This window comes from Solanum stenotomum, chromosome 1, assembly GCF_019186545.1.
Source record: "Solanum stenotomum isolate F172 chromosome 1, ASM1918654v1, whole genome shotgun sequence".
NCBI lineage: Eukaryota > Viridiplantae > Streptophyta > Magnoliopsida > Solanales > Solanaceae > Solanum > Solanum stenotomum.
This window is the reverse complement of record NC_064282.1, coordinates 58,246,905-58,391,083: the sequence shown is the minus strand read 5'-3', so window position 1 is coordinate 58,391,083 and position 144,179 is coordinate 58,246,905. Positions and strand designations below refer to the sequence as shown.

At 35.7% G+C, this 144,179-nt stretch overlaps 1 protein-coding gene across 1 annotated transcript; it reads right to left on the bottom strand.

Moving 5' to 3' along the window:
• Positions 1-142,752: 142,752 nt before the first annotated feature.
• LOC125853837 (uncharacterized) lies at positions 142,753-143,724 on the bottom strand. The gene has a single exon (XM_049533587.1). The coding sequence runs from the start codon at positions 143,570-143,572 to the stop codon at positions 143,027-143,029; it is 546 nt and encodes a 181-aa protein (XP_049389544.1). The 5' UTR covers positions 143,573-143,724; the 3' UTR covers positions 142,753-143,026.
• Between the last annotated feature and the right edge of the window lie 455 nt (positions 143,725-144,179).

Here is a 144,179-nt window from a genome sequence, read left to right as displayed (position 1 = left end):
TTGGTACTTGACTACTCGAGTTCTACAATCTATTGATGCATAAGAGGTATGAAGCCAGTCCATACCTAGAATGACATCAAAATCTACCATATCTAACTCAACTAAGTCAGCCATGGTACTCTTGTGATTGACAAAAATTGTACAATCACGATAGACTCTATCAGCTAGAATGGACTCACCAACAGGTGTAGAAACACTAAAGGGCTCAAGAAGTTGCTTAGGAAGAACATCAAAATTCATCGCAACATAAGGAGTCACAAAAGATAAACTCGCTCATGGATCTAGCAAATCATAGACATCAAAGTTAAAGACTTGGATCATACCAATAACAACATCTGGCGAATCCTCTTGCTTTTGGAGACTAGTGATAGCATAAAGACAGTTTGATCCTCCGCTTGCCCCTGAAGTAGCTCCTCTAGGTGCAGCTCTGTCTGTTGGACAACTGAAGAAGACTGGGCTTTATTCCCCCATCACCATTACACTGCCTGTTCTTATGACATTCTCTCATAAAATGACCGTTCTGACCACACTTGAAGTAACCAATGGAGCTATTACGACACACCCCTGAGTGGTTCCTGCCACACTTAGAACATGCGTGAGTCTCTTTACCTCGTTCAACACTGCCTTGAAAATGTGTAGGTCTAGCTCTGAAATTTTAGGAATTCTGACTATTGTACTCACCTTTGTTCCCTTGTGCAGGTGCACTAGAAAATGATGGAACATGTCCCTTCTGCTTAGGTTGGAAAGAAGACTGGTTGGAAAGAAGACTAACAACTCTTTGTATTTAGAAATACAATAATAACTCTGTATGTATGCAAAGATACAAATGAACTCTGGATGAATATAAAAATACAATTAACTCAATGTATATAAGAATACAAAATACTGCTGTGGGAGTTTCTCTAATCGATAACCATCACTTAAGAGCTATTGTGATGATTTAACGTTTTTCCTCACGCTGCCAGGGCCGTCCTATACCTTGCCGAGGGTATAGAACCCGACTACTAAGTGGATCCGCGAGTCTATGCTAAAAAGCACTAACGAATCATCTAAATAGTATGGCCCTTTTTCTACCCTTGGTGGCTACATGGTTTATGGGGTTTGGGAGTTGTCTAAACTCTCCTTCATATCGGTGCTCAATTCTACTCCCAAAATATGATACTATCTCTTATGTTTAAAGACATAACTCCGTGGTTTGAGATAATTACTCAAAAATTAGCCCGAAGGCTTTCTTGGAAATCAGTGTTTCCTTTATTGCTTAATTGTGAAACTATTTACTCTTTACTAAAAACTAGCTCAAAGGATCTTTTGGAAATCTCAGTTTCCTTTCTTATTTAAATGTGAAAACATTTTACTCTTTGGAAATACATAGTCCCGATATACTCTTTTGAAGAAATGAAATTCAATCTTTACTCTTTTCTTAACTCAAAACTCACGTTTTAAAACAAAGTTAAAACATTTGTAAAAGACTTTTGGAAGACTCTATGAATTTCTCTTGACTTGGCTCTTAACTTTCCTAGAATTTGAATTTATGGATTCAAGGATTGTGATTTGTGATAGGATAAATCTCATGATGTTTAGGAATGTTTTTATATTGTTAAACATGAGAACAATCAAGAAATCACTGTCTGAAACCAAGTCCGTGACGTGGAGATGCATTTAAATATTTAGTCGCGAAAAATAAATTTTGAGGCAGAATGGTCCATGACTGCTCCGCGATGCGGAGAAAATTCTGTTAAATGGTAGGGCAAGTTCGCGACGTGGACTGGGACGCCAGATTTACCCAACTTTTTCCTTCTTCATTTTCTAACCCCAATTCGCCTAAACTCGGTTCTTTTTCTTAAATTCTCTGTAGATTCAGATACCTAGCACATGCACACAAGAATCTAACGCAAAACAAGTCTAACAATCGACCTTAAACTCTCAAGAACTCCTCTATCTCATCCCAAATTCACGACCGAAAGCAATTCAAGAATACAACTCAACAACATCAAAGTCTCAATCTTTTAGGACGAAAATCGTACTGAAATAAACATCTTTGGTGCGTGGGTGAACGAACTCAATGCTATGTCTACTCACATACCTCGTAGGATTGAATCCTTGGCGAAATCCGCAATCAATTCCTCAAGAAATCGACGAATCCTTGCTTCTTCTCTTCTTTTCTCCTCTTTTCACAAAACCCTAACTTAATTTTATGAAGAGTAAACTGAACCAATTCAGTTTAGACCCCAACTTAATTACCAAAAACGAATTTAATTGACTGGATTGTGAAAAGACCATAATACCCTTCTAAAATCCGGTTTTGACTTTCCTTATCTAGACATCCCAACTTCAAATGGGCATATCTCCCTCCTACAAACTCGAAATTGAGCAAACTTGGTGGCGTTGCAAAGATAATTCAAAGATATTTCCTACGGTATCTTGTAGCACACCTAACTCATCATGATCTAGGAGTTATGGTCGATTGAATTTGACCCAAAACTCACACTTAGCTTAACTTTGTCAAACTTTCCAAATTTGATTATTTCCCAAAAATGGTTCATTTCTAATTCTAAGTCTTTCTAGTAGCGGGGCATTCAATGCTGTAGTGATAGCTATTATTGTAGGTGAACCCACACAAAGGTAGGAATTTATCCCAATGCCCTCAAAAGTCAATTACATATGCGCTTAACATGTCTTCAAACATTTGAATTGTCCTCTGTGACTGTCTATCAGTTTGTGGATGAAAATTTATGTTGAAAATGAGTTGAGTGCCCAACTCTTCATGCAACTTCCCCAAAAAATTTGATGTAGACTGCGTACCACGGTCTGAGATGATTGAAAGGGTCACCCCGTGCAACTTTACTATCTCTTTAACAAAAATCTTTGACAACTGCTGGACATTATAGTCTACTTTGACTAGAATGAAGTGGGCTGACTTAGTCAGTCAGTCAACCACAACCCAAATGGAGTCAAACTTTCCCATTGTCTTGGAAAACCAACCATAAAGTCCATAGCTATCCATTCAGGGATGGGCATTCTTTAAAGCAAATCGACAGCCCTTTGATGCTCATACTGTACCTGCTAATACTTTTGGAACTTAGCCACAAACTCAACTATGTCTTTCTTCATGCCCAACCACTAATAAAGTCGATTCAAGTCTCGATACATCTTTTTCACACCTGGATGAATAGAGTACCGCAAACCATGAGATTCTGTCAACACCTTTTGAATCAAGTCATCCACTCGGGGAACATTAATCCTCCCTAAAACTAAGCACACCACCTGCATCAAGAGCAACATCTTGTTCCTTGTCAGATGTTATCTTCTTTTTGAGCTCATTCAAACCTGCATCCGAAAATTGCTTGGCTTTGATCTCCTTAATGAAAGTGGGTCTAACCTCAATGCTAGCTAACACCCCACCTTTCTCTGAGATGCCCATCTGCATGAACTCAAACTCCAAGGTCTGGATCTCCCTAGACAAGGTTCTCTTGGACACACCCAAGCAAGCTAGACTACCCATATTCACAGTCCTCCGCCTTAATGCGTCTGCCACCATATTATCCTTACCCAAATGGTATTGAATGGTGACACCATAATCTTTATGTAACTCCATCCATTTTCACTGCCTCAGGTTCAAGTCTTTCTGAGTGAACACATGCTCTAGACTGCGATGATTAGTGAAAACTTCACACTTGACTCCATAGAGATAATGTCGCCAAATATTGAGAGCAAACACTACTACTGCCAGCTCCAAATCATGCATCAGGTAGTTCCTCTCATTGATCTTCAACTGTCGTAAGGCATAAGCTATGACATTCTTATCCTGCATCAACACAACACCCAAGCCCGAATACGAAACATCACAATAAACAAAGAAATCCTTACCTTCCACTGGCAATGTCAGAATAGGTGTTTTCGTCAAAATAGTCTTGAGCTTTTAGAAGGTCTCTTCACAATTACTTTTATTGTGTAGCAAAAAGATTATAATAGCTATTAAATTTGAATGTAGCAGTAAAATTGTAGCTATTTTGATAATTATTGCCACGATTGTTAGCAATTATAGCAAATATAAGGATTTAGCTTTGTCAACCTAATATTTGTGGCTAAGAAATTTGATGATTTTTTTAGATAGACACGAAATATGAATTGTTATGGTTATTACTAAGTAATAGCTACGATTTTCAAATTCAAAGCTTAGATTTCATAGCAATAAGTATGTTTTCTTGTAGTGCATAATGACGGGAATAGTTCGTTACAAGTAGGTATGGAATCCTACATCTCCCAACAAAGACCCTAATGGCATTACTGTTGATCCTGGTCAATCAAATACATTCACTATAGATAATTCAGGTAATGCCCCCGAGAAGTTGTAAAGTATTCATGTGGTACACCATCCACAAGCACTCTAAAGCCTTTATTACATAAACAAATAGTACTTTATTGCCTAATTCCTCATCAGACAACAATGATAATTCTGATGGTGAACCCTTAATAAATGACAAAAAAATCCTTCCATTCCTTCTCTTCGTCACTCTGAACGTAAAATATCTGCCCCAAATTGATATGGATACTCTCCAGGTAGATACAGTTGATCTTGTTCCTTACTAGTGTTGACACCCAATTTTGACCGACTTATAATCCTTTTTGGGAATACTATCCGATTAAATACGCATTTTAAAGCATATTTCGAATTTAAAATTTTAATCGATTTCGTCTAAAAAATTATATATTTAGTATGCATGCTTTATAAAAATTATTGTAAAGACTATTAAAATATTTTAAAATTATTAGTAAAACTAAAAGTAATTATTTTATTCAAATGTTAAGTGATTTTAATTATATAAAAATATTATGATATTTGTAGTATTTTAATTGAATAGCATTTCTTAAAAATTTCCTCAAAATCATTTAACTTGTACCCTATTTTATTCTAATTCCTTTCAATTCTAGCCATTCCAATTATAGTCACCTTTCATTTCAATTCTAGCCAATTTTACTTCAATTTTGGCCATTCCAATTCAACTCTCAAGACCCTTTCCATTTTAATCTTGTCCGTCCATCTTTAAATTAAATCCTAGATCAAATCCTAGCTGTTCAACTTCAAAGATCCAACGGTCCAGATTTAATCTACCTATCCTTCCTATTTTATTTCAAAAGAAGACCCTAAACCTTAACATTCACTCATCCTCTCCCCTCCTCTCCCAAAAATTAGCTACCTCCTCCATCTCTCTGCCTCCACTTCGCCGGCTAGGATGGCCACCACATAGTCCGGTGGCAGTCTCCTCTCTCTCATCTTCCTCGTCCCCTCTCCTTTCTCTTCTCTCCTCTCTTTCCTCCCTCTCATCTCTCCTTTTTCTGGCAAAACGAGTAACGACAGCCGCTGCCCTCCTCCACCAGCAACCAGCAAGGCTGTACAGCAGCACCAGCCAGGCGAGCAACTACTCTAGCCGGCGACAACCCTAGCGCCTCCCTCCGTTCCATTCTCCGACGAGCAGAGCAGGCGAGCACCACCACCAGGCAGCGTCGCCTCTTTCTCTCTTCCGACGAGGATGAGAGAGGACGAGAGAACAGCAACGCCAACAGCCGCGAAAGCCAGTTCCGACTAGCAGTAACATCGATCTCCGGTGAAAATAAAGTTCAGACGGATCTATTCAGATCCGTCCGGGTACATTTCTTTTAAAATTATCATCTCATCTTTAAGCTATTTTGTTCTTCTTTCTTGGTTGTAGTATGATTTCATTTTCTGATGTAGAAGTATTTGTATGTATGAGTACTTTGTATGAAAATTAATAATCATTGTGAATCTTATTCTAAAATTAATATGAAAATTGTGTATTTTGCCTATGAATCTGCCTGTTATTGCTTAGTTATTTGTTAGTGTTGATATATAATTCATTGATTTTAGTTTTTTCCGCTCCCTTGATTGATTCTGCTTCTCAGTCTAATTCTAATTAGAAGCAAACCTGTTTAAATCAATTAAAGCATAATTGGATTTATTAACTGATATGCTTTGGAATCTGTATATGATTGAACAGGTAATATGGATTGATAATTGATTCCTTTATTGATGGTTCCTTGATTAATGGGAATAATGCTTATTAGTTGATTGTGTTAACTTGACCTTGCTGTAAATATTAGTCAGATTCCTGTTTTACTTTCTTTGTTTTGATAAACTGAATTTATGTTGATTGGTTTCCTTAAATGATGTCTGTTTGTTCGCTATGTTGAAATATTAACAAGGAAAGTAGTCTTTGAAACCGTATATAGTGACTTCTTGATTGATCTCTTTACCTTAATTAAAACTTGGCAGATTCTTACATACTTATTTTTGGTGATATCTTCACTCGTTTGAAAATTGACTTTTACTGATTTGGTTCTTCTTTTTCTTAAAGGAAAATGATATTTCTTGATTGATTCTTACTTGTTTATTTATCGTAATTAATATTAGGTAAATATTTGATTTAGATAATTATTTCCAACCGGTTCTTGCACTATTGAAAACTCTTAATTATTTCTTTGCCATATTTAGTTGCTCATTATTTGGTAATAATAATCTTAAAATAAATCGGATTTGGCTCCTTTAAAATAGGGAAAATAATATTAATTGACTCCTTAATTTATTTCTTTCCCTTATTCCTAACCCTTCCCTCACTATAAATAGTCCTCTTTCATTCTTTGGAAGGAGGACTCAGACATCTTGGCTCACATACTAGAATACTTTAAAAGAAAAATCATATTACTCTCTACTTGGAAGGAATTTCCGGTGAACTCTTAAGAAGTGCTTTGCTGTGTTCGGGTCGATTAGTGGAGTCAACTTGTCTTCATTGCTAACTGCTTAATCGGTTGGTGCCGTTCATACATGTATCTAAATTTTGTTTTGCATTGTTATTTAGTTACTTTTATGCATAAGTCCAAAAAATGGATATTAATAAAAGGAAGCATCGAGGTCAGTTCTCTTCTCCCTTTCTACATGTATGATTGTATTCGTGTAGTGTATTACGTGAATTAATGTGTATGTCCTGTGTTGCTTGGGTCCATTAAAATATATAATATTATGTGTCCTTTGCATTATATTTAGGTTGTATTGCTTTCTTTCGCTTAGCAGGGGTTTGAGCTTTGAATTGAAGTGTTGAAGAGTTGCCATGGGAGGGAAGTGATAAGACATGATTGATTTTGTTTAACTTATGTACTATTTAATCTCTATTATTGTTTTGTAATAGTTTGTAAACTCTAACTCTATATATATGTAATAATTTGGGGGATCGTCTAAGGGGGAGGGGAATTACGTGCTATTTGCTTAGTGATTTTGTCGTAGCCTACTTGTCTTAGGAAGCATGCCTATAGGAGCGTGATCTAATGGCTTGTTCACTCTAAATCTAAAAAATAAAATAAAAAATGATTTTATTACTTTAAAATGCAACTAAATTGTAAGTATGTGCTATGTTGGTCATCTACTCTAATTGTTAATTAATCAAGTATTAAAATAAATTACTAATTCTCTGTAATACAATTTTTAGAAATGTGAATGATTTTAAAGTGTTTGTCCTTTACGTGCTTATCTAGTGCCCTGTGTAGTAATCCATAACTCTCATATGAGTATAACGAGTGAAAAATAAATAAATTATGTACAATGATGTGTCTCATATTAGAAATAACATAGATATCATGCTCATAATAGAATCAAGGTTAATTAATTATTTTAATATTTCCAACATGTTTAAATAACTCAAGCTTGTTAATTCATTAATCAAGTCCTGATTAGCCTTAAATTGCTACTAAAATTGCAGCATGCTAATCATTTAGAAAAATCAGGCCTATAATTTTTTTGGAATAATATTATAACCTTCATCATGTCTGTACTTGGACACCATTCCTATAGATTGTAGATTCGATTTTATTTATTATAGTATCATGCCTATAGGACTCAAATAAATAAAATTGATGTTAATGAATTAGTTTAAATAATATCTACTTGCTTTAATGATGTATGCCTGCCATTAATAAATCACGTCATAATTAATTTTAGGTTGCTAACAAATTATCAACATATTAACTATTTTCTCGATTTAAATCTGAAATGTTTTAAAACAAAATTTACTCCTAATTAAAATCTGTTACTGCTTTATAATTATTATCTGCATCTACTAAACTGTTGCCACTTAAAATAAATTTCACATAATAGTCTAATCCGCTACTGCATTAATAACAATCTTTTCTGCATAAACCTGTCACTTCAGATACTTGCTGCTCCTATTAAATCTGCTCCAAATAATTAATTCCCTACGGTGTAATTAATTGTTTCGCCATTGGAAATCAGCTACTGGTTATTTTCTGCATATAATAAATTAACTGCTACTCGAAATTATTTTCTGTCATAATAATTAAAGCTGCTACCATTTTTTTTAAAATGTTTCTGCATCTGTGATCACCTTTTCGCTGTGCTTTTTTTAAAAAAAAATCAACTTAGTAAAATTACTTTCTGCACTTATATAATTTTCTGCCCCTTTGAAATTAATTTATTTTATGTACACTTATATGTTCACACACTTAGCATGCGACCTTTTCACTCTATTTGTGTTTGCCACCATGTGAATTAAAATCTAGAGGCCAATGTGAGACCTTATGTGCTAAATGATTGTCCGACTTGTTTGACTTGGTGTCCAGGTGGGCCTATTAGGAGTTTATTTTAGTATAAATCCACCCGAATAGTAGTCCAATGCCTCTTGGACCTTAAGCGGGGACGTTAGGCACCTTTTAGAGACGAAAAGCATGCGGTGGTGGGGTAGGTGTAGTCTAAGCCCTATGGAAATGATGACATCAACTCAGTTTTAATGTCAAACCTTGGTTTTGTCTGTCCTTACGAGAAGCCGACCGAAATAAAGAAAGTGGAGTGTTGATCCGTAAAGTCCTTCAGAGTCTTCCTTTCCTTTTCTCCCTTTACTTGTTTCACAATTATAATTATTTGGGGTAGTTTAATAAAAATAAAAAGTGTTTATTCTATCTAATTGTGCAAATTTCTATCCCCTCGCTCATCTCTTTATTAATTGTGTAATATTTATTTGTTATTATATTATCACTTAGTTTCGCATGCCTATCTAATTAACTAAAATAACTAAAGTGTCCTTAATTGTTTAGTATTATGTTATCACCTATTTTCATATGCTCAATTAAATAATAAGTAAAAAATTTGATCTTAATTGCTTGATTTTAGTTATCACTTAGCAAACATGTTTAAGTAATAATAAATGAAGTGACCGTAAATGCTAATTGTAACCCCCACATAAATTGCATGAGATACAGCCGAGACCCACATTTGTAGACCTTGAGGGATGCCTAACACCTTGTCCTCGAGGTAATTTGAACTTTTACCCTGATCTCTGGTTCGTAGACCTTAGTTAGAATTAGCTAGGTTAGATAGGTGCCCTAACGCGCCTTAATTCGTTAGGTGGCGACTCTTCATTTTTCCAAAGCCCAAAAGAGTTTTTAGGTCGTGCACCAAAACCCGTTTTGCGAAAAATGGGGCGCGACAACTAGCTACTTTGAATTCTATTTTTCTCCCAACTCCTTACCAACATGAATCAAGTCATGATTGCTGGAAGAAGGCAATGGAAGAGGAACTTTCAGCAAAGAAAATTATACATGGAATTTGACATCTAAACCGGCTGAAGCTTTTGTTATTGGGAGTAAATGGATTTATTTTTGTAAGATGAAGTCTAATGGAATATTGGATAGGTAAAAAGCTCAACTAGTAGCTCAAGGATATAAACAAGAATGTGAGTTAGACTATGAGAATAATTTTGCTCCTGTTGCAAATATGGCGATAATTCTGTGTTGCTCACTATTGTATCCGTTTAATGGTGGCAACTTCATCAAATGGATGTGAAAAATGAATATTGGCATGGTGAACTGCATAAGATTATATACATGAATCCTCCTCCATGATACAACCTGATATGATTTGTCGTCTTTGTAAATCTCTTTATGACCTCAAACACACACAACATGCATGGCTTGAGAAGTTTCAATCTACCAGCATAAATATTGAATTTTCTCAATTGGTTTCTGATTATTCATTATTCATTCAACACTCCAATACTGGTGCGATAATTATACTACTGTATGTTGGATGATATGATTATAACTGACCGTGATGAGAATGGAATTGAACAACCTAAGAATCTTCTTAAATCAACCTTCAAATGAAAGGCATTCGCATGTTAACATATTTTGTGGGGTTGGAGGTTGAATATTTGCAAGATGGTATCATGCTAAACCAAAGGAAGTATGCAGAAGATCTTGTCATACAAGCATGTCTAAGTGATCATAAGGTAGCACACACACCCAAGGAGACCAATGTGAAGTACAAAGATGATAATGGTGACCCTCTTGAAGAATCAACATTGTACCAAAGGGTCATTGGTTGTTTAATTTATTTGACTAACAAGACCTGACATTTCTTAGCCAGTTCAAGTCTTGAGATAAGTTGTTGCAAATCCTTGCCAACATCATTTTTTCCCTCATCGGGATCATTCACTATGTTCAGAGTACCATTAATCGAGGTATGTTCTTCCATTCAATGTCATCTCTAAATCTTGAAGGGTATGTGGATACAGATTGGGCAGGATTTCCAAACTATCAAAAGTCTACGACAAAATGGTGTATGTTAATTGGATCATCACTTCTCTCATGGAAGTGCAAGAAGCAACCAAGAATTTCAAAATCATCAATGGAGGCAGAATATAGATCAATGTCAGCTGGTTACTCTGAAATTGTGTGGATACTTCGGTTGATGGCTGAACTTCATATCTCTGTTGATGGCTCCACGACATTACATGTTGTCAGTACTACTGCAATACAAAAAGCAACAAATCCAGTCCATCATAAGAACACAAAGCACATCGAAGTGGACTGCCATTATATTGGAGAACTTTTTGTTGGTCAAGTCATCAATCTTCGACATATCATGTCTCATGATCAATTGGCAAACCTATTTACAAAAGCAATTACAAGGAACCGACACCAATTTTCATTATCCAAATTAATGCTACTTGATAAGTAGCATCAATTTGAGAGGGGATGTTGATCATGCCATGTATGATTCCAAATATCTAATATGATTCTAAAAGATCGGGGATAATATTTGATACGCTCAAATTACACCTCCCTAAAGAAGTACAAGCGATTGTTGTCAAATAAAGAACCCAACTTGTAGGTTGGGGTCGATCCCACGAGGAATATGGTTCAGACTTAAACTTAACTAACAATTATATCCATTTAGTCAAACTATTTCTGAGAAAAGTAAACACGAGGGATATTGTAAGTAAGTAATAGATTTGAATGCTTAAGTAACAAGTAAACAAGATTCAATCTTTGAGTTATCAATATGAGAAGGAAACTAGGGTATATGTGTTCCCCATAAGCTCTTAACGCTGTAATCCTAATAATAGTAATCCTTTCCTAGTGTTTGACATGCAAAGTTGGTAAGTTAGGTATCCCTAAGTGATTGGTCCTTCAAGCACAACGCAACTTGGTCCGTTTATGGGTGTATGCTTTACTAACCCTTACCTTTACCCCATATTAGTCGTCATATCAATGTAGTTTAGTTTTCACCCTCACTTCAATTGAAATCAAACTATAAGATAGCATCCACTAAATCTCTGTTGTTTAATCCCTTTCTCATTCATTATTAGGAATGAGGGGAGTTTTAACGTTTGCAACCGTTAAAAATATTTCTAAACGAAAAGATTCACAATACATGCATAAACACTATTCAAGAATTACTTAATTATTATTCATACTTTGTTAATTGCTCATTGTTCTCACAACCCTAGTTGTGGATTTAGCTACTCATGCTTGAGAGTTCACAATTCATAATTGGGTTAAAAGAATTCATGAACTTATAGTTAAAATAGATGAAACCCAAAATCTTGAATTGAATTTCAAAGTGAGAATTGTATAAAACGAATTCCAGAAATTAAATTGCTAAGAGTTTGCAAAATAGTTCCAAAAGACCAAAAACTAGAAGTATACAATAATGTCTAACTTCCAAAAACGAGAATTACAACTCTTATTTATATAAAACAAATCCCAATTTAAGTAGGAAACAAAATAAAGAAATAAACTGCTCAGATGCAGTTTCTGTTGACGCCTCGACCTACAGAGCTCGAGTCTACATACGGTCTGTAGGTCACCCTCTGTGGTTCCACACTTGCGTAATATTTCAAGGACTTAAAACGACGACTCAACCTATGGTTCGTGGATTGGACTACGGTCCATTCTGTCACTCAGTGATTTGAGTACTGGAACTCAAGTTCTTGACCAGGACCTACGACTACCCATCCACGGCCCGTCTCTGGACCTACGGTCTGTGGTTAGCTCCGTCATTGGCTACTTCTACAATTTTCAGCTCGCATATTCATCAACCGCATCCATGCCTATTTCCTGTAAGAATTACACACAAAACATTATTTCTAATAACAAACTAGCCCAAAACACACACAAACTTTAAGTGAAATGCATCAAAAATACCGTAAACTCACGGTATATCAACACCCTCAACATAAACTTGTTGTTTGTCCTCAAGCGACACACTAAAACTCTGAACGACATTTATGTTTAAGCAAACATAGAAACTCAAGCAATCATATGGCTTTCTCAATCAATTCCATCGCTTAGTGCAAATCTTTTCATCTAGACTCAACAAGCTAACTCATGCAGATCAAAACATGACATAGATCGACCAATCGACGTAACAACATCCACTTTTCACAATCACCAAGGTACCAACTCTCCAACAATGTAACTAGTGCCCTCACTTCAAAAGAATTCCTTTATCACACAATAGATATGATTTCAAGTTTAAGGATTCATTCAACACTCACACTCAGAAGTGACTTCAAGTACAGTTAGTGCACAATACCATAGGCTTGCCCTTATTTTCATTGCATAGACTCTCCAAACTAGTCACTAGGATCACTATAGGACTTTCATAGCTTGTAACGTAGGCTCGGGGTAAGTTAGGGTACATTTGGGTACTTTTTAGTGACTTTTCTGCCCTCCTTGACATTATATTGGCTTTTTACCTCTTTTCTCAACCAATTCTTGACATCTTTTATTTTCTGCTCTTTCCCTTGACTTTTTTCAACACAGATATGACTTTTGACTTTATCGCTCTTATTTTTCACTTTCTTCATTTTCTTTTACTTCATCTTTCTTTGTATCTCTCAGCACTTTTGTCATTCATCTTTTTTGTTTCTTTTGACTTCAGCCACATCTTTTTCTTTTTTTTTCTTTTCTCTTTCTTTGTTTCTACACAAACTCTTTTCATACCCTTTTTCTTTCGGTTTCCTTTTTCATAGCCACCCTAAACTTATGTATTTTGCATGAGTTGAGGTGCACAATATCCGATGTGGGACTAGGGCCAAGATTAAGGTAACTTTTTGAATTAGCCACCCTCACCTTAGGCTTTTGGCCTAAGTTAAGGTGTACATCTCCAAGGAGGGACTGAGGCCAAAACAATCTTTTTGAGAAGGTGAATTAGGTGTATTGAAAGAAGTGGTATTCATTAGGCTTAAACATTTGGATCAAAGGGAGAATTTATTTCTTTTGGTTGACTTTTAGGCTTGAATAGACTTATTTTAACAAGGGCCTATGATCATTTCTTCTAGATTGGCACATACTGCATGGACATTCAAACTTTTCTCACACACACTTGGCACATTGTTTCATTATCAGATTATTGAATTACCCAGTTCAAGTTTTAGCTTAAGTCATGCTATCATACCAGTTCCTTATCATGTCATATGAAGATCCAACACATTCAACTCATTCAGCCTATAGATCTAGCACATTTCAAAAAATTTGGACAAGTATCAATTTGATGCTCTTTATGCCATCATGCTTTCATTCTGCTACTTACTTCTACACATACAATCCTAAACATGCTGGTTCAGCATAAAGGTAAGCATTCCCTTAGGGAAAAAGAACACAAGCAAGAAAACCCCAAGGGAGGGTTATGAGTTGGGTTACTCAGACTTCACCCTAGCACTCACACTCCATTTATCCCACCCCCAACAAAATAAGGTGAAATTTCCCTCAATGCACTAGGTAAAGCATAGGGTGAAGCAAACTTGTGGCGCAAATGCGTTGAAGACCCATCAAGAAGCAGGTGGGTTCGATTTCCTGGAACCCACTGGATCAATACTTGGGACGCCAACAGTAGGAACACCCTCAGTAGTGCTCTCACCAACAATAGTGCTCACCGAACCTGGACCTTGAAATCTTTGGGAGGGAAAATTGAGGTGATGAAATGTTTATTTTAAACTTTGGGATGATGGGGGAAGTGAAAATGGAAGGGGAAGATATATGGGAGTAAATGGCGGAGATTAAGGGTTGAAAATGGGGTGAATGAATGGTTTATAACGGTTGGGGGGGAAAGTATGAAAGTGGGAAATGATTTAAAAATGAAGGATTATATTAATTTGGGGTTCGGGTTGGGTCAGGCAAAAATCCTAACTTGGACCCACGAGACCCCATCGACGGTCCGTCGATCGGGTCCGTAGGTCACTTTGACACTTAGAAAAAATTTCAAAACTTACCTGGGATCTACGGATGCCATCCACGATCCGTGGATTGACCGACGGACCATCGAGATGATCCGTGGACCACTGCACAACTTAATTTCTACAAATTTTGCCTTTTTGTCCCTGCACACTTAGCAAACATTAGTCTTTTTTGTTTTACATTATCTGGACACTTTTTAGACACCGACCTTATTCTACCTATATCTAACCAACACTAAAATGAAAAATTAATAAACACCTATCTAAAAGGCTAAAATTTTAAGAAAACTCCTATATAAAAAAGAAATACCTATAGTTGGCTAGATTGTACATCTTGGGTTACCTCCCAAGCAACACTTGATTTAACGTCCCGTCACTACGCAGATACCTTGATTACTCAGACTTCATCAAGATAATAAGACTCTATCACTTCATGTACACTCTTAGATTTCCCTAAGTAGACTTTTATCCTCTGTCCATTCACCTTGAACCTCATCCCTTCACTGTTCTCGAGATCAACCGCTCCATGTAGAAATACTTGGGTTACTTTGAATGGCCCGGTATAGTTGGACTTGAGCTTGCCAGGAAACAAGCTCAACCTTGAATTAAATAAGAGCACCACATCACCGACAATGAATTTACACTTTTCGATCTTCTTATCATGGTGATTCTTCATCTTCTCTTTGTACGAGGCTGAACTCTCATATGTGTTGTGGCGAAACTCATCAAGCTCATTCATGACTTCAATATTTTCACTGGCACAATTCATCGTTACTGCTGCTAGTGCATCAAAACCTAACCTCTACTTAATAGGCACTTTAGAATCTTGCTCCACAATATGATTCACCACCGATACCTACTTAAGATCACCTTCTTGCTGCATAAAACTACAGATGTTAAACGTGACTCCTCATTATTTAGTCGAAACTTCATCTACCTCTCTCCATATCGACTAAGGCACGCCCAGTATCAAGGAATGGTATCCCTAAGATGATGGGAACCTTGAAATCAACCTCACAATCGAGTATCACAAAGTATGCCGGAAAGATGAACGACCCCATTTTCACAAGGACATCTTGGAGTACTCTAATGGGCCTCTTCACAGTTTTTTCAGCCATAAGTAGATCCATCGCAAAAGGTTTTGGATCCCCTAAACCTAATTTCTTATAGATGGACAATGGCATCACATTAATGTTGGCCCCTAAGTCACACAAAGTTTTCGCAAAGTGTGACTTCCTAATGGTACAAGGAATAGTGAAAGCTCCAGGATGTTTTCTTTTGCACAAATGACCTAGTAGCAATAACACTACAATGTTGCAGTTTCTTTTCATTCTCAACACTAACAGCCCTCTTTTTGGTTACCAAGTCTTTCATGAATTTAGCATACCCATACATTTATTCCAAATCTTCTATTAACATAATATTTATGGACAATTGCTTCAGCATAGCTATGAACCTGTGGTATTTTTCCTATTCAGTCTTTTTCACCAGTCTCTGTGGGAATGAAGGTGGAGGTCTAGGCATGGAAACGATCTTTTGGGTCACCTCGACTTCCTTTTCAACATCATTTTTTGGAACTTCAATAACCTGAATCTCATCCTTTTTCGATCACTTTTTCAACCTCAGATGGCATGGAGGGGTCAATGGTTTATTTTCCTCCGCGATTTGTGATTGCCATACAATGCGCATTATTTTTCGGATTCTGGATAGTGTTGCTAGTAAGTGTGACAGGTTGGCATTGATTCACAATAGCGTACAACTGACTAAGCTGTTGTTCAAGTTGCTTGATTGACAATGCATGGGCATCAACTTTTTGACCGATTCCAGACAAGTCATTTTGCATCTCTTTCAAATTCTCATCAGTTTCATCAAACCTCTTCATCATCTTTTGCATCATATTCTCAATGCATGACATACTATTACCACCCTCTCTATTGCCAGGAGGAACATATGGCCCAACCTTATCATTCTTGTTGGCATAATTGTTCTGGTTGTAGTTGTTGTCACAATTGTAGTTCCCATCCCCGACATAGTTACCTTCACGGTTGTAGTTACCCTCACAGTTCTAGTTTCCATAATTCTGACCTTGGCGCCAATTATCCTTGTTGGAACCTTGGGCGTTGGCTCGGAAACCCTTCGTCTGATCATTAACCAAATTCACATCCTCATCATTGTAGCATGATACGCTCAAATTATACCTCCGTAAAGAAAAATACACGATCGTTATCAAGAAAAGAACCCAACTTGTAGGTTGGGATCGATCCCACGAAGATTATAGCTTAGACTTAACTTTAACCAACGATTATATTCATTTAGTCGATGTATTTTTGAAAATAAGTAATTAAAGGGGGGGGGGGATTTGTGAAATAGATTCAAGAAATTATGTAAGTAATCAATGAGCAAGATTCAAACTTTAGTTGTTATCAAGATGAGAAAGTAACTAGGGAGTACGTCTTCTCCATAAGCTCATAACGTTGTAATCCTAGTAATAGCAATCCTTTCCTAGTGTATTATATGCAAAGTGATAAGTTAGGTATCTCTTAATCTTTGGTCCGACATCTAGAGAATTTCACCCCGCACCTTGGTCCGGCTACGTGTGTATAATTTACTAACCCTTACCTTTACCTCATGTTAGACATCACATAGATGTATGGCTTAGTTTTCACCCTCGCACCAATCGACATTAGACTATTAGATAGTAAATCTATGTTGATAATTCTTTTCTCGTTAATTACCTCCTTGGTCCGGCAAGTAGTAACGAGGCAAGTTCTAACGTTTGCCACCGTTAAAAAGATTTCTAAGCGAAAGAATTAGCAATGCATGCAATAACACTATTCAAGAATTATTTAGTTACTATTCATACGTTGTTAATCACTCATGGTTCTCACAACCCTAGTTGTGAATTTAGTTACCCATATTAGCAAGAACACAATTCATAATATTAGATGAAGAAATCATGAACTTACATAATAAGCAGAAGAAACCCAGAATCTCAACTTGAATTGCAAATTCAAAATCTTCAAAATGAACTTCGGAAATTAAGAATTGCTAAAGTTGCAAGTTAATCTCCAAAGTCAAGAACTAGAATAAAAGTAATAAAGGCTAACCCTAAAATAAGAAGAAGAAAATAACCCTAAAAAGTATCCCCTATGAATTTCTCCTCCAAAATAATTATTTCTATAGACTATTTATAGATATAGAAAATCCTAAATAAAATAACTGAATCCAAATAAAATAAGGAATCCAAAACCAAAACAAAATTGGATTCCTTTTTTTTTTCCGTCGCGTGAACTGTTCGCGTAGAACAGTACTGCCTCAAATTATTTGTTTTGGCACCGCCATGCATCAAGCGACTAGTGGCTTTAGAGATTGCCACGTGGCAATGAAATAACAACATCAATTTGGTCTCTTCACTTTACGCTGCAATTCTTATATATTGAAATATTAATATAATATTTAGTTTAATCCATGCTGTCTGTTTGATTTCCTTCTTCAAACTTTCAACTTTTATTCATTTTAGCTTTAATTTTTTTCATTTTTCCATCAATTTAATCCTATAAATAAAATACACAATTTAGCACAATTCATAAAAATTTTGCCCAAAAAAGATAAATATAAACAATAAATGTAAGGCAAATAATGATTAAAAATATGTATTTTGGCCTCACATCAATACCCCACACTTAAACTTTTGATCGTCCTCGAGCAAACATTAAAGCTCATCTCAAAAAATCAAAATATGAATGTCATCACTTTGGTTAATACAAACAATTAGGCCATATACCAATTTCAAAACATCAAGTAGACTTCTCAATCATTATGCAAGACATTTAAATAAACAACAAACCTCTAACCTCCTAACCTCAAGGAAGGACTTTGAACTCATCAAATTTAAGTTTGCTCACCTATTCTCATCAAATAAATCTAATAAAATCACCTATCTATCATGAAATAAGTGCCCTCACAAAAAGAAATAGTCCACACACTCAATTCAAAAGATTGAATATAAATTAAGGACTTCATATCAAGAACAACTCTCACACTCACAAATAAAATTCACATGTATGCACAAAGAACCATAGGCTTGCCCATTATGTACATCTCCACTAATTAAGCATGTTTGAATAGAATCAAATAGGACTTTAATGGGTTGTAATGTAGGCTAGGGGACGGGTAGAAAAACTATATAATAGTGACTTACACTTCCTTAAGAACTTTGCACTTTAAGACTTTATCACCCATTATTTTCTTCTCTTTATTTTCAGCCCTCTCTTCAATAATTAGTTCACAAGTAATTCTCATTATCTCAAGAATGATTCATTCTTTTTCTTTTTTATTTTTTATTTTTTTGCACCCCTTTTTTAAAATAAGTTTCCCTTCATAATAGCCACCCTCAACTTACGTATTTTACATGCGTTAATGTGCACGATGTCCTTGGAAGAACCATGGCCATCATCAAGGTAATTTTTTATTTTTCATGTCACATTCTTTTGTTCTTTTTTTTTTTCACATTCTTTCAAAGAGGACTTTTAAGCACTTTGTAGCTATCATTAATTACTTTTTAACTCAACCATCCCTTTTTTTCAGAATTAATAATTTGGATAAGTCTATGCTATAATGCCCAAGGAAGCAAGATGCAAAAACTAGGGATTCAACAAAATAGTCAAGGGCAAAATATGGCTACTAACAAAAGGCTCAGGCTCAAATTACACCTCCCTAAAGAAATATAAGCGATCGTTGTCAAATAAAGAACCCAACTTGTAGGTTGGGGTCGATCCCACGAGAAATATGATTCAGACTTAAATTTAACCAGCAATTATATCCATTTAGTCGAACTATTTCCGAGAAAAGTAAATAGGGGGGATTTTGTAAGTTAGTTACAGATTTGAATGCTTAAGTAACAAGTAAACAAGATTCAAACTTTGAGTTATCAATATGAGAAAGAAACTAGGGTTTATGTGTTCCCCACAAGCTCTTAACGCAATAATCCTAATAATAATAATAATCATTTCCTAGTGTTTGACATGCAAAGTTGATAAGTTAGGTATCCCAAAGTGATCAGTTCTCCAAGTAGGGAATTTCACCACACAACTTGGTTCGTTTACGAGTGAATGCTTTACTAATCCTTGACTTTACCCCAAATTAGTCGTCATATCAATGTAGTTTAGTTTTCACCCTCACTTCAATTGAAATCAGACTATTCGATAGAATCTACTAAATCTCTGTTGTTTAATCCTCTTATAATTCATTATATCCTTGGTCCGACAAGTAGGAACGAGGCGAGTTCTAACGTTTGCAACCGTTAAATAGACGTCTAAACGAAAGGATTAACAATACATGCATAAACACTATTCAAGAATTACTTAATTATTATTCATACTTTGTTAATTGCTCATGGTTCCCACAACCCTAGTTGTGGATTTAGCTACTCATGCTTGAGAGTTCACAATTCATAATTAGGTTAAAAGAATTCATGAACTTATAGTTAGAATAGATGAAACCCGAAATCTAGAATTGAATTTCAAAGTGAGAATTGTATAAAACGAATTCCAAAAATTAAAGTGCTACGAGTTTGCAAAATAATTCCAAAATACCCAAAACTAGAAGTATACAATAATGTCTAACTACCAAAAACGAGAATTACAACTCCTATTTATATAAAACAAATCACAAACTAAGTAGGAAACAAAATAAGGAAATAAACTGCTCAGACGCAGTTTCTATTGATGCCTCGAACTTTGGACCATGGGTCGACCTACGGTCCATAGGTCACCCTCCGTGGTTCCACACTTGTGTAATATTTCAAGGCCTTCAAAGGACGACTCCACCTACGGTCTGTGGATTGGATTACGGTCCGTCCTGTCACTCCGTGGTTTGAGTACTGGAACTCAACCTCCTGACCAGGACCTACGACTGCCCATCCACGGCCCATCATTGGACCTACGGTTCGTGGTTGGCTCCATGGTTGGTTACTTCTGCAATTTTCAGCTCACATCTTCATCAATCGCATCCAAGTCTATTTCTTGCAAGAATTACACACAAAATATTATTTCTAATAAATAACTAGCCCAAGACACACACAAACTTTAAGTGAAATGCATAAAAAATACCGTAAACTCATGGTATATCAATATTTGACTTTAACTATGCATAATCACACCACTAATATTATGCAAGACATGGTGTGATATTGTGCTAGAATCATGCTTGTATTTATGGATCTTTGTATATAAATGTCACTCCTCGAGCCTATGCCCTGGATGTGGCCGGCACTCGAGAACCATTTTTGATCCCTACGCAAACCCTTGGCCTGGCTGACCACTTAGCGGAAGACTCACTCAAGCAATAATAGACTTAAAACATAAATTTATCACAACATAAACTCAATTGTAATGTCTGAAAATACTTATTTGCAATAATAATAATAATTTGCAAAATTATCTTTAATACTAGGATAGATGTCGGGATAAGACCCACGACAACTCAACATTAACAAGAATATGAATGTGAAATCCTCTAGAAAGCAAGGAGGCTCATCAAAGCTATCTAAAGTGCAAAGTGATCTCAACGAAATGACTGTTGATGATCATGAACACCTATATCTACATCATAAAAAGATGCAGACGAAAGACATTAGTTCATTTGAATGTACGAGTATGTAATATGGCTGATTAAAATAATAACTGAACTGAAGGTAACTCAACTAAATCAATAAATGAATATGAAGTGAAAACCCTTTAAGCTTTACAATAAGATATGCAATAAAACATTATGAAAATAATATACTTTACTTGTGGGGATTTTCTCTAACCGACAACCATTACTATGAGCCTAGAAATGATACAATGTTTCGCCCATGTTGCAAGGGTCATCCTATACATTGTTGTGGTATAGGATGCTACTGTAACTATGGATCCATCTAATAGGCCTTCTCAGAGGCAGTGATGAGTTGCACGAAGAATCAACGCTATCCTATCCTACGCTGGCTACATAGTTTTATGGAAATTTTGAGTTATAATAGACTATTAACCAATTTGGTGCTTGATACTACATCTAAAATGATCAATATCAATTATGCTCAATTCACTCTTTACAAGGAAATGGACTATTACTTTACTTGTAACTTTTCTTTTCTAAAATATTTTTCAATACATCAGCTATTTTCTTTCTCAATCGTCAAATGGTACATATGAAAATATTTGATTCTCTTTTCAAGGATTCTGTTAAAAACTTACACTTTTAAAATGTATGCTTATGAACTTATCTTTCAAGCCCAAAATCAAAATATAAAAAACTTTCATGCAATTTCCTTTGAAAACATAACTTTACTAAATCAATAGGGTTCATGTAATACTAAGAATGAAAACATTATAAGATTCATATTCAAAAATAGGAATCAAAACCTCAATTGTTAAATAACTGAATTCAAATATCAAGAGCTATGAATAGATCTTTTGGATGTGATGATTTCTGACTGAATTAAGATGTAGAGTATGAGGAAAAACTAGTCCAAGACTATGAATAACCTTACATACATGGAAGAACGAAGTTCTTTGGAGAAATCGAAGAAACTTCAACAACGCACGAATCCCTAGCTTTGCTCCTCTTGGAACCTTGCTCTAATGGATTGAAGTGTTAATGAATGTAAAAGAACTGATTAACACTTTCTAAGCCCTTAATTAGGTGTAAAACTTCATGGTTTAGGCTTAGATTAGGGGTTAAAACTACGTAGTTGAAGTGCCAAACGCATAGGGGAAATACCAAAACGACCCCAACTTTTAAAACTGTCAATGTGCCTTAAAATGAGGTTTTACACACTGTTTAAGGCTTCATGGTCCGTGAAACACTTCATAGGATGTAAAGCCAGTCGTGAGACTTCACCTGACCGACAAAGCTTCACTAAAACATGCATAACTTTTTACTCCAAACTCAAAATGAGGAAAACTTAGTGCGTTTGACAGAGGACTCAAAGAATATAATTTGAAAGTTCATGGGCCACCTAATTCATTATTTACCGAAAGATATGATCATTTGAAGGTTACCTTAATTTTAAAACTAAAGAGGTCATCTAAATGGAGAGTTGGAGGGTCTGTACAAGGCCCCATGTGCCGTATAGAGAACTGTCCAGGAGACCTCTTTCCTGGCAGCCCTGGACGGATGGGGATCCTCCTTCCCTAAATGAACTGTGGTCCCTTTCACAAACTGTTTAGGCTTCAGTGAGAGGTCCATAGTCTGTTTTAGGACTATGGACATTCCAATTACCATTTTAACCTTTTTCAAAGTTCGAGGTATTACAATAAATAGTGGATAGTTTATCAATTTGTATGACACAAAAATACATAACAATTTCAACTCTTTTTTATTTTTGTTTTTCAATAGTTATCATCTACCACCTCAATGGCATGCTAAGGTAATAGTTCTTGAAGGAATGAATTTGAATACTCTAACATATATGATGAGGTAAGAGAAGACTTAATTGCTTTAACAAAACACATTTTAACAAAAGTTAAAAAGAGGGCAGGAAGATATCAAGAAGAAAGTAGTAGCTTTTAAGGCAATTTAAGAAGACAAAGGGGAAGAAGAAATATCAGAAGATGAAGTTTCTTTAATAACTCAGTCATTTATGAAATCATCCAAGAGATCTAGAAACAACAGAAGAGGATGAAAGTTTGTGAAAGGTAAGTACATCACTGATCAATCTAAAAAAAGATGAAAAATGCTATGAATGTAAAAAAATATGGACACATAGCTAGCGAATGTCCAGAAGCAAAGAAAAATTACTCAAGAGGAAAAGACACTAAGCAGTTGGAGTGATGAAGACATCTTAGAAAATAGAAATGAAGAAATTGGAAACATATGTTTCATGGAAATAGGAGAATTAAGCACCGAGGTATGTAATAATTATATTTAGTTCAGAAAATTGTTAGATCGTGCTATATCTGATTTAAATAGTGTATTCACTGATTTTAATCAGTCCTAAGTTCACATTCAAGCCCAAATTCTATATCCAAGTAAGTAGAATATCTACTTATCAGATAAATGAACTCTTCAATTGTGCCTCCTAACATAACATCTCCCTTTTGACAATCAATTTAACTTAAATGGTGCCTCACATTTGTCAACTCCGTGCAACTCTCGTCAATTTGATCCCTGTTATTTTTACCAGGTGCAACATATTTTGTAATTAATTAATTACTGGACAAAAAAAATTAGATGTCACAATAAGACTTCTCTATAACAGTTATCTCTACCACAATAAATAACAATAGATGATGCAATTATATAGAGATATGCCTGTGTATCTTTGCACACTAGATGAGTGAATTTTTGTAGATAATTAAGCACTAATTAAACTAACGTCGGTGAGATGATTTTCAAAATGTGATAAAATAAAATTCTAAAGCCTTCGGTATTTATAGAGGATTTGTGGTCCTAGTTACATATAAACTTTGCTATTTCATAATAAACTTGATGGTTACATGAATTTATATGAAATTGATATGAGTGCACAACTTAATTTTACCCTGTGAAGATAATAAATAATAAAATCGAACACATACTTATACTTTAACACAAACACATCATTTAGATATAGAATTTCAAATTCAAGGAGAAACAAATCTCTTTAATAATTTTTTTTTTCCAGTTTTTCTCCCAACAATCAACCATCATAACAATTCACATAATCTTCCTTCTTATATATAAAAAAGAAATGAAAAATTAGTCAATGGTATCTACGATAAAAGAAGTTATAATTAGTCCTAAGTTCACATTCAAGCTCAAATTCTATATCCAAGTAAGTAGAATATCTACTTATCAGATAAATCAACTCTTCAATTGTGCCTCCTAACATAACATCTCCCATTCGACAATCAATTTAACTTAAATGGTGCCTCACATTCGTCAACTCCGTGCAACTCTTGTGAATTTGATCCCTGTTATTTTTACGAGGTGCAACAATTTTTGTAATTAATTAATCACAGGACACAAAAAATTAGATGTCACAATAAGCCTTCTCCATAATAGTTATCTCTATGACAATAAATAACAATAGATGATCCAATTATATAGAGATATGACTGTGTATGTTTCCACACTAGATGAGTGAATTTTTGTAGATGATTAAGCACTAATTAAACTAACCTCGGTGAGATGATTTTCAAAATGTGATAAAATAAAATATTAAAGTCTTCGGTATTTATAGAGGATTTGTGGTCCTAGTTACATATAAACTTTGATATTTCATAATAAACTTGATGGTTCATAAATTTATTTGAAATTGATATGAGTGCAAAACTTAATTCTACCCAGTGATGATAATAAATAATAAAACCAAAAACATACTTATACTTTAACAAAACACATCATTTAGATATAGAATTTCAAATTCAAGGAGAAACAAATCTCTCTAATAATTTTTTTTCCAGGTTTTCTCCCGACAATCAACCATCATAACAATTCACATAATCTTCCTTCTTCTATATAAAAAAGAAACGAAAAATTAGTCAATGGTATCTACGATAAAAGAAGTTATAATCAGTCTTAAGTTCACATTCAAGCTCAAATTCTATATCCAAGTAAGAAGAATATCTACTTATTAGATAAATCAACTCTTCAATTGTGCCTCCTAACATAACATCTCCCATTTGACAATCAATTTAACTTAAATGGTGCATCACATTCGTCAACTCCATGCAACTCTCGTGAATTTGATCCCTGTTATTTTTACCAGGTGCAACAATTTTTGTAATTAATTAATTACTGGATAAAAAAAATTAGAGGTCACAATAAGACTTCTCTATAACTGTTAACTCTATGACAATAAATAACAATAGATGATGGAATTATATAGAGATATGCCTGTGTATGTTTGCACACTAGATGAGTAAATTTTTGTAGATAATTAAGCACTAATTAAAATAAACTCGGTGAGATGATTTTTAAAATGTGATATAATAAAATATTAAAGTCTTCGGTATTTATAGAGGATTTGTGGTCCTAGTTACATATAAACTTTTGATATTTCATAATAAACTTGATGGTTACATGAATTTATACGAAATTGATATGAGTGCATAACTTAATTCTACCCTGTGATGATAATAAATAATAAAATCAAAAACATACTTATACTTTAACACTGATAGATCATTTATATATAGAATTTCAAATTCAAGGAGAAACAAATCTCTCTAATAATATTTTTTTTCCAGTTTTTCTCCCAACAATCAACCATCATAACAATTCAAATAATCTTCCTTCTTATATATAGAAAAGAAATGAAAAATTAGTAGATGGTATCTACGATAAAAGAAGTTATAATCAGTCCTAAGTTCACGTTCAAGCTCAAATTCTATATCCAAGTAAGTTGAATATCTACTTATCAGATAAATCAACTCTTCAATTGTGCCTCCTAACATAACATCTCCCATTTCACAATCAATTTAACTTAAATGGTGCCTCACATTCGTCAACTCCGTGCAACTCTCGTGAATTTGATCCCTGTTATTTTTACCAGGGGCAACAATTTTTGTAATTAATTAATTACTAGACACAAAAAATTAGATATCACAATAAGACTTCTCTATAACAATTATCTCTATGACAATAAATAACAATAGATGATGCAATTATATAGAGATATGCCTATGTATGTTTGCACACTAGATGAGTGAATTTTTGTAGATAATTAAGCACTAGTTAAACTAACCTCGGTGATATGATCTTCAAAATGTGATAAAATAAAATATTAAAGCATTTGGTCTTTATAGAGTATTTGTGGTCCTAGTTACATATAAACTTTGATATTTCATAATAAACTTGATGGTTACATGAATTTATATGAAATTGATATGAGTGCACAACTTTATTCTACCCTGTGAAGATAATCAAGAATAAAACCGAAAACAAACTTATACTTTAGCACTAACAAATTATTTACATATAGAATTTCAAATTCAAGGAGAAACAAATCTCTTTGATAATTTTTTTTTTCCAGTTTTTCTCCCAACAATCAACCATCATAACAATTCACATAATCTTCCTTCTTATATATAGAAAAGAAATGAAAAATTAGTCAATGGTATCTACGATAAAAGAAGTTATAATCAGTCCTAAGTTCACATTCAAGCTCAAATTCTATATCCAAGTAAGTAGAATATCTACTTATCAGATAAATCAACTCTTCAATTGTACCTCCTAACATAACATCTCCCATTTGAAAATCAATTTAACGTAAATGGTGCCTCACATTCGTCAACTCCGTGTAACTCTCGTGAATTTGATCCCTGCTATTGTTTCCAGTTGCAACAATTTTTGTAGTTAATTAATTACTGGACAAAAAAAATTAGATGTCACAATAAGACCTCTCTATAACAGATATCTCTATGACAGTAAATAACAATAGATGATGAAATTATATAAAGATATGCCTGTGTACGTTAGCAAACTAGAAGAGTTAATTTTTGTAGATAATTAAGCACTAATCTAACTAACCTCGGTGAGATGATTTTCAAAATGTGATAAAATAAAATACTAAAGCCTTCGGTATTTATAGAGGATTTGTGGTTCTAGTTACATATAAACTTTGATATTTCATAATAAACCTGATGGTTACATGAATTTATATGAAATTGATATGAGTGCACAACTTAATTCTACCCTATGAAGATAATAAATAATAAAATCGAACACATACTTATACTTTAACACAAACACATCATTTAGATATAGAATTTCAAATTGAAGGAGAAACAAATCTCTTTAATAATTTTTTTTCTAGTTTTTCTCCCAACAATCAACCATCATAACAATTCACATAATCTTCCTTCTTATATATAGAAAAGAAATGAAAAATTAGTTAATGGTATCTATGATAAAAGAAGTTATAATCAGTCCTAAGTTCACATTCAAGCTCAAATTCTATATCCAAGTAAGTAGAATATCTACTTATCAGATAAATCAACTCTTCAATTGTGCCTCCTAACTTAACATCTCCCATTTGACAATCAATTTAACGTAAATGATGACTCACATTCGTCAACTCCGTGCAACTCCCGTGAATTTGAACCCTGTTATTTTTTCCAGGTGCAACAATTTTTGTGATTGTCACAATCAAACTTCTCTATAATAGTTATCTCTATGACAATAAATAACAATAAATTATGCAATTATATAAAGATATGCCTATGTATGTTTGCAAACTAGATGAGTTAATTTTTGTAGATAATTAAGCACTAATTAAAATAACCTCGGTGAGATGACTTTCAAAATGTGATAAAATAAAATGCTAAAGCCTTCGGTATTTATAGAGGATTTGCGGTCCTAGTTACATATAAACTTTGACATTTCATAATAAACTTGATGGTTACATGAATTTATATGAAATTGATATGAGTGCACAACTTAATTCTACCCTGTAAAGATAATAAATAATAAAACCGAACACATACTTATACTTTAACACAAACACATCATTTAGATATAGAATATCAAATTCAAGGAGAAACAAATCTCTCTAATAATTATTTTTTTCAGTTTTTCTCCCAACAATCAACCATCATAACAATTCACATAATATTCCTTCTTATATATAGAAAAGAAATGAAAAATTAGTCAATGGTATCTTCGATAAAAGAAATTATAATCAGTCCTAAGTTCACATTCAAGCTCATATTTTATATCCAAGTAAATAGAATATCTACTTATCAGATAAATCAACTCTTCAATTGTGCCTCCTAACATAACATCTCCCATTTGACAATCAATTTAACTTAAATGGTGCCTCACATTCGTCAACTCCGTGCAATTCTAGTGAATTTGATCCCTGTTATTTTTACGAGGTGCAACAATTTTTGTAATTAATTAATTACTGGACAAAAAAAATTAGATGTCACAATAAGGCTTCTATATAATAGTTAACTCTATGACAATAAATAACAATAGATGATGCAATTATATAGAGATACGCCTGTGTATGTTTGCACACTAGATGAGGGAATTTTTGTAGATAATTAAGCACTAATTAAACTAAACACGGTTAGATGATTTTCAAAATGTGGTAAAATAAAATATAAAAGCCTTCGGTATTTATAGAGGATTTGTGGTCCTAGTTACATATAAACTTTGATATTTCATAATAAACTTGATGGTTACATGAATTTATATGAAATTGATATGAGTGCACAACTTAAATCAACCCTGTGAAAATAATAAATAATAAAACCGAAAACATACTTATATTTTAACACTAACAGATCAATTACATATAGAATTTCAAATTCAAGGAGAAACAAATCTCTCTAATAATTTTTTTTTTCCAGTTTTTCTCCCAATAATCAACCATCATAACAATTCACATAATCTTCCTTCTTATATATAGAAAAGAAATGAAAAATTAGTAAATGGTATATACGATAAATAAAGTTATAAACAATCCTAAGTTCACATTCAAGCTCAAATTTTGTATCCAAGTAAGTAGAATATCTACTTATCTGATAAATCAACTCTTCAATTGTGCCTCCTAACATAACATCTCCCATTTGACAATCAATTTAACTTAAATGGTGCCTCACATTCGTCATCCCCGTGAAACTCTCGTGAATTTGATCCCTGTTATTTTTACTAGGTGCAACAATTTTTGTAATTAATTAGTTACTGGATACAAAAAATTAGATGTCACAATAAGACTTCTCTATAACAGTTATCTCTATGACAATAAATAACAATAGATGATGCAATTATATAGAGATATGCCTATGTATGTTTGCACACTAGATGAGTTAATTTTTGTAGATAATTAAGTACTAATTAAACTAACCTCGGTGATATGATTTTCAAAATGTGATAAAATAAAATATTAAAACCTTCGGTATTTATAGAGGATTTGTGGTCCTAGTTACATATAAACTTTGATATTTCATAACAAACATGATGGTTACATGAATTTATATGAAATTTATATGAGTGCACAATTTAATTCTATCCTGTGAAGATAATAAATAATAAAACCGAAAACATACTTATACTTTAACACTAACAGATCATTTACATATAGAATTTCAAATTCAAGGAGAAACAAATCTCTCTAATAATTTTTTTTTTCTAGTTTTTCTCCCAACAATCAACCATCATAACAATTAACATAATCTTCCTTCCTATATATAGAAAAGAAATGAAAAATTAGTCAATGATATCTACGATAAAAGAAGTTATAATAAGTCCTAAGTTCACATTCAAGCTCAAATTCCATATCCAAGTAAGTAGAATATCTACTTATCAGATAAATGAACTCTTCAATTGTGCCTCCTAACATAACATCTCCCATTTGACAATCAATTTAACTTAAATGGTGCCTCACATTAATCAACTCGTGAATTTGATCCCTGTTATTTTTTCCAGTTGCACCAATTTTTGTAATTAATTAATTAATGGACAAAAAAGATTAGATGTCACAATAAGATTTCTCTAAAACAGTTATCTCTATGACAATAAATAACAATAGATGATGCAATTATATAGAGATCTGCCTGTGTATGTTTGCAAACTAGATGAGTTAATTTTTGTAGATAATTAAGCACTAATTAAACTAACCTCGGTGAGATGATTTTCAAAATGTGACAAAATAAAATCATAAAGCCTTCGATATTTATAGAGGATTTGCGGTCCTAGTTACATATAAACTTTGATATTTCATAATAAACTTGATGGTTACATGAATTTATATGAAATTGATATAAGTGCACAACTTAATTCTACCCTGTGAAGATAATAAATAATAAAACCGAACACATACTTATACTTTAACACATACACATCATTTAGATATAGAATTTCAAATTCAAGGAGAAACAAATCTCTCTAATAATTTTTTTTATCCAGTTTTTTCTCCCAACAATCTACTATCATAACAATTCACATAATCTTCCTTCTTATATATAGAAAAGAAATGAAAAATTAGTCAATGGTATCTACGATAAAAGAAGTTATAATCAGTCCTAAGTTCACATTCAAGCTCAAATTCTATATCCAAGAAAATAGAATATCTACTTATCAGTTAAATCAACTCTTCAATTGTGCCTCCTAACATAACATCTCCCATTTGACAATCATTTTAACTTAAATGGTGCCTCACATTCGTCAACTCCGTGCAACTCCCGTGAATTTGATCCCTGTTATTTTTATGAGGAGCAACAATTTTTGTAATTAATTAATTACTAGACAAAAAAATTAGAAGTCACAATAAGACTTCTCTATAACAATTGTCTCTCTGACAATAAATAACAATAGATGATGCAATTATATAGAGAAATGCCTGTCTATGTTTGCATACTAGATGAGTTAATTTTTGTAGATAATTAAGCACTAATTAAACTAACCTCGGTGAGATAATTTTCAAAATGTGATAAAATAAAATCCTAAAGCCTTCGGTATTTATAGAGGATTTGCGGTCCTAGTTACACATAAACTTTGATAATTCATAATAAACTTGATGGTTACATGAATTTATATGAAATTGATATGAGTGCACAACTTAATTCTACCCTGTGAAGATAATAAATAATAAAACCGAACACATACTTTAACTTTAACAGAAACACATCATTTAGATATAGAATATCAAATTCAAGGAGAAACAAATCTCTCTAATAATTATTTTTTTCAGTTTTTCTCCCAACAATCAACCATCATAACAATTCACATAATCTTCCTTCTTATATATAGAAAAGAAATGAAAAATTAGTCAATGGTATCTACAATAAAAGAAGTTATAATCAATCCTAAGTTCACATTCAAGCTCAAAATCTATATCCAAGTAAGTAGAATATCTACTTATCAGATAAATCAACTCTTCAATTGTTCCTCCTAACATAACATCTCCATTTGTCAATCAATTTAACTTAAATGGTGCCTCACATTCGTTAACTCCGGGCAACTCTCGTGAATTTGATCCCTGTTATTTTTACCAGGTGCAACAATTTTTGTAATTAATTAACTACTGGAAAAAAAAAATTAGATGTCACAATGAAACTTCTCTATAACAGTTATCTATATGACAATAAATAACAATAGATGATGCAATTATATAGATATATACTTGTGTATGTTTGCACTCTAGATGAGTGAATTTTTGTAGATAATTAAGCACTAATTAAACTAACCTCGGTGAGATGATTTTCAAAATGTGATAAAGTAAAATATTAAAGCCTTCGGTATTTATAGAGGATTTGTGGTCCTAGTTACATATAAACTTTGATATTTCATAATAAACTTGAGGGTTACATGAATTTATATGAAATTGATATGAGTGCACAACTTAATTCTACTCTGTGAAGATAATAAATCATAAAATCGAAAATATACTTATACTTTAACATAAACACATCATTTAGATATAGAATTTTAAATTCAAGGAGAAACAAATCTCTCTAATAATTTTTTTCTCCAGTTTTTCTCCCAACAATCAAGCATCATAACAATTCACATAATCTTCCTTCTTTTATGTAGAAAAGAAATGAAAAATTAGTAGATGGTATGTACGATAAAAGAAGTTATAATCAGTCCTAAGTTCACACTCAAGCTCAAATTCTATATCCAAGTATGTAGAATATCTATTTATCAGATAAATCAACTCTTCAATTGTGCCTCCTAACATAACATCTCCCATTTTACAAACAATTTAACTTAAATGGTGCCTCACATTCGTCAACTCCATGCAATTCACTTGAATTTGATACCTGTTATTTTTACCAGGTGCAACAATTTTTGTAATTAATTAATTACTGGACAAAAAAAATTAGATGCCACAATAAGACTTCTCTATAACAGTTATATCTATGACAATAAATAACAATAGATGATGCAATTATATAGAGATACGCCTGTGTATGTTTGCACACTAGATGAGTGAATTTTTGTAGATAATTAAGCACTAATTAAACTAACCTCGGTGAGATGATTTTCAAAATGTGATAAAATAAAATATTAAATCCTCCGGTATTTATAGAGGATTTGTGGTCCTAGTTATATATAAAATTTGATATTTCATAATAAACTTGATGGTTACATGAATTTATATGAAATTGATATGAGTTCACAACTAAATTCTACCTTGTGACGATAATAAATAATAAAATCGAAAACATACTTATACTTTAACGCAAACACATCATTTAGATATAGAATTTCAAATTCAAGAAGAAACAAATCTCTCTATTAATTTTTTTTTGTAGTTTTTCTCCCAACAATCAACCATCATAACAATTCACATAATCTTCCTTCTTATATATAGAAAAGAAATGAAAAATTAGTCAATGGTATCTACGATAAAAGAAGTTATAATCAGTCCTAAGTTCACATTCAAGCTCAAATTCTATATCCGAGTAAGTAGAATATCTACTTATTAGATAAATCAACTCTTCAATTGTGCCTCCTAACATAACATCTCCCATTTGATAATCAATTTAACTTAAATGGTGCCTCATATTCGTCAACTTTGTGAAACTCTCGTGAATTTGATCCCTGTTATTTTTACCAGGTTCAACAATTTTTGTAATTAATTAATTACTGGACAGAAAAAATTAGATGTCACAATAAGACTTCTCTATAACAGTTATCTCTATGACAATAAATAACAATAGATGATGCAATTATATTGATATATGCCTGTGTATGTTTGCACAGTAGATGAGTGAATTTTTGTTGATAATTAAGCACTAATTAAACTAACCTCGGTGAGATGATTCTCAAAATTTGATAAAATAAAATATTAAAGCCTTCGGTATTTATAGAGGATTTGTGGTCCTAGTTACATATAAACTTTGATATTTTATAATAAATTTTATGGCTACATGACTGTAATGAAATTGATATGTGCGCGCACCTTACAACTACCTTGTGAAGAAAATAAATAAATAAAACTGAAAATATACATATACTTTAACACTAACACATAATTTACATATAAAATTTTAAATCCAAAGAGAATAAAATCTCTCATATACAGATTATCTTTTTTCAGTTTTTCTCCCAACAATCAACCATCATAACTATTCACACATTCTTCCTTTCTATAAATAGAAAAGAAAATAAAAAATAATCAATGGTATATATGATAAAAGAAGTTATAATCAGTCTTAAGTTCATATTCAAACTCAAATTCTCTCTCCAAGTAAGTAGAATATCTACTTCTCAGATAAAACTCTTCAATTGTGTCTCCTTACATAACATCTCACATTTGACAATCAACTTAAGTCAAATAGTGCCTCACATTCGAGAACTCTATGTAAATCTCATTGATTCGAACCCTGTTATTATTATTCGGTGCCACAATTCTTGTAATTAATTAGTCATTAGACAAAAAAATGAAAAAAAAATAGATGTCACAATAAAACTTATTCTCTATAACAGTTATATCTATGACAATAAATATGAATAGATGATGCAATTATAGAAAAATTTGACTGTGTATGTTTACACAAAAGATGAGTGAATTTTTGCAGATAATTAAGCACTAATTAAACTAACCTCGGTGAGATGATGCTAAAAATATGATCAAATAAAATGATATAGTCTTGGATATTTATTAAGGATTTTTGGTTCTAAATTCATATAAACTTTGATTTTTCATAATAAACTTGATGGTTACATGATTGTAATGAAATTCATATGTACCCACCTTACATCTACCTTGTGAAGAAAATCAATAAATAAAACAGAAAACATACATATACTTTAACATAAGCACATCATTTAGATATAGAATTTAAAATCCAAAGAGAAAAATTTCTCCTATAAAAATTATCTTTTTAAGTTTTTCTCCCGACAATTAACCATCATAGCAATTCACACTATCTTCCTTCTTATATATTGAAAAGAAAATAAAAATTAATCAATGGTATCTACAATAAAAAGAAGTTATAATCAGTCTTAAGTTCATATTCAAGCTCAAGTTTTCTATCCAAGTAAGTAGAATATCTACTTATCAGATAAAACAACTCTTCAATTGTGCATTCTAAAAAATATCTCTAATTTGACAATCAATTTCACTGAAATGGTGCCTCACATTTGTCAGTTTCGTTCAAATCTCATGGAATCAATCCCCGTAATTATTACCAGGTGCAATAATTTTTGTTGTTAATTAATCATAGAAAAAACTTAGAATAAAATTAGATGTCACAATAAGACTTTCTATAACAATTATCTCTATGTTAATAAATAATAATATATGTAATTATAGAGAGATTTGATTGTATATATATATACACAATGAATGAGTTTATTTTCACAGATAATTAAGCTATGATTAATCTAACCTCAGTGAGATGATGCTCAAAATGTGAGGAAATAAAATGTTAAAGTGTTAGGTATTAATAGAGGATTTGTGGTCCTAGTTTCATATAAATTTTGATTTTTCATAATAAATTTGATGGTTACATGACTGTATATAAAATTGATATGTGTGCAAACCTTACATCTACCTTATAAAGACAAGAAATAATGAAAACAGAAAAATATACTTATACTTTAACACAAACACATCATTTAGATATAAAATTTCAAATCAAAAGAGAATAAAACCTCTCTTATAAAAATTATCTTTTTTAGTTTTTCTCCCAACAATCAACCATCATAAAAATTCACATAATCTTTTTTCCTATATATTGAAAAGAAAATAAAAGTTAATCAATGATATCTACGATAAAAGAAGTTATAATCATTCCTAAGTTCATATTCAAGCTAAATTTCTCTATTCAAGTAAGTAGAATATCTACTTATCAGATAAAAACAACTCTTCAACTGTGCCTCCTAACAAAACATCTCGCATTTGATAATCAATGTCATTCAAATTGTGCCTCATATTCGTCAGCTCCGTGCAAATCTCGTGAATTTGATCACTGTTATTATTACCAAGTGCCACAATTTTGTAATTAATTAATCACTGGACAAAAAAATGAGAAAAAAAATATATGTCACAATAAGACTTCTCTATAACAATTATTTCTATGACAATAAATAACAATAGATGATGCAATTACAGAGAGTTTTGACTGTGTATGTTTACACAATAGATCACTGATTTTTTTTTACAGATAATTAAGCACCTATTAAATTAACCTCGGTGAGATGATGGTAAACATGTGATTAAATGAAATGTTAAAGCCTCCGGTATTTATAGAGGATTTGTGGTCCTAATTTCATATAAACTTTGATATTTCATAATAATTTGATGGTTACATGAAATTATATGAAATTGATATGAGTGCAGACCTTAGTTTTACCTTGTGAAGATAATAAAAAATAAAACAGAAACATACTTATACTTGAACACAAATACATCATTCAGATGTAGAATTTCAAATCCAAATAAAAAAGATATTTCTTATAAAAATTATGTTTTTCAGTTTTTCTCCCAACAATCAAACATTATAACAATTAACATAATCATCCTTTCTCTCTTTCTCTCTCTCTCTCTCTCTCTCTATATATATATATATATATATATATATATATATAAATTAATCAATGGTATCTACGATAAAGAAGTTATTATCAGTCCTAAGTTCATATTCAAGATTAAATTCTCTATCCAAGTAAGTAGAATACCTACTTAGCATATAAAATAACTCTTCAATTGTGCCTCCTAACATAAACACTTGAATTTGTTAATCATTTTAACTCAAATGGTGCCAAACATTCGTCAGCTCCGTGCATATCTCGTGGATTCGATTCCTGTTATTATTACCAGGTGCCACAATTTTTGTAATTAATTAATCACTAGATAAAAATAATAGAAAAAAATTATATGTCACAATAAGTCTTCGTTATAATAGTTATCTCTATAACAATAAATAACAAAAGATGATGCGATTATAGAGAGATTTGATTGTGTATGCTTACACAATAGATGACTGAATTTTTGCAGATAATTAAGCACTAATTAAACTAACCTCGGTAAGATGATGATCAAAATGTGATCAAATAAAAATTTAAAGCCGTCGGTATTTTTAGAGGAATTGTGGTCCTAGTTTTATATAAACTTTGATTTTTCATAATAAATTTGATGGTTAAATGACTGTAAAGACATTATTATGTGTGACTACCTTAAATCTACCTTGTGAAGACAATAATAAATAAATAAAAAAGAAAACATAAATATACTTTAACACAAACACATCATTTAGATATATAATTTCAAATTCGAAGAAAATAAAATCACTCGTATAAAAATTATCTTTTTCAGTTTTTCTCCCAACAATCAACCATCATAGCAATTCACGTAATCTTCCTTCCCATATACAGAAAAGAATATAAAAATTAATCAATTGTATCTACAATAAAGAAGTTATAATCAATCTTAAGTTCATATTCAAGTTCAAATACTCTATTCAAGTAAGTAGAATATAAACATCTCTTCATTTGTGTGTTCCTAACAAAATATCTCGCATTTGACAATCAATTTCTCTCAACTGGGGCCTCACCTTTGTCATTTCCGTGCAAATCTCACGGAATCTATCCCTGTTTTATTACCACAAGCCATAATTGTAGTTAATTAATCACGGGAAAATGAGAAAAAAAATTAAATGTCACAATAAGACTTCTCTATAACAGTTATCTCTATGACAATAAATAATGATAGATGATGCAATTATAAAGAGATTTGAGTGTATATATACACAACAAATCAGTGAATTTTCGCAGATGATTAAGCACTAATTAAACTAACCTCGGTGAGATGATGCTCAAAATGTGATGAAATAAAATCTTAAAGCCTTCAATATTTATAGAGGATTTGTGGTCCTAGTTTCATATTAACTTTGATTTTTCATAATAAATTTGATGATTGCATGACTGTATATGAAATTGATATGTGTGCACACCTTACATCTACCTTGTGAAGACAAGAAATAAAAAAAACAGAAAATATACATATATTTTAACACAAAAACATCATTCAGATATAGAATTTCAAATCCAAAGAGGATAAAATCTCTCTTATAAAAGTTATCCTTTTCAGTTTTCTCCCAATAATCAACCATCATAACATTTCACATAATCTTCCTTCCTATATATAAAGAAGAAAATAAAAGGTCAATGGTATCTACGATAAAAGAAGTTATTTTCAGTCTTAAGTTCTTATTCAAGCTCAAATTCTCTATTCAAGTAAGTAGAATATCTACTTATCAGAGAAAAACAACTCTTCAATTATGCCTCCTAACATAACATCTCTCATTTGATAATCAATTTCACTCAAATGGTGCCTCACATTTGGCAGCTCTGTGCAAACTTGTGGATTCGATCCTTGTTATTATTGCCAGGTTCCACAATTTTTGTAATTAATTAATCACTAGACAAAAAATGAGAAAAAAATTAGATGTCACAATAAGACTTCTCTATAACAGCTATCTCTATGGACATACGAAGGGAATCATCCTTCCTACGAACAAATAAGTCTGAAGCACCCCTTAGAAAGATACTCGGTCAGATGAAACCTTATACAACAAATCTTTCAATTGTTCTTTCAATTCCTTAAGTTATATCGGAGCTATACAGTAAGGAGGAACAAAGATATATTGCCTATCTAGGAACATGTCAATACTGAAGTATGTTTCCCTTTCAAGAGGAACACCGGGTAAATCATCAAGAAATAATTCTGAAAATTATTAATAATGGGGAACGACTCAAGAGTAGGGGTTTCAGAATCTGTATCCCTAACCCGGATAAGATGGTATATGCAACCCTTAGCAATAATCTTTATAGCTTTAAGACAAGAAACTAACTGACCCATTGGCATATAATTTCCCCCATTACACTCTAGGATGGGTTCATTTGAAAACTGAAACTTAACTACTCGGGTTCTACAATCAATAGAAGCATAACATGAATGGAGCCAATCCATACAAACAATAACATCAAAATCTAACATATCATTCTCTATAAGATCTACATGAGTAAATTTATGGAATAAGGAGACGGGACAATTTCTATAGATTATCTTAGCCACAGTAGACTTACCAATAGGATAAGAGATAGAAAAAGAATCTAAAAACACATTCGGAGAAATATCAAGCCTATTTGCCACATATGGCGTCACAAAAGACAAGGTAGCACCGGGATCAAGCAGAGCATAAACTTCAAGATGAAACACTTTCAACATACCGATAACTGATATACCGTGAGTTTACGGTATTTCTAATACATTTCACTTACAAGTTGTGTGTGTCTAGGGCCTTTTTGTATTGGTTTTTATGTGTTTTTATCATATTTTGCAGGAAAGATGTGCAGGCACGGAAGTAAAGAGACAACTGAAAGAAATGCAGAAAAGGGCATCTACGGAGGTGATCTACAGACCGTAGGTCCATTGACGCTCCGTAGATGGTGGTCGTAGATCAGCAGGCAAGGCATGGAAGGCAAATCAAGGAAATCTGACCAAGTGTGGAACCACAGTGGCCATTGACGGTCCATAGATGGATCTACAGACCGTACTGTTGATCCGTAGATTGATACTACGAGGGTTCCAGTACCTAATGTATGAAAAATTTCAATTATGGAGCTACGGAGAGGGATTGACAGACCGTAGATCGATCTACGGTCCGTACTGCAACTCCATCGTTTGCTTCAGAGAAGCTGATTTTTTAGAAGCTAAAATATTTGCTAAGTTCTGGCTGACGGAAGAGACTCACGAACCGTAGATCCATTGACGGTCCGTGAGTCTAGTCTCGTGGAATGAAGATGTGTGCCTGAACAAACTTGCCTTATTTTGTTTCCCTTTTAATTTAGGACTTGTTTTCTATAAATAGGGCATGTAAACCTCGTTTTTGGGGGTTAGACATTATTATTTTATTCTAGTTCTTGACTTGGGAGATGAACTTGCAACTTTAGCAGTTCTTAGTTTCCTAAGTTTGTTTTGAAGATTTTGGTGTTGAAATTCAAGTTGAATTTCTGGGTTTATTATTCTTCTTACGTAAGTTCATAATTTTTTCATCTAAAACAATGAATTGTGTTCATATGATTATGGGTAACTAAACTCCAAAACTAGGGTTGTGGGAACCATGAATGATTAACAAAGTATGAATAAGTAAATAAGAAATTGTTGAATAGTGTTTTTCATGCATTGATAATTCTTTCGTTTAGAACTCGCCTTGTTGCTACTTGCCGGACCAAAGAGGTAATCAACAAGATAATAATTATCAACATAGATTTAGTGTGATACTATCTAATAGGCTAGTGTCGATTGGTGGGAAGTAATAACTAAGCCAAACATCTATTATGATGTCTATTATGAGGTAAAGGTAAGGGTTAGTAAACTATACACACGTAGCCAGACCAAGGTGCGGGGTGAAATTCTCTAGATGCCGGACCAAGGATTTAGAGATACCTAACTTATCACTTTGCATGTAGTACACTAGGAAAAGATTTCTATTACTATGATTACTGCGTTATGAGCTTGTGAGGAACACGTATACCATAGTTATTTCTCTCATCTTGATAACAACCAAAACTGACTTTTGATTACTGATTATTTATTGAATTCTTACAATTTGTTTCACAAATCCCCCCCCTCCTTTTAATTACTTGTTTCTGGAAGTAATTTGACTAATTGAATATAATTATTGGTTAAAGTAAAGTCTAAAGCATTTTCCTCGTGGGATCGACCCCAACCTACAAGTTGGGTTCTTTACTTGATAACGATCGCTTATGCTTCTTTAGGGAAGTGTAATTTGAGCGTATTAGTAACTACTTCGGGAAAACCCTCTTGCTCATGACGAGTTTGAAGAGCATAAAATATGTTTTACTTCTGACTTACACTAGATCCCGTCGAAGGGTAACATTGAGCCCGTCAATGACTATCTCCTTCACTCTTAGCAAGTGAGGGTCAATCTTTTATCTTATGATCCGTCTTGCCACAAACAAAACATGCATTGGAACCGGCTAGACATATACCCTCATGCTTTCTTCCATATCTAGCACAAGTAAACAATAAAGATCCACCACAATATCCTCCTTGAGGCTTACGGTTAGACACTCTATCTTTGTTGAGTTTAGGAGCCAGAGCATTGGAGGAACTTTGACTGGAAAATCTTTGTGGGAACTTAAAATGACCATGTCCATCAAGCCTCGAATGTGAAAAGTTACCATCACCCGTCGTTGCCCTCTTTGCCTCCCTAGACCTTTCATTAAGCTTTACCTCTTCAATTTGTTGAGCATGAACCATTAGGTGAGAAATGTCCATATCATTGATGATCTTGGAGGCAAGACAATCTTTAACCACCATCTCGGACACTCCCGAAACAAACTTGCTCATCCTTGGCCTTGGATCGACAACCATAGTTGGAGCATATCTAGACAATTCCATGAACTTCAATTCATACTCCTTCACACTCATATTTCCTTGATGAAGGTTGATGAATTCTATTGCCTTTCCCACTCTCATCTCAAAGGGAAAGAACCTATCAAGGCAACCAACCTTAAACTTTTCTCAATTAAGAGGGCCCGCATCAACCGCCCCCTCTTCCTTCAATTGGTTGAACAAAACTTGAGCAATACCTGTAAATTGATAAGCGGTCGATTCCTCTTTTTCCATCGGCATCACTCCTATGATCATAAACACCTTATTCACCTCATCAATGAAATCTTGAGAATCTGCCTCAAATTTTGAACCATGAAACTCCAGAGGATTCATTCTTGTAAATTCCCTCACTCTAGTTATCTTTGTACCCATATTTGGGTTCACGAGGACCACAACCTCCCTATTGGCTTGAGTCATCATGGCTTGAGCCAACACTTGAAAAGTAGCCCTAAAATTCACATTAGTCACTTGTTTGGCCAAAGGGTCGGCCAGAACTTGAGGAGCTTTTCGTTCTACATTCTCATTCACATTCCTCTTAACGTATGCTCTTCGAGGAGCCATATCCTAAAAAACATCAGATAAGGATTAAGAGAGAGACTTACAGAATTACACTCTATCACACGACTTTAGAGGAATGAAAGAAGTAGAATTTCATAAACATCTTATAGACTCCTATTCATAAATGTGGCACGTTTCACACTTATGAACAAAACTCTACTTGATGTGGCTTGGAGACTTCTTAGGACCTTTCAAAACTTTGTGTTGAATACCAAATTTGTCATGACCCAAAGTATATCCTAGGATTAACATGGCGTATAGGACCCCAAGAGGCCCTACACAAGACACTTAGAATACATCATATAAGATAATAGAATTTCAAGAATGTAAAAGACAATCTTATATCATAAAAAGATTGACAACAGTGGAAGTCTAACATAAGTCTCAAAGCCATCTAATCTAATACATCATAAGGAAAGTGATTGAGACTTAACTCATACATCACATACAAGTCTGAAACAAAAATTACATAAAGCAATAAAAGATTCTCGATCCTCGGAACATGAGGACTCACAAATCTACAAAAGCTCTAAAGGAGCAACTAGCGACAAGTGTGCAGAATAGGAGCGTCAGACCCTACATTAGTGAAACAATGTAGGGACATGTATGCATTAGTACATGGAATGTAATCAATATGATTGCAATGCATAAGGGTTATGAAATCATGCTAAAAAGGACTTCACATGACATGCAATAACCAAGATAAATTATAAAAATAACATGTTAGAAAACATAAGCATAATCATGGTCAATGCAAGCTTATCTTTAAAACACATTTGAGATACTTTTAGAAAGTAACCTTAGTTCAGTATTGTGGGAAGTTAGCCAATAAGCGACATAGACAATGTGAGCTATAACATGAAATTTGGTGTCTATCCCACACCGAAAAGATATGTCTTTACTTTCCAAGGTAAGAACCATAAACTTGAGCTAAAGTGGATCCACTAACTAATGTTTATCTAAGACAAACCTATGGTGGCACATAATTATGGGACATGGGTAATCACCACTAGTCCTTTCAGTGCTAGCATAAATCTAACGGAATAGTCATTAATCATATTCATCTTATTAACCATGGAAAGGCACAATTAAGTAGCCAATCCAAGCTAGAGTTCATTTAGAATAGTTCCTAAATTGTGATTCAAATTTAGTTGAGAAAACCTTTCAACCTTATGAATCCTTCATGTGAGAATAACCATTCACAACAATAACATCAATATTTTATTCTCAAAGCAACCTCAAATCATTCATATCAATTCCATAAAAAAGAACATGTATATCTTCATATATTCATAATTCATAGTTCATAAACTTAATCATATGCTCATAGTCTAAAATCCATGGGCCAAGCATGGGTTCATACGGATTCAACTCCAAAGCATGTAATTTCTTCAACTCATGCATAAATATAAAGAAAACAATCAATTTGATCAAGATTGAAAAGAACCTACGAACATTGAATAAAACCCTAACTTTGTTTGGGTAATCTACCTTATAAATTGAAGAATTTAAGAACCTTATGGAGGAAAGGACTTCATAGGTGAATACTAATATACATTGATGTTAAAAGCCCAAGAAAGATGGTGAATTAAAGACTTGAAAGGAACCCTAGCTCTTCTTCTTCTTCCTTAGTCTTGAGAAAATTTGAGAGGGTGACTTTGGTGAGTTTTAGGGAATTAGGAGAATGAGTTGAATGTGTTTGATTTGGGGGTTTAAAAATTTTATATGTGGCTTAGAGTAGAAGGTAAAACGACATAATATTGAGTCAAAATAATCAGGAAAAGACCCAAAAGCTCCTTTTAAAATAATTGTCGAACCCCCATCTATGGTTCGATCTACAGTCTATAGGTCCTTCTACAGTCTATAGGTCTTTCTACGAACTGTACTGGTCGACCGTAGATGGGTTACTGGGGCTTCAAATGTTAATCAATTTTTGACCGAACCCTATGTGTGACTCGTAGGTCTTCCTACAAACCGTACATATCAACCGTAAAACCCAACTTTTACCTTCGAAATTTCACTAAGTCTGGGACTCACCTATGAGACCTATCTATGACTCGTATGAAATATGACAGATCGTCCTAGTGAACCGTAAAAAGTATACAGGGACTTGATTCAAAAATATTATTTCCCCCAGTTCCTACGGTTTCCATCTACGGCCCGTAGAATCATCTACGGTTCGTAGATGGACTCGTGAAAACAGACACCAGCCCAAAAACTATATTTTCCTTCTTTTCCAAATACGAGGTGTTACAATATCTCCCTTTTGGGAACATTCGTCCTCAAATGGAACTCAATAAATCATAAGGATAGTAGGAAGAAGATCTAACATCCCAACATGAATGCAATCACATAAATGCACATATCCAAGGAGTAAAAATTGAAAACATCATTTCGTAAGCCCTATATACAACTCATACACAAATGCACATAAACATGGAGAAATCAATCAAGGTAACTCATTTTCTCAAAAGCAAGTTTTCATGAGCATGCATACATGAGGAAACATGGGAATAACTAAGACGCATGAAATCAAAAGAGTGAACCATGAGGAACTAAATACCTCAAGCTAGAGTAGGGACGGAGGAACAAAAGATGAGGGTATCGATACATCATATCGACTTCGGCCTCCCAAGTTGCACCGTCAACTAACCGATTCCTCCAAAGAACATTCATGTAAGCAACTTTTTTGTTTCTCAACTTTCAGCCTTGTCGGTCTAAAATCTCAACCGAGACCACCTTATAAAAAAGACTCTCCTTTATACCAAGACTCTCTAATGGTACTATGGATATTCAACAAGCAAACATAGAAAAATGGATGCACCGATGCTAAGTCATTAGGAAAATCAAGTTCATAAGCAACTTTATCAATACGCCTCAAAATATGATATGGGCCCACATAATAGGGACTAAGCTTCCCTTTTGTTTTATTGAGAAAATATACTTAGACAGGTTTTAAGAGTCGCCACTTAATTTTTAAGAAAAATTAAGGAAACCATTGTTTTCAAAAGACTAAAACAGGAATCTAATGAAAACTTAAAATGGGTTCGGGTTCTTATTAGCATTTCGGGAAGGGTTTGAAAGCACCCGAAATGCCTGCTAATACGCGATTATCCGGTAATTAATTATTTGGCTAAATAATTTAACTTAAATTGCGAAATTGACTATTTTTATAATTAGAACTATTTTAAAAGGGGAAAAAAGGGGATAGGCAACACAATCAGTAACAAGCTAAATGTAAAACAGTCATGCTTGAAAACATATTAGGCATGAGAATCAAAGCAAGACAAAGTAGAACATGAAAAGTTAAGCCTTTACATAATCAAAAGTTTGATCTATGACAATGACGAAGAGAAATAAAATTACTTAAGCTTTTATGATTTTTGCAACAATTTTGAAAGGGTAAACATGTCACACAAGGAGTACAACAGTTAACACACTCAAGTAAATGTGTAAAACAACGACTTTGGCTAACCTTAGCAGATACAGTACTAAACTAATCCAAGATGTGAACCAAATGCACTATATAATCCCAGCATTCAAACCGACTTGGAACTAAAAGGACTAAAAATAACTACAAACATCGAAAAACAGAATCAACACAGAAGAAAACACAAAGATAAAACAAAATGATGCGTAGCTAATTTATGAAACATACAAGCTAACTAAGTAAATAAGTAGAGGCAAGTAAGAGAGAAGATTATCTCTTTTGGAGCAGTGATTTGAGACAAAAAAACGAGCAAGGGAAACAACGACTTCACCATCGTAATACTACTCCAAGGACCAAACCCGAAACAAGCAAGAACAAGCACTACAAAAGAATCTAGATTATGGTCTCTAACATTCAAAAATTCGTATGAAACAGATAGCTGGATATATTCAATGAGTTTTCTTCTTTTAGACTAAATCCCTCTTAAAAATTTCCCCTTTCTTGACTCTAATTTTTTTCCAATTAAAATCTTTCAAAAAACTTTCTTTTCCCCCCCCCCCCCCCCTCCACATTGAAATAGTAAAGAGTTATATAGAGAGGAGTGAAGGTTCGGATTTTTTTTGGGGGAATTCCGGTCCAATTTTTCAACAATAGAGTCTATTTTGAAATTCTAAACTCCTAATTCATTTTCACCAAATCGGCCAAACACCTTTTTTCTTACAAGTTTCGTGCCATTCCGTAAGAGGAAAGGGACAGCTGCGTGCCTGCTGTACGATTTTCTGGGCTGCTGGCTTGTTTTTGGTCATTTCCTGCGTGAAGAAGGAGGGTGAAATGTACAGGGGTCGGTTTGGGTTGAATGTTGTCGGTTGTTTTTGTACGCATGTTGCTGGAATTTTGGATTGTTGATAATGGGCTGGGTTATTGGAGAATGGGAATTGTTGAGCTGTTGATATTGCTGTAAGTATTATATGGGGTGGGTCTTTGTTGGAATGGGCTGGGAATTAATTTGTTATAAGAGTGTTGGGCAGAGGTTATTGTTGTAATAGTTAGTGGGCTGAAAGTTGGGAATGCAAGGCCCAAAATGGGTCTTACAAAGAGTGAAGACAAGGTTAGGGAAATTGGCTAAAATTGCAATTTATAGCCATTGAATTAAGGACCTAGCCAACTCGAGTTAATTAGTGAATTCGATTAAAAACTAAATAAGATGAATTATCATAAATTAATTTATTAGTTTCTTAATCTTAACGAAATAAAATAATTAACATAATTGTAAACTAATGATTCAAAATTATAACCATAATTTAAACTAAACTAATTTAATAAAATACTTACCAAAATTTTAAAAAAATTTGAGATGATTTTCGAAATGTTTATGAAATATACTAATTATATACGAAATTATATAAAACATATATATTACTTAAAAATTATAAAAACAATAAAATTAATTAAAGGTAACTTGAAAAATATTTTGAACTTAATAAAAACTAATTATTTCAAATCGTTTGGAATTTAAGAAGGTCGATGATTAATTTGTATTATGGAGGTCCAAAATTGGGTGTCAACAACTGTCTCTCGTTTGACTTGGATTGATGAAAGAAATTCGAGGCAAATGAAATTGACGAATCTAATTTTGACTGACCACATCTTCATCTTCTATGTAAAGGGATTTTGGTGCGAACTTTAGGAATTATGGCCGAACCTCGGAAGTGGGTTTCTTACATACCTTAGGCTATATGAGAATTCAGGCCACTTTTAGTTCGGTACGCTTCATTTTATTAATGATTTTGAAAGATTCAAAAGTCATCCTGATATCGAATTATGAAGGCACCAGAATGCTCGGAAATAAGATTTAAGAGCGAATGTCAGAATACAACAGAGTTTTTAACACTGATCCCGCCTACATATCTCTAAACTCAAGGAATCAGGATGCTTGTAGTTCGACTCTATCGATTGAAAAGGAAATCTATTATGCTAAGATATCCTTCAGTTCTGGGAGAGTGACGAATTAGTCGAGTATGAAAAAAAGGTTTGCAACCTCTTAGCCATGAATGTGGCATATTTCACATTCATAATTAAGAACTTACACGGACATAATTTCCAAAGCTCTTAGAGCATTGCCACTCGGATTGGAAAGATGCCTCCGGTGGAGACCGAAAATTTTCGAATGCGAAATTGAAATCAGGACACCTAAAGAAAAACCCGCATGCCTTTTGATAGGGGTCTGGTTTGATTATGGTGGAAGTCTCTCCTCTGCTCGCGTCCTAAGAGTTTAACACTCTTATTTGGACTATGTCCCATTTTGCTGCTAAGAAAAAGTTTCACATTGTGCTGCATCCCTTTTGATGTCGTCCACACCTGTGGTTTTTTTTGAGAATTCATCCTTTCGGTTGCTCTCGACAAAGACTGAGATGAAACTCATTAGCATAAAAATGCAATTCAAATGGAGAGATAGTGTCTTTTACCGTGTTGACACTTAATTGCTCTCCTTGAACATTTGACGTCAACTCTGTCGGGTTTGACGTAAAGCAAATAAAGCTTCTGTCTCATGTTTGCAATATAATCAATGTACTCTTTCTTTGATGTCGAAGTAATAAAACAGGTTGATGTAATATGTTGATAGTTCTCTTGATGTCGTTGTTGGTGGTTCTCTTGATGTTGTTTTTGCAGAGAAAAATGATGCAGTTAATGTTGATCTTCTTGTGATGGGTAAATCTTTCTCTTGCGAAGCATGACTCTTTCTCTTGTAATGCATGACCCTTCTCCCGCGATGCATGAATCTTCTCTTGTAATGCATGAATCTTTTTTCTTGCGATGCATAACCCTTTTTGTTGCAATGTATGACTCTTTTCTCGTGCAAGGCATGACTCCTTTCCCGCGATGCATGAGTCTTCTCTCGCGATGCATGAATCTTCTCTTGCAATGCATGAGTCTCTTCCCGCGATGCATGAATCCTTCTCTTGCAATGCATGAACTTTTTCTCGCGATGAATGAATCCTTCTCCCGCGATGCATGAACTATCTCTTGCAATGCATGAATCTTTTCCCGCGATGCATGAATCTTTTCCCGCAATGCATGACTTCTTTCCTGCTATGCATGGATCTTTTATTGCAATGCATGATTTTTTCTCTTGCAATGCTTGATCTTCCTTTCTGAAGATGCCATCCCTGGTACTGAACGAAGATAATGTTTCACCGGACAACATAGGTGATTTTCTGGGTATCTTCTGGGTGGCGGTATCGTCTCAATTGACAATATAATAAAAAATGACCCTTGAAGTAGTGACATCATCTCATTTGACAATACAATATAAATGACCCTTCAGTTGGGAGATATTATCATATCTGATAATATAATGAAGATAAACGTCTTCCAAATAATAATACTAATCTCTTCGCAGCTTTCGTTCGTTCCATCTCTGAAGATAGTTATACATTCATTATGGACTTCGCCTTGTTGGGAATTAAATGAAATAATGTTATTCATATTCCAAAATCTTTGATATAAGCAACATAAAATATTTCCTGCATCTACAGAAAAATTGTCAATTTTGGGGAGTTCTCGCCCTTTTGATTTCTCCATACTCATTGAATGGAAGAACACGCTGATTTTGAGGCAACCTATAGACCTGCATCCACAGAAAAATTGTTAGCTTAAAAATGAACTGATCTGTGTCGATCTTTTCGGTTGTCTACTCCTTGTCTTGCTATCTCCGGTTGATTTCTCTGATCTCCCGCTTCTTGTAGATAAGACAAAACATATTTGTGCAAAAATTATTGAAATATGAAGGAAAAGTTTTAAGAAAAATAGATTTTTGAAAAGTAGTATTTCGGAAAGGTCACTGCCGAGTGTCATGTCACGCCAAGCTTAATGAACGTCATTTGGAGTTGATGCCTTGAGGACCTTCTGATTGTTTGCTGGGAAGTATTCAAAGTTGTTCCAAATTTCCAATGAACCTTGATGAAATTTTGAGGCCATCCTCAAAATTTCTGTCCCAGTTAACTGTCTTGGCTTATCTTTGACCGTTGGTGAGAAAATCACGAAATTTTTGAGATCCTTTCAAAAATTTTGTCCTAGTTGCAAATCTCAAAGTAGCTTCGGTCTCGACTTTGTTGGAGAGATCTTCTTCTTGAGAATGTTTGAGTTCTCTCAAAAATTCTATCCCAGTTTCTATTGTAAGGAAAAAATAGAAATCTTACGGGAGATATGACCGAGCCGTTGTGGCGCCTACGTATCCCGTTGAGGCTGAAATCAGGTCAAACGTAGTTCCCCTCAGTGACTAACGAAATAAGAAGTTTACAAAGAAACTGACCGAGGTCAACATAGGCCGCCTACGTATCTCATTCTTGAGAATTCAGGTCGAACGTAGTTCAAATACAAACGGAAATATTTAAAATGGATAAAAGGGTGACCGAAGCTGACATAGGCCGCCTACGTATCTCATTCTTGAGAATTCAGGTCAGACGTAGTTCGTTACAAAAGGGATAAAATTTTAAACAAAGCGATTACAAGCAAATGGAACGATTACAAGGAAATGACAGGAATACAAACTGAAACTTCACGCATAGTATCTCTTGACAGCATCTGAGTTGATTGGTTTTGGCCATTAGGTGCCATCCATCTCCGACAAGATCAAGGCACCTCCAGATAACACTTTGCGAACCATGTAGGGCCCTTGCCAATTTGGAGCAAATTTCCCTTTGTACTCATCCTGATGAGGGAAAATGCGTTTGAGAACCAACTGACCAATCTCAAACATTTTGGCTCTTACTTTCTTGTGGAAACCACGAATCATTCTCTGTCGATACAGTTGTTCATGACAAACAACAACCATTCTTTTCTCATCAATCAGTGTTAACTGATCAATTCGCTTGCGAACCCAATCAACATCAATCAATTCAACTTCTTGGATGATTCTCAATGAAGGTATCTCAATTTCGGCAGGTATAACTACTACTGTTCCATATACTAGCAAATATGAAGTAGCTCCAACTGATATTCCGACAGTCGTTCGGTAACCCAACAAAGCATATGACAACATCTCATGCCAACCTCTGCGATTATCAATAATTTTCCTCAAAATCTTCTTTATGTTCTTGTTGGCAGCTTCTACGGCTCCATTCATTTGGGGACGACAAACGGTTGAGTTTCGATGGGTAATCTTGAATTGTTCGCATATCTCTCTCATCAAGTGACTGTTGAGATTCGCTCCATTATCAGTAATGATGGATTCTGGTACTTCAAACCTACATATCAAATTTTGTACGAACAAAATCAACTACAACCTTCTTGGTCACCGACTTATACGAAGCTGCTTCCGCCCACTTGGTGAAGTAGTCAATGGTAACCAAAATGAATATGTGTCCATTAGACGCGGCCGACTCTATTGGACCAATGGCATCCATGCCCCAATCTACGAATGGACAAGGTGAACTCATGGCATTGAGTTCGTGAGGCGGCACCCGAATCAAATCTCCATGCATTTGACATTTGTGACATTTCTGCACAAACTTGCAACAATCATGCTCCATAGTCATCCAAAAATAAATGGCTCGGAGGATCTTTCTTGCCAAAGTGAGCCGATTCATGTGAGTACCACAAACTCTGACACGTATTTGTTCCAAAAGCTTTGCAGCTTCACTAGCATCAACACATCTGAGAAGACCTAAATCTGGAGTACTCTTATAAAGGATTTCCCCACTTGCAAAGAAATTGAGGGCTATACGGCGTATCGACTTCTTCTGATTGAATGTCGCATTCTTAGGATAAATTTCGGTCTCTAAATACTTCTTGAAGTCAAAATACCAAGGTAAATCATCTGGTTCCGCTTCAATATGTGAACAATGGAAAAGTTGTTCTTTTACCTCTATTTCCTCTATATCAATATAAATTGTATCTAGATGCTTAATCATTGACGAGATGCTGGCAAGAGCATCGGCTAATTCATTTTATGTTCAAGGAGTGTGTCTGAACTCAATTTTGCGAAATCTTTTGCACAACTTCTGTATATACTGCACGTATGGTGTGATCTTTGTGTTCTTCACGGCCCATTCTCCTTGAACCTGATGAATCAACAAATCTGAATCTCTAATAACCAGAAGCTCATGAACATTCATGTCGATGACCATCTTCAAACCAAGGATACAGGCTTCGTATTCTTCCATGTTGTTCGTGCAATCAAATTGGAGTTTAGCTGCCAAATGATAGTGTTGACCGGATTCTGATACTAAGACCGCTCCGATACCTTTCCCTTGGTGATTCGCCGCTCCATCAAAGAATACTCTCCAACCAGGGTAGGCTTCAGAAATATCTTCACCCACAAATGAAACTTCCTCGTCAGGAAAATAAGTCTTGAGCGGCTCATACTCCTCATCAACTGGATTCTTTGCAAGATGATCAGCTAAGGCTTGTGCTTTTATCGCCTTTTGAGTCACATATACAATGTCAAACTCACTCAAAAACATTTTCCATTTAGCCAACTTCCCGGTCGGCATTGCTTTCTAGAAAATGTACTTCAACGGGTCCATCCTAGAAATAAGGTATGTGGTATAAGAAGACAAATAATATCTTAACTTATGAGCAATCCAAGTCAAAGCAGAACATGTCCTCTCCAACAGAGTGTAACGAGCCTCATAGGGACCAACACCGGTTGATTGGACAAATAGTTCTTGATGACATCAAAAGCAGTTTGACATTCTTCGGTCCACTTGGTCAAGGCATCTTTTTTCAATAACTTAAAGATGGGCTCACACACCACGGTGGATTGAGCTATGAACCGACTGATGTAGTTCAACCTTCCCAAAAAACTCATTATATCTTTCTTGGTCTTAGGAGGAGGTAATTCTTGGATCGCCTTGATCTTGGAAGGGTCAAGCTCAATGCCCCTGCTGCTGACTATAAATCCCAACAACTTGCCAGCTAGCACTCCAAAAGCACATTTGGCGGGATTTAACTTCGAATTGTATCGGCGTAGACGATCAAAGAATTTCGTCAAGTGTGTCAAGTGATCCAAACTCTCACGGTACTTGATTATGACATCATCTACATAAACCTCGATCTCATTGTGAATCATATCATGAAAGATGGTCGTCATGGCCCTCATGTAAGTAGCACCACCATTCTTGAGACCAAAAGGCATCACTAGATAGTGATATACACCCCAGGGCATGATGAAGGCTGTTTTTTCTGCACCTTCTTCATCCATCAGGATCTGGTGATAACCCGCATAACAATCCACAAATAACTGCATCTCATGCTTAGCACAATTATCAATGAGGATGTGAATGTTTGGCAATGGAAAATTATCTTTCGGGCACCTTTGTTGAGATCTCTAACACAAATTCTGATTTTTCCGTCTTTCTTGGCAATCGGAACAACATTAGCTAACCAAGTCGGATACTGCGTCATTTCCACTACTTGGGACTCGATCTACTTTGTAATCTCCTCTTTGATTTTTAAACTCAACTTAGGCTTGAACTTCCGAGTCTTTTATTTTACTGGACTGAAATCTCGATTGATCGGCAACTTGTGGGACACCATATTCGTACTCAACCCTGGCATATCCTTGTATGACCAAGCAAATACATCAATTTATTCTCTAAGCAAATGAACTATGTCCCTTCTTTGAGTTTCGGTCAAATGGACACTAATTCTGACTTCTCTGACACACTCCTCACCTCCGAGATTCACAATCTCGGTTTCTTCCAAATTCGGCTTGTGTTGATTCTCAAATTGCCGAAATTCTTCGGCAACATGTTCGGGTACCTCATTTTTTTCTCTGTATTCCTCGCATTCATCATCACCTACCTCATTTTGTTCACTCGGTTCATGACATGACATGACATTGGCAGGTTTAAAATTATTATTACTGAAATCATAAACAGACAAAGTTAGAAAAGAGACTTTCATTTAAATTGAAACAACAAGCACAAACTTTAGCCATGGCCGAGGGTCATTCTGCTTTTTTAAACGTCACAAGGGAATTTTAAAACCTCAAACAAATAAAACTGCATAAAGGGTGGATCTCCGGCCTCTTCCGAACTATCATCGATTTTAAAATAAACAGAGACACATGTCTTTTCTACCCAGATGAGCGGGAAATCAAAAGTGGTGTGGAGGTCCAGTTCTGCAATTGCTTCTCAGGTTCTACATCATGGATGCCTGATGTCCTAGCCTCTTTCTCGATAACCACATCAAACTCCTCAAAAAAGCCTCAGATTCCTTCCCCGAAACCACAATCGTTGACATTTTCTCGTAGCGGAAATGACTAGTACAGATAAGAAATTGGCCTGGCCAATGCTTGATCAACATTCTTGTTCTTCATCTCTGCTTCGTCACCTGTTGGGACATATCCCAAACCAAACTTTGCTCCTCTGGCGGGAATTTGAATAGGGTCGATAATTCCTTGGAAATACTTCCCCAACCCGAAACCTGGTTCAAAACCATTCTGGAGCATGACGGTAGCAATCATTTTTTACATGGCAGGCATAAGAGGTTGTTGAGCCAAGTCATCACCGGTGGCATTTACCAGCTCCACCATGTAAAAATCGCAACCTCGAGAGACATTATCAACGATCGGTGCATACCCATTGGAATGGCTCCCTTCACCATAAATGAACAATTCCTGGTCATTCCAAACAAATTTCATTAGTTGGTGAAGGGTAGACGGCACAGCACCAGCCATGTGGATAAACGGTCTTCTTAGAAGCAAATTGTAAATGGTGTTGATATCCAACACCTGGAACTCCACGTTAAATTCTGCAGGACCCACCTGAATATCCAAGTTTACCGCACCCAATGTGTCTCTTTGCACTCTATTAAAAGCCCTCACATTGACTTGGTTCTAGTGAAGCTTTCCCATGTCGAATTTCAGCTGCCTTAGAGTCGAAAGTGGGCAAATATTAAGACCGTATCCGTCATCCACCAAGACGCGATTTATTATCTTATCTCGACACATAGTGGTGACGTGCAGAGCATTGTTGTGCATCCTGCCTTCAATGGGCAGCTCATCGTCACAAGAACTAATTCGGTTTCCTCGAATGACCTGGTTTATCATGGCTGCTAGATTGTCGCTATTAGTGCCCACGGGTATGTAAGTGTCATCAAAAGCCTTCATCAGAGCCTGTCTATGCAACTGTGAACTCATCAACAAAACCCATACAAAAATCTGAGCCGGTGTTTTCTCCAAATGCTTCACAATTGAATAATCTTTCGGCTGCATTTTTCTCCAGAACTCCTCGGCCTCGGCTTCACTGATCGGCCTTTTTGTTTGGTCCTTCTTCTGCCCTCCTTGAGCTAACTCTTCCGGTGTGTAGCACCTACCAGATCTGGTCATACCCTGGGTAAAAGCCGTTTTAATCACAAATTTTGGTTAGGTAAGAGTTTCTCGTAGCACTAAGGCAACAACCTTCTCAGGTGTCAGAATCACAAACTCTTTCTTCTCTCTAATGCTTAATGAAGCTACGGCCCTTTCCAGCTCATCAGGAGCGCTCGGAACTATTGCCTTAGTTACGCACCAATCATTATTTGTCTCTATCATATTGATAGTGACGCCTCCATGATTTGGCAAAGGATTACTATTAACATTAGGCGCAACTGTCTGAAGAGAGACCACATTCTGGTCAATCAGGTTTTGGATCTTATGCTTCAGGTTGATACAGTCCTTGGTATCATGTCCAACACTGTTGGAGTGATACGCGTACCTCTGATCAGGTATGTAAAACTTTGAGCTAGTGTCAACTGACTTGGGCCCCACTGGATGAATATATCCTGCCGCAGTTAATCGCTCGAACAAATTTGTTGGGCTTTCAATAAGCGGAGTGAAAATTCTAGCAGGCTTCTTCTCAAATCTAGGACGGGAGGGTTCGTAATTTCCTTGTTGAGAGGGAGGCATTTTACGATAATTTGGAGCATTCGAACGGGGGGCTTGATATCTGGGATATGAGTTCATTTGATAATTTGGTTGTGGAGCTTGGTAGTTCAAGGGGGTATTTTGGTAAAGTGGAGCTGGAGTTTGGTACATTGGGGGAGGCGTTTGGTGATTTTTCTGAACATGGGCACAATTGGGGGTGGCGTTCCGGTAGTGATGAGGTAGAGTTTGGTAAACTGGAGGGGGAGTTTGGTAGGTAGTAGGGGGAGTTTGGTAGCTAGGAGGAGGAGTATTTTGATAACTGGCAGGAAGGGTATTTTGATAACTGGGGGAAGGGGGTACTTTGGTAATCATCTGGCGCATAACGAGCCAGGTACGAACTCTGTGAAGGTCGAGAACGACCTTGGAATGATAAGGATTTCTTAGGGTCTTCTTCCCCTCGTAAGAGATAGAAGACACATATTCTCTTTTCTTTTTCAACAAACCCGAGGATCCGGGCGAGGCAGCAACACGAGAGATCTTCCCGGTTCTCAATCCATCTTCGATAGTCTCATCTACTTTGACTATCTCAACAAACTTTGCTCGAACGAGCAACATAATTCTATCATAATTTTTGGGCTCTTGAACCCGCACAAATACTTCGACAATTTCCTTCTCAGACATAGAAGGCCGAACTCTAGCTGCCTCCTTTCTCCATCTATATGCGAATTCTCTGTAACTTTCGGTCGACTTCTGTTTCATCCTCTCCAAGGAGTAACGATCAGGAACGATCTCTACATTGTAGGTGAATCGTTCAATGAAGTCATCAGCCAGAGCGTTCCATCTAGACCACTGTCTCTTTTCATGAGACGTAAACCATTCTAGAGTCTCCCTCTCTGCTCAGACTTCGGCCAAAAAGCCGCATCAACAAAGCTTCGTCTCTCCCAACTCCCACAAGTTGGTCACAGTAGGCCCTCAGGTGTGGTAAGGGGTTCCCCGTCCCTCCGAAGATGTCAAATTTTGGCACCTTGAACCCTTTCGGGAGGTCCAAATTTGGATGAATGCACAGGTTTTCGTAACTCATACCGGCGACCTCAGGAATGCAGTTCAACTCCTTCATGGCTTTTCTAATTTCCTCCTTCATATCTATCTTAGCGGTCTCTTCATTTGACCTCCACTCTCTCTCCCTCTCCTCATAGTGGTCGAGCTCCAAACCATGGGCTTCATGCTCGTTGGAGACCGGTATTTGGAAAGTGGCTTTTTGAGGTAAAGGTGGAGCAATGGATGGACTCTGGCCATTTAAAGGGGTGTGATAGTTTTGGGGGTAAGTCTGGGGCTGGTATACTGGTTTTGGTGATGGAGAGACGTGCGTGAGTTATTAGAGTTTTGGCTGTGAGGGGGTAGGCCAATTTGGTGGTTTGCATGAGGGGGAGGGAGTGGTGCTTTGAGGTTTGTATTTTGAGGAGGGGGTGGTGTTTCATAAGAGGCTGAGGCGTAATGGGGATTTTTGGGCGGTAAGGTCAATGATAGAGGAATTACGAGCAAGACTTGAAGGCGGGTTTTAAGCTTGTTCCACATTAGGATGGGGAATTTGAGTTGGAGGTCATCCGTCGGGTTGAGTGTTGACAATAAAAATCGGAGAAGGCAAATCTTGTTTTCTCTGCATCTCGACCCTTATCTCAGCAATTTGTTGCATCAACTGCAGGATCAGTTCATTCTGGTCGGCTCGGACGGGCTGAGCCACCACGACATCAGTAAGGTCGGTTTCTTCGTTGTTATCACCCATTACTACTTTTCCTTTTTGTGAACTTTGACTAGGAAAGGAATCTGTAGACCCTTTTGATATGGTAAAATAGGGGTGTTCAACCAGTGTATCAACACAGATCAGTTTTAACTACCTGTAGAGAAAAACAACTCAAAGGCAAATCTGTCAATATTAATTGTTGATGAATAATGCAAGATATCACATAGAAAGCAGATAAACACGTAAAAGTTGCTTTGTCTGAGAACATGTTAACCCACGAATAATTGGGACTGACTTTTGAACAAGCAGGAATTTGCTCATTTTATTTTAAGGCTAGTGACTCAGAAAGGTTAAATTGTGTTGATCTAAGGTCTTCTTGTTGCATCTCTGGGCATCTGCTGATGTGAATTCAATATTTCCTTGTAGAATGTAAGGGGGAAAAGAAAATTTTAAAAGATAGGGGATGGGCCCTGAAAGGCTGCCTACGTATCTCCCAAGGAAAATTCAAGCCCTACGTAGTTCGAATACAAAGGAAAATTTCATTTTCATTCATTCATTTTTTGTGATTACAAGGAAAGTGAAAAACGGATAATAAAGCTCCTAAAAGATAGATGGTGCCTTTACCGAAGCTTCTTCCTCTAACTGTCGTATTAGCCATGGGGGACAAACTCAACTTGAATCTTTCCCATGTTGACGAGGGATTCCACGTAATAGCGAAACTGAGGCACCTTCCAATGTTGTGATCTATGGCATCATGATAAGGGCAGGGTTTCCAGATCTCAATTCCAATGGGATCAATTGCTTCGTCATCCTTTCTGATAGTGGCCAAGACTCTTTTTCGAACTAACAGACTATAGATATTCAGCAACATTTTTTTGAAAGGCGTGAAGTAGTGACAATAAAACAAAGTGTACTCAGTGACCGGCATACTAGGCTCATGTTGGTCACAGGTATGAACGGTGTTCTCACCCCACATATACAGGATCTCCCCAATGTTGATCAGGTTGCGGATTGCTTCCTTAAGCTCCACACATTCCTTTATAGTGTTTCCTCTTTGGTTCTGGTGGTAGGCGCATGTCTTTTGAGAGCTTTCATGCCCAAACCCAATAGTGGTTCCTTCGAGAGGCTTCAGCATACCTGACACCTTAAGGTGCTCATAAATGAGAGCACACGGCACGACTCTTACCCCCACGCTATTTGTCCGTTCATACGCCGGAAGAGTGATATTTTTGTCTCCTCCTTTCAGACGTCCTAGGAAGGGAGGCGTATAGATGATTTCTTCATCGACATCTTCTTCAGTAGCTCCAAGGTTAGTGTCTTTGGGACCGCTATTGGCTTCTTGATTGTAAAAAGAGCATTTTCCACGGATCTTCTGAAGCCTCATGGTTATGTCATTGTTAAAGACATCATGTTCCTTCCGCACAACAACTATCTTTTTACTTATAACATCGCATTTTGTCATCTTTGCTGCCAATTCTGAGTCTAGTGCCGCATTTGCTGCTCGTTCGACCGTGGTGGCAAACTCTACTTCTATTCTCCTTTCTCTAGTTTCTTGGATCTCTCGCCCGAGCCGCTGCAATTCCATCCCCAAATCCTCCTCAGTTAGCTCTATGTCGATACCCTTGCCTTTTTCCATCTTAGCAGCAATTTCACCTTTCCTGAGATGATAGAGTAATATTTTAGGATTTGGTAGTAGAATTTTATTTCTGGCTGAGAAACTTAAGACTAATGGAATTTTGGTTGGACATTTGGTAGTGACTTGTATTTGGTATTGGGAATTTTCAGAAAATTTTCGAAAAGAAGTGGGCTAAAAATGTCCTCATTCAAAGCAACAATATCACATAAACAGTTAAAGCACATAAGTATATATCGCGCGTCCTAAACAAGTAGGGGGCCCTTTTGCGCCAAGAGTAGTCCTAGCGTATTTGAAATATGTATGTGTAGAATTGAACCATTTTGTTACCCCCCCAAAGCAAATTTCGCATATAAAATGATGTTCAAGAAGCAAAAATAAGCAGGGGAAGCAGGGAATAAACGAAAAAAATACAAAGGAAAGTCCCACGCAGGGGTCATTTGAAAAGAGTACCAAAATACAAGAAAGGCAAGCCCAAGCAGGGACAAATAACAATAAGTACATATAGAAAAACCCACGCAAGGGCAAAATCTGCTAAGAAGTTCCTGATGGCCCCGCCTCTGATCTGCTCCTCTTGTTCTGTGCCATGAGATGTTGAAACCTATATTGAATCATTAGTAAGTATCCTTCGCTCCGACGACATTTCTCTTCCTAGTCTTCGAGACACATTCCGCTTTTCTTATCTCCAATACACAAGTTAAGCTTTCCCAAATATCTTCTCAAGATTTCTAATTCTTTAGTTACGCTCTCGAGGGCGTACTTATCCTCCTTTTTCTTTCGGAGAAATTCCTCGTTCATTTCCTGGGATTCTCTTCTTACCTCTCTTAGTTCTATCAAAGCTTTGTACTATTTGTCCTCTACAATGCGGTAAATATTCAGAACTGAGAAGGAGATACCCTGTATATTGCGCTTCAACCAAGCTTTGTAAGTTTCATCGTACCCCGCATTAAATCGATCTATGGCAATGGTGTCCTTGTTCATTTGCACTCCTCTTTTCCATTCTCTCATCATCTATGAAGCCTCAGGCACTCTATCATCCCCAATGTCAAAAACATAGATACGGTAGTATGCTTCTGGGTGTAGTGTGTCTTCTTCCGAACTGCCTCAGGACCCGGATGGGCGGATACCTCGAATACCTGGTAGAGGAAGCACAAGTTTTCTATCGCCCCGTACTATGGTATCTTTCGAGATGAAACGGTCGAATATCCACTGGATATTTTCTTCTCAACTCAGAGAAAATTTGAGCCCATCTTTCTCTTGTTCTCCTTCTTTCTAAGTCTGCCCAGAACAACATGTCATTCAAACTTTTAAGAGCATTATGCTCATCGAGGGTATGGAGTTCTTGAGTTCCGTGTCTCTTCACCAAGTGACTCAATATCCACCATTGGAGGAGAAGGTTGCAACCCTGAAAGTAACGATGCCCTTCCTTGCATTTTCCCAAAGCACGGTACATGTCGGAAAGGATGACATGTGCGATAGGATGATACTTTACTTGCAATTGGTTCATATGTCCGTGGAATAGAGTGTGTGCAAGAATTATAACTTGGGTGTTGATACTGAGGCTCGGGCCGTGTGGAAAAACCATGGTGCCTAATAGTGCGATAGAAAATGCCAAAGGTCTGATCTCGTCCCATTCTCTGAAAGTGACCCTGAACTCTTGGTTGTAGTTCGTATAGAAGCTTGCATTCCCGAATCTGACATAGAGATCCATAAAAGAAACGCTAGAACCTTCGGCCCAGTAGGTGCAATCCTTTCTTAATCCGAGCCAATTTACAATATCCTCGAGGGTAGGCTTATTAGGGATTAGGATGTTCTCCCGTTTTCTCAGTCTTCCTTCAAGCCCTGTACCGACTGTGTCTATTCCATCCCGAATTTCCTCAATTGTTGGGGTGATATCCATGGTTCCAAATCGGAACACCATTTTCTCATTGTCCCAATAGCCTGTGAGGACTTCAATCAGCTCGGGCCACCCAACCATATTGATGAGTTCTGTTAAGGCTCCTATATATTTGTTTAGGGCCCTTTTGTCAACCACAGTGAGGTCGTTGTACCACATCTTGAGTAGAACTGGAGCTTCCACTACCATCTCGAATTTAGGAAATTGATTAATACCTACAAAATAAAGCACGGTTAAGATTCACTCCCCCAAATAGGCAACAATCAGGTTTCCACACATACATTTTTCAAATGTCAAATAATATGATATGTTGTTAGGTCGTGCACCTTGGATATGATTTTTGGCGGTTTTACTAATGGACTTAATACACCTTGGGTATTAAGCCGTCTTAGGCTAATGCTTAGATTTGGATTTAGTTTTGCTCTACTCTAGGTTGACTAGAATTGGTTTAGAAGTGACGATTACCCGAGTCGGATAGACAACGGAGTAAAGCCTAATAAACGACGTTGGATGACCACAAGCCAACTATTCGTTTATCACTTCTAAAGAATTCAACTTGTATTTTTTCTGAATGACAGTCATGGTAAGCCACAGAACCGCTTTTTTCCTATTGCAATCTATTTGCCGTTAAGGCGGAATCGGGTGCCATGAATGCCACAGTTCAATATATACGATAAATAAAACAAGTAGACAGTTAAAACACGTAGCCAAAAAAATTAATCTTAATGTTAGAACCATTCAAGTCCCCAGCAGAGTCACCATTCTGTTTTATTGAGAAAATATACTTAGACTGGTTTTAAGAGTAGCCACTTTATTTTTAAGAAAAATTAAGAAAACCATTGTTTTAAAAAGACTAAAATAGGAATCTAATGAAAACTTAAAAGGGGTTCGAGGTTTTTATTAGCATTTCGGGAAGGGTTTGAAAGCACTTGAAATGCCCACTAATACGCGGTTATCTGGTAATTAATTATTTGGCTAAATAATTTAACTTAAATTGCAAAATTGAACTATTTTTATAATTAGAACTATTTTAAAAGGGGAAACAAGGGGAAATATTTAAATATTATCTAAGTGAACTATCTTATAAAATTATTTCTTTAAGTCTTGTTAAGAGATGACTGGTTTAGTTTATTAAATGGAAACGAGGGTCTCTCGGGGATTTGAATTGTTGGCCTTAAGATTAAATTAACACATAAAACATGTAATAACAAATAAATGAGATAGGGAAAGAAGGTTTGGGCCCAAGTCTGGATCTGTCCGCCTGGGCCACTACTTGGGCCTCTTTTCGTTTTGGGCCAAATGGAATATTGACTTTCTTTGGGCCAAAATCCTTATCTCCTTGTACTTGTCTTAATAACTAACACATAATGATAATTAAAATCCAAAGGGCTTAGGCCCAAAAGTAACAAAATACAACTTTTAAAATAAAAGTGGGCTTTTTGGCCCAATTCCTTCAACCCTCCGATTCAATGTATATTTTCAAGGTCCGGGACCTGTCCGTCAATTTTTATAGCCGACTGACTTGAATAGGAGAAAATTGGGCCTCCGTGGCCCAATACGAAGATGCAAGGATAGGAGAAAGAGTCCATGAGGACTCGGGGGCAGATTTCACTTGCAAACAAAGGGGAAAAATTAGCCAAAAAGGAAAGTGACATGGAATAAATAATAAACTTAATGGAGGGAAAAAAATAGAAAAAATAAAGTGAAGCTATCATTCAGCTACTCGAATTAATCGAAGCAAAGAAGACATATATGCACATACGAACAAGCTAACATTCATAACAAACTTCATCAAAAATATCCGAACAATGAAAGTAAGATAATCACTATGTCCTTAGGATAGCAAAGGCAAGAAATCAAGTGATCAAATTTTAAAAAAGACCTACAATCAGCAACGTACTTAAGCTACTGGAAAAAAAATAAAAATCGAGCCACCTTTTGCATCTTTAAAACAACATTATAATCAAATAACGTAGGTAGTATTTGGGCAAAAAAAATCATTTACATAGGTGGGTTTTCGAACAAATATAACAAGAAGAGGAATGAAATCCTGATATAAGAGCCACCTAATCATTTTACATAAGTGGTTAAATACTGATATTGCTGGAAAGATCCTCATCACTAACTTTGAGCCCTTTCAAAGAATACAATGACCAAACCCACGAAATCTAAAGTCATACTAAAAACACTTTAATCAAAGATTAATCAAACTCGTACATAATATATGATAAGCAACAACTGGACAGAGACATTTCGAAAACAAAAATCCATATTCAAAATGACTATGCTGCATCATAGAAAATAACACAGCTATATTGAACACAAAGGTCAATTTTAGTTACAGGAACAAGGGCTAAAACAGGACATTAAGAGCTAAGCAATATCTTATAGACTATAACCTAGTTTACCAAAGTTGTAGTCACACCTCTTAAATGATTAAATCAGATTTGCAAAACTCGAACATGAGGAAAAGATGCAAGCAGGGATAGGCAACACAATCAACACAATCAGTAACAAGCTAAATGTAGAACAGTCATGCTTGAAACATACTAGGCATGAGAATCAAAGCAAGACAAAGTAGAACATGAAAAGTTAAGCCTTTACATAATCAAAAGTTTGATCTATGACAATGACGAAGAGAAATAAAATTGCTTAAGCTTTTAGGATTTTTGCAGCAATTTTGAAAGGGTAAACATGTCACACAAGGAGTACAACAGTTAACACACTCAAATAAATAGTGTTGAATCCTAAAATCTAATCCCGACATAAAAGAACCAGCAAAGTAAATGTGTAAAACAATGTCTTTGGCTAACCTTAGCACATACAGTACTAAACTAATTCAAGATGTGAACCAAATGCACTATATAATCCCAGCATTCAAACCGACTTGGAACGAAAAGGACTAAAAATAACTACAAACATCCAAAAACAGAATCAACACAGAAGAAAACTCAAAGCTAAAATAAAATGATGCGTAGCTAATTTATGAAACAGACAAGCTAACTAAGTAAATAACAAGAGGCAAGAAAGAGAGAAGATTACCTCTTTTGGAGCAGTGATTTTAGACAAAAAACGAGCAAGGGAAACAACGACTTCACGACCGTAATACTACTCCAAGGACCAAACCCGAAACAAGCAAGAACAAGCACTACACAAGAATCTAGATTATGGTCTCTAACGTTCAAAAATTCGTATGTAACAGATAGCTGGATATATTCAGTGAGTTTTCTTCTTTAGACTAACTCCTTCTTAAAAATTTCCCCTTTCTTGACTCTAATTTTTGTCCAATTAAAATCTCTTTCAAAAAATTTTCTTTTCTCCCCCACCCCCCCCCCCTCCCTCCACATTGAAACAGTAAAGAGTTATATAGAGAGGAGTGAGGATTCGGATTTTTTTTTGGGGGAATTTCGGTCCAATTTTTCAACAATACAGTCTATTTTGAAATTCTAAACTCCTAATTCATTTTCACCAAATCGGCCAAACACCCTTTTTCTTGCAAGTTTCGTCCCATTCTGTAAGAGGAAATGGGACAGTTGTGTGCCTGCTGTACGATTTTCTGGGCTGCTGGCTTGTTTTTGGTCATTTTCTGCGTGAAGCAGAAGGGTGAAATGTACAGGGGTTGGTTTGGGGTGTATGTTGTCGGTTGTTTTTGTATGCATGTTGCTGGAATTTTGGATTGTTGATAATGGGCTGGGTTATTGGAGAATGGGAATTGTTGAGTTGTTGATGTTGCTGTAAGTATTATATAGGGTGGGTCTTTGTGGGAATGGGCTGGGAATTATTTTGTTATAAGAGTGTTGGGCAGAGGTTATTGTTGTAATAGTTAGTGGGCTGAAAGTTGGGAATGCAATGCCCAAAATGGGTCTTACAAAGAGTGAAGACAAGGTTAGGGAAAGTGGCTAAAATTGCAATTTATAGCCATTGAATTCAGGACCTAGCCAACTCAAGTTAATTAGTGAATTCGGTTAAAAACTAAATAAGATGAATTAACATAAATTAATTAATGAGCTTCTTAATATTAACGAAATAAAATAATTAACATAATTGTAAACTAATGATTCAAAATTATAACCATAATTTAAACTAAACTAATTTAATAAAATACTTGCAAAAATTTAAAAAAAAATTGAGATGATTTTCGAAATGTTTATGAAATATACTAATTATATAAAACATATATATTACTTAAAAATTATAAAAATAATAAAACTAATTAAAGGTAACTTGAAAAATATTTTGAACTTAATAAAAACTAATTATTTCAAATCGTTTGGAATTTAAGAAGTTCGATGATTAATTTGTATTGTGGAGGTCCAAAATTGGGTGTCAACACCTTTCTTCCCAAATCTCATTAGACTCTTCATGGGTGAAGTTTTCAAATAGACCCAATTATTTACATCAAATTCAAGATCTCTTCTTCTAACATTGGCATAGGAATTTTATCGACTTTGAGGTGTTCTCAACCTTTACCTAATAAGCCGAACATTCTCCATAGCCTCATGTACCAACTCGAGACCCATCAAAGCAAACTCGCCAACTTCAAACCAACCTACATGAGACCTACACCTCCTACCGTAAAGAGCCTCAAATGGAGTCGTACCAATGCTTAAATGATAACTATTATGATACACAAACTCAATAAAAAACAAATTATCATCCCAATTACCCTTGAAGTCACACACAAGCTCTTAACATATCTTCCAAATTTTGGATAGTACACTCCGCTTTCCCATCACTTTGAGGATGAAAGGTCTTACTAAGCTTAATACGAGCACCAAGCCTTTTTGGAAAGTTTTCCAAAACTGAGAAGTGAATTAGGTAACACGATCGGAGATAATGGATAGGGGCACTCCACGCAACCTAATCATCTCCTTCAAATACAACTTAGCATAGTTCTCTGCCGAATAAGAAACCTTGACGGGGATGAAATGAGGCGATTTAGTCATAAGGTCTACTATAACCCAAATCAAGTCATGTTACCGCTGGATGCGGCGTAAACCAACAATAAAGTCCGTATTCAAATCTTTCCACTTCCAAGTAGGAATACTAATATCTTGGGACAAACCTCCTAACTTTTGATGTTCGACTTTCACTTGTAGACAATTAGGAAACTTAACCACAAATTCTGCAATATCCTTCTTCATCTCATACCACCAATAGACCTTTCGTAAATTGTGGTACATCTTGGTCTCCCGGGTGAATGGAATACTGAGAACTATGGGCTTCTGATAAGAATTTCTCTCTCAAGTTATATACATTGGGAACATACAAACGACCTTGATATCCAAGAACTCCATCTCCCCCTTGGGAGAAAGCCTCAACGGACTACTTAAGTACCGTTTCCTTCAACTCAATTAGAATTGGATCAATACCTTGCTATGCTTTTACATCCGACATAATAAAATCCATTACGAATCATAACACCACTTTTGATAGAGTAAACCAACTTAACACCCAATTGGGCCAATCTATGAACAACACGAACCAACTCCTTCTAATCTTTCTCAATATGATTAACACTACCCATTGATAGCTAACTAAGAGCATCTGCCATTATGTTCGCTTTGTCGGGGTGATAGAGAACACCCATGTCGTAAATTTTTAGTAACTCAAGCCACCTCCTTTGGCGAAGATTTTAGATCATTTTGTTTGAGCTCATATTGCGAGCTCTTGTGGTCAGTGAAGACTTCAACATGAACACCATATAATTAATGCTTCCAAATCTTAAAGACAAACACAACTGTCACTAGTTCAAAATCATGGGAAGGATAGTTATTTTCATGAATCTTAAGTTGTCGTGAACCATAGGTAATAACCTTCCCATTTTTCATAAGGACACACCCTAGTCCAATCCTTAAAGTATCACAATAGAGAACAAACCCATCTGATCCTTCTGGTAAAGTCAACACCGGAGTGGAGACAATGTGACCAAGAAAAGCCACAGATCTTAACCAAAACTCGCATTTACTAAACATTGCTATGAGTTGTTAGTCCTTGAGTACTTGCAACACAATTCTCAAATGATCGGTATTATCATATTAACTCCTTAAATAAATCAAGATATCATCTATAAACATGATCACAAACATATCAAGGTATTTTCTGAAAACCCTATTTATAAAATCCATAAATGCGGCTGGAGCATTTGTCAACCCGAATGACATTACCAAAAACTTATAGTGACCATACCAAGTCTGAAAGCCATCTTCACAATGTCATCCTTCTTCACCCTCAATTGGCGATAATCCGATCGAATGTCAGTCTTAGAGAAGTAACTTGCTCCTTGAAATGGATCGAATAAATCATCAATCATCGAAAAAGGGAACTTATTCTTAATAGTGACTTTGTTCAACTAACAATAATCAGTGCACATATGAATGGAACCATCCTTCTTACGAACAAATAAGACTGGAGCACCCCATGGAGAGATACTTGGTCGGATGAAACCCTTATCCAACAAATCTTTCAATTTCTCTTTCAATTCCTTAGGTTTTGCTGGATCAATATGGTAAAGAGGAATAGAGATATGTTGCGTATTTGGGAGAAGGTCACTACTGAAGTCTATTTCCCTTTCGGGAAGAACACCAGGTAAATCATTGGGAAACTTATTAGCAATAGGGACCAACTCAAGAGTAGTTGTTCATAATCTATATCTCTAACTCGAATAAGATGGTATATGTAATCCTTAGCAATCTTCTTTTTAGGTTTAAGATACAAAACAAATTGAACCATAGGAATAGAATTTCCCCATTTCCACTCTAAGATGGGTTCATTTGGAAACTAAAAATTGAATACTTGGGTTCTACAATCAATAGAAGCACAATAAAGCCAATACATACCAAGAATAACATAAAAATCTAACATATCAAGCTCTAAAAGATCAACATGAGTGACTCTATGGGATAAGGAGACGGGACAATTTCTATAGATTCTCTTAGCCACAATAGACTCACCAATAGGAGTAGAGAAAGAAAAAAAAATCTAACAACACATCCGGAGAAATATCAAGCCTCATTGCCATGCCATATATGACGTCACAAAGACAAGGTAACACCGGGATCAAGCAAAGAATAAACATCAAGATGAAAGATTTTCAACATATCAATAACTACATCAGGAGAACCCTCTTGCTCATGACGAATTTGAAGTGCATAAAATATGTTTTTCTTCTAACTTCAACTAGGACCTATCGTACGGTAAGGTTGAGCCCTTTGACGATTATCTCCTTCATTCTTAGCAACTGAGGGGCAATCTCTTATCTTATGATTCATCTTACCATAACCAAAACATGCATTGGAACCGCCTAGACGTTTACCCTCATGTTTTCTTCCACATCTAGCACAAGTAGACAATGAAGATCCACCACCATTTCCTCCTTGAGGCTTAGGGTTATATACTCTATCTTTATTGAATTTTTTAGTTGGAGCATTGGAGGAACTTTGCACGGAAAACCTTTGTCAGAACTTAGAACGGCCATGTCCATTAGACCTCGAATGTGAAAAGTCACCATCACTAGTGTTTGCCCTCTTTGCCTCCCTAGACCTTTCTTTAAGCTTCTCCTCTTCAATTTGTTGAGCATTAACCATTAGGCGAGAAATGTCCATATCATTGATAAGCATGGCGGTACAACATTCTTTAACCACCATCTCGGATACTCCCAAAAAAAAACTTCTCATCCTTGCCCGAGGATCGACAACCATAGTTAAAGCATATGTAGACAATTGCAAGAACTTCAAGGCATACTCCTTCACACTAATATTTCCTTGAATTTCCTAAAGATCTTATAACCTCCTATTCATAAATGTGGCGCGCTTTACACTTATGAACAAGACTGTACACGACGTGGCTAAAAGACTTCCTAGGACCTTTAAAAACCATTTACTCTAAATACCAAAATTGTGATGGCCAAAAGTATACCCTTGGCATAACATGGCGTATAGGACCCCGAGAGTCCCTACCCAAGACAGTCTTACATCACAAAGAGTTTGACAATAGGGGAAGCCTAACATAAGTCTCAAAGCCATCTAATACATCATAAGGTAAAAAATTGGAACGTAACACATACATCACATACAAGTCTGAAATTAAAATGACATAAAGGAATAAAAAAGTCTCGGTCCTCAGAATAAGAGGATTCACCAATATTTAAAAGCTCAAAAGGATCAACTAGCCACGAGTGTGTGGAATAAGAGTGGCAGGCCCTGCATTAGTGAAATAATATAGGCAAAAGTATTCATTAGTACAGGAAATGTACTAAGTATGATAGCAATGCATAAAGGTTATGAAATCATGCTAAAAAGGACTTTACATGACATGCAATGACCAAGCTAAATCGTAAAAATAACATGTTAGAAAACATAAGCATAATCATGGTCAATGAAAGCTAAACATCTTTAAAACAATTTGAGATACTTTTACAAAGAACTTCTGTTCATTATTGTGGGTAGTTTGACATTAATCGACATAGACCGTGTGAGCTATAACATGGAATCTGGTGTATATCCTACACCGAAAGGATATGTCCTTACTTGCCAAGCTAAGGACCATGAAGTTGAGCTAAAGTGGATCCACTAGTGAATGTCTATCTAAGACAAACCTATGGTGGCACATAGTTATGGGACTTGCACATTCGTCGCTAGTCCTCTCAGTACTAAGCATAAGCCAACGGAATATTCATTTATCATATTTATCTTATTATCTATGGAAAGGCGCAATTAAGTAGTCAATCCAAGCTAGAGTTTATTTAGAATAGCTTCTAAATCTTGATTCAAATTAGTTGAGAAAACCTTTCAACCCTATGAATCCTTCATGTGAGAATAATTTTTCACAACAACAACAGCGATGCTTAATTCTCGAAGCAACCTCAAATCATTCATATCAATTCCATAGAAAGGAACATGCATATCTTCATAAATTCATATTTCATAGACTATAAACTTAATCATATGCTCATAGTCTAAAATTCATGGGGCAAGCATGGGTTCATACAGATTTAGCTCCAAACTATGTAATTTCTTTAATTCATGCATAAATAGATAGAAAACAATCAATTTGATCAAGAATGAAAAGAACCCATGAACATTGAATAAAACCCTAGCTTTGTTTGGGTAATCTAACTTGTAAAATTTGAGAATTTAAGAATCCTATGGAGGAAAAGACTCCATAGGTGAATAGCTAAATACCTTGATATTAAAAGCCCAAGAAAGATGGTGAATTGGAGACTTGAAAGAAACCCTAACTCTTCTTCTTCTTCCTTAGTCTGGAGAGAATTTGAGAGGGTGACTTTAGTGAGTTTTAGGGAATTTAGGAGAATGAGTTTAAAATGGGTGATTTGGGGTTTAAAACATTTAGATAAGGCATAGGGTAGAAGACTAGAAGGTAAACGACATAGTATTGGGTCAATAAATTCAGGAAAAGACCCAGAAGCCCCTTTTAAAATAATTGTCAGGCCCCCATCTACATTTGGACCTACGGTCCGAGGTCCTTCTACGGACCGCACTAGTCGACCGTAGATAGGTTACTAGGACTTTAAATCTTAATCATTTTTTGACGGAACCTGTGTATGGCTCATAGTTCTTCATATGGACCATACATACCAACCATATAACCCAACTTTGACCCTCAAAATTTTACTAAGTTGGGGACTCACTCACCTATGAGACCTATCTACGACTCGTACAAAGGTTGACTAACCGTCCTAGTGAACCGTCAAAAGGGTACTGGACATGATTCAAAATAGTTAATTTTCCCCAGTTCCTATGGTTTCCATCAACGGCCCGTAGAAGCATCTATGGTCTGTAAATGGGACCCGTAGACACAGACACCAACCCAAAACTGCATTTTCCTTCTTTTCCAAATCAGAGGTGTTATAGTGGTCCTAGTTTCATGTAAACTTTGAATTTTTATAATAAATTTCATGGTTACATGGCTGTAATGACACTGATCTGTGTTCCCACCTTACATCTACCTTGTGAAGAAAATAAATAAATAAAACAGAAAACATACATATACTCTAACACAAACATATCATTTATATATAGAATTTCAAATCCAAAGAGAACAAAATATCTCTTATAATTTTATTTTGTTTAGTTTTTCTCCCAACAATCAACCATCATAACAATACACATAATCTTAATTCTTATTTATAGTAAAGAAAATAAAAATTAATCAATGGTATCTACGATAAAAGAAATTATAATCGGTCCTAAGGTTATATTTAAGCTCAAATTCTCTAACTAAGTAGAAAATCTATTTATCAAATAAAACAACTATCTAAACCCAAAAGTTGAGGTCATAATGACACACACCCTCAAAATTCCCAAAATGGTGTGTAAGCCAAAAATAACACACATACGAGACTCCCAAAGAGAAGTCAGGCTACAAACGATAGAAAAAAAAACAACAAAAAATATCTCAAAACCAGGTAGCATAAGTATAGAGAGCATCTAATACAACTTTAGAGTATGAAACACATCACAAGACTCTGAAAAAAATAGAGATTGAAAATAAAGAATGGAACTAATGGTGATCCAGTAACAGGATCTCACCACCACTCTGAAAAGATCTCTAAAGCTAGAAACAATCTGCCACTACGGAGAGTACCTTGACTAGAATCTACATAAAAAATGATACAGAAGTAGGGGTGAGTACAATCCAGAAGTACTCAGTAGGCTTGGCTGATTGAGGAAAATGAATTAATCAACTTATGAAATAAACTAAGGAATGCTTCCACCTACATACAGAAAAGTCTTACTCCGGCAATGGTACCACCAATTAATAATGAACAACGCGACTAAAGTAAACAATCATGTCACAACATTTCCAATATCATAGACAAGTCAAGCAATTCAAATGATCAATGCAATGCAATGATGTTGGGGTATAGTAGAATCAAGGTTGTCACACAACCTATCGTATACAGTCTATCGTGCTAAGCCTTCTGAACAAGGATTCATAGGGACTCACAGTCTATATACCAAATTACAATCTCAATATCACATCAACTTGTCACCTCAGCGTGGTCAAGAATATATAAAAAGGTGTCTCATTTTCTTTTTCAGAAGGAATATCCACATTTTTCTCAATTTTCCAAGAATATGATATGATGAATGAGGATGGATGCATCACAATACATATATAACATGGAGGCAATAATCAACTCAACATGTATCAACAGTCTAAATTTCTCAAAACTTAGTTGAATCATGATATACACCCTGATATAAAAATGAAAAAATTGTATGAAATAGCAAACTATTAATTCAAATTACATGTTATAGCCATAGTTTCTTTTATTTGTAATACGCAGCAAATATTCCATGTTTTTTGCCATCCCATTTGTTTACCGAATACAAATCGACCGAAATATACAAATCCATGACCCATTTGTATACCGAAATATACAAATGTAGGACCCATTTGTATACCAAAATATACAAATGCAGGACCCATTTGTATACAGAAATATACAAATAGACCGAAATATACAAATGCATGACCCATTGGTATACCGAAATATACAAATGCAGGACCCATTTGTATACTGAAATATACAAATACACCCAAAGACAAAAAAAATTTATGTAGATGTATATCGAAATATACAGATTAATAGCCAAAGTTTGCTATGGAGCGCTATACAAACTATAGCTATAACATGCAAATATGATTCTTCTGTTTGCTAAACCTAAAATTTACTCTATAAAAAATAGAGGGAAAGAGTTCATTTAAAATAAGTGAATTCCATTTAGAAAGCATTTCATTTACTCAACAAATTTTAATGTTTCCAACTCAGCCCCTCACTTGGGCACTATAAGTCAAATAACATTACAAGGCTCTCTCACAGGCAACTCATGATTCGTATGCTCTTAAAGCAAATAGAACATTAATTAAGGCCTCAACACAAGCTAAATAACACATATAAACCCCCATACGGAAAACAAAATATAATCAAGCCCCCGCACAATACAACTCACAACCCAAAATCATGCTACGATCCCATCCCATAGCCTAAGACATAAGAATGATCAATAACCTAATTCTAGTCTAGGAGAAGAATAGTCAAACCAACCTCAAGGCCGAAACTTCTCCCGAGCAACTCTACCAGAGCAAATCCTCAACTACACACTAAAAGAAATGATCCTCAACCATCAAGAATGGAAAGAGTTCATAAAAAAGAATCCAATGATACCCATATTGATAGGATTTCAAATCAGTTATAAAATAGTTCAAAAATCATTTCAAAAATAAAAATGGTAAAATCGGATTTTTAGTTGAAAATCAAGTTCTACAATCCAAGAGAAGTTCATGGTTGAAAACTCCATTTAAACAAAGCAAGAATTGAGCTCTAAATAAAAAATTTACTACTTTCCCAACTTTGGGAGAAAAACCCCCAAAACCCACATTTAAAATGCGGTAAAAAATGAGAAACTTTGGAAAAACTTTGTCAAAATCAATTTACCCATAATAAAAGAACCGTAAACCCCAAAAATCAATGAAAACTCATTCCAAATCAACCTTCAAATCAACAATTTTCAATTTCTTTATATTGGGGTTTAAAATCTCAACATAATGGATCGAAATAATGAAATATGAAAGTGATATTCTTCGGAAAAGAGTAAAATAAGTTTAGAAATATGAACCCAATGATTATGAAAGAAAAACGCATAAAAATCACCTCAAACCGACTTTTCTAGCTCCCAAAATGTCAAAATTACGAAATGGGTTCGAATAGATATTTAACTCAACGATTTTGTCACTAAAATTCATTTTTTGTCGCTAAAGGTCTATTTGATTGCCACTAAAAGTGTGCACCAACAACCTTAAAATCATCTTTTTGACCCTCAAAACTCATTCGGAATCCGATAAACAAGAATCAATAGTACAAATTTATCATAAAATATGTTTTGGAACCAATGAATTCATCATATTTAATAAAAAGATGGTTATGATCGATATACTCGGAACCCATTTAGGCCAAAAATCAACTTTTTACCTAAATATTCACATCACAACCTAAGGTCTCGGGACTCTAACCGATCACCTTACTAGACCAAATTCAACGTTTCGAATTCAATTAAACTGATGGAATCCCCATAAAATGTTCAATACTCATAATGTTGATCAAAATCAACCATATAAAAAATTCTCAACTTAAAAGAGGTAACATTATCAAAAACACACCCGATCACATCAGAGACCACACCAACCATTCCAGCAACCCAAACTAAGCATAAAAAAGGTAAGAGAAACAGGAAAATGGTCATTTCACAATTAAAGAAAATTCACAGTTAAAAGCAAATTCACAAGAAATGGGACATTACAACAACTCTTCAATTATGCCTCCTGACATAACATCTCGTATTTGACAATCAATTTCACTCAAATGGTGCCTCATACTCGTCAGCTCCGTAAAAATATCGTGGATTCGATCCCTGTTATTATTACTAGGTGCCACTATTTTTGTAGTTAATTAATCACTAGACAAAAAATTAGATGTGATTATAAGACTTCTCTTTAACAGTTATCTCTATGAAAATAAATAACAATAGATAATGCAATTATAGAGAGATTTGATTGTGTATATATACACAATAGATGAGTAAATTTTCGCAGATAATTAAGCTCTAATTAAACTAAATTCAGTGAGATGATGCTCAAAATGTGTGAAATAAAATGTTAAATCCTTCGGTATTTATAGAGAATTTGATTTTCATAATAAATTTGATAGTTACATGACTGTATATGAATTGATATGTGTGCACACCATACATCTACCTTGTAAAGACAATAAATAAATACATAAATAAATAAAACAGAAAACATACATATACTTTAACACAAACACATCATTTATATATAGAATTTGAAATCCAAAGAGAATAAAATCTCTCTTATAAAAATTATCTTTTTAAGTTTTTCTCCAAACAATCAACAATCATAACATTTCACAAAATCTTCCTTCTTATATATAGAAAATAAAATAAAAATTAATCAATGGTATCAACCATAAAAGAAGTTATAATCAGTATTATGTTCGTTATCAAGCTCAAATTCTCTATCTAAGTAAGTACAATATCTACTTATCACATAAAAACAACACTTAAATTGTGCCTCCTAACATAACATCTCGCATTTGATTATCAATTTCACTCAAATGGTGCCTCACATTCGTCAACTCCGTGCAAATCTCGTTTATTTGATCCCTGTTATTATTACTAGGTGCCACTATTTTTGTAGTTAATTAATCACTGGACAAAAAAATGAAAAAAAAGTAGTTGTCACAATAAAACCTCTCTATAACAGTCATCTCTATGACAATAAATAACAATATATAATGCAATTATAGAGAGATTGGACTGTGTATATATACACAATAGATGAGTCAATTTTCGCAGATAATTAAGCAGTAACTAAATTAACCTCAGTGAGATGATGCTCAAAACGTGATGAAATAAAATGTTAAAGCCTTCTATATAGAGGATTTGTGGTCCTAATTTTATAAAAACTTTGGCTTTTCATAATAAATTTGAATTTTCAAGATACAGAAGAAATAGAAGGATCATAATTATTTGTCAGTTTTTGTTAGTTTAATATATCTATGGCCCCTCAAACTTATCAACAAAATTTATTTACACTTAAATTATAATTTATTTCAATTGAGCAATCGAACATATAAAACATCTCTATTAGATACTTTAGATCAAAGTTTTATTTTTTTTACGTGTTATCAAACATCTAACCTAGATAAATTGACAAGAGGGAGTTGCTCGGATGGTAAGCACTCCTCCCTTCCAACCCGAAGGTTGCGAGTTCGAGTCACCAAGGGTGCAAAAGGGGTGGGAGCTCCGAAGGAGGGTAAAAAAAAACCTAGATAAATTAACCAATTAAATACTTAATCTTATTTAATTATACAAACTAGCTAGTCTCAATAAGTCGTAAAACCTTTCTAGTTGAATTTTGATAACAATTATTTAAGCCTTTTATTTTTAATATAAAAAAATAATACTTGACTAATTTTCCTTCAGTGATATATACTCTCTTCAAAATTAAATTTTTTGAACAGAATTTTATTTATTCAAAAACCATTATTGGTAATGTCTCATCAATCCCTATCAAATCAGTAAGAGTGAATTAGTTAAATACTCCATTTGTCTCTAATTATTTGTCCACTTTTGAATTGATATATCAATTAAGAATACAATAATTGACATACTGAGTTTATTATTTTACTCCTATTAATTATGAAGTGCATGAATTAATATATTTTTTAAAGTAATTAATTTAGGGTATAATAGGTAAAAATATTGTCCTTTCTTGATTTGTCAAAATGGATAAGTAATTAGGGACAACTAAAAAAGAAAAAGTAGACAAGTAATTAGGAACAGAGGAAGTATTAGTTTTTACATTAAATATAAAGTAAGTCTAAAAGAGTGGTCAACAAAAAATTAAAATAAAGAGATAGATATAATACTATAAATCATAAGAAATGTTAATGTTATCTTATCGAACATAAAGAGAGACGTGGACGTTTGAAATTATCCCTATTTATTAAGTGAAGCCATTTCAAGTTAATATTAATAAAGCAAACACATGAAAACCATCAATTTAGATATTGTCACATTTTATGCACCAATTAATTATATGACAAATTTTATCTATTAATTATTCATGTCATGTCTTTGTTTTTAGAGTAGAACAAGATCATAATAAAGGAACAAGAGGGTCCACTAAGATGACAAGCAGCTACCTCTAAAATATCCACAAAAAAGCCTCAGATGAAGTAAAGAAGAAGAATAATCACTTAGATTTGGGCTCGTACTCATTAAGAAAACTACTTAACACTAAGTAAAGAAAAGGAGAATACAGGCACTCCTTTAATCCCAATCGAACCTGCATAGAAACCAGCCAACCTAACATTCCAGAAATCATGGAGCATATAGTTTAATAGTAACATATCAACAAATATAGATCAATCACGGTCAAGTATCAAGTACGTCAATGATGTGCAATGCAATGATATGTCAAGTAAAATTATGCATGTTTTTTCCTACGATATACATCCACTAAATCTCATACTGGAACCCCCTAGTCCATGCATTTGCCACAGACGTATGGCCTGATCCTTATTTCATCTTAATGAATTCGCCACGGACGTATGGCACGTTCCCTATTTCCACTCAATGTTTCCGCCACGGACTTATGGCCCTATCCATATTCCCTCTCATGCTCTCCAATATCATCACCATAGTGGTACATCATCAATGCAAACATAATAGTGGAATCATCAATATGGGAATGATAACTCAACATCAAAATCAATCAACAGTCAATCAAAGCATATCATCAAGTGATTCATCTCATCCGGCCAATTTCCCATTGTATAATCAAGTCACAAAAATCAACAAGATTCTCATTTTAACCCAAGTTATTTAGAAAGTTCACATCATCAATTTACCATACTCAAATAATACAATATGAATCCCTTCACCAATTCTCATTACTCCCCTACACACACAACTAGGAAGTACAAGATTCTACATACTCAACAAAGGTCTAGAAGTTTACTTTCATTAAGAAAATCACATAATCACTCTGGTACTTGAGTTTTTCCCCTCCATAGGGTCTCCAAATAAACACAAGTTATTCAAATACAAAATCTGAATTCAAAACTATCAACACCCATCTTAAGCAGGAAAATGAGGTCAAATCGATCCCAAAACACGATTCTGAAAATGAAGATTACATTTGTAAATTTATACATGAAAGCATTACCAAAGAATTAGAAGTCATTAATTGGCGAAAACCATTTCGCAAAAGTAGTTGTGTTCCATTCATAATCACTATTTTATCACAACATGAAGTTCTTGAAAACCTCCTTAGGTTTAAATCCAAAATATAAATTTAGATTACAAAATCTTGCAATAATTAATAAACAATAAAGAGGGAGAGTTCAAATTTGTTACCCAATTGATAAAACTTGAAATCCCCTTAAAATCACCAAAGTCGAGCTCTAAAAGTTCAAAATTGGAAAAATGGGATTGAAACTCAAATTTTGGAAAGATATACAACAAAGGGTCCTCACGAATACGGACCCCTGCCGCCAACGCGAACCGACGGCTCATTAAAGCCCATGAAAGCGACCATTTCCTCCGCGATTGCAATGAAGAGTTGCTCTGACCCTCCGCGAATGCGGCAAGACTCCCACAAATGCAAATGTCAACACTTTGACCTCCCACAAATGTGTTCAAGCCTCCACGAATGTAGGGGTTCCAAAACTCTACCCTCTGTGAACGCAGTCCCAAGCTCTGTAAATGCGAAAGGTTGGTACCAAATACACAGATCAGAATATTAGCCAACACCTAAGCCTCTGAATGGACCCTCGGGATTCATTTGGAACCCCCTACACACAAACCAAATATGCTATCCAACTAAACTCAATGTTCGGAACTCAATGGAACCATCGAAACACGAATCCGAAGTCTCCTTAAAATTTCAACCAAGACCTTTCCTAGACCTAAAATCATTCTCGAATCCAATAGAACTATCAGAAATTCAATTCGAGAATTTGAACTCTGAATATTTACCAAGGTCAACTCAAAGGCTAATATTTCATAAACTTTTACCTTAGGACATCAAATCTATGAATCAACTATGAATCTAAACTCACAATTCTCTTAGACCAAATTCTGCGTCTCGGAGCTGATGGATCTAACAAAATTCCATTCAGAGACTCCAAACACTGATTGTTAGTGAAAACACCTTTAAACAACTTAAGCATTTAAAAACTCAAAACTTCCAAAAATCACAATCTTTTACTTAAAAATCAAAATTAACTTCACATACAGACTAGAAATGACGCAAGGCAAATATCAGAGGGTTAAATGGTTCCAAAAGTGACCTTTCACGTCATTACATTATCATTCACTAAAAACCATATTCATCTTCAAACATAAAGTAAAAGAAAGTACCTGAAGCTTCAAAAAGTTGAGGATATCAGGCATGCATGTCAGACTCCGTCTCTCAAGTTGCCTCTCCAACTGAATGGTGCTTCCACTTTATCTTCACAGAAGCGATCTCCTTGGTCCTAAGATTGTGAAACTTTTTATCCAATATAGTTATAGGCTCCTCCACAAAGGATTAATTTGGACCCAACACTACTGAATTGATTGAAAGTGCACAAGACTCATTTGACATATACTTCCAAAACATGGAGACATAAAAATTAGGAAAAACAAGTTACAAGCTAAGTGGCAAGGCTAACGTATAGGCCATCTCTCTAACTAGACTAAAAATCTCTAAAGGACCAATGAATTTAGGTCCAAGCTTTCCCTTCTTCCCAAACCTTATCACACCCTTCATAGGCGAGACTTTGAGACAAACATGATCACCCATCATAAACTCCAAAGCTCGAATCCTCTTATCTGCATAATTCTTATGTCGACTATGAGCCATCAACAGCCTGCCCTGAATCATACGAACATGCTCCATATAATCTCTAAGAAAGTATATATCCAATGAGTTTATCTCAACTGAATCAAACCAACTGATCAGAGATCTATAACGCCTCGAATGGGACAATCAGAATACTAGAGTGGTAACTATTTGTAACGACCCAAAGTACACTCTAGATGTTACATGTCATATAAGACTCGAGAGGCCGTACACAAGTCATTTGTCATACATACAACATAATATAATAGACAAAAGTAGAAAGTTTCATATCAATAAAAGAGTTTGACATAAAAGCAGAAGGTAACCAAGTAGAAATCCTTGTATTGCACTAGGAAGTCATTTTCCTTAAATTTGAGGAAAATAAGTTGATTTTGAAAATATTTTCCAAAACATTTAAGCTAACCAAACATGAGAAACATACTAAACACACCCATATTCTCTCTCTAGCAATATATAAAGATCTAAAAATGAATTAAGCTTTCATTCTCAATTCATAAATTAAACACATGATAATAAATTGAATCCAAGGAAATCAAAGTAAAATAGAGCAATACAAATTATCCCATCAATTTTATCAAAGTCCCACTCCATTTGCACACCCCTAAATTAGGAGTTTTAGCCAATTATATTAAAAGTAAAAATAAAATATACCAAAAACATTCTCGGCCAAATGATTGTTGGCTTGCAACTTCAATTTCAAAGACCCACTTCCGAATTCCTAAAAATTATGGGTTACAATATTATTTTTCATTCTAAATAATAAAAAGGTTATAATGTACTCTACTAAGGAAAGTTTTAGATTTTAATTGTTTGAGTAAAAGTTACTAGTTTTGTCACGCCCCGAGCTACCCCCGAGACGCGGACACGGGACCTAGGACCACAAGTGATCCCAAGCTAGCCCTACTGGCATGATCATGAGCATACTAAAGATAATAAACTGATGCGGAAGCTAAATCATAAATAAATATGAAAAGATGGGGAATACCCATATATTATAGCTGAATATATCAAATCTGAGAGTTTAATACAAAGAAATATCAAACTCAAAACACTAAGCTGAATCTAACTATGTCTGAAATAAGCTTTTAAACTGACTAGAAATGTTGGGACATGCCCCAACTAGATCTACTAAAACTGAAACTAAAGACTAAAAGCGATAAAGATAAACATGTCACCAGTCCTCGAAGAATGAGGACTCACCACTGGTGCTGCTGAACTGAAAACTGGGAACCGATCTAAGCGTGATCTGGATACTGAGAACCTGAACCTACATCACGAGAACATGTAGCACACGTATGCGTCAGTACTTGAAAGGTACTGAGCATGCAGGATAAAGTAAAGCTGAAATAACATATAACTGAACAAAGCAATAAAGCAATGAAATAATCTGAACATGATATAGATACAGAATGCTAAGCTAACTGAATGCAATGAACAATTTATAACATGCTGAGACTAAATACTGAATATACTGATAAATGGTCAATGCAATAGAATCTAACTGAACTGTGGGAGCTACTAATAACCGACATAAAACCACATTAGCTAAATGTGGAGTCTGATGTACACGCCCCATCGAGAGGACCCAATATACCCTGCCAGAGGTATAGAGGCATACTGGCGTAATCACTGAACTGATGTTGCCCACAGAGGGGACTTACACCTACGTGGCTCGTAGTTCTGGGACTATATGGGTATGTTGAAACCCTAGTCCAACTTGGTATTATGCTACTCCTAATGAATTAAGTGGTTAACTAGTTATGACTGAATTTCTGTAAATACTAGATAGCTCAAAACTGAACATGCAAACTGAGAATGCAACAATTAATCTGATAATGATGCATTCATAAACTGAGGCATGTAAAACTGAATACTGAAATATCTGACCTAGCATGTGTAATTCAAGGACTAAAGAAATACATAGCTAGGGTTCTGAAATTCATACGATAAACTGAGCAATAACATGATAATGTGATTTGGAACATTACAATAACTAATTCATGATGATCTGTTGAAATTCTAGAAACCCTAGGTCTGTTCATAATCATGGAATCAAGAATCTGACTGAATTCTAGGGACCTAATAGGCGAAAGGAACCCACTAGTGAAATCCCACATACCTGGTGACAAATTCCACGAAGAAATCTTTCGATTTCGGGGCTGGAACTGAAGAAACATCGCTGCGTTCTTGAACTAGGGTTCTTGACCTTTTTTCTCCTTCTTGATTCTAATTTTCTAAGTTTTGATTAATGATTTTGACTAAGGTAAGTTCTAATTATGTTTCTAGGTTTAAACTAATTAAAACCTCATGATTTAGGGTCTAAACGATGTATCTTAGGGGTTAAATGAAATAGGAAAAGACCAAAAGACCCCTGAATTAGCTGTTGTCGGAGTGACTGACGGACAGGACTGACGGTCCGTCAATCAATTGACGGTTCATCAATCAATTGACGGTCCGTCAATCAATCGACTGTCCTTCAATCAATCGACGGTCCGTCGATTGGGTCCGTAGGTTGAGTATGCCCGACAGGGCTTCACTAAAACGGGTATAACTTTTCACTCGGAGGTCAGAATTTAGTAAACTCGGTGGATTTGGAAAGATAATTCAATTATCTATCTAACCATAGGTCATGGGACACATAATTGGTTTTGTGCTAAAAGTTATGACCATCTAAAGTTGACTTATCAATATTTTTCATCTAACTAGCTGCTAACCTCATCTACGGTCAGACCCATGGACCGTGGATCGAATTACGGTCCGTGTTGGTCGACCGTAGTTTGTGTCAAAGGCTGGTAAGGGAAGTCTCAATCCACGGACACAAACCACGGACCGTGGTCTGATCTACGGACCGTGGGTCTGTCCGTGAGTCGGGACTTAGCCAAATTTTCTGATTGAGTTCTGGGGAAGTTTTCTGTCATGAACCACGGACCTGCAGGACGGACCGTGAGTCCATCTACGGTCCGTGGATGGTGTCCGTGAGTGCCATCTGTAACACCAGAAATCTGAAATCTCTATTTTCGGATACAGGGTGTTACATTATCTCCCCATTGGGACCATTCGTCCTCGAATGAAGACTAATCTAGCTGAAATAGAGAGAGAGGGCTACAATCACTACCACTAAACACTGAAAACTGAATTTCTAACTGAACTGAGTTCCAAGAACATGCAAATACGCTGAAAATGCAAGTACAAACTAAGGAACATGATTCTAAGACTGAATTTTCGCATGAATGACTGAAAAACTGAAGAGGAACTATTACCTCAAGCTGGAATGGAATCGAAAGGAAAGAGGTGAGGATACTTGGACTTCATGGCTGCTTCTGCTTCCCAAGTAGCTCCCTCTACGAACTGACTCCTCCATAAAACCTTGGCTGAAGCGACTTCTTTGTTTCTCAACCTTCTAACCTGACGATCGAGAATCTCAACTGGTACATCCTCATATGAAAGGCTATCTTTCAGGGCCACACTCTCTAATGGCACTATGGATGCTGGATCACCCATATACTTCTTCAAAAGAGAAATGTGAAAGACTGGATGCACTGCTGCTAAGTCTGCTGGTAACTCTAACTCATAAGCCACTTTACCAAACCTTTTCAAGATCCGGTAATGGCCTACATATCTGGGACTGAGCTTTCCTTTCTTGCCAAATCTCATCACTCCCTTCATGGGTGACACTTTCAGGAAAGCCCAATCATCAACTTGGAACTCTAGTTCCCTTCTTCTCACATCTGCATAAGACTTCTGGCGACTCTGGGCAGTCTTAAGTCTATCTCTAATGAGTTGCACTTTCTCCATAGCATCAAGGACCGAATCTGGTCCAATCAAGGCTGCTTCACCTACTTCAAACCAACCAACTGGAGATCTACATCTACGCCCATACAATGCCTCATAAGGGGCCATCTGAATGCTGGAATGGTAACTATTGTTGTAGGCGAACTCAATAAGAGGAAGGTGATCGTCCTAACTACCCTTGAAGTCGATCACACAAGCTCTCAACATATCCTCTAAGGTCTGAATGGTACGCTCTGCCTGACCATCCGTCTGTGGATGAAATGTCGTGCTAAGGTTAACCTGAGTACCAAGACCCTTCTGAAATAACTTGCAAAAATGAGAGGTAAACTGAGGACCTCTAACTGAGATGATAGACAAAGGAACCCCATGCAACCTCACAATCTCATTAATGTAAAGCTTGGCGTAATCCTCCGCCGAATCTGTAGTCTTGACCGCCAGAAAGCGAGAAGACTTAGTAACGCTATCAACAATCACCCAAATTGAGTCATGTTGTCTGCGAGTACGAGGTAAACCTGTGATGAAGTCCATATTGATCACTTTCCACTTCCAAGTAGGAATGTCAATCCCTTGAGTCATACCCCCTGGTTTCTGATGTTCTACCTTTACTTGCTGGCAATTGGGGCACTTAGCCACAAAGTCTGCTATATCTCTTTTCATACCAGTCCACCAATAGACTTCCCGTAGATCACGGTACATCTTAGTGGCGCCTGGATGAATAGAATATCTGGAATTGTGGGCTTCTGCGAGAATATGTTGTCTCAATTCACCCACATCAGGAACACACAATCTACCTTGATAGTGAAGTAAACCATCTCCCCCCTGGGAGAAAACCTCCACTCTCTGATTGTGGACTGCACCCTTAAGTTCAAGCAAGATTGGATCACTGTCTTGCTTTTCCTTAACCTATACTACCAAAGAAGATTCTGCCCCATTCTGAACCGTTACACCACTATCTGATATGCTCATAAGACGAACTCTTAGGCGAGCAAGTCTGTGAACATCCTTTGCTAGCTCTCTCCTTTCTTCCTCAACATGTGCTACACTACCCATGGATAGTCTGCTAAGGGCATCTGCTACTACATTCGCCTTACCCGAATGGTAATGCACGCTCATATCATAATCTTTGAGGAACTCAAGCCACCTTCTCTGGCGAAGATTCAACTCTTTTTGGGTGAACATATACTGAAAGCTCTTATGGTCTGTGAACACATCTACATGAACACCATACAAGTAATGTCTCCAAATATTAAGTGCAAACACCACTGCTGCTAGCTCGAGGTCATGAGTTGAATAATTTTTCTCATGTACCTTAAGCTGTCTAGAAGCATAAGCTATAACCTTACTTCGCTGCATCAACACACAACCTAGGCCGACTCTGGATGCATCACAATAGATCACATAACCATCTGAACCCACTGGTAGAGTCAAGACATGAGTTGTAGTCAACCTAGTTTTCAGTTCTGCAAAGCTTTTCTCACAATCATCTGACCATTGGAACTTAACCTTTTTCTGAGTTAACTTAGTCAATGGAGAGTCTATGGATGAAAATCCTTCCACAAATCATATGTAATAGCCCGCTAGACCCAAGAAACTTCTGATATCTGTAGCAGAGGTAGGTCTGGGCCATTGTTTCACTGCTTCTATCTTCTGGAAATCTACTCGAATTCCTTCACTAGACACAATATGCCCAAGGAAGGCAACTGATTGTAACCAAAAATCGCACTTGTTAAACTTTGCAAATAACTGGCGATTTTTGAGAGTTTGCAGAACAACTCTCAAATGACTTGCATGTCCTTCCTCATTCCTAGAGTAAATGAGGATATCATCAATAAAGACGATAACGAACAAGTCCAAGTACTGCTTGAACACTCTGTTCATCAAATACATGAAAGTTGCAGGAGCATTGTTTAGTCCAAATGACATAACTACAAATTCATAATGACCATACCGAGTTCTGAAGGCTGTCTTCAGAATGTCACTATCTCTGACTCTAATCTGATGATAACCTGATCTGAGGTCTATCTTTGAGATATGACTAGCACCCTGAAGTTGGTCAAACAAGTCATCAATCCTGGGGATGGGATACTTATTCTTGATTGTGACCTTGTTTAACTGCTTATAGTCAATGCACATTCTGAGAGAACCATCTTTCTTCTTCACGAACAACACTGGTGCACCCCATGGCGAAATACTAGGTCTGATAAAGCCCTTATCTAGAAGGTTTTTCAACTGCTCTTTCAATTCCTTAAGCTCAGCTGGAGCCATTCTGTAAGGAGGGATAGAGATAGGCTGGGTATCTGGAAGGAGATCAATTCCAAAGTCTATTTCCCTTTCGGGAGGAACTCCAGGAAGATCTTCTGGGAACACTTCTGGAAACTCATTAACCACTGGAACTGACTCAAGAGTTGGGGTTTCGGAACTAGAATCCTTAACCCGGACTAAATGATAGAGATAACCCTTAGAGATCATCTTTCTGGCCTTAAGGTAAGAAATGAATCGACCCATAAGCGCTAAGCTAGTACCCTTCCATTCTAGAATTGGTTCGTCTGGAAACTGAAAATGAACAATCCTAGTTCTACAATCAACTGAGGCATAACATGAATGTAACCAATCCATACCTAGAATGACATCGAAGTCTACCATTTCTAACTCTACAAGATCTGCTGAGGTGACTTTCTGAGAGACTGTGACAAGGCAATTTTTGTAAACCCGTCTAGCTATAACTGGGTCACCGACTGGAGTAGTGACTAAGAAAGGTTCTGAAAGGGTTTCTGGGCTAACACTGAATTGGACTGCTATATAAGGAGTTACAAAAGACAAAGTAGCCCTTGGATCTAACAATGCATAAGCATCAAGATCAAAGACACGTAACGTACCAGTGACTACATCAGGAGAATCTTCTTGATCTTGACGAGCCTGAAGAGCATAAAGCCTGTTTTGGCGCTGTCCGCCACCAGTACCAGAAGAGTTACCCTGCTGAGTCGAGCGACCTACAGGTGCTGCTGAAGTTGTAGACTGAGCTCTACCATTATTTCTTCCTTGACCTTGTCTTGAAGAACAATCATTCAATCTATGACCAGACTGACCACACCCAAAGCATCCTTCCTTACCTGCAAGGCACTCGCCCGGATGGTTCTTACTACATTTCGGGCAAGTTGGGTAGCTTTTGGTACCTGAAACACTACCTTGAGACTTAGAGCCTGACACTCTACCTTTCTGATCATTACGGAACCTGGGGGATGGAACACTAGCTGATAAAGGTGCTGGAGTCAAAGACCTCTTCTGAAACTGCTAGCGATTTCCACCACCCGATTTCTGTTGGGAATACTCATAGTTACTTGTTCTTGCTTTCTTAGTCTCATTAGCCTATTCCCTAAGCTTATCACCCTCAACCTGCTGAGCATGAGTCATGAGCCTAAAGATGTTCATGTCTCCCAACAATATAGCATTCTTACACTCTGTTTTCACTAAGTCTGACACTCCATACAACAACTTATTCATCTGAGCCCTGGAATCAGCAACCATGTGAGGACCATACCTGGAGAGTTCGTTAAACTTAAGCCCATACTCTTGGACAGTCATGTTACCCTGCCTCAAGTTCATAAATTCCTGGGCCCTTGCTTTTCTCAACTCTATGGGGAAAAACCTATCCAGAAAAGTTTCCCTGAAATAGTCCCAAGTAATAGGAGCGGCATCTGTACCCCTGTTCTCCTTCCACTGAGTATACAAGATATGAGCCACATCCTTAAGTTGGTAAGATGCTAACTCAACCCGATCATTCCCAGTGACCAGCATTACCTCAAAGATCTTCTAGATCTCATCCAAGAAATTCTGGGGATCTTCACCAGTCTGTGATCCTAAGAAATCAGGCGGATTCATCCTAACAAAGTCACGGACCGCTGCTGCTGCTGATCCACCATTTGCATTCACAAGAGCTTGAACCCGCTGATTTTTCTGGTTAGCGACACTCTGAGCCAACATTTAAATGGCATTCCTGAATTCAGCATTTGAGACTTCCTGATCTGGAACTGGAGGAGTTGCGTTTGCATTCCTGGTATTCGCATTCCTGGCATAAACTCTACGAGGAGGCATGATCACTGAAACATAGAACGTCGAGTTAGAATGGAATTAGATCATACTTTACTCACGATAAGAGTAACAAGAAAATGAAGTTTTTCCTAAAATCACTTTGTAGACTCCCTCTCATTAGATGTGGTGCACTTCACACCCATGGAAAGGACTATACTTAGTGCAGCTTTTCAGACATCCTAGGACACCTAAACCTAATGCTCTGATACCAAGTTTGTCACGCCCCGAGCTACCCCCGAGACGCGGACACGGGACCTTGGACCAGAAGTGATCCCAAGCTAACCCTGCTGGCATGATCATGAGCATACTAAAGATAATAAACTGATGCGGAAGTTAAATCATAAATAAATCTGAAAAGATGGTGATAACCATATACTATAGCTGAATATATCAAATCTGAGAGTTTAATATAAAAGAAATATCAAACTCAAAACACTAAGCTGAATCTAACTATGTCTGAAATAAGCCTCTAAACTGACTAGAAATGTTGGGACATGCCCCAACTAGATCTACCAAAACTGAAACTAAAGACTAAAAGCGATAAAGATAAACATGTCACCAGTCCTCGAAGAATGAGGACTCACCACTGGTGCTGCTGAACTGAAGACTGGGAACCGATCTAAGCCTGATCTGGATACTGAGAACCTGAACCTACATCACGAGAACATGTAGCGCACGTATGCGTCAGTACTTGAAAGGTACTAAGCATGCAGGATAGAGTAAAGCTGAAATAACATATAACTGAACAAAGCAATAAAGCAATGAAATAATCTGAACATGATATAGATACTGAATGCTGAGCTAACTGAATGCAATGACAAATTTATAACATGCTGAGACTAAATACTGAATATACTGATAAATGGTCAATATAATAGAATCTGACTGAACTGTGAGAGCTACTAATAACCGACATAAAACCACATCAGCTAAATGTGGAGTCCGATGTATACGCCCCATTGAGAGGACCCAATATACCCTGCCAGAGGTATAGAGGCATGCTGGCGTGATCACTAAACTGATGTTGCCCACAGAGGGGACTTACACCTACGTGGCTCGTAGTTCTGGGACTATATGGGTACGCTGAAACCCTAGTCCAACTCGGTATTATGCTACCCCAATGAATTAAGTGGTTAACTAGTTATGACTGAATTTCTGTAAATACTAGATAGCTCGAAACTGAACATGCAAACTGAGAATGCAACAATTAATCTGATAATGATGCATTCATAAACTGAGGCATGTAAAACTGAATACTGAAATATCTGACCTAGCATGTGTAATTCAAGAACTAAAGAAATACATAGCTAGGGTTCTTAAATTCATGCACTAAACTGAGCAATAACATGATAATCTGATTTGGAACATTACAATAACTAATTCATGATGATCTGTTGAAATTCTAGAACCCTAGGTCTGTTCATAATTATGGAATCAAGAATCTGACTGAATTCTAGGTACCTAATGGGCGAAAGAAATGCACTAGTGAAATCCCACATACCTGGTGACGAATTCCACGAAGAAATCTTTCAATTTCGGGGCTGAAACTGAAGAAACCTCGCTGCGTTCTTGAACTAGGGTTCTTGACCTTTTTTCTCCTTCTTGATTCTAATTTTCTAAGTTTTGATTAATGATTTTGACTAAGGTAAGTTCTAATTATGTTTCTAGGTTTAAACTGATTAAAACCTCATGATTTAGGGTCTAAATGACGTATCTTAGGGGTTAAATGAAATAGGAAAAGACCAAAAGACCCCTGAATTAGCTGTTGTCGGAGTGACTGACGGACGGGACTGACGGTCCGTCAATCAATTGACGGTTCATCAATCAATTGACGGTCCGTCAATCAATCGATAGTCCGTCAATCAATCGACGTTCCGTCGATTGGGTCCGTAGGTCGAGTATGCCCGACAAGGCTTCACTAAAACGGGGATAACTTTTTATTTGGAGGTCGCAATTTAGCAAACTCGATGGGTTTGGACAGATAATTCAATTATATATCTAACCATAGGTCATGGGACACATAATTGGTTTTGTGCTAAAAGTTATGACCATCTGAAGTTGACCCATCAATATTTTTCATATAACTAGCTGCTAACCTCATCTACGGTCAGACCTACGGACCGTGGATCGAATTACGGTCCATGCTGGTCGACCGTAGTTTGTGTCAGAGGATGGTAAGGGAAGTCTCAATCCACGGACACAGACCACGGACCGTGGTTTGATCTACGGACCGTGGGTCTGTCCGTGAGTCGGGACTTAGCCAAATTTTCTGACTGAGTTTTGGGGAAGTTTTCTGTCACGAACCACGAACCTGCAGGACGGACCGTGAGTCCATCTACGGTCCGTGGATGGTGTCCGTGAGTGCCATCTGTAACACTAGAAATTTGAAATCTCTATTTTCGGATACGGGGTGATACAAGTTTCTCTCTCTTTTTAGCTATTCTCCCCCTCACAACTATGTGGAGGAGATTGTCATCCCGATGATCATGCAACAATCTTTACACTTCCTTCTTGGCAAAGTTTTAATCACCATATCGGAATCATTGTCATCTATATGAATCATTTCAAGCTCAAGCAACTTAGAATCCAACATATCTTGAATCCAATGGTATCTCACATAAATGTGATTAGAACGACTATGAAATGTAAAATTCTTTCCAAGGTGTATAGCACATTGACTGTCGCTATAAAGCACATACCTCAATCGAGCACAACCAAGTTCCTCCAAGAATCTCTTCCTCTAAACAAATGCTTTACAAGCTTCAATAGTAGCAATAAGTTCAGCTTCTGTAGCAGATAGAGCAACACATTTTTGCAATTTGGATTTCCAAGACACATCTTTCCTGCAAAATTAACCAAGTACCCTGAAGTAGACTTGTGAGTATCAACATCACCAACCATGTTTGAATCAGTATAACCACAAAGAATAGGATTCCCTGTACCAAAACATAAACTAAGACTATAAGTGCAACAAAGATATCTCGTCACCAATTTCACAACATTCCAATGTTCTCTTCCCAGCTTAGAAAGAAAATGGCTAAAATCACCAACAATGTGAGCAATATATGGTATTATACAAACCATCGTATACATCAAATTACCAACACCTGAAGAATAAGGAACTTTTTAAAATATATCTCTTCTCATCATCACTAAAATGACACTGCTTCATGCTCAATTTAAAGTACATAGCTAAAGGTGTCATAGGTTTATCCATACTGATTTTGCGAAGTACTTCTTGAATGTACTTCTCTTCTGATAACCATAACTTCTTGGCATTTCTATCACGAATAATATGCATGCCAAGAATCTACATTGTCGTTCCTAAGTCTTTTAAAGAAAAAGACTTACTCACTTGCTTCAACTTCTGAATCCGGCAAATATTATGACCAACAACAAGCATGTCATCAACATAAAGCAACACAAAAATAAAGTCACCATCGGAGAATGTTTGCACAAAAATACAATTTTCTGAAGAAGTTTTCTTGAAGCCCTGTTGACTCATAAAATAACTAAACTTATTATGCCATAGTCTAGGAGCTTGTTTCAGACCATACAAGCTCTTCTTCAATTTGCAAACATAATTTTCTTTACCCTTTACTTCAAAACCTTCTGACTGCTCCTTAAAAATTTCTTCATCTAAGTCACAATGGAGAAAAGTAGTTTTAACATTCATTTTCTCAACCTCTAAATCTAAACTTCCAGCCAAGCCTAGAACCAGACGAATGGATGACATCTTCACAACAAGAGAAAATATCTCATAAAAATTAGCTCCCTTTTTTTCTAGTTAAATCCCTTCATAACTAATCTAACTTTGTATCATGGAACTAGATTACCATCTTCATGTTTCATCCAGAAAACCCACCTGTTTTTCAAAGCTTTTCGATCTTTAGGTATGATTATCATGTAAGGATTTGATCTCATCTTCCATTACATCAAATCACCTTTATGTTTCTTCACTTTACATGGCCTCATAGAGACTCTCAAGTTCTCCCCCATTAGTCAAGAGTACATACTCATTGGGAGAATAACGAGATGAAGGATATTCTCTCTCTAGCAGATTATTTTAGAGAACTCTCAGGGGCATCAATAATTGGTTGTCAAACAACCACATCATCTTGCACTAGAGCATCAACAACATCGTACTAGCCATTATAAACATGATCATCATCTTCATTAGCAATATGATTTTCATTATTATGAAGATTTCATCATGTGCAATAGTGAAAGGAACTGGATCAATATCAACTAAGCTCTTACTACTCTGAGAATCAAATTTCACAGTCTTGTCAAAATCTTCAATTGTTTGGTCTTCAAAAACATTACATCACGGCTTCTAACAAGTTTCTTCTCAACTGGATCATAGGACCGATAGTATCATAACTCATAATTTGGAAAATGAAAGAAATTTAAAAGATGGCTAATGTTAAAGTACACAAGGCCACTCTACAGTTCATAGAACAATCTCGTAGGAAGGGGGAAAATTATTTTAGAAATCAACCCCTAGTAACTCATTCTATGATTGACCAGGACGGTCCATCAAATATAATAAAGACTCTAGAAAAGTCCCATAGAAAGGTTCTAGACTTAGTGAAAGTTTGAGTTAGAAGTTGAGGTTTACAAATGGGGTCTACGGACCATAGGAAGTTTGATGGTCCGTAGAAATGAGTCATTAATTTTCAAAAATTTTAGGCCCCAATAACTAGACCTCTGGTTGACCAGTACGGTCCGTAGGAATTTCTACGGTTCGTAGGTCGCAGCCGTAGGGCGGACCGACGATTGTTTTAAATGGTGTTTTAATCTGTTACTATACACCTAATTGTTATACTACATCATTTTGCCTATAAAAAGGATCTTAAGTGATGTTTAGTCCTAATCTACCCATTCTCCTAAAATGCCCAAAGTTCCTCTCAAAGGATTTTTTATCCAAGGCTCTTAAGGATTCTATGCATCAAGTTCAAGTCTATTTTTTATTCATCAATTTTGTAGGGCATGAAGATCAAGGTATGTAGGGAGTTCATCAATGGGTTCTATTCAACCATTGAGTCCAAAATATCTCTTCAATTCTCCAAGTTGAATTCTCAAAATTTGGTTAGGTTTTCATTCAATTCCTCATGGATTCTATTTGTATGGATTTAATTGTTTGATTTTGATCATATGATGATTATTTAGACTCAATTACATTTTTTATAATCAATTCCATATGAACCCATACATTGATCATGATTTTGATTATGAATCCTAATTCACATAAATTTGTAGAGAAATTATGAATCTATAAATGATATTTTTCATGAGCTTATGCATGACTGATGAAATAAAAGTTTTATGATCTAGGTTGCTTGAGAGCAGCATCAATGAAATTGTGAAAGGTTTTCTCACATATTAAGGAATCATGGTTTGGTGAAAGGTTTTCTCACATATGTTAGATTCAGGATTTAATGAGCTTCTCTATGATGTTTTGAGCTTGGATTGGTACCTAAATTGTGTTTTCCATAAATGATGATATGTTTTGTGAAAATGACTATTCCGTTGAGATTAATTTAGCACCGAGAGAACTTTGAGGTGGAGTCTTAAATAGGATAGTCTATAGTAGCAACCTCTAGTTCCAAACTACGTGCCCCCATAGAAGTACCCTAAATGGCCTAGCTAGAGGATCTGCATATAGAATATGAAATGATATGGAGTTCTACCTTGGCAAGTAGACTCTCCCTATGAGGGAGTTACATTAGATTTCATGCATAGCTCGCATAGTCTATTGTCAGTTAAAGCTAATATCCCACAAAATGAATTGAGTTACTTTCAAATGTTTATGAAGCTTCCTTTATGATTTCAAGATGCATTGACCATGTTCATTATTATGATTATTTTTCAAAAGTTTTAATATGTTAAGCTTGGTCATGAACATTATGTTTTCGATGATGTCCCCTTATGATCATGTCTTACGTTTTTATGAAAATCTATCATACTTAGTACGTTGCCTAAATTGTTTCACTAATGTAGGGATTGAAAATTCCTCTGCCTCCATTCTTGGCTAGTTAATCACTTTAAGATTTAAGATTTGGTGAGTCCTCGTGTTTTGAGGTCCATGTCGCTCCTATTTTAGTTTCTTGTGTATTTATGTTTCAAATGTTTTACGTGGTGTATGGTTTATGTCCCAACCACTCCTTTTGATTTAATAGATGGCTGGTGAAACCTATGTTAGATTTTTTCTTTTAAATGTCAAACTCTTTGATTGATATGAAATGCTTTACTTTGGTCTATTACTATATGTATTTGTATGTCAAGTGACTTGTGTAGGGAATTTTGGGGTCTTATACTCCATGTCACATCTAGGGTGTAATTTGGATTGTGACAAACTTTATATTCAGAGCACAAGGTTTTAGAAAAAAGCCCTAGGATTTCTGACAAGCTACGTAGCGAAGAGTCTTGTTCATAAGTGTGAAGCACGTCACATTTATGAATAAGAGGCTACGAGGCATTTAGACTTCACTTCTTTCATTACTCTAAAGTCGTTATATAGAGTATATCTCTATAAAGATTATTATCCTAAATTATGTTGATTATTTTCAGGATATGGCCTCTAGAACAGCTTATGTGAGAAGGAATGCGAGTAACAACAATGTGGATACCGAGGTTCCTCAAGTTCCGATTGATGTTTTGGTCGAGCAAATGACTCATACCAAATTTTGAGCCACTTTTCAAGTGTTGGATCAAGCCATGATGGCCCAAGTTAACAGAGAGGCTAATTTTCCCGTGAACCCAAATGTGTGTACTGCGGTGGAAGGATAAAGGACTTCACTAGGTCGAATCCTCAGAATTCCATGGTTCTAAGGTTGATGAGGATCCTCAAGAGATTATTAATGAGGAGTTCACCACTTATCAACTCAAGGGTTTTGCTAAAGTATGGTTTGAACAATGGAAAGGTGAGATGGTTATTGATATGGGCCCTCTTGATAGGGAGAAATTTAAGGGAGCTTCTCTTGATCATTTCTATCCTTATGAAATCAGAGAAGCGGATGTTTTTGAGTTCATTAACCTCCGACAAAGATATATGAGTGTGAAGGAGTATGCCTTGAAGTTCACTCAATTGGCTAAGTATGCTTCAACTATGGTTGCCAACTCTAGAGTAAGAATGAGTAAGTTTATGTCGCGTGTTTCAGACTTGGTTTTCAAAGAATATTATACCACCTTGTTGATCAAGGAAATAGATATTTCCCGGTTAATCATACATGCCCAACAAATTAAAGAGGAAAAGCTCAAGGAAAGGTCAAAGTGTCCAAGAGGGCATGGACCGGTGATGGTGACTTTTCTCATTCTAAGTCTGGTCGACAAGGGCGTCCTTAATTCTGGTTAAAGTTTTCCGGTCAAGGTTCCTCTAATGCTCCAGCTTCTAAGTTAAACAATGATCGGGTGTCTAACCCAACGCCTGAAAGAGGAAACGGTGGTAATGGATCTTTATCCCAACTTTCTCGAGGTGTGGTAAGAATCACTTGGGGAAATGCTTAGCAAGTATGGATAGTTGCTTTGGTTGTGGGAAGAGTAGTCACAAAGTTCAATATTGTCCATTGCAAGTTATCAACGGTAAATATTATACGCAAGCTCAACCTCGTGGTTCCAGTTTGGGTTCTCCAAAGCAAAATAGATTGTGTTCTCTTCAGACTCAAAAGGATCGTGAGTGTTCTCTAGAAGGTGACCAGTATGTTGAAAGTATTTCACTTTAATACTTATGTTTTAATTGATCTAGGTGCTACCTTATCATATTTTACTTCTTATGTGGCCATGAAATTTGATATTGGTCCCGAAATCCTTTCAAACCCTTTTCATATCTCTACTCCCATGGGTGATGCTATTGTGGCTAAGAAAGTTTATAGAAATTGTCATATTTTCATTTCTCATAGTCACTCATGTTGATCTTGTATGGCTTAATATGCTAGATTTTGATATTATTCTTAGGATGGTTTGGCTTCATGCATGTTATTCTTTTATAGATTGTAAGACTCGATTGGTCATTTTCAAGGTTTGGAATGAACCTATCATGTCATGGGAAAAGGGAACTTATGTTCTTAAGGGCCAGTTTATATCTTGCCTAAAATCTAGGAAAATGATTTCTAAGGGTTGCATTTATCATCTTGTTTGAGTTAGAGATATAGATACCAAAACCCCTACTCTTGATTCAGTTCCAATTGTAAATGAGTTTCGAGAAGTGTTTCTCAATGATCTTTTCGGTATTCCTCAAGAAAGGGACTGTAATACCCCAAAAGTTAAAAAGTCAAAAGGTAAAGAAAAATGCAGAAATTGGATTGAAGCAAGTTTCTACGATTCCAACCTATGGCCCATAGGAAGGAAGTCATAGACCCAGACTTAAGTTTTGGAAAACTTGCTTTTTGAAAATTGGACCTACAACTTCAAAGGACAAACAGTAAGGTGGTTGATGGGCTGTAAAAGGCACTCGTAGGATTGGTTTAGAGATTTTGTTTAGGACTTTAGGTCTACGGATGGTTTTGATGAGTCGTAGTTGGTTCTACGAATCGTAGAAGGTTTCGTAGAAAGATTCCACACAAAGTGAAATTTTGGAGTGAAACATTGGTTCTATGGATGACGTCTATGGGCCGTAGAAATTTGGATGGACCATAGAAAGGTCTCGTGGGATGAAAGGTGAAATTTGGGTTTCTGAAGTTGGTTCTACGCCTAAACATGATAGTTCATAGAAATTCTTACGGACCATAGGTCACAACCATTGGGTTGTATGACAGTTATTTTTAAAGGGTATTCGGGTCTTATCCTATGTATCTAATACATATACTACATTGTTTTGGCCCTAGATAATATCCCTATAACTACCCTTCACCCTTAGAAATTTTTCCAACTCTGTCATTCCCTTAAATTCACAAAACCCTCTCCAAAGTGTTCTCCAAAATCCTCTCTCTAGATCAAGGAAGAAGAAGCTAGGGTTGTTGAAGTTCAAGTATCTTTTATTTATCATTGATTAGGGCTTCAATCAAGTTATGTAGGAAATTCATTCATGGGTTCTATTCACCCATTGAGTTCCCAAAGTTTCTTCAATTCTCCGATTCAATTTTCCAAAATTAATTAGGTTGTAATTTAATTCCTCATGGGTTCTATTTGTATGGATTCAATTGATTAATTATAATCTTATATTGATGATTTAGACTTAATTTCTTTCTTTCCAACTAATCTCATGCGAATTCATGCATGATCTATGATTTTGACTATGAACCCTAAATTGCATGAATTTAAAGAAAAGCTATGAATCAAAAAATGATGTTTTCATGAAATTATGCATGATTTATGAAAATAAAGGTTTTATGATCGAGTTTTCTTTAGATGAGCATTAATGAAATTGTGAACGATTTTCTTACAAATTAAGGAATCATGTTTTGGTGAAAGGTTTTCTCACATAGACTTGATTCAAGATTTAATGAGGTACTCTATGATGTTTAATCTTGGATTAGTATTTTACTTATGCTTTTCCATGTATGATAATAATTTTATGAAAATGACTTTTCTATTGGGATTTAACTTAGCACCAATAGAACTTTGAGGTGGAGGCTCAAATAGGGTGGTCTATAGTAACAACCTCTAGTTCCAAACTATGTGCCCCATAGGTTTGACTTAAATAGCCTAGCTAGTGGATTCACATATAGCACATGATGTGATATAGAGTTCTACTTTAGCAAGTAGACTCTCCCTTCTAGATGTGGGAGTTACATCAGATTCCAGTATAGCTCTCATGGTCTACTGTCTGTTAAAGCTAATATCCTACAAAATTAACTAAGTTGCTTACAAATTTTTTCTGAAGATTCCTTTATCATTTTAAGATGCATTGACCATGTTCATGATTTATTATTCTTCTTAAATGATTTTACTATGTTTAGCTAGGTCATGCATATCATATTTTTGACTATGTCCAATTATGATCATGTTCCATGTTTTATTACATTTCCTTCATATTTAGTACATTCCATGTACTAATGCATACATTTTTCCAACATTATTTTGTTAATATAGGGAGTGGCAATTGCTCACCTACCGTTCGTGGCTAGTAGAACATCATAGAGATTAAAGACTTAGTGAGTCCTCATACTTTGAGGACAAGGTCACTTTTATTGTTTTCCATATGTTTTAGTTTCATACCTTGTATGTGGTGTTTGGGTTACGTCCTGAACACTCTCTTGATGTAATAGAAGTATTGTCAAGACTTTGATGTAGTTCCGCTTAAATGTCAAACTCTTAATCATATGAGATTTCTAGCTTTTCTCTATTATGTTTTGTATATGTATGTCAAGTAGCTTATGTAGGTCCTCTTGGGGTCTTATAGGTTATGTCACATCTAGGGTGTACTTTGTGTCATGACAAACTTGGTATTCAGAGCAAAAAGTTTTAGAAAAAGGTTCTAGGATGTCTGAGAAGTCATGTTAAGTAGAGTCTTATTCATGGGTGTGGAGCACGCCATATTTATGAATAAGAGGCTACAAAGAGTTTAGGAAATTTCACTTCTTTCATTAGTCTACAGTTGTGTCATAGAGTCTATCTCTATAAAGATCCTTCTCCTTAATCGTGTTCAACCCTTTTCAGGATATGCCCCCCCTCCCTCGAAGAGCTTATGTAAGAAGTAATGCGGCTAACTAAAATATGGAGATCGAGGTTCCTCAAGTTCCGCATGATCCCTTGCCCAAGAAAGTGAATCATTCCAAATTTTGAGCTATTTTCCAAGTGTTTTCTCAAGACATGAAGGCCCAAGAGAGAGGCTAATGTTCCCATGAACCAAAATATGTGTACAATGATAGCAAGGATAAGGGACTTTACTAGGATGAATCCTTCGAAGTTTCATGGGTCTAAGGTTGACAAGGATCCTCAAGAGTTCATTGATAAGGTCTACAAGATAGTAGGTATTATGGGATTGACTACGGTTGAAAAGGAAGAGTTAGCCGCTTAACAACTTAAGGGTGTTTCTCAAGTGTGGTTTGAACAATGGAAGAGTAAGACGGCGGTTGATGCAGGTCCTCTTGATTTGGAAAAAAATTAAGGGAGCTTTTATTGATCGTTTCTTTCCTCTTGAAATGAGAGAAGTGAAAGTTCTTGAGTTCATTAATCTCTGTCAAGGAAATATGAGTGTGAAGGAGTATTCTTTGAAGTACACTCAATTGGCTAAGTATGCTCCAACTATTGTTGTCGACTCTAGGGTAAGGATGAGTAAGTTTGTGTCAAGTGTTACCGATGTAGTTGTAAAAGAATGTCGTACCTCCATGTTGACCAAGGAAATGGATATTTCTCATTTTATGATATATTCCCAACAAATTGAAGAGGAAAAGCTAAAGGAAAGGGAAAATGAGTCCAAGGGGGCAAGGACTGGTGATTCTGACTTATCACATTCTAGGTCCAGTGTATATGGGTGTCCTCAATTCCATCAAAAGTTTCTCGGTCAAGGTTCCATCTCCTAGGTTTAACAAAGATAAGGTGTCTAACTCTAAGCCTTAAGGAGGAAATGGTGGTAGTGGATCTTCTATCCCCACTTACCCTAAGTGTGGTAAGAAACATGATGGCAACTGCTTAGCATATTTGGATGGTTGCTTTGGTTGTGGGAATGCGGTCACAAGGTGAAAGATTGTCTGTTGCAAGCTAGAAAGGGTAAGGATGAAAGGCAAGTTCAACCTAGTGGTTCTAGTTCGGGTGCTCCGAAGCAAAATCGATTATATGATCTTCAAACTCAAAAGGATCATGAGGGTTTGCTGGATGTGGTGATCGGTATGTTGAAAGTCATTCATCTTGATATTTATGCCTTACTTAATTTGGGTGCTATCTTATCTTTTGTTACTCCTTATGTCGCTATAAGGTTTGATGCTGGTCCGAAAATCCTTTCTAATCCATTTCATGCTTCCACTCTTGTGGGTTGTGGGTGATGTTATTATGGCTAAGAGAGTCTATCAAAAGTGTCCTATTTCAATTTCTTATAGAGTCACTCATGTTGATATAGTAGAGATTTATATGCTAGATTTTGATGTTATTCTTTGAATGGATTGGCTTCATGCATATTATGCTTCCATAGACTGTAGGACCGGATTGGTCATATTCAAGGTTCTAAACGAACCTATCATGTCATTGGAAGAATGAAATTACTTTCTTAAGGGTCAGTTTATATCTTGCCTAAAATCAAGGAAAATAATTTCTAAGGGTTGCATTTATCACTTTGTTTGGGTTAAGGATATAGATTCTGAAACCCTTATGTAACACCCCGCTACTAGAAAAGCTTAGAAATAGAAATAAACCCTTTTTCGAAATAATCAAATTTGGAAACTTTGATAAAGTTAAGCTAAGTATGAGTCTTAGGTAAACTTCAAACAACCATAACTCCAAGCACAGGATGAGTTAGGTGTGTTACAAGATACCGTAGGAAAGTTCTCTGAATTATCTTTCCAACGCCTCTGAGTTTGCACATTTTCGAGTTTCTATGAGGGAGATATGTCTATTTGAAGTTAGGATATTTACATAAGGAAAGTCAAAACCGGATTTTAAAAGGGTATTTTGGTCTTTTCCATACCCAATTGGTTTAATTCGTTTTTAGTGAATTAATTAGGGTCTAAACTGAATTGGTTCAGTTTACACAATTGCAAAATCACGCTAGGGTTTTAGAGAAAAGAACTCAAGAGGAGAAAGGAGAAGAAAAGGTCTAGATTCGTTGATTTCTTGCGGAATTGATTGTGGGTTTCGCCAAGGATTCAATCCTACGAGATATGTGAGTTCACATAGCATTGGGTTCGTTCACCTACGCGCCAAACATGTTTATTTCAGTATGATTTCATCCTAAAAGATTAACAAATTGATGTTCTTAAGTTGTGTTCATGAATTACTTTCGTTCTTGAATTTGGGATGAGATTGATGAATTCTTGAGAGTTTAATGTCGATTGTTAGAGTTATTTTGAGTTAGATTCTAGTGTATATATTTTGGGTATCTGAATCAAAAGAGTCTTTGAGAAAAAGAACCTAGTTTAGGTAAATTGGGGTTAGAAAACGAAGAAGGAAAAGTCGGGCGCGGACCTGTTCCTCAGGATGGGAATTTTTCTCTCTGCATCGTGGAGCGGTAACGGACCCTTCTGCCTCAAAATTTATTTCGCAACCAAATATTTAATTACATCTCTGCGTCGCGTACTTGCTTCCAGACAGTGATTTCTTGATCGTTTCTCATGTTTGACTATCCAAAAACACTCCTAACTATCACCAGATCTTTCCTATTACAAATCACAATTCTTGAATCCATAAATTCAAATTCAAGGAAAGTTAAGAGCCAAGTATAGAGAATTCTTAGAGTCCTTTCAAAAAGTCGTTTACAAATACTTTAAACTTGTTTAAAGACTTGAGTTTTGAGTTAAGTAATAGTAAAACATGAAGTTCAATTCTTCAAAAAGAGTATACGGGAACAAAGTATTCCCATAGAGTAAATGTTTTCACATCTAAACAAGAGAGGAAACACCGATTTGCAGGAGAGCCTTTGAGCTATTTTCTTGAGTAATTATCTCAAACCACATAAAGAGTTTTTGTTTTTAAACATATGAGCTGAGTATTTTGGGAGTAGTATTGAGCACCGATGTAGGGACGAGTTCATAACAACTCAATGTCTCCATAAACCATGTAGGAAACGTGGGTAGAAAGGGTCATACTTTTTAGATGATTCCTCAGTGCTTTTTAGCATAGACTAGTGGATCCACTTAGTTGAGGCATTCTATATCCCGACAAATTATAGGACAGTTCTGGCAGCATGGACAAGACGTTGTATCATCACATAGCTCATAATGATGGTTGTCGGTTAAAGAAACTCCCACAGAAGTATATCACTTTATTATATACATATACATTGAGTTGTTATTGTATATTTCAAATACATTGAGTTGCTACATATTGTTTAAATGCTTTATATAAACTGCATCTTTATTGTTGTTTATTTATGCATTGAGTTGAGTATCCATGAGTTGAGTAAAGCTGAGGTAAGTGTTTCTTTCAAAATTCAGTACAAGTTTATGTCATGTTTAGTTTTCCCCTCGCATGCTCGTACATTCAATGTACTGGTGTCATTTGGCCTGCATTGTTTTATACATGATGCAGATACAGGTAACCAGGATAAGCGTCCAGCGCCTCGTTGATCCAGTCGAGCACTCAGAGTCAGTTGGTGAGCCTCTTTGCTTTTCGTAGGATCCCCCTTTTTACATAATTTCAGTATTTTCAGTGGTTAGGATCATCGGGGGTCTTGTCCCGACATCCCTCATAGTTTTCTTGCATGTCAATTGTTTTGCTATAAGACTTGAGTTGCCATTTTGGATAATTTGAATGTTTATCCTTAAACATTTTAAGTTTATTAGAGACAGTTGTTTTAGAAATGAGTTTGATTTCTGTAATAATGCGTAAAGTCTTCCGCTAAGAGTCTAGCCAGGCCAAGGGTTCACTTGGGGCCAACAATGGTTCTCAAGTGCCAGTCCCGCCCAGGGTGTAGGCCCGGGGCTTGACAAACTTGGTATCAGAGCACAGAGTTTAAGAGTCCTAGGGAGCCATGCCTTTAGAGTCCTCGTTATCGGTGTTAAGCGCACCACATATATAATTAGAAGGCTGGAACATTTAGGAATTTCGTGCAATATAGTTCATCTCTTTAAAGTTTCTTTCTAACTCATGCTTGTGCATGTCTTTCAGTTGATCATGCCTTCACGAAGAGCTATCTGAGGTCATCCTTCTAGGAGAAATGTTGAGAAACAAGGGGTATCTAATGCACCTGAAGTGCAACCCCAAGAAGAGGTCACCAATGCTGAATTTCGGGAAGCCATCCGAATGTTAAGTCAAGTTGTGACCAACCAAGTGGGACAAAGAGGGGTTCGACAGGATGTAGCTGATACGTCTAGGATCCGAGAGTTTCTAAGGATGAATCCTCCAAGCTTCACTCATTCAACCATCACTTAGTATCCGGAAAACTTCGTTAAGGAGCTTTAATAGGTTTTTGAGATTATGCATGTCACCGATGCTGAGAGAGTGGAATTAGTTGCATACCAACTAAAGGGTGTCACTAGAATCTGGTTCGATCAATGGAAGAAGGGTAGACCTGAGGGTGCATCGAATATGAGTTGGGCTATGTTTGAGAAGGCTTTCTTGGGGTGTCACTTTCCCGGGGAATTTAGAGAAGCAAAGGTACGAGAATTCCTTACCCTTAAGTAGGAATCTATGAGTGTTCATGAGTACAGTCTAAAGTTCACCCAACTTACATGTTATGCTTCAGAGATGGTTACGGATATGAAGAGTAGGATGAGTCTGTTTGTTGTTGGTTTGTCTCGTTTGTCGAGTAAGGAAGGTAAGGCATCTATGCTAATAGGTGAGATGGACATAGCGAGGTTGATGATTCATGTGCAGCAGGTTGAGGAAGATAAACTAAGCGATTGAGAAGAATTCATAAATAAGAAAGCTAAGATAGGGAATGAATCTGGGCAGCAAAAGAGTAATACGAACCGGTCTTCTTTCCAACAGAAACATAAGGGACCTACTCCATCATCTGCTATTGCACATGCACCAAGAAACAAAGGTGAGTTCAATAATCAGAATTAACAGCATTTCAGAGCTAAATCGGCACAGTCTCAAGGTAGTGTGGCACAAAGAGGTAATTGGGCTCCTACATGTGCTAAGTGTGGTAGGAACAACACAGGTAAGTGTCGCGATGGCTCCAATGGTTGTTTCAAGTGTGGTCAAGAGGGTCACTTCATGAAAGAGTCCCCTAAGAACTGGCAAGGTAATGGGAATCAGGGCAATAGAGCCCAATCTTCATCTGTTGCTCCACCAGATAGATCTGCATCTAAAGGAGATACTTTAGGGGCAGGCGGAGGAGTAAACCATCTTTATGTTATCACTAGTCGAAAAGAGCAAGAGATTTCACCAGATGTTGTCACTGGTATGATCAAAGTCTTTTCTTATGATGTTTATGCTTTACTAGATCAAGGAGTGAGTTTATATTTTGTGACCCCCTATGTTGCAATGAATTTTGATGTTCTTCCTGAGCAACTTTTTTAGCCCTTCAGTGTTTCTACACTTGTTGGTGAGTCTATTCTAGCTGAGAGAGTCTATCATGATTGTACCATTTCCGTCAATCACAAGAGTACCATGGCTAACTTAGTTGAGCTAGATATGGTAGATTTTGATGTCATTCTAGGTATGGACTAGCTTCATGCATGTTATACCTCAATCAACTGTATAACTCGAGTTCTTAAGTTTCAGTTTCCTAATGAGTCAATTATTGAGTGGAGGAATAGTTCACTAGTGCCTAAGGGTTGTTTCATTTCATACCTTAAGGCGAGAAAGTTAGTTTCCAAGGGGTGTGTCCATCACTTAGCTCGAGTTAATGATTCTGGTGTTGAGACACCTCATATTTAGTCAGTTTCAGTAGTAAAAGAGTTTCTAGAAGTCTTTCCTAATAATCTTCCTGGAGTCCCTCCGGACAGAGAAATAGACTTCGGCATAAATATTTTTCCCGATATTCGTCCTATATCTATTCCGCCATATAAGATGGCTCCAACAGAGTAAAAGATCTAAAAGAACAGTTGAAATATCTCATTGATAAGGGTTTTATTCGACCAAGTGTCTCACCTTGGGGAGTTCCGATCTTATTTTTGAGGAAAAATGATGGTTCTCTTAGAATGTGTATAGATTACCGTCAGTTGAACAAGGTTACTATCAAAAATAAGTATCATCTTTCGAGAATTAATGATCTCTTCGATCAACTTCATGGCTTCATGTTTTTCTAAGATAAACCTCAGATCAGGCTACCATCAGTGGAAAGTAAGGGAATGTGATATTCCAAAGACAACATTCAGGACCCATTATGGTCATTATGTGTTTTTGGTCATATCATTTGGTTTAACTAATGCGCCTACAACGTTCATGGACCTTATGAACAGAGTATTCAAGCCTTATTTAGATATGTTTGTTATCTAATTCATTGATGACATTCTAATCTATTCGAGGAATGAGAAAGATCATGCTAGTCATCTTAGAGTGGTTCTCCAAACTTTAAAGGATAAGGAGTTATATGCTAAGTTTTCTAAATGTGAATTTTGTCTTGAGTCTGTGGCATTTTTAGGCCATATTGTGTGATGGAGTTAGAGTTGATACTCAAAAAATAAAGGCAATGCAGAATTGGCCTAGACCCACATCTCCAATTGATATTAGGAGTTTCTTGCGGTTGGCTGGATATTATAGAAGGTTCATCAAGGGATTTTCATCTATTTCATCTCCTTTGACAAAGTTAACTCATAAAATAGTGAAGTTTCAATGGTCTGAAGCATGTTAAAAAAGCATTCAGGAATTGAAAAAGAGGTTGACTACTGCCCAGTATTGACCTTACCAAAGGGTACACAAGGCTTTATTGTATATTGTGATGTGTCTAGAGTTGGTTTGGGTTGTGTGTTAATGCAAAATGGTAAAGTTATAGCTTATGCCTCCAGACAGCTGAAAGTTCACGAGAAGAATTACCCAACCCATGATCTAGAGTTGGCTACCGTAGTTTTTGATTTGAAAAAATGGCATCATTATCTTTATGGTGTTCATGTAGATGTGTTCACCGATCATAAGAGACTTCAGTATGTGTTTAGTCAGAAAGAGCTTAATCTCCGACAAAGAAGGTGGTTAGAGTTACTCACGGATTATGATATGAGTATTCTTTATCACCCAAGTAAGGATAATATTATTGCTGATGCTTTGAGTAGATTGTCTATGTGTAGTACTGCTCATTTTGAGTAAGACAAGAGAGAGTTAGGAAAAGTTGTGCATAGACTTGCACGATTAGCGGTTCACTTAATGGAATCTAATGAAGTTGGAGTGGTGGTGATGAATGGGGTTGAATCATCATTAGTGTCTGAAGTGAAAGAGAAACAAGGCCAAGATCCTATTTTTCTTGAATTAAAGGAAAATATTCATAAGCAAAAAGTAATGGCTTTTGAAAAAGGGGGAGATGGTGTACTAAGGTATCAAGGTAGGTTATGTGTGCCAAGGGTGGATAAACTTCAAGAGAGCATCATGGAGGAAGCTCATAGCTCCAGATATTCTATCCATCCAGCTCCCACAAATATGTATCGTGATTTGAGAGGGGTTTATTGGTGGAGTAGTATGAAGAAGGGCATTGCAGAATTTGTTGTTAAGTGTCTGAATTGCCAACAAGTGAAAGTAGAGCACCAGAGGCCTGGTGGTATGGCTCAGAATATAGGTATTCCGAAATGGAAGGGGAGATGATTAATATGGACTTTATTATAGGTTTCTCGTGGTCTCACAGGCAACATGACTCCATTTGGGTAATTGTAGATCGACTGACTAAATAAGCTCACTTTTCGTTGGTAAAGACTACCTATTCAGCAAAGGATTATGCCAAATTATATCTTCAAGAGGTAGTTATACTGCATTGAGTTCTAGTTTCGATTATATCAGATAGAGGTGGACAATTCACTGCACAGTTTTGGAAGTCATTCCAGAAAGGTTTGGGTTCAAAGGTGAACTTGAGTACCGCTTTTCATTCTCGGATTGATGATCAAGTAGAGCGCACTATTCAAACTTTAGACGATATGTTAAGGGCTCGTGTGATTGATTTCAAGGATAATTGGGATGATCACCTACTCTCATTGAGTTTTCTTACAACAATAGTTACCAATCTAGCATCCAGATGGCTCCTAATAAAGCTCTTTATGGAAGAAGATGTAAATTTCTTATTGGATGGTTTGAACTTGGTGAACCTGGGTTGATAGGACTAGACTTAGTTCATCAGGCTATGGAGAAAGTGAAAGTTATTCAAGAGAGGTTGAAAACAGCGCAGAGTCTATACAGATGTTAGGAGAAGAGACTTATAGTTTGAAGTAGATGATTGGGTTTACTTGAAAGTTTCACCCATGAAAGGAGTTATGAGATTTGTTAAGAATAGAAAGCTTAGTCCCCTGTATATTGGTCCTTACAGAAAATCTAAGAGGATTGGCAATGTAGCTTACGAGCTAGAGCTACCACAAGAGTTAGCAGTGGTTCATTGGGTATTCCACATTTCTATGTTGAAGAAGTGTATGGGCGATCCTTTACTAATAATACCTACTGAAGATATTGGTATCACCGATAACTTATCCTATGAGGAGATTCTTGTTCAAATTCTAGACCGCCAGGTTCGCAAGTTGAGAACCAAGGAGTTAGCATCAGTCAAAGTTCTATGGAGAAATAAATTTGTGGAGGAACCTACTTGGAAAGCTGAGGAGGATATGAAGAAGAAATATCCACATCTCTTTAAGCCCAGAGAAATTCAAGATCAAGGTACTAATTATCTTTTTAGTACTCTTTAATTGATATACTGAATGTGTAAGATTTGCTTGTTGGGTGTTTGAGCTGAATGTTAGACGTTACACCCTTAGCCTACTAAAAGCAATCTCATTCGAGGATGAATGTTCCCAAGGTGGAGATATTGTAACACCCTGCTACTAGAAAGGCTTAGAATTAGAAAGAAACCGTTTTTTGGAAATAATCAAATTTGAAAAGTTTGAGAAAGTTAAGCTAAGTATGAGTTTTGGGTCAACTTCAAATGACCATAACTCCTAGCACATGATGAGTTAGGTGTGCTACAAGGTACCGTAGGAAATATCTCATAATTATCTTTCCAATGCTGCCGAGTTTGCTCATTTTTTAATTATATGGGGGAGATATGCCCATTTGAAGTCGAGCTGTCTAGATAAGAAAAATCAAAACCATATTTTAAAAGGGTATTTTGGTCTTTTCCATACCCAACTAATTTAATTCATTTTTAGTGAATTATTAGGGTCTAAACTGAATTGGTTCAGTTTACACAAATGCAAAATCACGCTAGGGTTTTAGAGACAATAACTAAAGAGAAGAAAGGAGAAGAAAAGGTGTAGATTCGTCGATTTCTTGAGGAATTGATTGTGGGTTTTGCCAAGGATTTGATCCTACAAGGTATGTGAGTTCACTTAGCGTTGGGTTCGTTCACCCACGCGCCAAACATGTTTATTTCAGTATAATTTTCATCCTAAAAGATTGAGAATTTGATGTTCTTAAGTTGTGTTCTTAAATTCTTTCTTTCATGAATTTGGGATGAGATTGATGAGTTCTTGAGAGTTTAATGTCGATTGTTAGAGTTGTTTTGAGTTAGATTCTAGTGTATATGTTCTGGGTATCTGAATCTAAAGAGGATTTGAGAAAAAGAATCGAATTTAGGCGAATTGGGGTTAGAAAATGAAGAAGGAAAGAGTCGGGAAAATCTGGGAACTAGGTCCGCGTCGCGAACCTGTTCCTCAGGATGGGAATTTTTCTCTCCACATAGCAGAGCGGTCACGGACCCTTCTGCCTCAAAATTTATACCACGGGCAAATAATTGAATGTATCTCCGCGTCGCGGACTTGCTTCCAGACAATGATTTCTTGATTGTTTCTCATGTTTAAGTATCTAAAAACACTCATAAACATCACGAGATCTTTCCTATCACAAATCACAATCCTTGAATCCATAAATTCAAATTAAAGGAAATTTAAGAGCCAAATTTAGAGAGTTCATAGAGTCCTTTCAAAAAGTCTTTTACAAATGCTTTAAACTTGTTTAAAGACTTGAGTTTTGAGTTAAGTAAGAGTAGGAAATGAAGTTCATTTTTGAAAAACGAGTATATGGGAACTAAGTATTCCCAAAGAGTAAATTTTTCACATTTAAACAAGAGAGGAAAGACCGATTTCCAAGAGAGCCTTTGAGCTAGTTTTTTGAGTAATTATCTCAAACCACAAAAAGATTTTTTGTTTTTAAACATATGAGCTGAGTATTTTGGGAGTAGTATTGAACACCGATGTGGAGAGGAGTTCATTACAACTCAATGTCTCCATAAACCATGTAGCCAATATGGGTAGAAAGAGTCATACTTTTTAGATGATTCATTAGTGCTTTTTAGCATAGACTAGTGGATCCACTTAGTTGAGGCGTTCTATATCCCGGCAAATTAAAGGACAATTCTGGCAGCGTGGGCGAGACGTCGTATCATCACATAGCTCATAGTGATGGTTGTCGATTACAGAAACTCCCACAGAAGTATATTAATTTATTATATACATATGCATTGAGTTGTTATTGTATTTTTCAAATACATTGAGTTGCTACCTATTGTTTAAATGCTTTATATAAACTGTATCTTTACTATTGTTTATTTATGCATTGAATTGGGTATCCATGAGTTGAGTAAAGCTGAGGTAAGTGTTTCTTTCAAAAATCAGTACAAGCTTATGTCATGTTTACTTTTCCCCTCTCATGCTTGTACATTCAATGTATTGATGCTATATGGCCTACATTGTTTTATGATGCAGATATATGTAACCAGGATAAGCATCCAGCGCCTCTTTAATCCAGTCGAGCACTCAGAGTAAGTTGGTGAGCAACCTTGATTTCTGAAGTATCCCCATTTTTACATTATTTCAGTATTTTAAGTTGTTAGGATGATCGGGGGTCTTGTCCCGACATCCCTCATAGTTTTAGAGACTTCATAGGCAGTTAGTTACTACTTATTTAGTCTTGCATATCAGTTGCTTTTCTATAAGACTAAGTTGCCATTTTGGATAAGTTGCATGTTTATCCTTAAACGTTCTAAGTTTATTTGAGACAGTTGTTTTAAAAATGCGTTTGATTTCTATAATAATGCGTAAAGTCTTTCACTGAGAGTCTAGCCAGGCCTAAGGTTTGCTTGGGGCCAACAATGGTTCTCGAGTGCCAGTCCCACCCAAGGTGTAGGCTTGGGGCGTGACACTCTACACTTGAGTTAATTTCAATTGTAAAAGAGTTTCTGGAAGTATTTCCATATGATCTTTCTAGTATTCCTCTCGAAATGGAAATAGACTTCGGTATTGACCTTCACCTAGATATGCACCCTATCTCTATTCCTCCTTATTGTATGGCCCCGGTCTAACCAAAATAGTTAAAGGATCAATTAAAAGATTTATTGGATAAGGGATTTATTAGACTGAGTATTTCTCCATGGGGTGCCCCGGTGTTGTTTGTTAGAAAGAAGGATGGCTCTCTCTTAATATGTATTGATTATAGGAAATTTAATAAGGTTATCATTAAAAATAAGTATCCTCTTCCAAGGATTGATAATTTGTTCGATCAATTCCAATGAGTGAGCCACTGCTCTATGATTGACCTCCAGTCGGGTTATCACCTATTGATGGTGAAGGAAACATTCCTAAGACGGTGTATACACATCGGTACGGTCATTTAGAGTTTTTGATAATATCTTTTGGCTTGACTAATGCCCTGATGGCATTCATGGATTTGATAAATAAGGTCTTTAAGAAATGTCTGGATATGTTTGTGATTGTGCTTACTTATGATATTTTGGATTTATTCACGGAGTGAGGATGAGCATGTTGTGCATTTGAGGATTGTTCTGCCAATTCTCAAGGATTGTGAGTTGTACGCTAAGTTTAACAAATTTGAGTTTTGGTTGAGGTTCGTTGCTTTCCTTGACCATATTGTCTCCAGTGAAGGTATTTAAGTCGATCCTAAGAAAACTAAGGCCGTTAAGAACTAGGTTTGACCTTTGTCCGCTTTGGTTATACAGAGTTTATAGGGTTTGGCCAGTTACTACAGAAGGTTCGTGGACAGACTATCCTCTACTATTTCACCTTTGATGATATTGACTCAAAAGAAAGTAAAATTCTTATGGTCGAAAGCTTGTGAGAAGAGTTTCCAAGAGTTGAAGGATAGACTCACATAGGCTTCTATTTTTACTTTACTTGAAAGGTCGGATGGTTTTGTGGTTTATTGTGATGCTTCACGGATTAGTCTTAGTTGAGTTTTGATACAACATAGGAAAGTCATTTCTTATTATTCAAGGCAATTGAAGGTGCATGAGAAAAATTATCCGACTCATGATTTGGAGTTAGCAGCATTGTTGTTTGCTTTAAGGATTTGGAGACACTACTTGTATGGTGTTCATGTAGATATAGATGTGTTTACCAATTACAAGAGTTTCAAGTATGTGTTCACTCATATTTGAATCTTCACCAAAGGAGATGGTATGAGTTATTGAAGGATTACGACTTGAGTATTCTATATCATCCTGAAAAGGCAAATGTGGTGGAAGATGCTCTTAGCCGGTTGTCAATGAGTAGTGTTGCTCATTTTGAAGATGATAAAAAGGAGTTGGTCCGCGATGTTCATAGATTATCCCATTTAGGTTTTCGGTTGGTTGATTCAAGTAAGGGTGGTATTGTTGTTCATAATGGTTTGAAATCATCTTTTGTATCAAATGAGAAGGCTAAGCCAGATCTTGATCTGATATTTGTTGACTTAAAGAAGTTGGTTTCAAAAAAAACCATTGAGGCTTTCTTCCAAAGGTGGTGTCCTTCGATATCAAGGTCAGTTATTCATTCCAAATGCTTGACGAGTTAAGAAATCAAATTCTGACAGAAGCATAGAGTTCTCAGTATTTTATCCACCCAGGAGCCACAAAGATGTGTCATGATTTGCCCAAAGTCTATTGGTAGAATTGAGTGAAGAAGGATGTTGCTGCACTTCTGGCTAAATGTCTGAATTGTCAACAAGTGTAAGTTGAGCATCAGAAACCATGTGGTTTGGCTCAAAACATTAGTATTCCTACCTGAGAAGATTTGAATGTAGATGTCATTATGGGTTTACCCTGCACTCGTTGATAGTTTGATTCGATTAGGGTCATAGTGGACCGAATAACGAAATTGGCTCACTTTATTCTCGTAAAGACTTCATTATTATCAGAGGATTATGCCAAACTTTATATTAGGGAAATAGTAAAGTTGCATGGAGTGCCTTTGTCCATTATCTCCAATCAAGCTACTTAATTTACAACCCAATTTTGGAAGTCATTTCAAAACAATCTTGGTACTCAAGTAAAACCTAGTACGGATTTTCATCCTTAGACCGCTGGACAAGCCGAGCGTACCATTCAGACTTTGGAAGATATGTTAAGAGCTTGTGCGATGTGATTTTAAGGGTAGTTGGGATGATCACTTGCCTTTGATTGAGTTTGCTTACAATAATAGTCATCATTTTAGCATTGGGATGGCACTGTTTGAGGTTCTTTATGGTAGGAGGTGTAGGTCTCCAATTGGTTCGTTTGAAGCAGTGACGTCACTTTCATAGGGCCTGAGTTGGTACATGAGGCTATGAAAAAGGCTTGACTTATTCGTGAGAGGTTGAAAATGTCTCAAAGTCAACAAAAGTCATATTCCAATGTTAGAAGAAAAGAACTAGAATTTGATATTGGTTATTAGGTCTACTGGAAAATCTAACCCATGAAGGGTGTCATAAGATTTCTAAAGAAAGGAAAGCTTATTCCCCGTTATGTGGGCCCATATCAGATTTTAAGGCGTATTGGCAAAGTTACTTATGAACTTGATTTGCCTAATGATTTAGCATCGGTACATCGAGTATTCCATTTCTCCTTGTTGGAAAAGTGTGTTGGCAATCCAACGTCCATTGTACCTTTGGAAGGTTTGGGAGTTAACGAGAATCTTTCTTATGAAGAGGTTCCGGATGAGATTTTATACTGGTAAGTCTAGAAGTTGAAAAATAAGGAAGTTGCTTTTGTGAAGGTTCTTCGGAGGAACCAATTAATTGAGGGTTCTACTTGGGATGCCAAAGCTGATATGATATCCTAGTATCATCGTGTCTTTCCCTCTGCTCCTATTCTAGCTTGAGGTATTAGCGCCTAATGGTTCATTCTTTCGGATTCATGTATTTTAGTAATTCTTATGTTTCCATATGCATGCATGTTCATGAAAACTTAATTTTTTATTTATGATTTAGCATGGAGTGATTCTCCATATTTATGTGTTTTTTTTATGAAATTGCATCATGTGAGGTTGTTAGTTTCTCTCCTAATTCATTTATACTAGCTTGAGTGTCATTCGAGGATGAATGTTCCCAAGGAGGAGATATTGTAACACCTTGTAATTCAAAAAAGGAAAGAAAGTGAAAAGATGGATAGTGTTCAAGTACACGAGACAAGTATATGGTTCGTAGAAAGGTCTACGGATCGCAGACCAGTCTCGTGGGAAGTGGGAAAACTAATTTGGAAATCAAGCCCAATAACTCATTCTATGACTGACTAGGATGGTCCACCAAATGAACTACAGACCATAGGTGGTTTGAAAGCCCGTAGAAATGATTCATGGAATTGTCAAAAGATTTTAGGCCCCAGTCACTCGACCTACAGTTGACCAGTACGGTCCATAGGAATTTCTATATTGTGTTGGTCGCTACCGTAGGCCTGACTAAAAGTTATTTTAATGGGTGTTTTGGTATTTTTCCTATGCACTTAATTCATATACTACGTCGTTTTGCCTATAAAGAAGGCCCTATAGCTGATTTTTAGTCCTAATCTACCCAAATCTCCTTCATTCCCCCAAAATCCCCAAAGTTTCTCTCAGAGGATTTTCTCTCCAAGGCTCTCAAGGATTCTAGGGTTCATCAAGTTCAAGTCTCCTTTTTCTTCATCAGTTGCTTAGGGCTTCAAGATCAAGGCATGTAGGTAGTTCATCAATAGGTTCCATTCACCCATTGAGTCCCAAAGATCTCTTCAATTCTCCAAGTCGAATTCTCTAAATTTGGTTATGCTTTCATTCAATTCCTCATGGGTTCTATTTGTATGAATTTAATTCTTTCATTTTGATCATATGATTATTATTCAGGGTCAATTACATGTTTTCCAATCAATTCCATATGAACCCATGCATTGATCATGATTTTGGATATGAATCCTAATTCACATGAATTTGTAGAGATATTATGAATATATAAATTATGTTTTTCATGGCCTTATGCATGATATATTAAAACAAAAGTTTTATGATCAAGGTCGCTTTAGATGAGCATCAATGAAATTGTAAAAAAAATTCTCACATATTAAGGAATCACGGTTTGGTGAGAGGTTTTCTCTCATATTCTTGATTCAAGATTTAATAAGATACTCTATGATGTTTTAAACTTGGATTGGTACCTTAATTGTGTTTTTCCATGTATGATGATATGTTTATGAAAATGACTATTCTGTTGGGATTTAACTTAGCAAACAGAGAACCTTGAGGTGAAGGTTCAAATAGGGTAGTCTCTAGTAGCAATTTCTATTTCCAAACTATGTGCCCCATAGGATTGCCTTGAATGGACTAGATACTAGATCCACATAGCATATGACATGATATAAGTCTTATCTTGGCAAGTAGACTATCCTTTCTCGATGTGGGAGTTTCATAGGATTCCATGTATAGCTCGCATGGTCTGTTGTCGGTTAAAACTAATATCCCATAAAATGAACTAAGTTACTTTCAAATATTTTAATAAACTTCCTTTTTGATTTCAAGATTCATTTACCATGTTCATGATTATGCTTCTTTTTCAAAGGTTTTAACTATGTTTAGCTTAGTCATGCACATCATGTTTTCGATTATGTCCCCTTATGATCATGCCCTATGTATTCATGTGTATCCCTCATACTTGGTACATTCCATGTATTGATGTATACTTGTGCCTACATTGTTTTACTAATTTAAGGCTTTACGATTCATCTCCCTCCGTTCGTGGCTAGTTGATCAATTCGATAATAAAGAACTAGTGAATCCTCTCATTTTGAGGACCATGTAACTTCTATTTTGGTTCTGTATTTCTTTATGTTTTACATGTTATACGTGGTGTATGGATTATATCCCAAACACTCCTTTTGATGTAATAGATGGCTTGTCAATACTATGTTAGACTTCTGCTTTTAAATGTCAAACTCTTTGATTGATATGAAATGCTTCATTTTTTTCTATTACTATGTGTAAATGTGTGTCAAGTGGCTTGTGTAGGGCCTTTTGGGGTCTTATATATTATGTCACATCTAGGTGTACTTTGGGTCATGATAGATAGCCAAATTCATCAAGACCATAACCAATGAAGATACACTGCCTAGTTTTGACATCTAAGACCTTTCATCCTTAGGAACATGGACAAAGGCTTTAGATCCAAAGACTCTAAATGATCATAAGAAACATTCTTACCAAACCAAACTTTGACAAGGACATCACTATCAAAAAGCAATAGCGGGAGATAAATTGATAAAATAAGCAGCAGCATTACGTGCTTCTACCTAAAAAGAACATGGCAACTTTGTTATCACTTCCCAAGCCTAAACCATTAATGTGGTCGGCACTCAAGAACCATTGATGATCCACATCTGAACTCTTGGTCTGGCTGACTACTTAGCGGAAGACTAACTCAAAAAGATTTAAGATTTAAAACAAAATTTAAATTCAAATATCCCCAAACTTCTCGAATCTCAAACTATCTCAAAATAGTATACTCAAATTTTTTTGAAAATACTCTAAAAACCATAATATTTTGCAAAAATAGTTCGAACTAAATTATACAGAAAGAAAATCGACACTAACTATCTATGAAGCCTCCATAGTTCACATGAATGTCGAGACAAGATCCACGACACCTTAAAACTACTAAATTGTAAGACAAAAGTGGATTCCTCTGAATGCAAGAAAGGCCTATCAAAGCTAGCAAGAAGTGCAATTTAGTGATCTCAACGGAGCACTTGTTGATGATCTTGAAGACCTGTATCTGCATCATGAAAAGATGCAGATCGAATGACATCAGTATATTGAATGTACGAGTATGTAATATAGCAAAGAAAAATAAATAAGTGAACTAAAGAAACTGAAGCAAGATACTCAACTGAATGTCAAGCATAAGTAGAGATAAAATCATTTGAAAGAATTACAAACAAATACGCTAACTCAATGAACTATACATATAAAATATGAAAATGAAACACTCTTTACTCAATCTGGAAGATTATCTAATCGACAACCATCACTTTGAGCTTCGTAATGATACAACGTCTCACCCACGCTCTCAGAAATTTCATGTACCTTGTCAGGGTATAGAACATTATAAACTAATGGATCCATCTAATAGGTCATCTCAAAGGCAATGAGGAGTTTCTGAATGTCGGTACGATCATATACCATGCTGGCCACGTGGTTTATGAAGAAGGTGAGTTGTCTAAACTCTTTTCCACATCGGTGCTAAATACTACTCTCAAAACATGTAACTCAATGCTCAAGTAAAATATTCTCTCTATGCTGAAATAAGTTCTCAATTGAGATGTAAGGCGTGAGGATCAACCATAGAACTCAAACTCAACAACATAACCCAAGATTAAACTTTTACAAACTAAATTGAGATGTAGGGTGTGAGGACGAACTAATCAAACACTATGATTAGCCTTACCTACTTGGAAGAACAGAGTTCTTAGCAAAACTCAGGAATTCGCTTGAAACCCTAGCTTTTCTCTTCTTGGATCCTTTCTCTAAGACTTGGAAGTGTTAATGAACGTAAAAGAATTGACTAACACTGCCTAAACCCTTAATTAGATGTAGAACATTAAGTTTTAGGTTTAGAAAATGTGGGAAAAGACCAAAACACCCTTACTTAAAACTATCAGAGTGATATATGGTTCCGACCTACGGTCCGTAGGAATTTATACGGTCCATACTAGTCAACCATAGAATCACTTACTGGTGCTCAACTTTGGGCAACTTTCTATGGGTCCTTTATATGGATTTTAGGACTTTCTAAGGTCCGTAGGTCCCCTCTGTATACCTCAAGATCAAACTCAAAAATCTCACTATGTCTGGATCACTCTTACGGGTCCTTCAGATGACTCGTAGAACTTTGTACAACCTGTAGCTCCTTCTCGTAGGACCCAAGTTTTATCCAATTAACTTTCTAAGTCTGGAACCCTTTTACATGCACTTCCTATGAGAGGACAGAATACCGGGACTTAAATTTTCCAAAACTCAACTTAATTACCATGGATGCAATCTACGACCTGTAGGACCTTCTACAGTTCATAGATGGGTCTCGTGGAACTAGTCTAGAAGTAATGAAATCCATATTAATCCTCTCTTACTTCCACTTTAGAAGAGCTACTTTTTGAGCCACCCCACATGGCCTTTGATGTTCTACCTTGACTTGCATGAAATTCGGACACTTAGCAACAAACTATGCAATGCATCTCTTCATGACACTCCACCAATAGACTTCTCGCAAATCACGATACATCTTTGCAGAACCCAGATGATTTGAATATATGGAACTTTGAGCTTTTGTCATGATCCTTTCTTGGAGCTCATCCATTTTTGGGTCACACAATCTCTCCTAATACCTTAACGCACCGTCTCCCCCTTGTTCAAAAGTCATTACCTTCTTCTTATGAACATTTGCCTTTAACTCCGGTAAAATGGGGTCATTGTCTTGCATCTCCTTCACTTCAGCTACTAGTGACAATCAGCCCCATTCAACACAACAACTTCTCCTTTATTAGAATCTAACAAACGAACACCCAAACTTGCAAATATGTGTACTTCATTTACCAATTCTTACCTTCCTTCATCAACATGAGAAGTGCACCCCATGGTCAACTTGCTCTAGGCATCAGTAACAACATTAGCATTACTTAGGTAGTAGAGAATACTTATGTAATAATCTTTGAGTAATTCCATCCACCTCCTATATCTGAGATCAAGCTTTTTCTCACTGAAAACATAATGTAGGCTCTTGTGTTCAGTGAACACATCCACATGCATACCATAGAGATAGTGACATCATATCTTGAGAGAAAATACTACAGTTGGCAACTTAAGATCATGAGTCAGATAATTCTCTCGTTGATCTTAAACTGCCTAAAAGCATATGTTATAACCTTTTCATTCTGCATAATTACACAACTAATCCCAACTCTAGACACATCATAATAGATGACAAAACCCTTTATACCCTCTAGTAAGGTCAACACTCCACCTGTGGTTAGCCAAGTCTTTAGTTCCTAAAACTTTTCTCACAAGCTTCAGACCATTGAGTCAACTTAGGCAACGGGGATAAAATAGATGATAACCCCTCAACGAACGTCCTATAGTATCTTGTCGAACCCAACTAACTTCATATATGGGTTGGGGAGGTGGGTCTAAGTTAATTTTGCACTACCTCAATTTTCTAAGAGTCAACTCGAATTCCTTCGCCAGGTACAATGTGGCCTAAGAATGCCACAGATTCAAGCCAAAAATTTTATTTCAAAAACTTAGCATATAAATCCCAATCTTTTAGAGTTTGGAGAACTATTCTAGATGACTGGCACAATCTTTCTCATTCCATGAGTAGATCAAGATGTCGTCAATAAATACAATAATAAACATATCTAGATATTGCTTCAATACTCTGTTCATGAGATCCATAAATGTTGCGAAAGCATTAGTCAAACCAAAGGACACAACAAAGAACTCATAATGACCATAACGGGTTATGAAATTTATCTTCAGAATGTCACTTTCTCTTACTTTTAACTGATGATAGCCTGATCTGAGGTCTATCTTAGAAAATAAAGTGTCACCATGCAGTTGGTTAAAAAGGTCATCAATTTTTGGAAGGGGATGGTAACTAATACACATCCTAAGGGAACTATCTTTCTATCTCACGAATAAGACCAGAGCAGCCCTAAGGTCAGACACTTGGTCGAATGAAACCTTTATCAAGAAGATCTCCCAACTTCTCTTTTAACAATTTTAACTCGGGCGGAGCCATTCTACATGGCGGAATAGAGATAGGTTGAGTATCTGGAAGAATATCTATTATGAAGTTTTTTTCCCTTTTAGGAGGGACTCGGGGAAGATTCTCAAAAGACCTCTAAAATCTCACTCACGATTGAAATTGACTGAAGAGGTGGTGTCTAAATACTAGAGCCATTAACTCATACTAAGTGATGAATTCACCCCTTAGAGACTAACTCTCTGGTCTTAAGATATGAGATGAAATGATCCTTAGGAATTGTTGAATTACTCCACCACTCTAAAACTGACTCATTAGGAAATTGAAACTTGACTACTCGAGTTCTACAATAGACTAAGGCATAACTAGCATAAAGTCAAACCATGCCCAAAATGACATCAAAATTCACCATGTTTCATACAACTAAGCCAACCATAGTGCCTTTATGATTAACAAAGATAGTGCAATTTCTATAGATTCTTTCTGCTAAAATAAACTCACCAACAGGTGTAGGAACACTGAAAGGTTCAAGAAGTTCTTTAGGTAAAATCCCAAGCCTCATGGCTATATATGGGGTTACAAAATATAAAATCACACTTGGATCAAGTAAGGCATACACATAAAAGAAAAGACTTTGAGCATACCATTAACAACATCTACCAAGTTCTTCTGATCGTGGTGACTAATCATCACATACAGATGATTTTCACATCCGCATGTTCCTCAAGTAGCTCCCCTCTAGGTAGCTCTATTTTTTGGAGTCATTGAAGAAGATTGGGCCCTATTTCCCCTGTTACCTTGTCTCCCATTTGGGCAATCTCTAATAAATTCACTTGTTTAACCACACCTAAAGCAATCATTCAGGCCATCATGACATTATCCTAGGTGGTTTCTGCCACACCTAGCATAAGTGGGGGTCTAAAAAGATCCTTGTGCCACACTACCTAAGAAGTAAGTAACCTGGGCTCTGAAATTCTAAAAAAATAGACTTCTGCTATCATTCATGTTCCTTGGTACTAGTGTACTGACTGATGATGGAAGAGCTCCAGATGACCTTTGCTGAAAATATGACCAGTTCCCATTCCCGGTTTTCTGCTGGCCCAATTCATGATTTATTGTCTTGGTCCTCTTATTGTAAAACTCTTTTATGTCCTTCAACTTATCCTTTTTTACCTGTTGCACATGAATCATAAGTCTAGAAATGGACATATCCCCTATCAACATCGCTATCTTACCTTCCCTGATTGATACACGGGATAGCTCAGACACAAACAAACTCATTTTGTTCCTCATATCAGCCACCATCTCTAGAGCATAGCGGGATAGCTGACTGAACTAGAGGTTATATTCTTGCACACTCATAGTCCTCTGTTTCAAATTGAGAAACTCTCTCACTTTTGTTTCCCTTAGCTCTTAGCTCTTAGGGAAAGAAATACCCCTAGATCACATTCACAAACATTGTTCAGCCTAAGGGTGGTGCATCTTCTCCCCTAGTCTTCTTCCACTAATCGTACCAAATTCTTGCAACACCTTGAGGTAATAAGAAGCCATCTTCTCCCACTCAGCAACAACAACATGCATAACCTCAAACATATTCTGAACTCTTCCACAAACTTTTTTGGGATCCTCACTAACCTTTGACCTAAAGAACTCTAGAGGATTTATTATTGGAAACTCTAAGACTCTAGACGTATCATTCACATCCTAACAGCTAGCTCCTTGGTGACCAACTTATGTTGTCACCACTTGAGTTAACATCTGAATCATGTTCCTAAATTCAGCATTTGTGACATCACCCTGAAGAGGTTGCACTACTGGTGCATTGGGACCTTCTGGTCCGTGTTGAACTGGTGATTCCTGAGGATTCTATTCCTCCTAAAAAGACAACCTCTAACATTTCTTTGTGGAGGCATGATCTGAAGAGATACATGTAAATACGAATTAGAAAAAACTATCATAGAGTTAAAATATATCACACTAACAAGAGTATGAAGAAAATAAACAAGTTCTAATATCATGTAGCTTCCATATTATAGATGTGGTGCGCTTCACACCGATAAGAAGGATTCTACTAAACATGGCTTCATAAGCACCCAAGTACACATGAACTATATGCTCTGATACCAAGTTTTTAACGCTCTGAGATTAAACCCTAGCTTGACCGGCACTCCAGAACCATTATTGATCCCCAAGAGAACCCATGGTCTGACCACTTAGCGGAAGACTAATTCAAGAAGATTTAACCTTTAAATAGAATTTAAATTCAAAATCCTCAAAACTCAAACTATCTGAAAATATTATACTCAAAATTGTCTGAAAATACTCTGAAAGCAATAATAGTTTTTCAATATAGTTTAAATAAAATACTGAAAGAAACTTGACACTAACTATCTTTAAAGCCTTTATAGTTAAACATGGATGTCGGAATAATACCCACGACACCTCAAAACTACTAAACTAAAAGACAAAAGTGGAGTCCTTCAGAATGCAAGGAAGGCTCACCAAAGCTAGCAATAAGTGCAAAGTGATCTCAACGAAGTGCCTTTTATGATCTTGAACACCTGTACATCATGATAAGATGCAGGTCGAATGACATCAGTACATTGAATCTACGAGTATGTAATATAGTTGAGGAAAATAAATAACTGAACTCAAGAAACTTAAGCAAGATACTCAACTGAATGTAAAGCATAAGTAGAGATAAAATCATTTAAAAGCTTTACAAATAAATATGTCAACTCAAAGAACTGTACATAAATAAATATTATACTGAAATATTTTGTATTCTTTCTATGAGATTCTCTAACCGACAACCATCAATATGAGCTTTGTGATGATGAAGGGTCTCACCCATGCTGTTAGAAGTGTCTTATACCTTGCCGAGGTATAGAACATATTCAACTCATGGATCCATCTAATAAGCCTTCTCAAAGGCAGTGAGTAGTCGCCCGAATGTCAATATAATCCTATCCCTTGCTAGTTACGTGGTTTATGGGGAAGGTAAGTTGTCTGAACTCTTTCCTACGTTGGTACTCAGTACTACCCCCAAAATAAATAACTCAATTATCATGTAAAGATACTCTTTGGGTTGGGTTTTGTTCTCAAAAAGGCCTCTATAAGAGGTAACTGTTCTGTACTTAATTTCTTGAAAACTCCTTATACTTATCTCAATAACAATACTCTCTTTCATCGTGTAAATATGAAACATTTAGGAATCATATAGTTCCCTTAACTTTACCTCAAAAATTAGGTTGTAAAGATTACTCTTGAACTCACTTTTAATTCCTCAAAATCAATTTATGACAAAAGATTTATGTTTAAAAGACAGTCAATCAGAACTAAGATATCAGGGTTCAAGTTGAATATAAGCAAAAACATCAACTCAGGATCTCATTATATATATATATAACAATGATCAAGGATTTACAACTCAAACTCAACAACATAACTCATATCAAGAATCCCTGAAACAAAGGGTATAATCCTAGATTAAACTTTTACTGACTGAATTGAGATGTAGGACATGAGGACGAACTAGTCCAACACCATGATTAACCTTACATACCTGGAAGAACAAAGTTCTTGGCGAAACTCAGGAATTAGCTTGGAACCCTAGCTTTTATCCTCTTGGATCCTTTCTCTAAGACTTGAAATGTTAATGAAAGTAATATAATTTATAAAAACTTCCTAAACCGAAAATTAGATGTAAAAACATTGGGTTTTAGGTTTAGAAGAGGTGGGAAAATACCAAAACACCCTTACTTAAAGTTATTAGAGTGATCTATAGTCCGTACTAGTCAACTGTAGAATCACTTTATGGGGCACAACTTTTAGGCAACATTCTACAGTTCCTTTCTAAAGACCGTAAGACTTTCTATGGTCCTTAGGTACCTTTTGTAGACCTCAAGTTCAAACTCAAAAATCTCATTAAGATGGATCACTCCTATAATCCCTTCCTACGACCCGTAGGTCCTTCTCATAGAACCCAAGTTTTATCCAAGTTTTCTTTCTAAGTCTGGACCCCTTCTACGGGCACTTTCTACAGCCCGTAGAGGTTTCTACGAATTATCCTGTAAACCCTTAGGATACATTAGTGGGACTTAAAATTTCAACTCACCTCAGATTCTACGGATGTCATCTTTGACCCCTAGGACCTTCTGCGAACCATCGATGGGTCTCGTACGACTGGTCCAGAAGTAAAATTTTCTGAAACATTTTCCTTTATATTTTCCTAGGTGTTAAATTAGCATCCTACAGCATACATCTAACCCTCACAACTAGAGTTTTGTTCATCCTTTCTACTAAATCATTTAACTGAGGAGTCTTTGGAGGATTTTTGTTATGTTGAATACCCTACTCTCTAATATATCTATCAAAGGGAGCAATATAATCACCACCATTATCTGAGAAGATGCATTTCAATTTCTTCCTTGTCTGTCTCTCAACCAAGGCCTAAATACACTTAAACACATCAAGGACTTGATCCTTGGACTTCAAAGAAAATATCAAAGTTTGTGAGAATAATCATTAATAAAAGTCACAAAGTAAAGTGCACCACCATGAGACCTTATCTTAAAAGGAACACACAAATTACAATGTACCAACTCCAGCCAATTAAGCTTCCTTGAAGGCGGATGACTCTGAAAAGAAACTCTTTTGTTTACCGGCTAAACAATGAACATACTTCTTCAACTTTGCCTGTTTCACTCCAAAAAGTATTTTTTTCTTAATCAAACTATCAATCCACATTCTCACTCATATGACTCAGCCTTATATTTCATACCTCTAATGAAGTATCATTCTCTACCAAGTATAATGAGTCTCTAGAGATGGAGCCCTAAAATACATACAAGTTAGACAACTTGTCACCACGAGCCACAACCATCGAACCTCTAGTAGGCTTTCATTGACCAGCACCAAGGGTATTAGAATAATCGTCACCATCAAGGTATTCCACATAAATCAAATTCAACCAAACAACTTGAACATGCTTGACATTATTGAGAACTAGTTTGGAGCCATTGTTACTTTCCAAACAAACAGTCTCATTGCCAAGAACTTCAACCTTATGATTATTGTCCATTTCAGCATCTCAAAACTACCTAGAGTATGAGAAGTAAATAATTCCTTCTTTCGCGTGACATGAGATGTAGCACCAGAATCCACAAACAAGCTAGACTCATCACGAACAAGATTAACGGCATTTTCATCACAAAAAACAAGAAGATCATCATTAGCAACAGCAGCAACACGATTTTCATTATTTTCATTTGTTATTATTTAGTTTTTATGATTTTACAAACCATGGGATATGATAAGGGGACCTGATCCCATGTGAGAATGGTGCACCTATACTAGAAAAGGACAACTCGAAAAAGTATTGTGCACACTCTGCCATCTGTAAAAGGTGGTGCGCATTTGGTGTAGAGTGGTAGGTTTGTTGGCCAATAACATTGCTTCTAGGGTTTTGTGTCCATCACATATAAGCTTCATAACAATCGACACAACCTTAGTTTTTTTATCCTAAAATTTTGAAAAAAGCAAAACCAATTCTCTTCAGAAATATTCTCCTCAAGAACAACAAGGGACCAGATAGAGTTTTCATTGTTCTTAGTTGTTGTAGGTTTATATTTATGTGCTTATTCTTGTAGATCTATCCATGTGTAATAAAGGAATCAGATAAGTTAGGGTCTTCAACATTAATTCTGAGTTGTAGTTAGAGTTAGCTATGGTGAGTTAGTGAAGTCTAAATTGATTAGGGTTAATTGATTTAGTGGGCAACAGGGTTGTTGCTTTGAAGCTTCTTCATAACATAGTTGTTACAGTGAGAGGGTAGAGATTTAAAGTTAAATTCCTAGATTTCAAGAGCTTGTAATCGGAATCTTTGCTCCTTGATGATAATGGAGGTGAGTTGAAATCCTGTGAGTACAGGTCGTGGTTTTCTCCTCCCTTGAGCAAGGAGGTTTCCATGTAAAATGCTTATGTCATTTATTTTAACGTTTTTATTTAAGTTACTGTTCTTGCTGAGTCAAGGGACCTGGTCCATTGATGTATAGTGGGAGCATACATTCTAACAATTGGTATCAGAGTCTGGGCTCTCTAACTAGTTAACTGATGTTTGTCGTAATCAATGACACAACTTCCAATTCAAGTATCTATGATCGTGCAATAGTATAATAACTCAACCAAGGGTTAGGGTCGTCCCAAGAGACTGGTTTTGAGAATTTATAGAAAAATAAAATTAAGTTTGAACTAGTCGTAACTAAAGACGTTAACGAGTAAAAAAATATTAAATAAAAGGAAGTGACACAAAGTGTCAAATATCAAATAGGGGTTTTGTCGCAAATAGATAAAAACAGCAAATTAACAATGGAATCTAAGCAATGAGAGGGTGATTCTTGGGATGCGACCGAAATACGGGTTAATCTAAAGTATTTGGTACATGCTTTCGATAGAAAAATTATAGAGTAATAGTGACTAGGCTAAGCTTTATGTGGAAATAAGTTCTCTCTCGAGCAACTTACCCCATTTCAAATGGGTTCCTCGCGGACACCCACTTGCCGCATGAAGGCCAGCCTACGCCTTACCCCACTCACTCTTTCAAGCTGAGTGTTAGGATATGGGACTAGGGCTAACCCTCTCGGGCTGAAACTCATGTCGACACACTCCTTAAGCCATTAATTTAGTGGTCTTAGTTTTACGACCTCTCTATCGAGCAAGTCAAAAACACATAAATAAACTTGTATTTGCAACTACATATTCATTAGATTCATACACAACCACTAATCGAAATCACAATTAAACTACAAATAAACTATCAGCAAGCATGACCCAACAAATATCTTAACCCATATTTGCTAAATCACACCCCAAGAATTGGGGGTTTTAGCCACACATCAAGAGATAGAAATTTATACCTAAATGAGTTTGCATTCAAATGGGTATGAATATTTAAGTCTTGTTACAAGCCAAGAATGAAGAATCTAAGAGACCCAACTCCAAATCTTGAAGATGAAAACCCTTTTCTCCCTCAAGTCTCCAAAACCCTCTCACTTAGAGCAAAAGGCTCTATTCTATTGTGGAAATTAAAAAAAATGTTCGACTCCCTTAAAAATTAGTAAAGAGTTTTGTATTTATAGACTTCAGAAATTAGTGTTGGAGTATCTTTCGGCGAGGTTATTCGGAATCGCCGATTAACTCGGTGATTCGCCCTTTTGTGTACTTTGTCGTCGTCTTGCACTAGCTTTCAGCATCGTCCTGCTCTATGTCGTTGGGCGACATAGTACTGCTTCGCGGAACTATTCAGCTACATGTTGACTGCTCCTTTCATCGCCTTTTTTATCTTGCTCTTTTAGCGCTTCGCGTACTGGAACAAAGGGCGAAGTGCGTCCCTTCGGTGAATCGCCAAGCGTGCTAGGTGATGCTCAGGTTTCACCTTCTTCGTTCTTTTTAGCCTTTTTATTCGTTTTTGCGCCTAAGTGTCCATGCTTCCACTAAAAGTTGAAATACCTGAAACTTAAAGGTTTTTATCAGATATTGAGATAAAATAAGCATTCGAGGACACAATATTTATTAAAATATAGCCCTAAATGAGTCCAATTTGTGGACTCATCATTAACACCAAGAGAGAATCTTCTAGAAGAATGGTTGCTCCACTAAATTTGGAGGAAGGACAATCATCAACAAGGCCACCTCGTTTTAATGGCTAATTCTACTGTTGGTGGAAAACTAGAATGCATGATTTTCTAATGGATGAGGATAATAAACTATGGGATGTCATGTTTGATGGTCCCTATGTTCCTACAGCTGAAGTGAAGGAAGGAAAGATTACCAGATTTATTCCTAAAACTCGACAACAGTACACTGAGGCTGATAAAAAAAAATTGAGATAAACTACAAGGCAAAGAAAATGTTAGTGTGTGGCATAGGAGCTAAGGAATACAATCGAATTTCAGCATGTGAATCAGTTAGAGAAATCTGGGACTACCTCAAAACTGCTCATGAAGGGACTGAGCAAGTGAAGGAATCAAAAGTGGATATGCTTACTACTCAGTATGAAAACTTCACCATAAAGGAGAGAGAAACCATTCATGATATCCACACTAGGTTCTTGTCTATCACAAATGAGCTACATTGCCTGGGTGATCCCATTCATCCAAGTAAATAAGTCAAGAAGATACTTAAAATTCTTCCGAAGTTATGGGAAAGTAAAGTTGATGCTATTACTAAAGGTGCTGACAATGGATGCTTTGATTGGAAATCTACAAACTCATGAGATGAACAGAAATCAGGAAATATCAAAGAATGACAAGTTACTGGCTCTCAAAGTGACATCAAGTGAAGTGTGTGAAGAAGATGAAGACATGGCATATCTCACTAGAAGATTTCAGAAAATTATGAGGAAACATGGAGGGTTTAGGAAGACAAGAAACTCTAGTAGGGCTACTAATGCAAATGATTTGTGCCACAAGTGTGGAAAACCAAGGCATTTCATCATATATTGTCCTATGCACAAACTTGAATATAAAGACTATGTCAAGGTCGGAGGAGACAAACACAAGAGAAGGGACCTGGTCTTTGATAAGAAGGGAAGAAAAGTAGCTGCTGACTATGTTGTGAAGAATGCCCTTGCAGTCTGGGGAGACTCCTGAAGTGACTCAGAAGACTCCAAACATCCTGAAGATGCCTCCATTCTTGCAATGAAATATGATGAGGATGTGTTTGATGCAGTGTTTATTTTCATGGCAAAATCTGATGATGAAGAATTTAAAGAAAAAGTAACTATTTCTGACTTTAAACAGAACATGGATGTTTATTCTATTAAAGGGTTGAGGAGTCTAGCAGCTGTTTTGATTGACTCAATCACTGAGCTAACCACTAAAAAAGATTTGATGAATAACAGTCTAGATATCTTCATGAAGAAAAGGTAGCCTTGGTTTCGCAAATGTCAGTAATAGAAGAACAAATTATGGTTCTAGAATCTTAAAATCTAGAACTCAGGAAAAATTAAAAAAGTTAAGTTAGAACTGTGCCAGAGGAGAGGGTAAAGCTAGCAGTTTACAACTCGAGCTAGAAACTAGCTTGAATACTCCTGAAATGAAACTAGCTATGGCCTTGTATAGAAATGATCAATTAGAAAGGGACCTAGTTTGTGTCAAAGAAGAACTGAACAAATCCTCAAATGGACCACTCCTTCAAAATTGCTTGTCAATCTTACTAGTCAGGGTCAAAATTATGGGAAGGGTTTAGGAAGCTTGAACATAAGTGCTCCCTATAACCCTCATAGCAAATATGTGTCAGTGCCTGACAATTTTTTGTGTCTTCATTGCGGCTGTAATAGTCATCTGAAGAAGGAGTGTCCAGTTTGGAAAAAAACTCAAGAAAGTTTCTCAAACTACTCCAAAGATAAAGTCATAGAGAACAAGGGACATGGTCCTAGTTCTGATTATTTTCGTGACATGAAAAAAGACTATCTTGCCATACTGGACGAGAAATTCTCTTGTTATGCATGTGTCGGCTTACTAGGGACTCAGACTGAAATGGGTTCCCAAATCTAACAAGTAATCTATGTTGTAGGTGACTGGAGAAAGTAGCAGTCGGTGTTGGTTCATGGATAGGGGATGTTCGAAGCATATGACTGGAAAGATTGAAAACTTCCTCTCACTCTAGGCACTTCAAAGTGGAGGTGTCTCGTTTGGAAATGGAAAGAAACGGTACATTCTGGGAGTTGTAAGAATTGGAAAATAAGTAACATAAGAGGTATTCACAAAGCCTACCAGGGTTTCAAAAACAAAGTTAATGAGTGACGCAATGAAGGCGAATAAGGTTAGCACCACTAAGAACAAGAGAAGAAAAAAAGACTACAACGGAAGAGAAACTGGTCCCAGATGAAGCAGTGGTTGAATTATCAAATGACCAAGATGAGAGTGAAACTGTAGCAGAAGACATCATTTTAGCAGTTGAAAAGAGAAAGAAAGAGCCATTAGGAAAGGAGAAACCAAAAACAAAGAAAGCACCAGTTAGAAAAGAAGTTGATTCGAAGAAGGGATGGAAGAAGGAGCCAGTGAAGAAGAGAGTGAAAGAGACCACTAAAAGAAAAATATAAGTGTATCCTGACACTGAGGAACTCTTTGCAGAATCTGAGTCTAAGTCTGAGAAGGGACCAGGTTCAAAGAGTAAGAAGATGAAGGTTGAAAAGGAGTTAACTCGAGATGAGAGAGTTAACAATTTGAAAAAACAACAGGTTCTAAATGGAAGGGTATTTGACCGTGAGATAATCACTAAGCCGGGAATGTGTATTCTAGCAGACTCTGTGGAAATACAAGCATGGACTCACCTGTTCATAAATCGCATTCCAGTGATACATGAGGCTCAAGTCAGGGATTTTTACTATAATGTTGAATTCACAGAAGATGGAAGTCTCAATACGCAAGTAGGTGACAGAATTTTTCACTTAAATGAGGAAAGGTTGGGGGAGATTCTAGGTGTACCCATGGAAGGGATCGGGTCTGTGGTTGGACAATTTTGCTCCAAAAGTTTTGCTCAAGAATGTGGCAAACTCTCAAAGCTAAACTGTGTTGGTATTCCCAAGAAGCTTCCAAATGGGGAATATCAATTACTTTTCGAGTTTGTGAACAAAGTTCTTATTCCTATATCTGAGAAGGGAATAGTTGCTTCGGAAGCTGACCTGTTTCTCATGGAAGCACTGAGCAAGTTTGATGTCATAAAGATCTCCAGCCATTATGCTAGAACACATGCACAAGACTATTATAGAGCAAAAAAGGAAACATGGCATGGGTTATGGCTACTTCGTAACAAGAGTGTTCAAACACTTGGACATTCCTCTTGAAGATGGTGTAAGAGGAAAAGTGAAGCAAACCTTGTCCACGAACACCCTTGTTGAGTGTGTGGAAGGAAATACAGGGCACGTGAGAAAAATGTCTAAGTTGGTGGTAGAACAGAGTCAACTGAGGCATGAGCTAGAAGAAATGACAGTATTATTAAGCAAGAAAAATGCAGAGAGAGCTTTGTTGAAGACGCAGTTGGTAAAAGCTCAAACTGGGGGAGCAGGGTCGGCTAAAGTCACCGAACTGAGGGCTAGAAATGATAGCCTTATGACTCAAAATGTTGAACTCAAAGAAAAGTTGATCAAGACCCATGATGATGCAGATGTTCATCTCACTCTTATCCTACAATCCATCACCCAAAAGACTCCCCATTTTAATTCTTGTTTGGTTCTCCTAATCAGTCCTCCCTTTATATTTTTTGTGTGGATTTTGTCCCGTGTTTCTCTTAGTAGCTTGTTTATGATGTATTGAATGCACTTTTTATGCAATGAAATGAATTCCTGATTTTGTTAATTCCCTTTCTTAATTTCCTGCTTTTCATTTATGTTTGTGTTTGCCAATTGGCCATGGTTCTACCATTCTTGCTTACTTTTAATCCTGGTTTACTGTCTTTTTTTTTTATGATGCCAAAATGGGGAATATTGGTATGCATAGGATAGATTCTGCCAGTTCACTGTGTGGTTGACAGGGGGAAGTAGTGGGAAGAAGAAGAGAATATCCTAATGTGTTGACAGGGGGAAGTAGTGGGAAGAAGAAGAGAAGTTTGTTTGTCATCATCAAAAGGGGGGGAAATGTTATTATTTAGTTTTGATGATTTAACAAACCATGGGATCTGATAAGGGACCTGATCCCATGTGAGAATAGTGCACATGTACAAGAAAAGGACAATTACAAAAAGTACTCTGCACACTCTGCCATCTGTAGGAAGTGGTGCGCGTCTGGTGCAGAGTGGAAAGGTTGTTGGCCAATAGCATTACCTCTAGGGTTTTGTTTCCATCACATATAAGCTTCATAACAATCGACACAACCTTAGTTTTTGCATCCTGCGGGTTTGTAAAGAGCAAAAGTCATTCTCTCTAGAAATATTCTCCTCAAGAACAACAAGGGACCTGATAGAGTTGTCATTATTCTTAGTTGTTGTAGGTTTATATTTCTATGTTTATTCTTGTAAATCTATTCTTGTGTTATAAACAAATCAGATCAGTTAGTGTCTTCAACATTGATTCTGAGTTGTAGTTAGTGTTAGATATGGTGAGTTAGTGAAGTCTAAATCGATTAGGGTTAATTGATTTAGTGGGCAATAGAGTTGTTACTTTGAAGCTTGTTCGTAACAGAGTTGTTACAGTGGGGGGAAGGGATATAGAGTTAAATTCCAAGATTGCAAGATCTTGAAATCTGAATCTTTGCTCCTTGATGATAATGGAGTTCAGTTAAAATCTTGTGAGTACAGGTCGTGGTTTTCTCCTTCCTTGAGCAAGGGGATTTCCATGTAAACTGCTTGTGTCATTTATTTTAACGCTTGTATTTAAGTTACTGTTCTTGTTGAGTCGAGGACCTGGTCCGTTGACGTATAGTGGACGCATACATTCTAACATCAATTTTTTGTCTCATATCTCTCTTGTACCTGTATTGATATTTATTTTATATGTTCTTGTGGCAATAGTTACATGTAACATTATTATATTTAGACTTTGACTTGCCTCTAATTTTATCTCAATCAGCCTGACCTTTGAACTTGCTTCTCTCCCTATTTTCAGTAACCAAAACATTAGAGTGTGAAGTTGAAAAAGATGAGGCCTGAGATCGTATTCTCATCTCTTTATCCAAGACACCACTCTTAGCATATTCCATAGTTACAACACCACTAGGAGCAGAATTAGTCAAAGTCCATGTATCTCTTCATCGAACTTTACATTCATTCCAGACAGTTGGTCAAGAACACCTTGAAAATAATTAATATGATCAGAAATAGGAGTGACCTTTTATACATGATGTTCATCAATTGTTTCAATAGAAACAGCTTATTGTTGCCAATCTTCGAAGCATAAAGTGTCTCAAGCTTGTTCCATAAATTTCTAGTGTGTGCCTTATTCACAATGTGATTTCTACCATTATCTTTCAACTCATTATCTTATACAACCACAAACCTACAAGTGCTCAAATTCTCATTCATCATTCGTCATGGACTGAGGTTTATTAGAAGCAAACATAGGTAAATGCATCTCTTTCATCTTGCCTTTCCAAGTATGATAGTTACTACCATTCAAACAACTCATCTTGCTCATACTTTACTCCATCATTCAAATCGATAATCAACAATAACCTAATGTTCTCTGATACCACTTTGTTGGGTATGACAAGACACTAACAGACACTGAAATAATACCCAAATCTAAATTTTTCCTTTCAATTTGAACCAAGAGAAGGCAAAGTAAATCAAGCAATACAAACAATGGACAACAAGTGTATCAACCAAACAAAACAAGACAAGAATAAATCAATCACAAAACACACAAAGATTTACGTGAAAATCCCTTCGATGTGAAGGGTAAAAAATCACAGGACCAAAAGTTTCACTATAACCATCAAGAGTTACAATATTGTTCTCCAAAACTGGCCACAAAACAAGTATCAAACAATGAGCAACAACGAAATAAGATTGCACCAAAACTAGAGAATTAAATGAGATAATTCACCCAAAAGGGAGCTACTGCTCACGCCCCAATATTAGCATCTATAGACAAGAAAATCCGATCTCCACCGTTGAAATACAAGCGTCAAATGCTGAGAACTCCCAGTTCAAATTTGAGCACGATCTAACGGTTAACGAAGCAGAACACTTTGTTTAAAGCGGACTATCCGAGCAAAAAAATTGTGAAGCAACACGAAATTTATGTCTCCTCCTCTCAATCTTTAAAACAACTCTCTTGATTTTTCTCTCTCGTGTGTCAGAAAATAAGCTCTCTCTTGACTTTTCTCTCTTGTGTGTCTGAAAATAAGACCTAAGCAAGTCTTGTATATGTCATATAATATTGAGCTTATGGGTAAAAGTGGGATGGTCCATATAAGTCTTTTATTTATCCACATAGAAAGGAAAAAAAATCATAAACCCAACAAAGAAATACTAGTAAAGTGTTAGTGAAAACTTACAAGATAACAAAAAGACAAGATTACAGTTGAAAATAAAAATGAAGAAAATAAATCTCTTCAGGCTGAGGCGCGGATATCTCGCTCTCTTTAAGGAGATTCAAGCTCACTGCAGCAAATGTTTTCACCGGTCCAGCAATAGTCCTTCTTGACTTGTCCCCTCCAGAATACAACAGTTTAATCACAAAATATAATTCAACAACTCTGGACAAGAGTTGAGTCCAAAACTCCACAAAAGGAACACCTCCCTTCGACTAATAAGAACTCTCTTTTTGACTAACTTTTTCACTCTATATTTTTCTTATGTGTTGTGTGTAACAAACCAAATGAAGACCACCACTATTTATAGTACAAGAAGTCTTCCTAGAAATGAATAGGAAGATAATGGGGTAGTAAATAGTGACGATAAATGGCCTAAAGGTTACATAGGTTACAAGGAATAATGGAGGAATAATGAAAAGAATTAGTGGCCATAGTTGACCACCTTCTGCCACTAACGGCAACCTCAAGTTGAACGTTTTGTAACCACCAAATAATGAGCAATAAAACACATGCACAGTGAGTAACCAAAGTGAGTAATTAGGCATAAGAAAAGTCCACTAACGAACAACAAAAGAAATGCCATAATTTCTAACTTTTTCTGCATATTCACTAAGGCTGAAATGCAATTAAGCCTAGGATATAATTACGAGACTATTTTAATAATAAATAAATATTAAAATGCTCAAAAAGACCAACAATATCCCACTCATTTTAATATTAATCAAGAGAGTCTATCAGCTGAAGGAAGACTACTATGCATAATGAAGGTGTGCCATGCATTGAACCTCCACTTAGTGAAACAATAACTTTTACTCCAGAGTCGTAGTGGTCTCAGACTTGAACTATGACTACTTAAGGGAAATAAAATATCACTGCTCACACATAATAATCAAGGTGTTGACATGAGCTTTAAAGCCAGCATGTTATGGCCATGTGCTATCCCGGTTTCATGAGTGCTTTTGAGAATAAGCTCAATTCTCATAGGAAGCGACCTACTTCCACACATCACAGGTGAAATATGTCGAGAGTGCTCCTGTAAGCTTAACATTCCACCCATACGGGCTACAGATATTCATTAAGAGTTTTATCAACTCAGCCTGCACAAACTACAGGAAACAATGCACTCACATCATAGGAAGGGAAATAAAAAGATAGTCATTTTTCACAACAAGTCATCATATGATTAGTTTTTCCCTTTGAACCTGGTTATAGGATCTCTAGTCCCTAGGTTGGGTTTCCTCATGTATGACTCAAGGATTTGTAGGCTTCAATCTCATCCCCCTCGATGTGCTCCAGACCTTTTCTCTTGTTAAGGCCTTAGTAAGAGGATCTGCAAGATTATCACAAGATTTGACATAATCAACATTAATGGTACATTTGTTAAATATTATTTTACATTACTGTGCTTCCTCCTTATAGGTCTGGATTTATCGTTGTAATAACGGTTTTGAACTTTACCAATTCCAGCGATGCTATCACAATGAATTAAAATAGGAGGAATTGATTTTTCAAAATAAGGTATTTGAAATAATAAATCTCTTAACCAATTCGCTTCCTCACAAGCTGAAGCTAAAGCAATTAGTTCAGCCTCCATGGTAGAGTTAGCAATTATAGTTTGCTTTTTTGATCTCCAACAAACAGCGCCACCACCTAAAGTAAAGACATAAACAGCGGTAGAACATGAATCACCTGATAAAGTGTTCTAATCTGCATCACAAAAGCTTTCAAGTACAGTAGGATATTTTTTATAGAACAAATCACAATTTTTCGTTCTAATTAAATATCTCATAACTCTTGTTACAGCATGCCAATGTTCATTACCTGGCTTGCTTGTAAACCTGCCAAGTACTCCTACTGCATATGCAATATCAGGCCTAGTGTAATCAGTTACATATCTCAAACTTTCGATTATGCTAGCATATTCCTTTTGATTTATTACATCATTTTCACTTTCAACAGGAAATAAGTGAACACTTGAATCAAAAGGAGTAGCAACATGCTTGCAATCAAGAAAGTTATATTTTTTTCAAAATTTTCTCAACATAATGTGACTGGTCAAGGAAAATTCCATCACATGTTCTTGTTATTTTTATTCCAAGAATAAAATTTGCCTCACCAAGATCTTTCATATCAAAATGGCTTCTAAGAATATTTTTAGCTTCATCAATAACATTCATGTTAGAGCCAAAGATCAATAAATCATCAACATATAGGCAAATAATCACATGTGAATTATTCCAAGACTTATGAAATATGCACTTATCACACTCATTTGTTTTAAAATCATTTTCAATCATGCAAGAATTAAACTTTTCATTCCATTGCTTAGGTGTCTGTTTCAAGCAATATAGGGATTTGGTAAGTTTACATACTTTGCTTTCTTGGCATGCTTCAACAAAAGTCTCGGGTTGATCCATATAAATTTCCTCATTTAGGTCTCCATTTAAAAAAGCAGTTTTTACATCCATTTGATGAATTTGCAAATCAAAAATTGCAGCCAAAGCAATTAAAAGTCTTGTGGATCTAATTCTTGTTACCGGTGAAAAAGTATCAAAATATTTTAGGCCTTCTAGTTGTTTAAAACCTTTTGCAACTAGCCTAGCCTTGTACTTATCAGTAGATCCATCCGGTTTCAACTTTTTTCTTAAGACCCATTTGCAACCAATAGTTTTACAACCCGGTGGTAAATCAACTAACTTTCAAGTTTTATTAGAAATCAGTGATTCCATTTCATCATTTACAGCCTCTTTCCAAAATATAGAATCATGTGAAGATAATGCTTCTTTCAAAGTGAGAGGGTCATCTCCAACATTAACCACATAAAAATTAGGACCAAAATATTTTTCTACTCTAGTTCTTTTACTTCTTCTTAACTCAAAATCATCAATTTCTTTATTTTTTAAAGTAGAAGTAGAAGAACTAGGTAGTGACAAAATATTTTGTTCAATCTTTTGACCCCCACTATTTTTAGAATCAAAAGGAAACTTATTTTCATGAAAAATAGCATTACCTGATTCTATCACAATATTATCTTCAAGATTAAAAAATCTATAGGTTGTACTATTTGAAGCATAACCAAGAAAATCACAAGTAGTAACTTTCTTACCCAATTTTGTAATATTGGGATCCATTAGCCTCATGAAGGCTAGACAACCCTAAACTATTAGATATCCCAAACTTGGCTTGTAACCTTTTAACAATTCAAAAGGTGTCAATTTAGATTTTTTATGAGGCACACGATTCAACACATAACAAGCAATTAAAATAGCTTCACCCCAAAAATTTAAAGGTGCATGTGACTCAATAAGCATGGCATTAGTCAGTTCAACCAAAGTTTTATTTTTCCTTTCCGCTACTCCATTAGATGAAGGAGAGTAAGGAGGAGTAGTTTCATGAATTATTTCCAATGATCTAACAAAAGAATTAAAACTCATTTGACTCATATTCACGGCCTCTATCACTTCTACTTCTTTTATTTTTCTTCCAAACTGATTTTCAACTTCATGGAGATAAACTTTAAAGTTTTCAAAAGCATCACTTTTATTTTTCATCAAGTAAACATATATAAACTTAGAAAAATCATCAATGAAAGTGATAAAATATCTATTACCTCCACGATTTAACATTCTACCAAATTCACAAATATCAGTATGAACTAATTCTAACAAATCAGTTTTTCTTTCATCTTGAAAATGAGGCCTTTTAGTGATTTTGGCTTTACTACAAGCCTCACACTTTTCAAAATTCTTTTTAATCATTGGGATTAATCCTAAACTACTCATGATTTCAACATAACGATCATTAATATGACACAAACGAGCATGCCAAAAATTGGTAGAATAAAGCATATAAACAGAAGTAGAAACTTTATTCATTTCAACATCAGTTTAAACATCCCATCACAAGCATACCCCTTCCCCATAAAAATACTCTTCTTCACTATTACATATTGATCAGATTCAATAATCTGTTTAAAGCCTGCTTTATTAAGAAGAAAACTAGACATCAAATTTTTTCTCATGGAAGGAGTATAAAGTACACCTTTCAAAGTTAACACCCTTCCAGAGGTAAAACACAATTCGACATCTCCCGTTCCAAGCACTTGAGTAGTATGTGAATCACCAAGCGTGATGGTTTTGAGCTCCTCAAAATGAGTCTATTTTTTAAACCAGTCTTTGTCATAACAGACATGACGGTTTGCACCAGAATCAGCCCACCATCCATCAACACTCTCAACCATGTTTATGTCGGTAATTACCACCACAAAAGGTTATTGGGTAACGTTTGCCTGAGGGTTAGGACCACATTTCTAGAATCTGCAAAATCGAGCAATATGCCCACTCTTGCCACAAACAAAGCACGGCCCCTTATCTTGAACTTCTTGATTTTGTGCTTGGTTATTTTCACCATTATTTTTCTTGGGAGGTCTACCATTATTTTTCTTGAATTTTTTCTTCTTAGGCTTCAAAGAAGTATTTTTGTGAGTTTCAGGAGTAGCATTATTTGAAGTAATTAAATTTACCTTCGTTGTGATGTTGTTCTCTTCTGTTTGTAAAAGTGCATCTTGGCCTCTTGCCTCTTCTTCCATGCGGATTTTCATTATCAAGGTTTCAAGGGAGGTTTCCTTTTGTTTGTGGCGCATAGTTTTTTGAAATTCCTTCCAAGAAGGTGGAAGTTTATCTACTATGCCACAAACAATAAGGTTATCTCCAATTTTTACCTCATCGGACCTTAGCTCTCCAACAATCATTATAAAGTCTTGAGCTTGGTCTACCACTGATTTGTTGTCCACCATTTGTAAACGAAAAAATCTACTAGCCGCATATTTTTTTGCTCTAGCCTCTTCGGTATCATACTTACTCTACAATGCTTTCCAAATTTTCTTTGCACTAGAGTAAGTTCTATCATAATAATCATAAAAATTATCAGATAGACAATTAAGAATATAATACCAGCACTTATAGGAATCACCATCATACTTTTCCACTTTCTCTAGATGAGAAATAGTTTCATCATCATTCATAGAGGTGATGTCTACTTTATTATGATTCTTCTCAGTTAACACATAAGAAACATTGAGAAGACTTAAGTAGAAAAGTCTTTTACCCTTTCATCTCTTAAAATGGTTACCATTGAACCGAAATGGCTTGTTAAGGTCTCCCATTTTGACATTCGCGTTTTTTTCAATTGTAGCCATGGTGAATCTCCTTAAAATTGTTAGTGAAAACTTACAAAATTACAATTGAAAATAAAAATGAAGAAAATAAATCTCTTCAGGCTGAGGCGCGGATATCTCACTCTCTTTAAGGAGATTCAAGCCCACTGCAGCAAATGTTTTCACCAGTCCAGCAGTAGTCCTTCTTGACTTGTCCCCTCCAGGATACAACAGCCTAATCACAAAATATAACTCAACAACTCTGGACAAGAGTTGAGTCCAAAGCTCCACAAAAAGAACACCTCCCTTCAACTAATAAGAACTCTCTTTTTGACTAACTCTTTCACTCTATATTTTTCTTATGTGTTGTGTGTAACAAACCAAATGAAGACCACCACTATTTATAGTACAAGAAGTCTTCCTAGAAATGAATAGGAAGATAATGGGGTAGTAAATAGTGAAGATAAATGGCCTAAAGGTTACATAGGTTACAAGAAATAATGGAGAAGTAATTAAAAGAATTAGTGGTCATAGTTGACCAGCTTCTGCCACTCACGGCAACCTCAAGTTGAACGTTTTGTAACCACCAAATATAATGAGCAATAAAACACATGCACAGTGAGTAACCAAAGTGAGTAATTAGGCATAAGAAAAGTCCACTAACGGACAACAAAAGAAATGCCATAATTTCCAACTTTCTCTGCACATTCACTAAGGCTGAAATGCAATTAAGCCTAGGACACAATTATGAGACTATTTTAATAATAAATAAATATTAAAATGCTCAAAAAGACCAACATAAAGTAATGCGTAAAGATATATAAATACGCCTAACATCAATTATTTTGAAATTCTATCTATAAAAGTTAACTCTTCGTGATAATAACTATTTTTTAATTACAAAAATTAAAAAAATGGTCATTCATAAAATTTTCTCAAATAATAGTCACCTACCCCATTTTGATAGTTTATCTCTAAGTCTTAGGTGAATTTAATTGGTACCGAAAATTATGTCTTGACAAAACGTCAGGAAATTCCAAAAAAGGTATTGAGCTTAGCTAGACTAATTTAGAGGATAGAGTATATACGATGGAGATAAGAATATAAATAGTTTCACATCTTGATTTTGTTGTGTAACCGGTGGATACACAACAAACTGAAATGGAGTAGTAGTTTTCATCTTCTTTTTAAAGAGATTAGAATCTAACACTTGGCTGGTGATCTCTAATTTATCTAAGAGAAGACATTTAAACAGGAAAGGACAAGAGACAAGACAGGTTTGGCATAAGAGGACAAAGAAAAATTGACTACGATTACTAGTAGTGCTAGAGTGTATACTCTTTCATTCTTAATGAAGATAAAGTACTAAAAATAATTCTGAACTTAGTGTAAATTATTAGTTTCGTTCTCAAATTATTGATAACTTCAAAAATATCACATTACTTAACTAACTAAACTTAGATACACCATCGATCTGCCACGTGAGATAAAAAATGGTCTCAAACTCTTGTAGGAGCATGAAGTTCTTAATAAAAAGACTAGAGAAATGTGTGAAATCACCCCTGAACATAGCGAGAATTTAGGAGTGTATTTCACTCATGTTGCAAGATTGAGAGTGTATTTAAGTTCAGTTAGTCAAGTAAATGAATGTTTTTAAGATTGTCAATTGTTTGGAAATGAAACTAATATTTCGCGTCGAGTTTAGACGTGTTTTCAATACTTCCCTCTTCTTAATTAGAAACTTTGATTTCAAATTCAAGATACGACGTCGCATTTGATAAGAAGCACTTTATCATTAGTTTGAGACTTTCCTGTGTAAATCCAAATTAATCGAACTTTAAAACCAAAATTTTATTAGAATTGGCATTGCGGGAATAAGGATTAAGTAACCCATAGGGTATCTTTGTGTAGGGGTGTACATGACTGGGTTGGTTAGGATTTTTCAAATATCAAACCAAACTATTTGTGTCGAATTTTTAAATTTACAAACCAAACTAAATCAATAAAAGTCGGGTTTTTCAACCTCGGATTTTTCGGATTTTTTCTGGTTTTTCGAATTTTCGGGTTATTTCGGGTTTTTCCGGTAAAGTATTCATGCAAACATATAATTTACTTGTACTTCAAATATTTCTTTAGTCCTACCAAAATACAATTATCTAAGGTGTTTCTTAATTAAAAATAAAAACACAAAATATGATATGATTAATGACACTAAAATATTCAACAAAAAAAATGAAATTGTGTAAAACAAATATTGCAAATTAAGAAGTCATAATGAAAATTATCATAATTTAAAAGTACTAAATCATGCTAAACTAAGTTTAATAAGTATTAGTTACATGACTAAATATTAAAGGAAATTAAAATTAGATTATTATTTTATTTGTCTAAACCATGTAAAACTAAAGAACAAATATTCAATATTATTGTCATTCTTAGTGTTGAATTGATTTTCTTTTTGTATTAGTATTAATTTGATCTTGATTTAAGCTTTATTATAATTACCAACATATGTGGACTATATATAATCTTTATTTGACCATTCAGAATTTTAAGTTTCAAACTTGAAATAATATATTAAAAGATAAAAACTATGAAAAGTATAAGAAATATTAAAAATTATATCAAAGTAAATATTTTTATGTATAAAATAAAATTTTAAAATTATATATATATAATGTCGGGTTGATTTGGTCTCAGATTGGTTTTTTTAGTTAAAACCAAACCAACCCAAATATAGTCGGGTTTTTTTTTTCAATACCAAACCACTAGTTAATTTTTTTTTTCTATTTAACTCGATTTATAGTTTAATTCGATTTTCAATTTTCGATTCTCAGTTCGATTTTGTACACCTTGCCTTGTGAGTTGTGAAGCCCCTTTGTACAAAGTAGTGTTTTTTTGGGACCGCAATAAACATGGCATCCAGCTCATCAACCATCCATGCCTTCATTTATTTCGTCCTTGTCCCTCAATTATTAACCCCTATCTCCTCCTTTTCCCACATACTCAAACTCACACACATTTATTAACTATTTCATACACTTTATTTCGTTGGGCTTGTTATAAATAACGTTAAAGACTTCACTATGTTACTAATTACTTGTCCACTTTTTCTTTTATAGTTGTTCTTAATTACTTGTTCATTTTGACAAATCAAGAAAGAACAATTTTTTGTACCTATTATATCCTCAATTAATTACTTTGAAAAAGGTAGAACTTTTTGAAAATCTTAAGTTTTTAATCCATCTACTTCATAATTAATATGGGTAAAATGGTAAACTTACTATATCAATAATTGTTTTTCTTAATAGGTGTCTCAATTCAAAAATGAATAAGTAATTAGGGACAGAGGGACTATTAGGTGAGATAAATCCATTTTTAATCGGTTCAAATACAAGAGAAATGATTTTACAAATATCTTTTGTACCTTGTTCATCAATTTCATGCGTTATATTTTAGTAATGGCATAATATATATATAAACACACACTTAAATTTGACCATACGAGTAAACATTCCAACTTTGAATATACACATTTAGACATCTCAAGTTATCTTCATTGTGTCAGTTACTCACAAATCATCATTTAAACATTTTCAAATTTTATGTGTCACTCAGTGTCGGATGTCCATGAGATAAAGTGAGTATGAGTTGAAGTGTTAAGTGACCAGTTGAGACTAAATTAAAGTGTCTAGATGTGCATTCTAAAGTTGAAATGCTTATTTATCAACTAAAACCAAATTTAAAAGTCTCTTTATATATTTTAGCCTCTATTAATCCAATAAGAAACGAGTCATAAAACTAAAACAACATTGATAAACCAAGCCATATAAACAAGCTTTTATTTATTTATTTTACAATTGACACGTTTTTTAAAAAATAATTATTAATATAAATACTTTATCATAAACTGATTTTTAAAAAAATGGAACATTAATGGAGCACAAGTAAATGTGAATTGGAATAGATAAAGTGGGCTGTAAATTTGGAACGTGAAACACAATAAAAGGTGATCCAACCTTAACATCGTGCGAGTAGATAGAAATTAATAGCAACTTCTTTCTTCTGACATTTTCTGCTCACTCTATCTTTAAGGGTGGCGGCTCATCTTATTACCTCACTCAACATAACATTTTATTCAACTATAATAATACTTCCTCCGTCCTATTTTATGTGGCACTATTTCTTTTTTGATCAGTCCCAAAAAGAATGTCACATTTCCTAATATGATAAGTATTTAAATATACAATTCCTCTTTTACCCTTATTAGTCTCACTTAATCTTAAAATAATACTCCAATACATTTATGAGGAGAGAGAAAAGTGAGTCTACTTTTTTAAAGGGCAATTTGGTAAACATTTCAAAGTCTTCATTTATTTCTTAAATTCCGTACCCGATCAAATATTACCACATAAAATGAGACGGAAGGAGTATATATTATAGGCAAAAGGGTCTGATCAACCCTTATACTTGTATACGTTTGTATTATAGACCCTTCTACTTAACTTGTTATCAACTGGACCCTCAAACTCAATAATATTCAATATATTAAATCTCTCTGACCATTGACCATGCTTATGTGGCATTAAGATGGCTGAGTTGGCTAGAGAGCACGAATACACGCGTGTTAAGGCAAGTGTACACCATATTTAAAATTAAAAAATATTAAAATTATAAAAGAATAAAAGAATAAAAGAATAAAATAATTAATATAAAAATAAAATAAAAATTGAAAAACCTTCTTCTTCACCCCACCCACCTACTTTTTCAGGCATTCCCATCCCTGCTCAACTTTTTTTTTCATTTTTTTCTGACAATCCATACGCCGGAGGCGGCAAGGAGTCCCATGGCATGCTGGTTCGACAAAGGCGGCAAGGAGTCTCCTTCTGGTTCGAGGGAGGCGGCGATGATAGGCGGTCCTTGGTGTTTTGCGGGGGATCACTGGTGGTGCAGAGAAAGAAAGACAATGAAGGGGAGAATGAGGCGGGTGAGCGACGAGGAACTAGTCACGCCGGGTGAAGAGGTTTGGCCACCGGAGTTGTGGTGCGGCGGCTTAGATTTATGGAGGTTGGAGAAGACTGAAAGGAAAATGTAGAAGGTGATCGACGGAGATAGAGACGTGTGAGGGAGAAAGTATATGTGGTCTCGCCGGCAAGAGGAGTGGTGGCTGTGGCAACTTTCTCCGGCGGATTTTGGCCATTTTATGGCTGGATCGGGTAGAAGACGAGTGGAGACCCAAAATTTACTTTAAAGAATAAATTAATAATTTTTAAAAATAGTTAATACATATAATTATGACGTGGTATTAATTTAAGTGACATGGATTTGACATGTCATCTATTCAAGGAAGAGTGAGCAATAGACATGGTAAGAAGGGTTTAACAATCATTTTTTAATTGAATTTAGAGGTTTAGTTGGTAAAGGATTAAGTAGAATGATCCATAATACAAACACATATAAGTATAAGGTCCACCAGACCCTTTTACCTATATTATATGCTCTATTATTTTGGCAAAGAAAGTTTTTGCCTTTTTTATTTGTTTGTTTGGTTGATCACCTTATGCTACTGCCTGGTTTTCTTACCCTTCTTAGGAATTTGGATGCTTACCATTCGAACAATTTTCATATAAAACTAATATATATGATGTTATACTTATTTAATTTGAACTATTTTTTTATAATGTGATTTAACAGAACCATGCTCAACATGCTACATGTTAAATGAGGTAAACGAAGCTCTTATTATTTTAAAATTTGTCAAAAAAATAATAAAATATGTCATATAAATCGAGGAAGTCTAAAAGCATGTTGATATCGACAAGTAGCAGAGAGGAACGTGAATAAACATGTTGTAGTTTTCCAGAATCTTCCTTTTCTTTGCAATGGCCATGTGGAAAGATTTGTTCTCGTATCTCATTAAACGTCGTTTCATGCTTTCCTAAATAATTATATGAACGGAGAAAATAGCTTTAAATAATTATATTCAAATACAAGAAATACTTTTTTCTTAATTAAAATTTTTTAGATAATTTTTTAATTTTCCTTTATCAAAATACTTATTTAACAGTATAATTTCTTCCTTTATTTAATTTCAACTGTCAATAAAACCCTTGTCAATTTGGTGGTTGTTACCTTAATGGCAACGGGCCGGAACACTTATTTTCTTCTTAGGTGGTACATGAAAATCAAAATACTACCTCCCTTTTAATTTATCATAACTCTGTCGACGTTATTTGACTAGAGCTTAAAAAATAAAGAAATACTTTATTATAGTTATTGTCATTATTAAAATTATTTTTAGTGGAACCTAATAAAAATAAAATAATATTAAATAGTGTCAAATAATGTAACGTAACATTCATTTAGAGTAGTTTTAAAACGGAAAGAGACAAGTACATTTTTCAGTCTTTCTAAAAATAAAATATACTACTACACACACCCTTAATTCAAAAAAAAAATAATCTTAAATTTCGAGTTTAAATTAAAATAAATCAATTCTATACATAGGGAGTATATATGAGTTATGCATCAGAAGATTGAGTAATTAAGTGTTGCATGATGATGAGGAAAAATCAATTAAATTGCAATGAAAATATAGAATGTGAATGAGAAGTTGACTTTATAATTGTTACAAAATTGACTAAAGTTTTGTTACATTCTATACGAATATGAATTAAGTTAAACTAAAAGAAAAAATTACAGGAGCATAATAAGAAGAATGGTCAAGAATTTTACAGATTACCAGGAGATGAGAGAAACAAGACAAATTCACTTCAGCATTCCATTTTTCTTCAAAATCTTTGCCCTCATTTTGTAGATCTGTGTGATTCCGACACTTTATTTAATTTCACATTTCCCCCCCATTAATTTCAATGGAAAATCAACAACGCAATGAACACCGTAACGAAAATAGAAGATTTGGATGAAAATACAGTGAGCTTAAAAGCAGCAGATTGTGAAGGCGGTGGAGGATTATAAAAGTAGAACGGGAAATACGGAACAATTGGATTTGGAGGTGGAGGAGTAGGTCCAGAAGGGTAATTTTGGTAAGGTGGAGGTGGTGAATAGTAGTAATTCCCGCCGCCGCCGCCCGAAGAAGAAGGCGGTGGTGGCGGTGGTGGCGGTGGAGAGTAGTAGTAGTAATTTCCCCCGGAACTAGGGGGAGAAGGTGGAGGAGGACAATTATAAGAGGTAGAAGGCGGTGGAGGAGACGGCGGAGGAGGCGACGGCGGCTGAGGTGGGGGCGGAGATGGAGTGGCGCAAGGGTTGTCACATGCGGCGCACATTGTACATTCAATCTGATACTTTGAACCTGCCCAAGTCGTTCCATTAGCATTTACCAAATTACCCTCATTTTCCATACTCGTTATCATCATAGTCACTATAAAGATCGAAAAAGCTAACTTCACTCCCATTTTCTCAAGATTTTGATCAAATTGGCTTAGAGAAGAGTGAGTTGAGACAATAGTGATAGTGGAAATAGAGATGGAAAGGGGAAAGGAGAGGGTTCACTTGTAAATGAAGCTATAGAAAATGCTCTAATCTTTTAAGAGGCATTAAGAAAGGTGTTAAATAAAATATAAATATAGTAGAGTAAGTGTAAAAAAATTAAATTGAAGTGAGGAGCCTTCATGTTCAAAAAGATAGACCCACCGACACGTTTTACTTTCTTACTCTAACACCGAACGCGTAACCAAGGGTATTCTTGTCCATATAATTTTGATTATCCTTCGGACAATGGGTAGGTCATACAATTTTTTTTTTTATAATTGTGGTGTTATAACACGCAAGGGTGTAGTTTGTGATTAATGAAGTAGTTTGGAAAACATGAGGACTCTAAAGTTTAAATTTTAATATAAGGGGAAAAAATTTAGATAATTTGAGTTTCCAACTGTTCAATCTTTGACGGACAAACTGTCACGTGGTATAGTACTAATGGGAGGTGTGGTGGATACCTTGTGAACGTATAACTTAATTAGTTTCATGGAATATCTACTAGGTTACTAACTCTCTCATCAACAC

Coding starts and splice junctions, on each gene's coding strand:
- LOC125853837 (XM_049533587.1), bottom strand. CDS start 143,572: ATGGGAGTGAAGTTAGCTTTTTCGATCTTTATAGTGACTATGATGATA.